Source organism: Notechis scutatus, chromosome 3 (assembly GCF_049901735.1).
Source record: "Notechis scutatus isolate UNSWTSFEM ecotype Mainland chromosome 3, rNotScu1.2, whole genome shotgun sequence".
Classification (NCBI taxonomy): Eukaryota; Metazoa; Chordata; class Lepidosauria; order Squamata; family Elapidae; genus Notechis; species Notechis scutatus.
The window spans coordinates 79,422,336-79,566,514 of record NC_142011.1 but is presented as its reverse complement, the minus strand read 5'-3'; the positions used below and the strand labels follow the sequence as shown (position 1 = coordinate 79,566,514).

Genomic DNA, 144,179 nt, shown 5'->3' with positions numbered 1-144,179 from the left:
TGAGGAAAGAGAGAAGCCAGCATGCGGCCAATGGAATGGCCCAATCGTGTTGTAAAGTTATTCAGGATTATTTCAGGCTGATGTTCTGTGGGATTTTTCCCTTTTCGCTAAAAGTTAAATGATAAAAACATTGTATTAAATGTTAACATTAACATTAACAAGCAGAGAAATTGATTATTGGAGTAAACTCACCTTTATTTCTTTTCGTAAACGAACACTGCTCATCCTAAAGTGAGCAGTTGGACCTTCAGGCAAATGACTTAATACAAGCCCATCTATTTCAAGTATGTTAAGATATAATTAAAGATGTGAATTATAATTAATGCAATTTATGCAGAAAACATTTTCCAGAAAATCCATACTGTAAAACAATTTTTGTACTTTGTACTTCATGTCCAGCTTCAGTTTTAATAAACATGCCATATAAAACATGCCATACAAAAACAAGTACTAAATCCCTTCCCTTCTAGTCCAACTGTAAATTTGCTGCTCTAATAGAGATGTGCATACAAATAGCACTACATACTGTTCTTGAAGGATACTTGGTATTTTACGATCTTCATTGATAACAATCAAATCTGTAAAATCCCTTGAAATACACTGTGGAATAATCTTTTTTAAAGCCAGTCCTCTTCTATAGTAAACATGTGAATTTGGAATACATGTGGATAACTGTTCACAGAATCTCACAGTTCTCTGCCAAAACAGAAAAAAGTTCAAGTATAATTAATATCATAATTCATAAGTTTACCAATGACTATCTCAAACAATTTTGGCCATAATACAGCATCCAGACAATTTAAAGCAATGGTGACTGATTGCTATATAATTATTAAATGTTTACTTTTCATTGTATCTTACCCACACACAATCTATTTTACAAAACAGTATATTATAGCTAATATATTCCGCAATCCATATTTTAAGTATATATATATATATATATATATATATATATATATATATATATATATATATATATATATATATATTCTTAATCAAAGCAAATTATCAACCTTAAAAAGTTAATTTACCCCACGAGGTCTGTCAGATGTAGTGATAAGAATTTTTGGAACAGTTTGCCTGTTGAAGTAAGGAGCAAATTCATCTGTAGCGTCATCTAAAGTAACCTGGGAATATATAATGATGATACCTTTATGAAATTGAGGGGATATAGTCAATTTGCAGGAATCAGAACCCTCCATCTAATAAAAATAAAAATCAATAGCTCTGTCATCATTTATAATGTACTTGTTACAATATCTAAGTACAGTATAACCCCTAGACTTAAATACAATCTTGCATCAAGACCTTATTAGAGATATTTCAAAAAATGGAATTTACATTTGTCTAGGGCAGCATCTTCTGTCAGCAAGTTCCTCAACTTCCACATCAACTAATTATAATTACATATGCAAGATTTTAAATATGGCTCATTTGCAAGAAATGTTTCAGATAGAAAAAATGTCAGACAAAAGGTTTTTGGAAAGAAGAGTCTGAAGAATTAAATGAAGAAATGGATGCATGAACTTCAAATAACCATCCTGCCGACTGTTACAATATATTACAGAAAGGTGAAAATGTGCATCCAAATTCATTGACTTTATTTATCTGGCATTTGTTTCCTTTAAAATGCTTACAGAAAACTACCTCTTCATCATTTGGATCAACTGTGGTTTCATCATATACACGCTGGTTTTCAATGGTTTTTGGTTCTGGTTTTGGTGGTGCCTATAAAACAGAAGTTGAAATCTGAAATTGATAAATTTCATATTGAAAAACTATTCCATTTAAAGAATATTGATATAGTTTAGTAATAGCATCAAAAATGCTAGAAAAAAGGTAGGCAATTTGAGCTATCAGCTGAAAGATGTATGAATTACAGAACAAAATAAATGGTAGACAGCAGATTACTCAACTAGTAGCCAAACTTTCAGAGTGGTAGTGCAGTACAAATATTAAGTTCTTGAAAAGGACAAAATCCTTGTTAGGGATCATTAAAGGAACTGAAAATAAAAGTATCACTATTTTTAATGCCTTTAAAGAAATCAATATTGCAACCAGTTAATCTTACAATTCTAATCATGACATCACAAAGAATACTGTAAACCAGAGAATGCTGCAAAAAGCTGGATTTTGGTCTTATTAAAAAAAAATTGAGCAACATTCATATCTTAAAGAAAGTAGATTAGAAAAAAAATCTGTCTTTTACATTACAGATAATGAAAGATATAACTGCGTTCAAAAGAAAAACTAATTGACATCACCAAACATAAAATGGAATTTATAATTACAGCATACAGAGACAAAGGTGGAAGAGAAGGCTATCACTGATTACCAATCATGATAGTTATACATAACATTTAGTAATAGATGAATCAATTCACAGGAAACCTGAAATTGTGTTGTTTGCGGGCTCCCCCCACCCCACTAACATAATGAAGTGCCAGAGCAAGTTACAATTGATCTGATTAAGTATCTCTTTCTCAGCCACTCACTCCTTTTTACCTTATCTCCAAGGGCTTCCCGCTCCTTCTTCTTCTTTTTCTTAAGGGCTAATTTTTCCTGCAGGAGTAAGGAAGTTGTACAAAAGAAATTAGATAGGTTATAAAAAAAATTAGTCATATGTCACCATACAGAAGAAAACCCATTATACTCTAAGTCTGGGTGCTAAATATCTATGTCGAATTCTTTCTTATCAGGATAACAATTTGTTTATAAATCTCTGAGACCCCACCGAGCAACTTAAGAGTCGAAGGGCTCGATTTCTCTTATTTTAATAACCTCTACCCTCTCTTCCCAATTAATTATACGACTATCAACCATCGTCCCTCCTTACTAATGAACAAGATCGTGCTTAAACGTGAAAGCGACTCAAAGCTCTGCGACCCCTTCCTTTGTACCTTCTTCTGCTGCTGCTTCCAGCGCAGGAACATGAAGTGGCGCCGCTGCTTGTTCTTAATTTCGGAGACGCTAAAAGTCGGCGGGAACGCGGCCTGGTTGGGTTCCGCGGGGTTTCCATGAGCCTTCTCGCCATAAGCTACCTCACTCGTTGCGTCAGCATTAGGTCGCCCCTGAATAGGCTTTCCCTCCTCAGAGCCGGCCGCCATGCCGTCGCTTCTATAGTTGATCTTTCACCTCTTCGTTCTCTTCCGGGTTATCCATCGTTCCGCCGTTTGCCTACTGCGCATGCACAAACTCTCTCTCTCTCTCTCTCTCTCTCTCTCTCTCTCTCTCTCTCTCTCTCACACACACACACACACACACACACACATTTATTTAGTTTATTTAACCAAACACTCCTAGCATAATATTATCTCGATATTGGTTTGTAATTACAACAACCATTTTTTATCCAGTCTTTCAGGCAACTCGCCAAAACAAAACAAAAACTACCAGCCAGAAGATCGAGAGGTGCACGTGCACACCTCATATATTTGCCGAAAATTGACAAAACAGGCTTGGAAGATAATTTGCGCATGTGCGAAATCACGAAGAGAAGAAACTGGATGTTAAAAGGGAATTCGGGTTTTTCTGTATCTGAATTTCTGTTGCATGGGAAATGAGCCCTGATGTTGGGAGTTATACTTTTCGCTGCTTTGGGAATGGTTTTAAGCAGTGGTCTCCAACCTATTTTGTACCAGGGACCAGTTTCACGCAGAAACACTTTTTCAAGGGTGGGGGGGGAGTCCGAGTTTGGTGGTTTGCTTGCAGACGTTTCATTGCCTGACTAGATAACATCTGATGTTGTTACCTAGTTGGGTAATAAAACGTCTGCCAGCAAACCACCAAGTTCAGGGAGTGCCAATGCCTCCTCATTGCAACCCTGAGCGACAGATATTCTCTTCTATTGGGACATTTAAAACGGAGGGTTTCAGCTGCAGATTCAGGAACTGCGCCGGGCTGAGGAGCGCCTTCAAAACTGAGCGCTGGGTGGTGGCGGCCCACGGCTGTCTCTGCGGCTCAGGACAAGTCCCTGCAGGACGGCTGAGAAGCCCCACCTCTTGGCCCTGCCTTCCTCAGCCCCATCCCTCAGGTGTCTCCCTCCCTCCCTCAGCCTCATCCCTCAGGTGTCTGCCTCGTTCCTCTCTCAGTCGCTCTCTCGCTCCTCCACCAGCCCAGGAAGAAACTGCTTCAAAGAAGCCGGCAGGGTGGCTTTTCCTGTCGGCGCAGCTCTTCCAAAGCGCCCGTTCACCCCCACCCCACCTCCCGCGGTTCAATCCAGTGCTCCGTTCTGCCTGCCTGCCTTCGTTTCTGGTTGTTTCGGAGCAGCTTCGGCTGAGTAAAAGAGGCGAATAGTTATTATTCTCAGCCGAAGCTGCTCCGAAACCACCAGAAACGAAGGCAGGCAGGCAGAACGGAGCACTGGATTGATTGGCGGCGGGGTGGGGGTGAACGGGCGCTTCGGGGGAGCTGCGCCGACAGGAAAAGCCACCCTGCCGGCTTCTTTGAAGCAGTTTCTTCCTGGGCTGGTGGAGGAGCGAGAGAGCGACTGAGAGAGGAACGAGGCGGGAGGAAACCGAAGCCACTGAGCCGGAGAGCAGGACAGGCTTTGGTTGCTTCCTCCCTCCCCTTCTTTCATTTGTGTCCTTGATCCCTGATCTCAGTAGCATTCACCGAAGGCGAAGAAAGCCGCCATTTTTTTATTTTTTTTTTTATTTTTTTCTTTGCGGCCCGGTGCAAAGTGATCCACGGACCGGGACCGGTCCGCGGCCCGGTGGTTGGGGACCCCTGGTTTTAAGGATGATCTATTAATTGTTGTGCCGTTTCGGTTATTATTGGCTCTTGGTGACCACATAGATTTTCTTCATGATAATCTGTCCCTAACCTTTCTCTCTTCCAATGAGGCACCCATAAGCCCCCATAACTGAGTCTACCCACCTTGCTGCTGGTCATCCTTTCTTTCATCTTCCCAGTATTAAAGCTTTCTATAGGGATAAAGCTGAGGGATGCGGTGGCTCAGTGGCTAAAAAAGGTCAGCGGTTCAAATCCCCTAGTGCCATGTAACTGAGTGAGCTCCCGTTACTTGTTCCAGCTTCTGCCAATCTAGCCGTTCAAAAGCATGTAAAAATGCAAGTAGAAAAATAGGGACCCACCTAGGTGGGAAGGTAACAGCATTCGGTAGGCCTTCGGAGTTTAGTCATGCCGGCCACATGACCATGGAGACGTCTTCAGACAGCCCTGGCTCTTTGGCTTTGTAACGGAGATTAGCGCTGCCCCCTAGAGCAGGAAACGACTAGCAAGGGGAACCTTTACCTTTATAGAAAGGTGGGTGTTCAGATAATGTGTCTAAAACAGGGTGATTTGAGCCTGGTTGTGCCTTGAGTGAGAACTGGGAGCAGGATCGCCGTCCACAGTATTCTCAAGAGTCTGGAAAGAAAGTGTATCAGTTTGGTGAGATAATTTTCTACTTACTTTTTTCTGGAGAGAACACCCTAAAAGACTAAAAATTACATTTAAAAGTGAAGATGAAAGTGCTTAAGCAGTGAGATTAAGCACAAATTAAACCTGAAGGTTTTGTCTTTCTTTTTATTGGAACTTTGGATTTTGTAAAAAGTTTTCAATTTTTCAACTGGACTGGTCTTTCCTTTTTAATTTTAATTTTTTTCTTTTAAAATAACTCTTTGGAAAAGTTTTTTTCTCTTGTTTTTTCTTTTTAATAATTTTAGATTCTTTTTATTTTTTCTATTCTTGGTTTTAATATTAGAGGGGAAGGGAAAGGAAAGGGAAATAAGTAGCGCTGCCACCTGGAGGCTTGGATACATTGTTTTCCTTTCTTTCTTGTTGATACATTTGGTGTTACATTCAAGGACTCTGTGCTTTTCATTGAAAAGATAGTGGGAAGAGCATGTAGATTGTTTGTAGGTGCTCTTCTGTGGAACTACTGATAGCTGGAGTCTGGATTTGAAATTGAAGAAAGAAGATTGAAGTGACCTTGAAAAGAGAACTGGTAATTTTGTTTTTTGATTTAGTAAAGAGCCTCGAACATATAGTGGCAGTGCTTTGCTTATTGACAGAATTGCATTCTCTCTTTCCTTTTTTTTTTTCTATCCCCGCTCCCCCCAGTTGGATTTTTATATTTTATATGAGTCCTTTGATGCAAGAATAAGACTACTTTTTGTCCCACTCCCTCTTCCCTTTGTTTTACCTTTTTAGCAAGGGGAATATACAGATTTCTGTCTTTTTAATTTTTTTCCTATTTTTTTTTCATCCTTCTTCCATTTTATATTTTTTCTTCTTTTCCTTTCTTCCTACATAATTGGAATCAATTGGATTAAGGTATTCAAGTGCCTGAAGATTTTTTCCCTTCCCTTTTTTATTTTTATCTTTTGCTTTTTTTTTTTTTTACTGGAGTGGCAACTGGCTGCTCTTGCTTTTTCTTTTTAATTTTTCTATTAAGTACATTAAGATGAGCAGAAAGATATGAGCCTCAGCTTCTTCAATCCCAACTTCTTCTTCCTCACCATCTGGAGGACAACGATCAATACAGGTGATGTTATAACAAGAGAAGGAGAAAGAAGTGACACTGGAGATGATTATGCAAGGAATTCAAAGGATACAAGTAAAAACAGATAATATTGAAAAGAGAACGGAGAATATTGAGCAAAGAACGGAAAAGACAGATGAGAAAATTGAAAATATTCAACAGATGATGATGCAATATGAGGACAGAATTAAGAAAATTGAAGAACAAGATGTACAAAGAGATAAGAAGATTGGAGATATGGATACCTGACTGAGTGAAGTGGAAAGAGATAAGGGCAGATCTCTGCAATCATTGGGATGGGAAATTGATAGATCAGAATTCTAACTTAGATTTCAAAATTTAGAAGAAGGGTGAAAACCTTGTTGAAATGATGACAGAAATCTTGGCAGAAGCATTAGAGGTAACTAAAGAGAAGATGGTGGATGGAATGGATGAGGTTTTTCGTGTCTATACAAGATATACAATGAGAAATAAACTGCCAAGACAAGTTCATATCAGATTTACTAAGAAAATAATTAAATCACAAATACTGCAGGCGGCAAGAGAAAAAACACTAAAGTACAAAGATAAAGAAATAGTGGTACTGAAACAGGTACCGAGAAGAGTGAGAGAGATAAGAAGAGAATATTTATTCTTGACCAAAGAGTTACTTAAGAGAGAAATAAATTACAGATAGCTGATACCCGAAGGTCTCATGTTTACCTGGCAGGAACAAAGACACAGAATTGATACAGTTGAGAAAGCGGAGTTATTCTATCTGGAATATTTTAGAGGAAGGGAGGAAGATACAAGAAAAGAAGAGTCGTTAATTGAATTTCAAGAGGAATGTACAGCAGTAATTGAAAAAGATGGAGCCGTAGGTGATGTACCCAGAGAACAATGAGAACCAAGATCTACTGGAGCAACAAATCCTTCTTATAAAGTCTAAAATGAATGAGAAAAAACTGATTACAATTAATATAAATGGGCTTAATTCATCTATTAAAAGAAGAAAAATATTTCATGTTAGAGAAATTAAAATTTGATATAATCTGCCTACAAGAAGTACATATTAAAAAACAACATGATTATATATTGAAACAATAAAAATTAGGGAAATTATTTACAGCGTTGACACACTGTAAAAAGAGAGGAGTGGTGTTATACATTAGAGATACAATCCCTGCGGAACAAATATATACAGATGATGATGGAAGGATTTTGATGGTGGAGATAATGGACAATAATCTAAAGACACTTATAATAGCAATTTATGCCCCAAATGATAATCAAGAAGATTTTTACAGGAAATTACATAAGAAAATAATTGAACTGGACTATGCTAATATCTGTCTGATAGATTTTAATGGAATAATAAATGACAATTGGACTATAAAACACAAAAAACAGCAAAGAAAACTAGAAAGACATTGCCAAAATCCTTTTTTCAAATGGTAGATGAGATAATCTTAAAAGATACATGGAGAGAGAGAAATGCGGAAAATAAACAATACACCTTTTATTCAAATAGACATGCATCATGGTCTAGAATAGATATGATATGGATGTCAACAGAATTGCTTTTTAACATACAAGACATTGAAATAGAAGCAAGTACCTGGGCAGATCACAATCCAATAACACTTCTATGGAAAGGACAAAAAAGGAGATCTAGATGGACTTTAAATAATACAATATTATATTAAAGGAAAAAGACAGAAAATTGAGAGAGAATTGACTTTTTTCTTTAAAGAAAATACAAAAGAGGATACATCATTACAGAACCTCTGGGACATGATGAAGGCTTATACAAGAGGCTTGATAATGGACTATACAAGGAAAAGAAATATAAAACAGAAAAAAATCTTTAAAACATTGGAAGATGACTACAAGAAGCTGGAAAAAGAACTACAGAAATTTCCACAAAAAAGGACATTAAAATTAAAATGGACATAACTAAACATAAAATGGGGCTAATGGAAAAAGAAGAAATAGCACAAAAAATTAAAAATGCTAAGCAGAACTATTTTGAAGATGCAAACAAGCCAGGCAGATGGTTAGCATATAAATTGAGAAAGGAAAGAGACTCAAGAAGAATAAATCAATTGATAAATGAACAAGGACATGTATGCTATGGAAATGCGGAGAAGAAAAAAATTATTCAAGATTACTATGGAAAACTACCATCAAGAGAATGTTCAAAAAGAAAGAATTCAACAATACTTACAGGAAGCAAATTTGCCCCAGTTACCCAAAGATATTGAAACAATGTTAGAAAGTAACATAACAATGATGGAATTAACAGGAGCTTTAAAAAAGCAAAACATTGGGAAAGCACCAGGTCCAGACAGTTTGCCAGTGGAATTTTATAAGACATTCCAGGAAACATTGAATCTTCACTTATTAGAAATTATGAAGTTATGACAAAGAAGAGAATACCCAAAACATGGTCAGAAGCATATATCACACTTGTACCGAAGGAGGACACAGACCCACAGCAAGTTAAAAATTGCAGACCTATATCACTGTTAAATTCAGATTATAAAATCTTTGCTTCAATTCTGGCAGAAAGACTGAAAAGATACTTAAACAATTTTATTCATCCTGATCAAAATGGATTTCTGCCAAAGAGACAGATTAAAGATAATATGAGAATAATTTTAGATACACTGGAAAACTATGAGGCATATCCTGAAAAACAAATGGCTCTGATGTTTATAGATGTACAAAAAGCCTTTGATAATGTGAATTGGTGTTTTATGCTGTTAAATTGGACCAAATGGGCTTTGGTAAAAAATTTACTCAAGCCATAGAAACAATATATCATAAACAAACTGCAAAGGTTATGATAAATGGACAGTTAACAGACTCTATAGATATAAGAAAAGGGACCAGACAAGGCTGTCCACTCTCGCCTCTGTTTGTGTTAACACTGGAAGTGCTGAATAGGAACATCAGAGAAGAAAAAGAAATAAAAGGAATGAAAATTAAAAAAGAAGAGTATAAACTACAAGCTTTTGCAGATGACCTGGTATTTATATTAGAGGATTCATTGGAGTCTGCATCTAAACTGATAGAAAAGATAGAAGAGTATGGGAAAGTAGCAGGTTTGAAAATAAATAAAGATAAAACAAAGATTTTAGCAAAGAACATGTTAGTAAGACGAAAGAAAGAATTGGAGGAAGTTTTGGGGATCCAGGTCACAAACAAGGTTAAGTATTTAGGGATACATATAACGCTAAGATCTAGCACACTTGAGGACAATTATTTCAAACTTAAACAACAGATTGCGACAGATTTGATAAAATGAGAAAATGTACAACTATCACTGATTGGGAGAATATCTACAATTAAGATGAATGTATTGCCTAGAATCTTATACTTATTCCAGACAATTCCAATCAGATTAGGGAAAGAATTTTTTGAAGATTTAAACAAAATAGTGCTAAAATACATTTGGCAGGGGAAGAAAGCGAGAATAAAACTTAAATTGCTACAAGATGCAAGAATAAGAGGAGGATTTGCTTTGCCCAGTTGGGAATTATACTACCAAGCGACGAGTCTGATGTGGGTAAAGGAGTGGATAACACTAAGGAATACTAGACTTTTGAATTTAGAAGGACATGACCTGCTGTTAGGGTGGCATGCCTTCCTCTGGTATAAGGGAACTAAAACACAGGGGTATTTTAGAAGACATTATATTCGAGAAGCATTGTTTCTAAACTGGGAGAAGATAAAAAAAGCAATATTATTTAAAAATTCTGCTATGGTTATCTACTATTGAAGCTTTTTCTTATCCAAAAATATATCAAAAGGAACAAACAGATATGGTGAGATATTGAATGAAAAGAGTGAACTTAAATCTATGCAAGCATTGGAAGAACAAGGCGTAAAAATGAATTGGTTTTTATATTTGCAAATACAATCTAGATTTGATAAAGATGTTAAAACAGAAGGTATCTCTGATAAGTTGATTGATTTAGATAAAATTTTGACAGGTACTGATGAAAAAGTAATCAAAAAACTTTATGGACATTTGCTAGAGTTTAAATTAGAGGAAGAACAAGTAAAAGAAACAATGATTGTGTGTGGGGAAAATTTTGGATATGGGATTGACTTAGATAAATGGCAAAAATTATAAAATGACAATGTCAACTGCATATAAAGAAAATTTGTATAAGATGTTTTACAGGTGGCACTTACCCCTGACGAGAATTGCGAGGATGTTCAAGAATAAATTGGGTAAATGTTGGAAATGTCATCAGATACCTGGTTCATATTACCACATGTGGACGTGCTCGGATGCAAAAAGATATTGGACTATTGGACACATGGTTGGCAAAAATGACAAAACAACACATAGACTTTAAACCTGAGATATTTTTATTGGGAATTATACCAGAAATATATTGTAAAGAATTGAAATATTTGATTGTAAATGTTTTAACAGCATCTAGAATTGTATTTGCTAAGAATTGGAAAAATGGAAAAATACCTGTGTAGGAGGAAATTATTAAGAAAATCATGGACTGTGCCGAAATGAGTAAATTGACATTTGAAATTAGAGAACAAGAGGATAAACAATTTTATATGATATGGGATTTATTTTATCAACGGTTAGATAAAAAGACATAGTAAAGAAATATATCAGTAAGCCTTACAATAAAAGTTAATAGATTGATAAAGAATACAATATAAAATATATAACCATTGGATGAATGTATAAGATTAAATCATAATGAAAATTAGAATAGCTCGTATAAAATGATGGAAAAATAGTTAAATGAATGTTTAATAATTGATATTATATAAGCACAAGCTAGACCGATAAGGTGAGAACTTATATAACTTCTGAGTAATGGTTAAAAAAGGATAGCACAAAAGATTGTAACCAACTGACACAGTGTATGTATATAATTGAAAGAGGGTTTTATGTTTTTATGTTTTCTTCGTATGTTTGTGGTAAAAAATAAAAACTTTTTTTTAAAAAAAGAGTCTTCTCCAACACCAAAGTTCAAAACAGTGTGCTGCAATATTTAAATTCAGAATGAAATAAGACGTCGATCAAAAAATGTTTAATGTTATTTTTCAAAATCTTGCTAATGCAGTACCAGCCACGTTGTAGCAATAGCATTTAGACATATATAGTGCTTTAAGTGCTATATATAGCGCTGTCTAAGCTGTTTTACAGAGTCAGCATATTGCCCCCAACAGTCTGGGTCCTCATTTTACCCACCTCAGAAGGATGGAAGCCTGAATCAACCTTGAGCCTGGTGAGATTCGAACTGTCAAATTGCAGGCAGCCGGCAGGCAGCAAAAGTAGCCTGCAGTACTGCATTCTAACCACTGCATCACCACGGCTCTTATCACAGTTTCTCCTAATGGAATGGTTCCTCAATGAGAATCGTGTCTTCTCATTTGCAAAGTAGGGAGATATCATATATTTAAAAGTAGGGAGATATATTTGGAAATTTTATCACTCAAAAGCCATTATCTTATGTCAGTATTGATGTCTGTAGATGTTTTTTAAGCAGCAGATATTTGAATTGCACTCAGTAACTCAGCCATGAGAAAGTACTCCCACAGCCAAAATTGTTTAATACCTTGTCTCTCAGTCAGCATTTTCTTACCAGAAGAACAGCCCATCTGCATATCTGGGAAATGAATTTAGTCCTGGCGTCCTATCAGCTGATTGACTTGTAAGATAAAGGCGTTTAAATCTTCTCAGGAACTAACTTATCTAAAGCAGAGCATCAAATTAAAGGCAATAAAAGAAACATAATATTGTTTTGCAAAAATGAGGCATGCTTTTGAAGCATGCTTTATCTGAACAAAAGCTCAGTCTCAAAACCATAAATGCTAATTTTCAAACCAGAAACACGTCAGGTAGGAATGGAAGGTCATTTGAGAGCATCTACAGACTGACTGACTCATCTGAATCCATAACCAGCATCTTTAAGCATTTAGCTAATATGATTCTGAAACATTCTAAAACATGTTAACTTTAAACATGTTTAATCCCGGACCATGTTTCTTCCATTATTTGGGTTTTTCTTTAAGGTTTGTGTTTAGACAGGGAGCCAAAATACATGAAATCCCTATACTTATACTACTACTCTTTTATGAAGGGATCCTCAAAAATATACTTCAGTGAGAGGATGGACAAAGATTGCTAAAAAAAATTCTCATCATCCCTGTCAAGCTACAGTTTCTTCTCAATCTTTGGAATATGCCAGCTGTACTCTAAAAGATGAAACACAAACGTTATTTGGAGGTATGTTACTTTTCATAAACCTTTATGAAAATGATAAAATACAAATAAAAATGAAGAGGATAGGAAAATAAGAAAAGGAAAAGAAAGATGTAGGTAAAGAATTTGTTATTTTCAATAGATCAAAAATGGCCCAGATATTAATTTTGATCTTGAAACAACCTGATATTCTCTCAATCTGTTTTATCTACAAACTCCAACCAGATTGTTCAGTTATCTTTATACTTAGCAACAGAACAAAGTCCTGTTATCCTGGGGGGCAGCAAATTAGCTTTAAGGTTGCAGAATTTTAAGATGGCAGAGCATAGAGCTTTATTTACCAACCAGCTCGATACCTGTGCTTCACTACGAAACTATGTAGTCGGGCTTAGTTTTTGGGGAGGAAAATAAGGGGGAAAAAATTCTGCCTCTGCCTACCAGCATCCATCAGTATTCATCTGGCTAGCGTCCTGTCAGTGTGTGAGGCTGTTTGGAAACTGAAATGGTGAGCAAGAAGGAGACAGTAAGGAGCCTGGGCGTGGCTTAGCTCAACTGTTCTATACTAGAATGCTGCTTGATGCTGTGAAATTGAAACTGAAACTCCTCTGCTTGTGTTTTGCATTTGGAAGAGATTGCTTTTCAGGTGGGGAGGGGGAGTAGAACTCCTTAGCATCAGAGCGTGTTAATAATAATATAGAAAATACTAATGCTCTGGTGGTCATTTCGAAAAATCCTTTCTTTAGTGATCTCCTAGAAGCCAAGAGGAATATACATGCCAAATTTCAAGTTTGGAGGGTTTACGGTTCTGGAGATTTTGTGATGATGCGTGAGTGGTATTTCGCTTTATACGTATATATAGATTGCTTATTGCCAAAATAGACATCTTGTTTTGCTGGCACCATAAATTAGGTGGGATATCATTTTGATACAGTAGTCAGCCTGTGTGTACTTGAACATTCCTGGTCCTACTTTTAGGATGGGGAGAGAGCAAGCTAACATGCTGTGAGCAAAAAGAATTTTACTATAGGAGATTTTTCTGTTTTTATGCAAGCTTGCCTGGACTATCAAAACATCACAGAAGGCATTTCATTGTTACCAAGACAACTTATTTTACATAACAAGGAAGTCACCAGGAACAATTTTAAAAGAGAACAAAACAAAACAAAGCCCTTTATTTATCTGCATGTTAGTACTAGTTTTTCTATATTGTTATATAGTCATGAAACGTCTGCAATGTGCATTTCAGGAAAAGCCAGAAGTATTAATAAATTTAATGGTTGCAAATTGGTCTGTCATCAGAGTCTTGAGGTAGAAAAGTGTGGAATTGCTAACAATTATGCTAATTATGACTACAAACTCAGGATGACTTGAGAAGTGCCTTATGTGAAATTGTCAGTGTCTCTCTTTTCACATATGATTGGCTATTCTGATTATGCCTAATTTATTCTTTAGAGAACAAAAGGAACGTTCAACAAAGCTTCTGAAAACAAATTATTGTTATTAAGATTGACTAAAAATTGTACCACCACTCCCAAATTTGTCACCTGCTTTATAGGCAATGTGATTTGGAGAGATATGACTTGCAATTCGGCAGTGGGATCCTACCCGTTCCACTACTGGTTCGGTGATCATGTGCGCGTGCACATGCATCTAATGTGCGCGTGCACCTAATGCATGCGTGCAGCTTTCTCCACACCAGCTCTGAGGCCTGCAGCGCCAATCAGCTGAGAGAATATAGAAGAGAAAGGTGCAGGGGTGGTCGGGCGGGCTTATCCTCCTTTTCTTTTTTCTCTCAGCTGATTGGAGGCTTTTTCTCGTCCTCTCAGCTGATTGGAGGTTTTTTCTCGTCCTCTCAGCTGATCATAGGAGGCTTTCTTTTCTTTTCTTTTTTACTACATGTTCGGCTGAACCGGTCTGAACCGGTAGCATATCACCACTGGTGGAATTCCTCCCTAGTTTGCAGATCTTCATCTATTGTGGCAATGGTTGGAGGGCTGATGCAGGCAGTACAGCCAGCCATGTGAGGAGTGGCAGGGTGGAGGACAGAGCTGAATCACCACTGCGTGCAGGCTGGATACATTGCATCAGCGGGCCGTATCAATCCTGAGGGCCGTAGTTTGAGGGCCCCTGCTGTGCATTTTCCCTTTGTAATACATGAGAAAATCTGCAGTGTTTGCTGCTCTCCAAGTTACTCCTGTTATCTGTATTTAAAATTCCACATTCATTGCATCGGAGCAACATGGGGATGATTAGACCTTAACACTTTTTGATGTGACTTCATGTATTCATAGTTACTTTTCTTTCTATTAAAATTTTTCTTTTGTCTTCCTTGTATCATACAAAACGCAGAGCACGTCTAGAACATGAAATGTAAATTCTGTTAAATGACTGTAGTAATTTATGAACTTGGGCGTCAACAGCAGATGAATTCATGAGTATCTGCTATTAATTCCAACCCTCTTTTGTTGTTCAAGAAGCACTTTTGAATAGGATAATTGCAGGAATCTTTTCATGTTGAAAGCAATGCAAACTCATGAACATCATTTGATGACACAACAATGAGGCTACTAAAGACTCCTTGCCATAATAGAAATAGACAGAGATAAAATTAGCCATCCCATTCAAGGAACTTATATAATAAGGAATTAAAGGAAATGAAAACTAAATTAAAGCTGCATAGAGGACTGGTGTGTCTCCTAGTAATTCAGATAGAATGCTCCGTCTTTGAAGTTACAGTCAGGGGTGGGTTTCTACTGGCTCTGTCCACCTCTGTAGAACTGGTAGCTCTGAAGAGCAGCAGACATAGAACCGGTTCTATGTCTGCTGATGTTTTTGCCCACCTGCCCACCCGGACTCTTACCTGATCTTTATTTCCTGATTTTTCAACTTCAGCTGCTGAACTAGGCACAGCTGCAGTTAAAAAAACAAGAAAAGAGGGCTGTTTCAAAGGCTGCTTCTCGGCAGGCAGTGTTAATGACGTGCTAATGATGATTTACAGGTGCAGGGCTCACAGAGGGCAGGGAAGCTCGTAAATCCCAAACTGGTAGTTAACCCTGTCGTATCCCACCCCTGGTTACAGTCCTGAGTAGAAAAAGCAAAACCTTTGCAGCAAATGAACCTCCCAGCAGGAAACAACTAGTATATAAATAACATGAATTCAGGGATAATTTGAGTCTGGGAAAGGCCCTATTCTCCTCCTTCAATGATATGGAATTAAGAAAAATTGTCTGCAATATATGGCAAAAGGAAGTTCCAAGGAGAAGGGGAAATTAATGTGCAACTATATATTTAGGCTTCCACCTTGTTTGTTTATCAGTGTTTAACTTTGTAGGGCTTACTGCAAATGCAAATGACATTATCTGGACTACCCATCACATTCATTGAGTAAGTCACTGGTTCTCAACCTATGGTCTGCGGATGCCTGGCGGGATGCCACAATGTCATCGCAGGGAGCCTGCGATGGCTGAAAGAAAGGTTATGATTTAAATCTTGAATTAAGTCTTGGTGGTCTGTGGCCATGGTCCATGGTCACAAAAGATATTTTAGTCCATGGTGGAGAAAAGGTCGAGAATTGCTTGAATAAGGCAATGTAATTGCAGGAGAAAAGTTTTCTGTGGAACTACTCCAAACTTTTATTCACTTAAAAACTCTTGGAATAACATTAGTTAGATATTCCATTTGCCCTCTTAGATATCCTCCACACCACATGAACATAATTGAGACTACTTTAGATATAGAGTTGCTCCCAGAATTCCACTGTTCCCTATTCAAGTTAGAAGTTATTTCTCCATTCTCCTTCAATTGATCACGGTGAAGAGTCCCACAAGAAGGTTGTTTCCAAAATCACCCTGTTCTTTATTTCTTAATCATATGGAAAAAAAATAAAAAAGAACCCTTCATCTCACACTTTCTGTCTATGTATTTTGCATCATTTTGGGGGATATTTACATTTGACATATTTTGTCAACACGGTAGATAGGACATGATGCAATGGACCATCCCTGATTCTGTCTGGCTTTTCCTTTTTTTTTCTTCCCCAGCCTGTTTCTTCTCCAGATCTTTTGAAGTTGCTAATTCTTCAGCATTCTGCTTCTTCAAAACACCTTTCAGTTTTTCAGTGGTGTGCTCCTAAGTACCAAAGCAGATAAAAGCCCTGCTTTTGCAAAACGATTACGTGAACTAATCCATGATTTCCACCTTTCAGAATGTGTTTTCAATATATTTATTTTGAAAATATATTTATTATTACAAAACAGTGGCAGTAGATCACAGATAACTTTATTTTCTTTTTCAACAGTTGCTGCCTGTTGTTTCTAGTACTTTCCCAACCCTTCTCGTCCAAATGATTAACTTAGACAAATTTATAAACTTGTCTATAAAGCAGATTGGATGCTGAAAATTATCTGTTCAAATTTGATTTGAAATTGTAAAATGATTGTATGAAATAAGAATGAATATTTCAAGGAGAGGGCTGAGAAAGGCAGGATGGAACATCTTCAGAAAGAGAGGTGAGAAGTTTAAAAGAGAAGAGATGGGGCATAGATATGGTGGAAGCAAGACTAGTTTACAAGAATAGAAAAATACGGAGAGGAAAGATGCTGGTTTAGCTATATTTTTTCTTAAATAATGCCTTTAATTTCTTTGACTTACTTATATTTTTACTCCATTTCTGTGCCCTGTATAAGGTAGGCATGGTAGTTTGATGTAAAATTGAACAATCAACTTTAATAATAATTTTGCCAAGTTCAGAGAATGAGTGACACAAGATCTGGGAGTTAATCAGCTTGTGTGTTTCACTATCCTTGTCCCAATGCTGAACTTGTGGATTCCATGCAAAGTTCTATGTTCTATTTACTTATTTATTAAATTTTTATGCTGTCTATTTCCCTTGTATTTCCTCTGGGCGGCTTGCAAGTTATAAAATAAGTAATAACTTCATGGATTGATTATAAAATTATACTGAAACCAGAACCAAAAGATGGATGGGATGGGGATGTGGCCTTCTTAGCCCATCAGCCACCTCCAGCAGTGAGTATCCTACCCTTGGGGCCCCAGGCCTACAGCCAGGTTTTGATACCCTAACAATTAATATGAGTTTACTTTATTGAGTAGCCCTTGGGCCATATCAAAGTGCAGCATTCCAGACACAAATTATTACTAAAATCTGATAAAAACAATTTAAAATGGAATTGGATAACATTCAATTTAAAATGAAATTGGAATAAAATACAATAATTTAATATATAGATAAAATATGATAAAATTATATTTCAGTGTCACCCCTACAATCTACCCCAATCAGTCCCACATATGCTGATCTCAACCAAATTATTTTGCTTAAGTACTGTGCTGTGTTAAATGTTGTTTTCAGATTCTGGCCAGACATAAGGTAAGTTGTTTTGATATGAGGATCCCAATGGGTCATTCATTTGGTATATAGACCAAGGTACTTGTGTCTTATACAGGTAACCATCAAATAGGACGTGATAACAATTGAGCTAGTTTCAGTTGGTTCCACCAATTTTTCATCTCTTGACATTTTAAGAGATATACCTCAGATATATTGCTGAGGGTATAAAAGTATACATTTAATTTTTAGTACACTTCTCTTTGGAGTTTTGCTCTTTATTTCCAACAGTGTAAGAATACATACTGTACAACTAGTTCATTAATCAAGACAGAGATGCTGGTTGTACAGATGCTGCTGGGTTCCATAAGCACCAGCCATCATAATCAGTTGCCAGGTGTGAAAGCAGCTGGCCTATAGAAAGCAAGATATTCCTCATCCCTGAATTAAAGTCCTTCTTACTATTAAAATGTAAATTTTAAAAGACTTTCAATTAATTATCGTATCACCTGCATACAGTTGATCCTTTTTGGATGTTATGTATAACTTCCACATATTAACTAATAAACATTTTTGGGGATAAACAACAAAAGGATGATTTAGAATGTTGACTTTGGAAAGTTACTAATGGACTAAAAGTCCAGATGGATTTGAAATAACATTTTAAAATTAATTATAATAACCCTTCCCACGGGAAACAGCTGTTGTTTTGAATTCTTAAAAAAGTTTGGACACTAGAGGGAACCAGAAAGAACTAAAGATTGCAATTAAAAGAGTAGAACACTTCATATTTGACTTACTAATATGGAGTGCAACAAAATACTTTATTTTTACTTTACTTTATGTAAAATACTTTATTTTTACATTGGATATATTGAAGGTGATTTATGAATGATGGATCCAGAAGTTAACTAGAGAGTATTTGCCATTATAGTGTGGAAAGGGAACTTCACGAAGACAGTAGTGTCACAAAAAACAGGAAAAGCCCAAGGGAAATATCAGGTCAGCCAGAAAACAAACTTACATAGGAAAAGGAATCAAATAAAAAGTATTACAGAATCTCTATAGACAAAAGCCTAAGTAATTAAGAAAACTAGACAAATAGGAAAAGGAAACAAAAGATAATTTAGAAAACCCTTACAAACACAGGACATACCAAATAAGCAAAACAAACAGACAAAAGACACAAAATATAAATTACAAAAGGGACAGACAGGAGATTGCCACAGAACAAATATGAAAAACGATCTTAAAGCTAAAAGAGATTACAGAAAACCAATAATACAATCTGGCCACCCCGCGGAGTTTGCCTTCCGCACCCCGCGGAGTTTGCCCTCCGGCAGGAATAAAGACAAACTCAAACAGGATTTGAAACATTAGGCACAAATACAAACACTCACACAAAATCAACTTACAAATGGAGAAAAGGGTATAAAAAACCAGGGACTTACCATAAGAAGCTAGCTAGCCCAGGAACGCAGACTTCTCGCTGTTCTCCGCCTTCCTGAAAAATAAAAAGATCCAGCTTTCAAGCAGTTTTCCGTATCCTTGCTCCGGAGCTCTCCCAGCAAGAAAATCGAATCCTCGAAAGAAAGGCATTTTGACATCTTTCAACAATAGATAGAATGTGTTTAAAAGATGTTATAGAAGACAAATAATTTTGATCAGACAAGACTGGTTTGAAAGTGGATTTAAAAATGATACAACTATAAGAATGATATTAAAAAAAGATGCTACACTGGATATACAAATCAAACCAGCTGATGTTTTAATAGTTAAAAGAGATATCAAAATAATAAATGAAAGAGTGACATGGATAATTTCCTATAGTGAATTTACAAAAGAAGCCTGTGAAAGAATTCATGAGAAGAAACAAAGAAAAAAAATGAAAACAGATCAAGTTGTAGCACATTATTTAAAGGGATTAAATACTTTTTTTTCTTTTAACAAAGGAAGGAATACAAAGTTTATTTATATGTTATCTTTGCTAACCCTTACCGTACTGTTGCCAATCAGAACTGAATATAACAAAGCTTTAAGGATTTGTTTATACTTAAGATATAGAATATGGGAAAAAGAGATTATTCATTTTATTTTTTAGAGAAGGTAACAAATTACCAAAATAGCTTATACTTGTTCTTTTTTCCCCCCAAAGTTTTTTTATTTTTATTTTACATACATATCAATGTGTGAACAATATAACACCTTGGTGTTTTACATTTTATATCCAATAACATATTAATAATCATGTGAACTATTTTTCATAATATTATTTCACTCCATCCTTATACTTGTTCTGATGAAAGTTATACTGGTTTTCCCTCCTTACTATATTCTAATTTTTCTTTCTTTTCTATTTTTCCTTATTTTGTGCCCCTTTAATTCATTTTATTCTACTAATTTTTAGCTTTTATCCTTCTAATGGTGATGTTTAATAAAATTATTATTTAGAAAAGGAAATAGCTATATGTGAAGGTTTTCAACGTGGTAATATGAGTTGTGAAAAAGATTCTTACAATAATAATTGATTAGATTAGATTAACAGAGTTGGAAGGGATCTTGTAGGTCATCTAGTCCAACCCCCTGCCCAAGCAGGAGACCCTGTCATTTTCTGAAATGACAGTCCAATCTCTTCTTGAAAGTCTCAAGTGATGACGCTCCCACAACTTCCAAAGGCAAGCTGTTCCATTGGTTGATTGTTCTCACTGTCAGAAAATGTCTCCTTTCCAGGTTAAATTTTTCCTTGTTCAGTTTCCATCCATTATTCCTTGTCTGGCCTACAGGAGCTTTAGAAAATAGCTTGACCCCTTCCTCCCTGTGGCAGCCCCTCAAATATTGAAGCAATGCTATCATGTCTTTGCCAGTTCTTCTCTTCACTAGACTAACCATGCCCAGTTCCTGCAACCGTTTATTGTATGTTTTAGTCTCCAGTCCCCTAATCACCCTGGTTGCTCTTCTCTGCACACTTTCTAGAGTCTCAACCAAAACTGGATGCAGTACTCTAGGTGTGGTCTTACTTGTTGATACAAATAAGTAAGAATTAGCAGTGTGATATGGTTGAAAAATACCCCACAAATGTTCTTTTAGGCTGTATTGACACAAATATGTTTACTAATCACAGCACGTATTCTTCTTTGGTCAGATCTCACCTCAGTTCTTGTGTTCAGTTCATACTACTACATTTTAAGAAAAATTCAGAGAGACTGGAAAATGAATGAGAGAAAAATAAGGAGGAAGATTGGTAGATTAGGAACCAAGTCTTATAAAAATAGATCAAGAGAACTGTCCCTGCTTTGCTTGAGAAGGGAAGATTGAACGGTGTTCTGATAGAACTTTTATTATTTATTTTCAAGTATTTAAATAATCTATAAGACAGCCCAAATCATAGTTTGTGTCTCTGGCCAATGTACATTGATTAAAAAATAAATAAAAACTACAAAAATACTAAAAATAAAAAAAAATAAAAAAAAATACTAAAAATCAATATTGCAATTCCCAATAAAGATATGGTGATGTAGTCAAGAATGGTATCATAAGCACTGATTCTCACAACAGAGTGGACCCATCTTACTCTTATCATCTTAATCTGATTTATGGGTTAGAAAGGGCTGCACTTCCCAAGGGACTGCTTTTCTTTTTCCTTTTCTTTTGTGTGTCACTAGTGTAAATGATAAACATTAGCGTCACTAGTGTTTATCATTTACATATAACCCTGCTTCTGCTAAAATTATATTTTTTTATTCGATTTAAGGATAGATTAGATTGGAGCTAAAGCAGATGTGGTATTCAGCAGGTTCTGACCAGTTCTGGAGAACCGGTAGCGGAAATTTTGAGTAGTTCAGAGAACCGGCAAATACCACCTCTGACTGGCTCTGCTCCCATCTATTCTCTGCTTCCTGAGTTCCAGCTGATTAGCTGGGTTTTCTTTTGTTGCCCTGCATAGGAGAATGGAGCTGGAAAGCAGGTTAGTGGAGGGGGGATGGAAATGGGGATTTTGCAGTATCCTTCCCCTGGAGTGGAGTGGAAATGGAGATTTTACAGTGTCCTTCCCCCTGCCACGCCCACCAAGCCACACCACGCCCACCGCGCCCACCAAGCCACACCCACAGAGCTGGTAGTAAAAAGTTTGGTATCCCACCACTGACCTAAAGAGGCTTTCTTCCTACTTTGCACTGGTAAATTTCTTAGAGGACTTTATTACAAATATACGCGCTGAGATGAAGCACATCAAAAAGCAGCTTTTTGTACTTATTAGTGAAACCCAATCAGTACCCCTGCCAGGAAGTTATGTAATGCCCGCCAAGGCCCTGATCAGCCACTAACAGTTTCTTGGTGATGTAAGGTTTCCACCAAAATAACCTTACTAAGATTTGTGTGTAAACTGGTCTCACAAGCTTAAGGAAGCTGTGCTAAGAAAGCACTAATTATTATACAAAATTGACGCCAGCCTTCTAATTATTTCTTTCAAATGCAACCACTGTGTAGCATCACTGAGGATTTGCGTTTATACTTTTAAGTGTTGCTGACTACGCCTACCACGTAGAAGGAAGCAGGGCCTTGATTACGCTAGGACTGAAATGAGCCATGATGACATGCTTTTTGGACCATCGTTTGCCCCATAGGGAACGTAGTTAGGATGAAAAATTTGGGTGTGTTTTTCCTGTATTAATGGCAGTGGTTTTTTTTCCCTATAGCATTTTCCCATAAGTGCAGGATTTACTTTTTTTTTTTAAGTTCAAGTGTTGATCCAATAGTTGCAATAGGAATTGACCAACTCGCTTTGTTGCCCAAACCTGATATTGTGGGCAATGAGTGACTGACCCAAAAGTCATCCAACAAGCTTTCATGACTAGGGTGGAATCAGAACTCACAGGCTCCTGGTTTCTTCTGGTGCCTTAACCATTAGACCAAAGTGATATTAATGGTAATGTATTGACTATTAATTTAAGGACTTCTGTACTGCCTTCATGGTTGCTTCCTACTCCCTCTAAAGTTCTTTTAAGCCAGCCCTGCACTTTTCTCCACTTCTGCCAACTTCAAAAGGCTGAAGACAGAGAACCAATATCTTTCAATCTGACCAATGAGAGAGACTCTTAAAGGAGGTGCCCTGATTTCACTGCAGTTTCAAATGCCAATTTTAGTTTCAACCCCTGAGTTTATTTATTTATTTAATTTATTTGATTTGTCAATCGCTTACAAGATAATAGGTATAAGTATAAACATGACTAAGAATACAGAAAATAGGTATGAATAAATGGGGATAATAGGACAGGGACGGTAGACATGATTGTGCATGCATAAGTGCACAATTGTGCCTACCGTCCCTGTCCTATTATCCCCATTTATTCGTACCTATTTTCTGTATTCTTAAGGTTAAAAGAGTGGGGGTTAAAGAATATAACAACAGAGTCAGGTAGTGCATTCCAGGCATTGACCATTCTGTTGCTGAAGTCGTACTTTCTGCAATCAAGTTTGGAGCAGTTAACATTGAGTTTGTATCTGTTGTGTGCTCTTGTATGTTGTGGATGAAGCTGAAGTTATCATTGACTGGTAGGACATTGTAGCAGATAATTTTGTCTACTACGTTTAAGTCCAACCGTAGGCAGGGTAGTTCAAGATTGTCCAAGCCCAAAATTTCAAGCCTGGTGATATAGGGTATTCTCTTGCGAGCAGAGGAGTGTAGTACTCTTCTTGTGAAATACTACTGGATTTGCTCAATTGTATTAATGTCCGATATACAGTGCAGTTCCTGGTGTAATAAAAATCCTGCCTTCTTTGCAAATGGGAAGAAAAATGATCAGCTAGTACTCACCTCCATTCATGTTTTCAGTGCCCATTGGGTGCATTTGTCGGACCATTTGTTCCCCCAAATCTGAATAACAATAATTTTTCATAGAAAAAATAATAATCAAATCTTCACTGCAAGGAAACATCTTTAAACCCTAATACTTCTATTTCTCTCAAAAATCACTGCAAAGTGTGAAAACGAACAATTTCTAGCAATGGGAAGAGAGTTTACTCCAATCTTGGCCAAATGCTAAGAACCCTATGATTGGATGCTAAAGAAGAGAAAACAAGTGATTTTGCATGTATCACCACAGTTACAAATAGCAAACCAGCTCAGTCGCCCAGTGGTGACAATGAACAAAGAACACAATGGTGCAGCACAGATCCAGGAAGACGTAGTGCCAAAGCCCCATCTGGAAATCATGCTACCAATATATTTTTTGAACATTTTTTTATTTATTTAATTTATATGACGCCCATCTCTCTTTCCAAAATAACTCTGAGCTCTGGATGACAGAAATCCTTTGTAGTGTGTACAGTATCAAATCCAGTATTCTCTGTTTCTGATTATACCAATTTAGATGCACGCATAAACACATAAATATACATCAGGATAAAGAATGGGCTTTATTTGATTGCTTCCACTGGCTGTCTTTGATGGACTCAGCAATATAGCAATATATCCCTGTCAATTTGAATGTTTTGAATGCTTTTTATATTTTTGTTTTTGTGGTCCTGTAAGCTGTCAGGAGTCACTTGGATAATGAAATGGGTAGCATTTATATTTAATAAATAATTAAATAGCCACCCATCACTACTATATATTTTTTTTTCTTTCTTTCTTTCTTTCTTTCTTTCTTTCTTTCTTTCTTTCTTTCTTTCTTTCTTTCTTTCTTTCTTTCTTTCTTTCTTTCTTTCTTTCTTTCTTTCTTTCTTTCTTTCTTTCTTTCCTTCCTTCCTTCCTTCCTTCCTTCCTTCCTTCCTCCCTCCCTCCCTCCCTCCCTCCCTCCCTTCCTTCCTTCCTTCCTTCCTTTCCTTGGAGAGATTGCTATTCCGGGATGGGTAAGCCGAGGGAGTTACCAAAAGAGGTCTCACATCAGAGGTATCACGATGGGGGATGTTAGAAGAGAACAAATGACACAGGCAATGCCATGCTGTTACAATGAAAGCTCCTTCGGTATATGCATTGTAATGTTGCATGCACTTATTCAAAGGGTCGAACTTACATCTCAACTGAATAAGGTACTTTCATCATTTCAATTACATCCAAATGGACATCTCTACCTGAAGTTCCAAATCTGGGCCAACTGAGTGGCCAACTTGCTATCAGCTTGAATACACAACTAAAGAAACAATAGCGCTCCCTCCCCCTCCCCCCGTCTCTCCCGTTGTCTCTTTGCCATTAAATCTGCTGAAGCTAAATTAATCACTCCAGTGTCTGCTGCTCTCCTGGGACTGTTTGCCCTTATTCCAGGAATATATTTTATTGTATGAATAAAGAAAATGTTGGTCTAAACAAACCCAATCATGCCCTGGCTCATAAGATGAGATGAATTAATTAATAATTTCCTTACCTCTTCAAAGAGACCTACAGAGGGTTGGTAAAAGTGAAGGTTCATTTCTATGGCTGGGTTGGTGTTCGGGCGCGCCTCCTGGAGACTGGAAAAAAAATGAACAGACATGGGGGACAGATAGGAGAGACCTCCTTTCCATAGTCTTAAAGTCTCTGATTGTATCACTGTAGGTTTTCTTCATTAGCTTGGAGAATAAGTAGAAAAGAAATAGGAATAGAAAATGACAGTGAGGAATACATGCAAAGCCTGGTTTCTGGAATACTATGCAACAGTTTTATCAATATTAGCCATAGCAAGAGACAATTTCTTATCTAATGTCTTAACTCTCTGTGTTCTGGTTTCTACTCTCCCCTTGTATGCATGTGTGTGCACTGGGGAGCATAACACCAACTGCATATGCTTGGCTGAGGATCATATGACCAGAAAAAAAGTGGGGGGCAGATATTCACATTTTGAGCTACTGCCCAATTGCAGTTCCCAAAAGGAAGGCTTTATTCTTTGTTGTTTAAACTGAGCTGGACATGGTTCATTTTGAAACTCACATTTTCTTTTGCCAGTTTGTTTCTCCCCTACCGTACGCTAAATTTGGTCTGGTTCGGTTCAGTTTTGGACAATTATCCTGCAGATGGATAATCAGACAAGAGTCTGAAGCCAACACAAAGAAAGAAGATTACCCACCTAATCCAAAAAGAAACCCCAACCAAAATCCAAGACAGAGAACGGCAAAGCCCTCCTCCCATATATAAAAGGCACTACAGACAAAATCAGCAAGATCCTCCAAAAACACAACATTAAGACAGCATTCTGCACAAACAGAAAAATATCCACCATCCTAAGAAACCCTAAAGACAGAATCGAGTTAGAAAACCAAGGAGTATACGAAATCCCATGCACCGCCTGCCCCACCACATACATCAGACAAATCAACAGAAGAATAAGTGCACGCATTGAAGAACACAAACACTCAAAAAAGAAGAACCGACCTCTTCCCTGGTCCAACACCTCAAAGCCACAGGACATGAGATTGACTTTAAAAATACCAGAACTATCGCCAAAACCGAACACTTCAACAACAGAATAATCAGAGAAGCCATAGAGATAGAAAAATGCCCACACAGCATGAATAAACGAGATGACACCTGCCGCCTACCAGCCATTTGGAAACCCACCCTCACTAACAAATGAGTACCTAACATGAAGAATGACACCAGACCCACACCCATGAGGGCCACACAAGATCTACCAACACACCTCCATGTAGAAAGCAGACTCACACCCACACAGATGATGAGACATGACCACGGACCAGAAGCCATACTGCAGCTGCATCACTACCCGCTTCAATCCCCTCCAACCCATACATGAAGCGAATGGACGCCCACCATGAAGATGTTGCATGACCACGAACACGAAGCCAAACAACAGGATCACAGCTCACCAGCTCAAATCCCCCGACAACTAAGACTACCCTGAGCATAACCAAGCCCCCACCTGAACAGAACACACCCCCAGCCAATCAGAACACAGCCAAGCCCCCACCCAACCAAGTCACACCCCCACTAGCAGTTAAAAGGAAGAAGCAGCTGCAAGCTCACATTACTCTGAGAAGCACAAAGCCAAAGACACAAGCCTGAAGATGACGAATGAGATTTCATTGAAACGTTGCCAAGATATTTCCAATTTTACACGGGAGAAAACCGGAATAACCAAAGATCCATGTGTGTGTGTGTGTGTGTGTGTGTGTGTGTGTGTGTGTGTGTAATTCAGCTTTGTTCAGGTATTTTCCCACATCATTATAGTTGTGCTTTTAAAGTTGTAGCAACGTTTCGGCAGAATCTCATCTGCCATCATCAGACTTCGGTATTGTGTTTGTCAATACAGAAGCCTGATGATGGCAGATGAGATTCTGCCGAAATGTTGCTACAACTTTAAAAGCACAACTATAAAATACCCGAACAAAGCTGAATACCATACATGTAAGTACCTGCGAAAACTTAAGAATATATATATATGTTTTAAAGTTTAACCTGTTTATTTATGCTGATCAAGCTGCTGTTAAGAATCTAAGAGATGAAAAAGCCATTCTCAAGGGCAGGTCTGTACAACTTTCTACATGGATTCATGGGCTGAGATGGTGTTTCTATGCTGATATGCTACAGAACATGTCAATTGTCTAATTCTTCCAAAGTCATTCTTGTTTCAACCCCCCGCCCCCCCGAGGATACTGGAGCAGATATGCTATTGTACAATTCCAGCATAGTGGATTAACAATCCTGTAATGGGATCATAAGCCAAACCAAATTTTAGCCAACCAGGCAAGAAGAAAGCCCAGCCAGGTTCAGGATCTGTTGGAATTGGGACATTTTATCATAGATTATTGAGTATGTTACTGAGCCAGCATGCAAATAGATTGATGAATAAATAAAAGAAGCATATAAACATCTGTCCCTCAATAATGAATAGAATAGAATAGAATAGAATAGAATAGAATAGAATAGAATAGAATAGAATAGAATAGAATAGAATAGAATTCTTTATTGGCCAAGTGTGATTGGACACACAAGGAATTTGTCTTGGTGTAAATACTCTCAGTATACATAAAAGAAAAGATACATTCGTCAAGAGTCAAGAATCATAAGGTACGACACTTAATAATAATCATAGGGTACAATAAGCATTCAAATCATACTAGGAAACAGTCAATGTAAATCATAAGGATACAAGCAACAAAGTTACAGTCATACAGTCACAAGTGGGAGGGGATGGGTGATAAGTAGTGACAAGAAGATTAACAGTAATAGTAGTGCAGACTTTGTAATAGTTGAACAGTGTTGAGGGAATTATTTGTTTAGCAGAGTGATGGCTTTCGGAAAAAAACTGTTCTTGTATCTAGTTGTTCTGGTGTGCTGTGCTCTATAGCGCCTTTTTGAGGGAAGGAGTTGAAACAGCTTATGTACGGGATGTGAGGGGTCTGTAAATATTTTTGCCTAATTCTTAGCAGATGGTCTCATGAGTATGAAATCCGTAGTGAATTGCAGATAAAAATAAAGAATAAAGAAACCATTTGAGAGCATTTCACCGAGGTAGCCATCGTCGACGCCATCTTGGATCCCATCTATCCATTCTATCTTATTTACTTCTTTCACAGACTTCAAAACAAATCTCTAAGCATCAGGGTTGGAGTGTATAGCTGTCGGAAGACAAGATGAGGCTAGTCCAATAATGTGAGATTTGGGCACAGCCTGTTGTACTTTACTTATTTACTGTGCTTATTTACCACCCAATCTGAGAAGACTCAGAGACGTTTACAATGCAGTACAGGTAGTCCTCAACTTATCACCACCATTGAGCAAAAAAATTATGTTGCAAAGTGAGAAATGTGTTAAGTGAGTTTTGCCCGGTTTTACGACTTTTCTTGCCACATTTGTTAAGTGAATCACTGCAGTTGTTAAATTAGTAACATGGCCGTTAAGTAAATCTGGCTTCCCCGTTGACTTTGTTTGTCAGAAAGCCACAAAGGGGATCACATGACCCTGGGGATGCTGTGGCCATTATAAATATGAACCAGTTGCCAAGCATCCGAATGTAAATCACAGGTCCATGGGGATGCCACGATGGCCGTAAGTGTGAAAAATGGCCACTTTTTTCAGTGCCTTGTAACTTCGAATGGTCACTAAGCAAACTGTTGTAAGTTGAGGACTACCTGTAATCATGAAGCATACAATTGCAACTGAAAAATCACAATTAAAATCTGTGTAAAAACATGCATAAACGCCAGGCTTCCATTTTGTAATCCAAGGAGCAAATCTCTCAGAGCTCAGGATGACAGCATTTTTAAGGAAGAAGGTTAAGTTCATAACAAAAGGATTCCATCTTTTTTTCAAACAAGCCTACATGGATTCACAGGCAGAGATAGTATTTCTGTGTGGATATGCTATTGAATGTCAATTGTCTAATTCTTCCTTATAAATAGGCAATTATGATGGCAAAATTCTTATCCATTTGTTCACATTCTTACTATGAGGGGGGTTATCTTCTCATGGACAGAATGTTTCCGTTGACTATTTTGGTAACTACTAATTTTAGCTATGTAAGAGGTAGCTCTTAAAATCATTTGTTCAATTTTTGTTAATGCCATCCAAGCAAGACAACATTTTAAAAGGGCTTTCGAAAAGTTCATTTTGGTGGTCTTCCCACAATGCCTGGGCAGGTGCCACTTGTACTACTGGGTGGAGGCTGTTCTCCAAAATGGAGGTTTGCTGTGGAAAAGATCTACCTCTGTGCCCTACCTATCTAGTATCAAGTGCTGAAGAATACATCCTTAAGATACCTAGAAGCCAAGAAATGTCACTCTTGCATTTCCAGATGTGAATTCTGCATGCAGATAACATATGCATGAATATATTCCTTTAAGACAAGGGTGTCAAACTCAAGGCCCAGGGGGTGCTTAGATCTGGCCACCAGGCTGCCCTTGAAATAGTGAAGGACCAGCCCTCAATGCTTCTGCTAGAGAAAAACAGAGCTCAGGAAGGCTGTATATGGCCTTCCCGAGCTCTGTTTTTGCTGGCAGAGGGTTGCAGGAGGTTGTTGCAGGGAGCCCGTTTTCGCTGGCAGAGAGCTTGGGCTACCACAGGCACCCCCAAGACGAGGGATGTCAAGCTGGCCATGCCCCCCTGCCCCTCCCCCTGAGGTCAAACACAATCCTGATGAGACCCTCACTGAAATGGAGTTTGACACCCCTGATTTAAGAGTATCTGGAGATAGATGCAAAGGCTCATTCCATCAGAAGCAACCAAAGCCTCTTCACTGCTGTCATGTCTTCTGCTATTATGACCTTATACGTGACAGATTCCTCTTATACGTGACAGATTCCTATTAGACTATTCAAAACTCTTCCTGGAACTCCTGGCTAATTAGGCCAAAGGATTACTAAGAAGTATGGTTAAGGAGCTCTTTAAACACATGTTATGGTATTGAGAAATGCATCGATATTTTTCACAGATGGTTCAGTGAAAGAAACTAAATAATACTTCACAGAACACCATGCCTTCAGTGAAATTCAATTCCTGGATGACCACTAAGAGGTATTGCTCCAAAAGACAATTAAATAGTATACACCTGTTTATGGCTATTAATGTTTTTAAGTGAGAATTCATGCAGTTGATTGCTATTAACTATATACAAGTTTACAGTCTACATCTGGTTGGCCACTGTAAAATAAGGTACAATTAACAACATTTCAAATAAATTAAATTCACAAGGGAAGAAGAAAACCACAATACATTACCCCTCCTGGATATTTGCATCAGCAGAGGAACTGATGGCAAACTAGAAACACAAGTCTAATGAAAAACAGCCCACACTAACCAAGTGCTCTATGCAACTCTATGCAACTTTATCAAAAACATATTACATACTGTAGCTACCTAACAAATTATTAGATAAATGTGCAATTTCCTCTCATCATTTACAATATTAAATACACAATTCTTCAACCAAAATCCCACATATGCTAACAGTTAGTCCATTTATTTTTTTCTTCAAAGATTTTTTTGTATATATTATTCTAAATAGTTAGAATCAAGACATACAGACATGGAGACGGAAAGTTGGCAATATGGTAGCATGTGCTGGCAACAATACCTTGTTGCAATCTTGAATTCATGTCAAATAATTACTCAGTTGGATTGGTTTGCCAATATTCTTCTGAAATATTAATCTAGTCTGAAAATGATGTGCCAATCACCCTATAATTAAATTATCTTAATTTCAATCAGCATTACTGTTCTTAATCCTGTCTCTTGTCTTTCTTTGGGGCATATGCATTTTAAAAATGTTGATTGAAAGCAGTCACATCAAGAAAACTATGACATCAAGCTAAGGCAGCCTTATTTCTCAAAGCTACAGTTCAGATGCTTTTGCAGTTTTCTGATTCAAAAACATCCAATGAATCATTGCAACAACTAATTTCTGTAACTGATTCTTTCTTCTTATTAACAGAAAAGGCAGGGAGGAGGTATAATGACAACAGTGTCCTTCTACTTTTTGCCAGTTTGCAACCAGAAAAGGTGGTAGAACTTGTTGGGATGCACCAACAGAAGCAAACAATTCTCATGGTGTAATTCTTCATATAGATAACTAAGATTTGCTTAGGCGCGGCATTTTATTTACCCCTCCCCCATTTTCTTGTTCTCATTTTCTGATAGGATTATATTAATAAAATGTGATTTCTTTTTTGAACATCTGGGGGGGAAAAACAATACCTTTAGTCATGGGTTTTTCAAAACATGCAGAGCAACACTGACCAAATAATGAGTTTTGAAACAAATGCTGTTTAGCACTGAGGGCTCTGTGGAGCCCTCAGCCAGTACTCTTGGGGTGACTTGAATACAGCAGTGGCTGTTGAATATAGCAATAAGTCTCTGTCCTCAGCTCCATTTGACAGTAAGGATGGACTGATAGGAAGAGGTAGACACACATCCGCAGTTGAGTTTGTTTCCTGCTCATTGTATTGTAGGAAATCAATACAGTAATGACTTCTTAAAAAAGGTTTTTGAAATAATTTACTAACACTTGTATACTCACAATTAAAGTTGCCCTGGAATTCGAAAACAATATTACTGTGGCCCAGTATTCAATCTCTGCCCTTATTTATTTATTTATTATTTTATTTAGTTTGTCAAGCATGTATGAGGAAACAAATACAAAGTAAGAACATAACATAAAACATATAAGTATAAACAGGTATAAGTATATATACATAATAAATGAGTACGAATAAATGGGAACAGTAGGACAGGGACGGTAGGCACACTGTTGCGCTTATGCACACCCCTTTACAGACCTCTTAGGAATGGGGTGAGATCCACGGTAGACAGTTTAAAGTTTGGGGCTTTGAGGATATAACAACAGAGTCAAGTAATGAGTTCCAGGCATTGACCACTCTGGAGTTGCTGGAGTCGTATTTTCTGCAATCGAGTTTGGAGCGGTTTACTTTGAGTTTGTATCTATTGCATCCTTCTCTCAGTGTGCCACTATATTTAAAAAAATGATTAATTTGAAACAGTGTAATAGATAATTGACAGCAACGTGTATGCCAAATAGATTTCCTGAAATAATTTTGCCTGGTCTCTGGTGATTAAATAAAAGTTTGCTGATGGTTGCACTGAGAAACATGTTTTAAACCTGTCTCTGACCTGATTCACATCAGCATTCACAATCTCTTCTTTTCTCCTCCTCTAGTGTGGTTGACAGATCAGAATTATTTGCTCTTTATCAAATATTAATATATAATATTATTATAATATAATAATATATAATAACTACACTTGATAATTATATTGTTTCATCTCAGATGTGATTAATAAAAAAACATGCCAGCTTTGTAAACATTAATCATAATTAGTCCATGTTGAGATTTTGGCATGCTGCGGTTAATGCAGAAAAAAAGCTAAACTTTTAAATTCTTTTGTTGAGAAGTGACGGGCCACTGCATTCACTCTTATAACATTGACTCATAACTTAAAATTATTGTAATTTAAAGATTATTTCTAATGTTCTTGCAATGTCTACTGCTTCGGTCTTTTTTTGTTGACATCATTTATGTTTGGAATTACTGCCCAGAACAATTGCAAGATGCAAAATTTTCTTTCTTTCTTTCTTTCTTTCTTTCTTTCTTTCTTTCTTTCTTTCTTTCTTTCTTTCTTTCTTTCTTTCTTTCTTCTTTCTTTCTTTCTTTCTTCCTTCCTTCCTTCCTTCCTTCCTTCCTTCCTTCCTTCCTTCCTTCCTTCCTTCCTTCCTTCCTTCTTTTTACCTTCTTTTCCTGTTTTCTCTCTTAAAAATTCACAACTCCCAGGAAACTCTGAATCCCCATACTAACGGAAGTAGGCATTGAAATAAATGCATATTCTCCCCAATCTATTCTTATGTCTATTTTCTTATTATCTTGTTTTCCCTACCCTGATTTGGGGAGGAACCTATCTTCATAAATTAGGTCCCATCAATACTGATGGCATCATACTATTACTTTCCTGCTAACTGAGCCAACTTTATTATGCAGTGTAGATCAAAATTATTAAGGCAGCTTAAACACATTCAATCTCTGGTCTGGATGCATATTACAAATTCATGTTAAATTGAATGCCTTTACATTTTAAGCCAACATCATCATCTTCAACATCATCTCTGAAGTCCTATCACCATAAATCTACCAAATCTCATCATCATAATCATTCTAGCCATTGTCTATCCGCTGCAGAATGAAGGCTTCTTCTGTATGTTTTCAATCAATACATCTTGAGCAGGGGTGGGATTCAAATTTTGTAACAACTGGTTCTGTGGGCGTGGATAGGTGGGTGTGACTAGGTAGATATGGCCATGTGACTGGGTGGGCATGGCTTTCTTTTTTTGGCAGCATCCCCCATTCTGGGGGCCTTCTGGGCCTCAGGGAAGCCTCCTGGGGAGTGTTTTTGCTCCCAGAAGGCTTCCCTGGGGCCCAGGAAGGGAAAAATGGAGGGGGCGGGGGGGGCGCTGTAAGACCCCCTCCGTTTTTTGCCTTCATGGGCCTCAGGAAAGCCTCCTGGATGAAGCAGTAACACAGTGAGGGGAATCCCAGCAAAGCTGATCATAGGAACAGCTGATCATTGGGAGAGGGAAAAAGAAATACCTTAAGGAGTGACTGGGCGGGAAAGAATGCAGTCAGTGATATCAGGCATGTGTGCAATGTTGCGCATGCGCGATAAGGACTGACTGGGCAGGGAGGGGAGGGTGGAGAGGGGCAGGGCCAGCCAGGGGCAAGATTTGCTGGTTCTCCAAACTGCGCAGAATCATAACAACCGGTTCTATAGAACTGATCCGAACCGGTAGAATCCTACCCCTGGTTTTGAACTTTCCTTTGCCAATTGGGCCCACAATACTCTATATATCACTAAAACTTCCATTCCTGTAACCTTTAACTGGGTGAAATGGTTCATCATAGAGTAACAGTTTTTGAACCAAGGTATGCCAACTTATCGAATGCATCCAAAAGCTGAGTCTGAGAACTCTGACTCCTGTGGAATTGAAATTTGGCAATTTTATAAAATTTTATGGCATAAAAAATATCATAAAGCAGATAATACAAAACATTTCCTATGCTAATGTTTGACCATGCTCCACCGTTCAATATGAGCTATTTTTAAGGCGGGTACAGCTCTGAATGTATCCCAGGTAGCACATTAGAAATTAGGTCACTGTAGAAGGCATTGAAGAATTTGGTAAGGAAATAACTGTGAAAGGATCACCCAATGGGGCATGAGTTGTTTAATATTGGGATATTGATAGAAAACTTCCATTGTTCAAATACAAGTGAATTTGTTCCATTGCGTAAGTAATTCCTTTGTTGTCTTGCATATTTTCCTTTATTAACATTTCTGCCTGAGGCAGGAAAACATGCAGTTCTACCACTGAGTAAACTCTGTAGTACTGACATATGTTAGACCAACCCCTCAATCATTGCTCCACCTCCACATATTATGAAGATGACAGTTTGTATAAAGCACTCGCAGCAACAGTTTGCAGCCAGCTGTAGGTCTGAGTTCTTCTCTGCGTCATCTCCAAGAGTCAAAAATGCAGAGACCTACTGAATGTCCAGTTACTGTAAGTCTACATTCATATCTTCTTCTTATTCTCCTTATGCTGTAGACAACTTGAGTAGATCTAAGTGTAGAGTTAAATTTCTATACATTTCTGGAATTGTCCTAAACCAATAGCATCTTAATTCCAAACCCATTGAATGTAAAAATGCCTGGGGAAACTACATAGATTATAAAATAGGAATAACAAACAAGTAAGCAAGCAAGGAGTAATTCTAAATGTAAGATGTTATTTCAAGACAGCTTTCCATTTACAAATCCTATAGCACCAGACACCCAGAAATACAAAAATGTAATTTGTGCTCTTCAATGAGTAAAATTTTCATAGAAGAAATTTTGGAAGAAGGTTGAAAGAGTCCACTCAAATATGCTTAGCTATAAGTCCCCATTACAATCCTGTATTTCACATTAACCTGCAATTTATTAAATACCTATTTTGTCAAAATGTAAACCTATTTTTATATAGCATTCTATCGTACTTGTATACATTCTGTGTTTCTATTTGCTGATTATTTCAGATGGTATAGATCTGGTTGGATTACTTTGAAATACAGACTGAACAAAATCCTTGAGCAAGCCTAGTAATTTTTAAGCTATTATTATGACCCACCTGTTTTGAAATACTGTCTTTCAAGTTTCAGGGAAATCTCTGAGATAAAATTCACAGTCTTTTTCACCGTAAAACCATTTGTATAATATTTAGATTTCTACATTGGATCATTTTTTAAAATAACATTTTAACTGAATTTTAATTTCATAATTACAAATGGCATGAAGATAACAATAACCAATTGGAAAATCTAAAAAAAAATAAAGGTGCAGCTTACATTTCTAAAATAATTCCTGAAGAAAAGTTGTTTTACCTATGAAAGAGGTATTGATATTATTAATACTATTAATATATGAAGAGAAAAAAGATCGTACCATATAAAATGTGGGATGTAATTATTCTTACAATAAAACCAGTTGCTGAGCATGTTGCTATTAGGATGAAATACAGGATTATTTTAATTGATGTTATTTCCATAGGATTAGCAATGTGTATAAGAAAATTAAAAATAATTCTTTTTTAGAAGATTCTTGCTTCCCTTATCAAATCAGGGAATTTATTCTGGACCCATATTCTTTGATGCTTCTGAATATATTTTGTGACTGAAACCACATATATTTTATTACTTTTCACTCAGATCACTATCACATAATATCTTCTAAGTGTTTTGCTAAAGCCACTGAAAGTTAAACATCATTTGTTCTAGATTCTTGGTTTTTAAATAAGTTCAGCAGAGAAAAAAATTAGGCATTTTGAATTACAGCTATTTTCAGTTATTTATTGTTTGCAGTTTCTCTATTAAGCACTCATCTGCTCAGTGCTTCTCTGAAAATGATGTACATGACAGGGGCTGATTATCTTGTCCTGCAATGATATTTTCATTAACAGCCAAATGATACTAATGTCATGCCCCTGGTGGAGACTGACTCTGACAAAGGGCAGAGGTCAGCTGAGCAGTCAGAGGAAGACCCAGGCCCATCCCCTATCCATACTAGGGCACGCAGGGAGGATAGGATCAGGGAAAAATGTGATCTACTCGGGAGGAGGGGGCGATGATCCTCTTCATGAGTTGCAGGTTGGACCTGTGTGCTAACAAACTCTGGAGGCAAATTTGTATTTTATTCTTGGATGAGTGTTTTTCCTGGATGAGGTTTATCTTGGTTGGTGTTCTTCCAACTGACTGTACCTGGTTATTTTCCTGAAGTTTGTAATTATCCTGATTTGTCATGGAACTTTCTTCAGTGTGGTTTGTTTTTGGTTTTTGCTTCGTTATCTGCTCTTTGAATTTGAATTGTATTTCTTTTGTTTGGAATGTTATTTTGGAAATAGTTTAATCTTCAACTGTGAACAATTAAACAGCGAAGCCAAATTGAAGACATTAAAGGACCTTTATTTACATTTTGGTTTTTGTTATATTTTTGATACACTCTGGGTCATCACAACTAAGATATCTGTAGTGACTAATTATATGTACTCAGGATTATATACCACTGACTTCAGATAGAAAACATAATTTATTTCATAAAAATGGAAACGGATGGCATAGTACTCCCTGACAGTTATAGGCCAAATAAAACCAAACACTATGAATGTTAAACATTGTTATCTCTGTTCAATAAAAACAGTAGTGGAATTGAATTTTTTTTACTACCGGTTCTGTGGGCGTGGCTTGACGAGCATGGCATGGCTTGGTGCGCATGGCAGGGGAAGGATACTGTAAAATTTCCATTCCCACCCCACTCCTGGGGGAAGGTTACTGCAAAAGCTCCATTCCCTCTCCACCCCACTAATCTGCTTTCCAGCTCCGTTGTCCTGCTCAGGGCAACAAAAGAAAACCCAGCCAATCAGCTGGGATTTGGGAGGCAGAGAATAGATGGGGGCGGGGCCAGTCAGAGGTGGTATTCTGAACTATTCAAAATTTCCGCTACCAGTTTTCCAAACTACTCAAAATTTCTGCTACCGGTTCTCCAGAACTGGTCAGAACTTGCTGAATACCACCTCTTGAAGAAAAATGTCCTTTTTGGGCTTCTGTGGTATGAATGTTTGTTCATGTGTATGTTATATTAAAAAAAAAAACCTTCTCCTCTTTTGAGGGAAGGTAGTTGAGAAGCTGGTGCACAATAGTTTCAGAGGGCCTTGGGTGGAGTGCATTATCTGGATCCTTTTCTGTCAGGATTCAGACCTGGGTTTGGAATGGGCATGGCACTGGTCGCAGGGGTGGGATTTTACCAGTTCGCACCTATTCGCTAAAACTGGTTGTTAACATTCTAAGCAGTTCGGAGAACCGGTTGTTAGAAGAAATTACTGGCCTAATCCTATAAGGAAGGCAGGAAGGAAACATTCTGGTGTTGCTTACAGAAACTGCCTCTCCATTAACCCTTATTACGTTCTTGGCAGGACTAGACTTCTTTTCTCAGGAATGTCTCTGGAGTTTTTTCCCGCTCCTTTGTTGGTACTTTGCTTGTGTGGAGTGACCATTCAAAGTTACAATGGCACTGAAAAAAGTGACTTATGACCATTTTTCACACTTTCGTTGCAGCATCCCCAGTCATGAGAGGCCAGGCTAGGAGATGCGTGCCTCAATGTGAGTGATGTTGAGTTAGTCACGGCTAACCAGTCACATGACCACCAAGCCATGCCCACCAACTAAGCCACACTCACAGAACCGTTTGTTAAAAAATTTGAAACCCACCCCTGACTGTTCGCACTTGTGGATGATCTCTGGTGAAGGCAGGATGGTGGTTGTGCGTCCACCCTCACCTTACTTGACCTCTCAGCAGCTTTCGACACCATTCACCATAATATCATTCTGGATCAACTCAGAGGATTGGGGGTAGGCAGCATAGTATCACTTTCTTTTTTTCGGATCAATTCCAATCTGTGGTGTTATGGGGAAGGGGAGAAATCTTGCCCTCAGCCCTTATTGTGTAAGGGATGTGCAAGGGATGGTGCTCTCTCTATGCTCCTATTTAAAATCTACATGCCATTGGGTGATCTTGTCCATTGCCATGGGGTGAGGTATCATCAATAGGCAGACAATATCCAATTATACATTTATATGGCTGGCAAATTAAGCGATTCTCTTAATGTCTTATCCTAGTGCCTGGAAGCTATGGGTCAAGCTTCCACTGAATCCTGGCAAGACTGAGTGGTTTTGGTTCTGGGACAGTGCTACTTTTGGTGCTGGATGGGTGAATTCTTTGTCCCAAATAGACCTTGTGTGCAATCTAGGGGTTCTCTTATACTCATAATTCCTACTTGAGAAGCAGGTGGCAGCCATGGCTAGAAGGGCCTTTGCTCCACTTCCTATTGCGTGTTGGTTGCACCCTTTCCTAGATCAAAGGGCTCTACTCACAGTCACTCATGCTGTACTCACATCCTGGTTGGACTACTGCAATGTACGTTCTATGGGGCTGCCCTTGAAGATTATCCAAAAGTTTTAGCTGATGCAGAATATAACAGTGTGGGTGGTTACGTATGTTTCTAACAGAACATACATTATTCCTCTGGTCCATGAGCTGCATTGGTTATGAGTCTGTTTCTAAGTCCAATTCAAGGTGCTGTTTTTGACATTTAAAATAAAACATGGCATAAGATTGGTTATTTGAGAAACTGCCTCTCCTTGATGGCTATTCCACCAGATCCAACAAAGAGGGCATGGTGTGGATCCCATTGGCTAGGAAGCTTCCTTTGGCAATCTTAGGGGCTTTTTCTGCTGTACTCCCCCCCTCCCTTTATGGAACATTCTTTCTGCCAAAATGAGATTATGTAATAATCCAACATGATAAATTTCCCCCATTTCCTTGACCAACATTTAGCATTCTGTCAACTGATTAGTTCATGAAATCTGGTAATATACTGTATAAAAATGGTTTGTTCTGAGATAATATGTTGATTGAACCCTGTCATAGCATCTGTAAACCATGAATTATGTTTGTGTATGGTGAAAAGCTAGGTGAACTAGATGTCATTACACAAATTGTGGGTTAGCAGAATTAGTGACTCAGGAATGCTGAAACATTGTTAGTGGTACTTAGGTTGGGCTATCTGAGAAGTAACATCCAGGCTATCACCAGACAGCATCAAAGGTGATAGGAAACTCCAATTCTGCTGCCATCTTGTAGTTATCTAGATTTTGAAAGTTCAGCTAATGTATTGTAGACAACAGATTATAATTTGCCCAAATTCACAGGTAATCCAGCAGAAGAGGGAAAGTTCCAGCAGCAACAAGGACATTATGTCAAGTCTAGACATAAAATGAATTCTTCTCTTTAACCAAAACAAGGCAATTTGGTCAGCAAAATTCAGGTCTCTATTATAAATGTGTATAAACAACAAGAAGGAAGAATTCTGTTAAATGTCTTCTACATTTCACATTCACTTATGAAAAAAATACATTTCCAGTGACATACAATGTTCTACAAGCACAGAATAGTCTTTGGATTTATAATCATTTAATTAACTGGTTAATTAATAACCAGTCTTTTAGTAATTATAATAGTCTGCTTTGTCATTATTGCAATATACTTGGTGGTTATATGGGGGGTTAAAGTATACCTTTTAAATTATTATTATGGTTTTGGTCGCTTAGTCAGCCAAATGTTTAGATTTTACTCATATATCGAGTTCTTTCCAAGGACCTGGGATAGAGAAATGTTGTTTTTGATAGGGTGAAAGATATTTTACATGTAAGATATTCTAAGTAAAGCTGCCTTTTGCAATTGACTGGTGATGATTTTGTCAATGCTGATGGTGTTCAAGTGGTGTTCCAGATGAATTGCACCTAAGGCATCTATTACTATTGGTACTTTTGTTTTCTTTTGCCACAGATCATTCTTCTTCTATTTGCACATCTTTGTCTTTTGTGTTTTTTCTTCAGCTCTTCTGTTTTGCTGTCTCCAGGTACTACAAATGAAGTCCATTATCCATACTTTTTTGTCTTTCTTCAACCCTTATTTTGTCTTATCAACCCTTATTAAGTCTAGGATGTTATGTGGCAGGTGCTTCTCTGTTTGAATTCTAAAGTCCCAGGACATTCTAACTTCTTCATTTTTTTATTACTTTGCCTATTTTGTGGTCACACCAGTTCTTGCTTGCAAGCAGATAATATTCCTTGCAGATATTCCAAAGCACCATTATTGCTACTTTATATGTTTTGTTGTGTGGTCTACGTGATCTTTTTGTAGCTGCTAACTAGGTATTATTATGGTTTGTCACATTACTGTCATTATGTACACAAGAATGTGAAATCACAGCCGCCAGCTCTTTAGCTGGTATTAGCCTTCCTACTCGTGGAATGCTTCCCAAGAACCTAGAATGTTGTAATATATTAGCATAGTCCATGTGCAGATCCAAGCAGCTTGGCCTTTTATAATTGATAGCTGGAGGGTTTGTCACTGCACCTATTTTATTATTAGGAAATTATCAGACAAGAATAAAAAACAATCCAGCAACAATAATATATGCTGACTGGTCAATTCTGGGTCTAGACGTTCTCACATCTTCAAATTGCCAAAGTTGAGAAACAGCTCTAGAGAGTCCAGTAGACAAAAAGAATTTTCTGATCAATTAACTTCCTCTTTAAATCATAAGAATATTTAACACTTCTTAAAACCTGGACCTACTTATTTCCCAGATATGGATAATTCATTTTTCTTCCATAGTTCATAAATCATAATAGGTGATAAACAGATCTGTCATACCAGCATTAAGTTCCATTTACTTTAGATTCTTAGAGAAATAAATGGTTGGTTGCATTTCAAAAACAGCTCCTTTAACAATAAATGCATTAATATATGTATCTGCTCTCTTTATATCTCTAATAGGGCAAATACTGCCTGAGCTCTTGCTTGCCATTTTAGCTTAGATCAGCAAAACCTGAATCAACTTGTTTTGATTGCTGTAATAGCCTAGGTTCTGAATGAATCTTCAAAGGCAGCAATTAGTGGCTACAGATGTTTCAACTTCCTCTTCTAGTTGCAGGTTCTTTGTCCAAGCCACCCCTGAAGCTATAATCCAGACCTTAATCATGGGCCATTCACTTGCTTTCTTGAGGAAAGTAGCATTCCTGGCATGCAAGATGGACAGGTTCACCTCTCCTTTGAGGCAACACGGCACTCTTTCCCAGGGCCACAAAGAGTTTGGGGACCTCTGTGATCATATTAAGAGCAATTGCGTTCTTTTCGCTGATGATGTAAAGCTGTTCAATACCACAGACAATACTGCTACCCTACAAAAAGATCTTGACTATGTATCAGAATGGTCAAACAAATGGCAACTTCAAATCTCAACAAATAAATGCTCTGTCTTACATATTGGCAAAAAAAAATATCAGAAAATAAAATACAAGCTGAATAGTCAAGATCTTGTTGATGACCCAAGCTCTGTAAAGGACCTTGGAATACTCACCTCTAATGATCTAAGTGCTAGAGCCCACTGCAACTACATAGCCAAAAAGGCATTAAGAGTTGTTAACCTAATCCTACGTAGCTTTTTCTCTGGTAATATCACACTACTAACCAGAGCATACAAAACATTTGCTAGACCAATACTCAAATACAGTTCATCAGTCTGGAACCCACATTACGTATCTGATATTAGCACAATTGAGAAAGTCCAGAAATATTTCACAAGAAGAGTTCTCCACTCCTCTACTCGTTGTAGAATACCTTATGCCACCAGACTTGAAATTCTAGAACTAGAAAACCTTGAATTACGCCTGCGTCTTCGGTCTGATTTAAGCATGGTATATAAAATCATACATTGCAATGTCCTACATGTCAATGAATACTTCAGCTTCAACCATAACAACACAAGAGCACACAATAGATACAAACTCAAAGTTAACCGCACCAAACTTGATTGCAGGAAATACGACTTCAGCAATAGAGTGGTCAATGTCTGGAATACTCTACCCGACTCTGTAGTTTCTTCCCCAAACCCCAAAAAACTTTAACCTTAGACTGTCTACTATTGACCTCACCCCTTTCCTAAGAGGTCTGTAGGGGGCGTGCATAAGCGCACCAACGTGCCTACCGTCCCTGTCCTATTGTTTCTCTTATTCTTCTTTTATTTTTCTTATATGTACCCATTTCATGTATTCACAACTATGTATACACTTATACTTATTATCTTGTAAACAATTGGCAAATCAAATAAATAAATAAATAAAATAAATAAATCTTCTGCAAAATTTGAACATCCAAGATGTTCAAAATTTGAACATCCAAGGGAAATGTCAGCATGGCTGAACTGGAGTGGAACCTTGGCAAAGGAGAGAGAGAACTTCTCAGGGCTTGTTATTCTGCTATGCCCAAAGCCACTACTTTCTCTCAGCATCCTGCCCTTTATTTTACATATTCCATAATCAAATAAAATTAATGTCCTATTAAAAAAAGGGGGAAAAAATACGTGCCAGTTTCATTTTACCTACCTCGCTCTGTATAATTTTGTGCATAGTTCTTTGCTACAGTCTATTGTTCCAACTTGTCTGAAGGCTTCTATTATTGTTCCAGTACCTAAGAAGTCACCTGCAAATGCTTTAAATGACTATAGGCCGGTGGCATTGACTTCTGTGATAATGAAGTGCTTCGAGCAGTTAGTTCGGAAATACATTATTTCTTGCCTTCCTGCTACCTTTGACAATTATCAGTTTGCTTATAGAACAAACAGATCTACTGAGGATGCTTTCAATACTGTTCTTCAAACTGCCCTATCTCATTTGGAGAAAAAAGGAACGTATGTCAGAATATTATTTGTTGATTTTAGTTCTGCTTTCAACACAATATTACCCCACAGATTGATGTCTAAGCTTAAAGATCTGAAGCTACCGGACTCTATATGTTGGTGGATTCTGAATTTTTTATCACATCATTCACAAAGGGTTAGGATGAATGAACATATCTCTTCTACGAAGATTCTCAATACTGGCACTCCTCAGGGCTGTGTATTGAGTCCACTTTTATTCACTATTTATACGTCTGATTGCACCTCTATTCATCTGAGTAATAAGATCATTAAGTATGCAGATGATACAACGTTGATGGGGCTCATTTCTGATAATGATGAGTCTGCGTATAGGGATGAGGTTCATCAGTTGTCCCTCTGGTGCAAAGTAAACAATCTTATTTTTAATGTAAATAAGACGAAGGAATTCATAGTGGATTACAGGAAGAGCAGTTCGGATATCCAGCCGTTGTACATCGATGGTGTTTTGGTAGAACAGGTGGCAGAATGCAAGTTTCTAGGTATCACCCTGAAACAAGATCTAACATGGGGGGCAAATACTTTAGCCCTAGAAAAAAAGGCTCATCAACGATTGTATTTTTTAAGACTTTTAAGATCACAACAACTGCCAGAGAGTCTGTTGGTTGCCTTTTATCGAAGCTCTATAGAGAGCATTTTATCCTATTGCCTCTGTGTGTGGTTTAGGAGTTGTACAGAGGCGGAGAAAAGGGCACTTCAAAGAGTGATAAAAAGGGCACAAAAGATCAGTGGATGTTCTCTTCCCTCATTGGAGGATTTGTACAACATGGGATGTAGAAGGAAGACACAAAAGATCTTGAGAGACCCTTCACATCCAGGCCACTCGTTGTTTGAGATCCTACCATCAGGAAGACGATATAGAGTGCTGAAAGCCAGGACAAGTAGATTTAAACATAGCTTTTACCCAAGTGCTGTGGTCAGGTTAAATGCAGAGTTATGAATCTGGTGGTCTTAACATATATATATCCTGGTTGTATAGTTTTTAACTGTTAATTGTTTCAATTTGTTTTACATTGTTATTTGTATATGTCTTTTGGTGTTGTTCAGTTGTATGTTGTGAAAGAGCACCTTATTTCGTTGTTCTCAGGTTCTGAGTACAATGACAATAAATTTATCTTATCTTATCTTATATACCTCCATGTTTTCTTCTTTGGCATTCCTAAATTCTCCTAAAGGGTCGGTGTATACAAACATGACAGAGAAGTCACATAGACTTTAGCATCACTTTAAAGGAGCTGTGCCCTTCCCAGATTCCACAGAAAGATAACCTTGGTTTGTAGTGTTGCAGTTGGTTGCTATGTTTGTATTTCTGCATACCTTCAAAAGATCTTTTAGAGATCAAAGCCAAAGCGCGGCACAGCCTTACATCACAACAGCCAACACCTTTCCATGAGTCTCTTTCTGTGGCCTTTCTCCACGCTGCCCCACCCCCAATATCCATGACTTTTTAAAAAATTGTCTCGCTGGAAAACACGTTTCAAAATTTTCCTCTTCCACTTTCCTAGCTTTTTAGGAACCTTTCATCAAAATGATACCAGGAAAAATGAGTAATAAAGAAAACAATAGGACGACAATGAACTGCACTCACAGAAAAGAGAAACCAAAATGCCCTTTTGATATAGCATATTGTATATTATATGTACATATAGTATATTGTGGTATCCAACTACCTTTCACAGTGTGGCAAAACGATTAAGCTAATTAAAATGTTGGAAGCTGTGAGGGAGCATTGAAGGCCATAGGGGGAGGAGTCAAGGATCAAATAACTCAAGAGACTACTCTTCTTTTGTGCAGTCTTATAAAGTTTGGATGAACAACAAACCCTGCATTTGTCAATCTTTCATCTTTGATATCTTTTCCAATTATATCGGAAGCAATCAAGGATTTAGGAATCCACATGTCCTTGATATAAAAGATATTATAAACAAGGCTTAGCAGATAAGAGGCCTGCTGCAGGCTTTCTTCTAGTTAAACCCAAGTAGGATATTAATCTTATCTGATTATGAAATATGTAAAAGGGAGAATGATTTCTTGGGAGTGAAGCAGTTATGCTGGTTGAGAGTTTACAGGAGCTATACTAATACTTATAGAAATCACCAGGATAAAGGAAACTGCTACGTCCAAAGGTAAATCTGTGTTTTCAGAATCTGGACTGTACAGGAAGTCCTCGATTTACAACAGTTCATTTAGTGACTGTTCCAAGTTACAATGGCAATGAGAAAAAGTGACTTATGACCATTTTTCACACTGTCTGACCATTGTATCATGTTTTTATCACATGATAAAAATTCAGATGATTGGCAATGGGTTCATATTTATTAAGGTGACCAACTTTTTTACAATGAAAGGGAGGACACAAATAAATTGAAGAAAAAAACCAAATACGGCGATTTACAGATTAGTCTTCAAATATCAAAAAGGAGGACATGTAGGAGGACACTTTTCGAGGGAGGACAGAACTTACAAAAGGAGGACTGTCATCCCTAAAGGAGGACGGTTGGTCACCTTATAATATACTTTATAATTTATTATTATTTATAATTATAATTTATAATTTATAATTTATTACTTTATAATAAACAATTTGGTTTCAGAAAAAAACTATCCTGTAATCTGCAACTCTTACACTGCAAAAACATATGGACGACACAACTCGACCAGGGCAAAGCAATAGACGCAATCTACATAGACTTCTGTAAAGCCTTTGATTCAGTGGTACACGACAAACTACTCCTAAAAATAAAATCCTATGGTATCTCTGGACAACTGAATAACTGGATAGAAGCATTCCTGTCAAACAGACAACAAATGGTCAAAATCGGGAGCGTCCTATCAAATCCAGTACCTGTCAATAGTGGTGTCCCCCAGGGCAGTGTTCTAGGACCAACTCTCTTCATACTCTACATAAACGACCTCTGTGATCATATTAAGAGCAATTGCGTTCTCTTCGCTGATGATGTAAAGCTGTTCAATACCACAGACAATACTGCTACCCTACAAAAAGATCTTGACTATGTATCTGAATGGTCAAACAAATGGCAACTTCAAATCTCAACAAATAAATGCTCTGTCTTACATATTGGCAAAAAAAAATCAGAAAATAAAATACAAGCTGAATAATCAAGATCTTGTTGATGACCCAAGCTCTGTAAAGGACCTTGGAATACTCACCTCTAATGATCTAAGTGCTAGAGCCCACTGCAACTACATAGCCAAAAAGGCATTAAGAGTTGTTAACCTAATCCTACGTAGCTTTTTCTCTGGTAATATCACACTACTAACCAGAGCATACAAAACATTTGCTAGACCAATACTCGAATACAGTTCATCAGTCTGGAACCCTCATTACGTATCTGATATTAGCACAATTGAGAAAGTCCAGAAATATTTCACAAGAAGAGTTCTCCACTCTTCTACTCGTTGTAGAATACCTTACGCCACCAGACTTGAAATTCTAGAACTAGAAAACCTTGAATTACGCCGTCTTCGGTCTGACTTAAGCATGGTATATAAAATCATACATTGCAATGTCCTACCTGTCAATGAATACTTCAGCTTCAACCATAACAACACAAGAGCACACAATAGATACAAACTCAAAGTAAACCGCACCAAACTTGATTGCAGGAAATACGACTTCAGCAATAGAGTGGTCAATGTCTGGAATACTCTACCCGACTCTGTAGTCTCTTCCCCAAACCCCAAAAACTTTAACCTTAGACTGTCTACTATTGACCTCACCCCTTTCCTAAGAGGTCTGTAGGGGGCGTGCATAAGCACACCAACGTGCCTACTGTCCCTGTCCTATTGTTTCTCTTATTCTTTTATTTTTCTTATATGTACCCATTTCATGTATTTACAACTATGTATACACTTATACTTATTATCTTGTAAACAATTGGCAAATCAAATAAATAAATAAATAAATAAATAAATAAATTATACTTATGACAGTTGTAGTGTCCCAGGGTATTTTTTAGGGGGGGGGGGCGTGTATGATTTTTCACCAGCTTTTTGTGACTTTCTGACGAGCACAATCAACGGGGAAGCCAGATTCACTTAACAACCATGTTACTAATAACTGTTGTGATTCATTTAATCACTCTAGGAAGAAAATGGCATAAAATGGGGCAAAACTCCCTTAACAAATGTCTCACTTAGCAACATGAATGTTGGGCTCAATTGTGTTTGTATGTCGAGGACTACCTGTATTTAAGGGGGTAACTTAGAGTGTATTACTTGCCACAAATGCAGCAGTTTAGATAATGATTACCAAGGAATAGATTCAGTCTAGTTGGTTTCTCTGTGTAGAGTTGAAGGGGATGTGACTTTATTATCTTCCACCCCAGAAAGCAAAATATCTCTGGCTATCGCTCTCTCTACCACTCCTCATTCTTGCTTCCGCTCAGTGAATTGATTTTTATTCAAAACAACACAGTGGGGTAGGTTTGTTTTATTTTGTTTTGTTAATGTTCAGATGTAAACACGGATTTAATACTTGGTTTATCAACGGGTTTGCAAAACACGTTATGCCATTTCAGTTGTAGACTTTAAGCAGCTTACAATTAGTGAATATTCAGTAATGCCTTACCTTCAGAATAATTTTATCAGGAAAAAAATAGTAGTTTAACCCAAAGCCTCTCATAAAACTCATGGGACAACACATTCAAAATTTGGACAAACTGAAATACTTATTCTTCAAGGCTCTGCAGAAGAGTGGCATTTTAACCGACCTCCTGAATATTACAGTTAGTCTTCAACTTATGGCTGGTTGCTTCGTGACCATTCAAAGTTACAATGGACCTCCTCAGGGCCAGGACTATTTATGCCCTGGATTCAAAGTTCTCATGGTGTCCCCCACCAAGGTTACATGATCACATTTTAGGCACTCGGCAACCGGCCAGTATTTAGGGCCATTTGCAGAATCCTGTGATGTGATTGTAATTTATGACTTTTTTTTGCCAGAAATCAAAGTTTACTTCTGGTTTCTGGGAAAAAATGCCCATTGTAGACAATGGAATCATTTAACGAACACTGTATTTGCTTAATGACTTTATTCACTTAATGAGAGCTTCAGAAAAGGTTGTAAAGTGGGATATGTTCACATGGCGAGCCAATTAATGACCAGCAGCATGACTTATGACTGTAACTCTGGTGTCATGCCCCTGTCAGAGTCTGAATCCAAGGAGGAAGATGAACAGCTGACAGGGAGTGGGAGTATGGCTCCATTGGCTGTGGAGGAAACTGGGGAAGGCAAAGTCCCACTGGGCAGAGCAGGGAAGAGGTAGAACAAGGGAGAGGGAGTTCAGAAGAAGACCCAGGCCCACCCGCTCTTCATCCTAGGGCATGCAGGGAGGAACGGAGAAGAGAGCAATGTGGGTTGTGTGGCTTACGGGAGAGGAAAGGGCTCTGATTCCCTTCATTAGCCACACCTGGGACTGAGAGTTTAAAAGAGATGCAAGCTGAGTACAGTGTCTGCTGGGAACAAACATGAGTTTATCTTGTGTTGACTTTGGTTATCTGCATTCCAGGCATCCTCCCAACCATGTTGAATTACTGTTGTTCCTTCACGTTTTGAATTCCTTCTCTTGCTCTGCTGGACTAATTACCTCATTTTGCCTTGATTGAACTTATAGTTACAGTTTTTGTTGACCACATTTTGGACTTGATTCTCTGCAGTCAAAGGCTGTTCCTGGGAGAGTTTTTCTCCAGCCCAGAAGGTAACCAGGACATTGGGGGCAAAGTTGGAGCTAATAAAGGGATTTCTACTGATTATCTGACTGTGTTGCCATTGTGCCACACCCTGGGTCATCACACTGGGCTTGATTCTGGTTGTAAGTCAAGGGCTGTCTTGTACAGGGATAACTTGAGAACTTTGACAGGCAATATGGAGGCCATCGCAAAGATTGGTTTCTGAAAGATGACCTCTCCTTAATTCATGTGGGTTAGGCAGATTTTGAATGGAGTTGAGCTATATAGACTTTTTATAGCATAGCATCATGAACTGCACTTGAAATAAATTAATAGCCAAAGTAATTCCTAGAATAAAGATATAACAGAAAGAAATTAATTGTCAACCTCTGTGAGGTGAACAGCTGCAACTTATAAAGGTAGTTTCCAGGTTGTCTTCAAGAGCAGATCTATGTAGAGATAATGGCAGTAGTCCAACCAGGAGATATCGGAGAATGAATGATAATTGGTAGTGTGTCCTTTTTCAGAAAAAGCCTTGCCTGTAGTTTCCCCTTGCTTCTCTATCAGGAACTCTGAGTCCAAGAAGATTCCAGAATGTGGATCTGCTCCTTATCAGGAGTGCAACATTGTTCGAGCTAAGGATGGAGTTGGAAGGCATCTGAAGCAATAGCCATTCCAATTTGCTGAGATTAAACCTGTTATGAACTAACAAAAAACCATTAATAAAACTTGTCAACCTCATGATAAGCAGGCTTGAAATCCTGCACTTTTGATTGGCCCTTAGATAGCGAACAGGGATTGGTCCTCACGGAGCAACCTGATTGGCTATTAGTTTAACATCTCTCATTGGGCAAAAGTTAAGCATTTGGACACAGGTCATTGGTTAACGGGTCAGTAGCTAGCTCTATAAAAGGGCTGCTGCTGCCCAAGGGTTCTCTCTCTGTTCCTGATCCTTAATAAAGAGTTGAAGTTCACTAGTTCGCTGACTCGTCTCAGTTACTTGCACCCATGCCCAGAATATAATAAAACCTATGAGCCACGGTGGTGTAGGGGTTAGGGTGCAGTACTGCAGACTAATTCTGCTGACTGCCTGCAAATCAGCAGTTCAAATCTCACCAGGCTCAAGGTTGACTCAGCCTTCCCTCCTTCCAAGGTGGGTAAAATGAGGACCCAAAATTGTTGTGGGGCAATAAGCTGACTGTAAACCGCTTTGAGAGGGCTGTAAAGCACTCTAAAGTGGTATATAAGTCTAAGTGCTATTGCTATTAGCTTGTTCTCCCCATCCAGCTCCTCACAGCTTCCAGATACTGGGTCCAGACTTCCACATTTTCTGCTGAGCAAAGAAATACAGCTGAGTATCATCCACATAAGGATGATATTTCATGACAAACTTATGGATAACCTTTCCCATTGGATTCCTTCAGAAGTTACACAATATGGAGAAGATTCAACCTCCCTTCCTCTTCTCCCATAGCTAAAGTAGCTTACTTACAAAAACATGGAACTAATAAAACAGTGCTTCCAACCCCAATCCTTTGCCAGTGGCTCAGAAGGATACCATGGTTGACAATACTGAAAGCTACTGAGAATCCAGATGGATCAAGAAGTCTGCACTTCCTCTATCTATCCAGGGCCTACCATACGTCACTCATAAGAGTAACCAATGTGGTTTCTATCCCACGTCTAAACCTGAATTCTAATCATAAGAGATCTAGTTTAATGTATTTTATCCAAACCCTCTATAGTTGTCTCACCACTTTCTTCAAGCTCACCACTTTCTTCAAGGGCAAGTTAGAAATAAGACAGAAGTCCACAATGAATGGCTTGAGAGATGATCTCTAGAGAAGGGGTGCACTGATGTTTATTTTTCAAGGCAAACGATACTATCCGATTTTTCAGATGCATTCATTTCCCAAAGCCAGTCCAGCAAGTCCTCACACAGTCTCGCACATTCAGTGAAAAACAATTTGGTAGGAAATCTTCTGATTCTAAAGAATAAAATGCAGATGGAGAGATGCCAGCCTATCCATAAGAGGGGGATAAATAGTCTGTTTTGCAAAAAGAAAAAGAAAATGCAAGATGTTTAAACAATGTTTCTGTGCGTAAGGATAGTTCTTGAATCACAGCAGTTGCTGAACTTTGAGTATGGCTTTCTATTGTCTTCAGTATATACCAATCATCTGTGGCTCCTGGATTTCATGCAAGCTTGCGGAAATAGTTCATTCCTTCCTATGTGAAACCTGATAGTTAATTTAAGATGCAATCTGGAAAGGATTCAGCAATTCTAGGGATCCTTACACATACCCATGAACACAATGAGACTGCCTTTCTCCATCATTCCAGCTCAGGAGGTTTCCACTTGCTTGACCCCATTCTCAATAAAACATAGGAAAGAAGGTGATGATACAGCCTACATAACTCTAACTGCATGGAACAGCTTTCATTAACCATCCCTCACTCATTCAGAGGATTTTTATTCCTATCACAAATCTTCTGTATCTAGCTCCAGCAACTAACATCCAATAGGACTGTCCCAGAAATGTGAAATCTCTCTGCAGTAATATTTCTGCACCGAGAAACCTCCACACTCTTGATTCTGAAACTATCAACCATCTCAGACATGTTTTCCTCCTTTTCAGGTTCCTAGTCCTATTTCATTCTTAGCACCCCAGATGTAGGACAAAGCAGGCAGGCAGATTGAGTTGCTCACAGAATCATTCAATGATCTATATATCTGCCATTGGCTAGCTCAGTCTCTCAAATTTGCTTGCCGTGAGTCTGCACTGAATAATAAAACCTTCAGATCTAAGGGAGGTTCGGCTGTGCTTAAAAGCAGAGCCGAAGATCTAAAGACTAGCTAGAAAGCAAGAAATCCAACCATTTCCTGCTTCCTAGCTAATCTAAATCTCCCCAGCACAGCAGAACAGCTGATGGTCAGAAAAAGGAAAAATAGCAATTTAGCAGGCAAGTTTGCCGGGTAAGGAGTGAGTCAGTAGGGAGGGTTCCCACAGGCCATGTGGGTGGTGCAGCCTTGTGTTTCTGCGCAGCCTGGATTAATTACTTTGGGGGGGGGGTGCTCTGGGGGTGAGATTTATCTGCGGCCCACCGAAATTTTCTCACGGCCCACCAGTGGGCTGCGGCCCACCAGTTGGCAAACGCTGATCTACAAGACATCTGTTATATATATAGCAGTATTTTTTATCTGAAAGACTCTGGTGAAATTCTGGGTTTAAAAATAATATACTCTACAAGGGAGGTCAGTGATTTTTGAGGTTGTTCATCAAAGATGAGTACTTGGACAAGGGGCACTGCAGGGATATAATTTTCCCTATAGTAGTGAGGTTGTTGTTTACTTTTATTATTTTGAAACCAAAAAGGCTTAAGACTCTGTCCATTTGCACAGCTCTCTGAAAACTAAAGAAAAGAGGACTAAATTTAGTATGGAGGTAGAATATGGCAAAAAGAAAAAAAAAGAATTCTAAAAATAATAATCTGCATGCCCCCTAACTTTTTTAAAAATTTAGCTTCTACAGATCTACTTTTTAAAAAGTACAGGTGAAACTCGAAAAATTAGAATATTGTGCAAAAGTTCATTTATTTCAATAATGCAACTTAAAAGGTGAACCTAATATATGAGATAGACTCATTACATGCAAAGCAAGATAGTTCAAGCTGTGATTTGCCATAATTGTGATGATTATGGCTTACAGCTCATGAAAACCCCAAATCCACAATCTCAGGAAATTAGAATATTACATGCAATCAATAAAACAAGGATTGTACATAGAACAATATCGGACCTCTGAAAAGTATAAGCATGCATATGTACTCAGTACTTGGTTTGGGCCGCTTTTGCAGCAATTACTGCCTCAATGTGGCGTGGCATGGAAGCTATCAGCCTGTGACACTGCTGAGGTGTTATGGAAGACCAGGATGCTTCAATAGCGGCCTTCAGCTCTTCTGCATTGTTCAGTCTCGTGTCTCTCATCTTTCTCTTGGCAATGCCCCATAGATTTTCTATGGGGTTCAAGTCAGGTGAGTTTGCTAGCCAATCAAGCACAGTAATCCCACCTTCACTGAACCAGGTTTTGATGCTTTTGGAAGTGAGGGCAGGTGCCAAGTCCTGCTGGAAAATGAAGTCAGCTCGTCTGCGGAAGGAAGCATGAAATGCTCCAAAATCTCCTGGTAGACGGCTGCATTGACCCTGGACTTAATGAAGCACAGTGGACCAACACCAGCAGATGACATGGCTCCCCAAATCAACACAGACTACGAAAACTTCACACTGGACTTCAAGCATCTTGCAGTGTGTGCCTCTCCATTCTTCCTCCGGACTCTGGGTCCTTGGTTTCCAAATGAGATGCAAAAGTTGCTCTCATCAGAAAAGAAGACTTTGGACCACTGAGCAACAGACCAGTTCTGTTTTTCTTTAGCCCAGGTAAGACACTTCTGACGTTGTTCAGGAGCAGCTTGACAAGAGGAATACAACATTTGTATTCGTCAGGATCCGTCTGTGTGTGGTGGCTCTTGATGCACTGACTCCAGCCTCAGTCCACTCCTTGTGAAAGTCCCCAACACTTTTGAATGGGCTTTTCCTGACAATCCTCTCCAGGCTGCGGTCATCCCTGCTGCTTGTGCACTTTTTTCTTCCACACTTTTCCCTTCCACATAACTTTCTATTAATGTGCTTTGATTCAGCACTTTGGGAACATCCAACTTCTTTTGCAATTACCTTTTGAGGTTTTCCCTCCTTATGGAGGGTGTCAATGATGGTTTTCTGCACAACTGTCAGGTCAGCAGTCTTTCCCATGATTGTGATTCCTACTGAACCAGACTGAGAGACCATTTAAAGCAGGGGTGTCCAACCTTTCACCTTCCCTGGGCCACATTAGAAGATGAAAATTTGGTTTGGGCCGCACATATAATAAATTATTATAAAATAATTATATTATAAAATTCTATAATAAATTATAAATTATAAATTATGTTTATTATTTATTAATTATTTATTAAAATTATTTATTGTTTATAAAAATTATTATTTATAAAAATTATTATTTATTTTGCGGGGTGGGGGGCGGCCGTGAGGGCAGAAGCAGCGGCGGCGATGGTGGGGGCAGAAGTGGCGGCAGCGGGGGCAGAAGCAGCAGCGGCGGCGGGGGCAGAAATGGCAGTGGCGGCGGGTGGGGAAGATGCGGCAGCGGCGGCGGGGGCAGAAGCGGCAGCGGCGGTGGGGCAGAAGCGGCAGCGGCGGGGGAAGAAGCGGCAGCGATGGGGGCAGGAGCGGCGCGGCAGCGGCGGTGGGGTGGGGGCGGCGGCAGCAGCGGGGGCAGAGCGGCGGTGGCGGCGGGGGGCGGCGGCAGCGGCAGGGGCAGAAGCGGCGGGGCGGCGGGGTGGGGGCGGCGGGGGCAGAAACGGCAGCGGCGGCGGCTGGGGAAGAAGCGGCAGCGGCGGCAGGGGCAGAAGCGGCAGCGGCGGTGGGGCAGAAGCGGCGGCGGGGGCAGAAACGGCAGCGGCGGCGGGGGCAGAAACGGCAGCGTCGGCGTCGGCGGGGGCAGAAGCGGCAGCAGCAGCGGTGGCAACAAAAGGAGGTGGCGGGGCGGGACTTTTGGGCTGTGGCTTCCCGCCTTTTATGTTGCTCACCTCGCCCCACCCCGCCTCCCGCCTGCCTCTCCTCCTCCTCCTCGCTGGATCTTTCTTGAAGGTTGGGGTGGGCATTGGGCCGCATTGCGAGGCGACCTGGGCCCCATGCGGCCCGTGGGCCGCGGGTTGGACAAGCCTGATTTAAAGGCTCAGGAACCCTTTGCAGGTGTTATGGCTTAATTATATGATTAGAGTGGGACACTTTGAGCCTAGAATATTGAACCTTTTCACAATCGTCTAATTTTCTGAGATTGTGGATTTGGGGTTTTCATGAGCTGTAAGCCATAATCATCTCAATTATGACACATCATGACTTGAACTATCTTGCTTTGAATGTAATGAGTCTTATCTCATATATTAATTTCACCTTTTAAGTTGCAGTACTGAAATAAATGAACTTCTGCACGATATTCTAATTTTTCAAGTTTCACCTGTGTGCTCTTTAAAAAAAAACAAAAACTAAAGTAGACTTGTCTTGCATCTTTCTTTCTTTCTTTGTCAGTGCTTAAGTGACTAGTGACTATTTCTTACAATAAAAACACTAGCTTATACAAATCAAGTGGGTCAACCAAAAGATTTACATAATTAATACCCCCAAACAATAATTTTCTATTTGGAATAGTTGAAATTGCCACTAAACTATAGGGATTAGTCCCAATTCAGTGATTTGGGTGGTGGGTGGCATAGAGAAATTGGACAAGATATAGTCATTGAGGCCATTCTTGAGAGGTCAATCAATCAGAACAGAGCTGAAAGGGACCATGGAGGTCATCTAGTTCCAGCCCCTGCTCAAGCAGGAGACCCTAAACAATTTGAGACAAATGACTGGTTAGTCTCTTCCTAAAAACCTCCAGTGATGAAACACCCACAACTTCTGAAGGCAAACTGTTCCACTGGTTAATTGTTCTTATTGCTAGGAAATTTCTCCTTAATTCCAGATTGCTTCTCTCTTTGATTAGTTTTCATCCATTGTTTCTTGTCTTGTTTTCTGGTGCTTTGAAAAATAGGTTGACCCCTTCTTTTTTGTGGTAACCCCTCTAGTACTGGAATATTTATATCATGTCACTCCTAGTCCTTCTTTTCTCTGGACTAGCCATACCCAGTTTCTGCAACCTTTCTTCATGTGTTTTGGTCTCCAGGCCTTTAATTATCCTGCTTGCTCTTCTCTGCACTTTTTCCAAAGTTTCAACATCTTTTTTTGTAATGTGGTGACCAAAACTGGATGAAATATTCCAGGCGTGGTTTTATAAAGCAGTACTAATACTTCAGTTGATTCTGATCCTATGCCTCTGTTTATACAACCAAGGATTGCATTAGGTTTTTTTCCGCTGCTGCCACACACTGCTGGCTCATATTTAAGCAATTGTCCACAAGGACTCCAAGGTCCCTCTCACAGTTACCGTTTTTGAACCAGCTTTCATCTAATCTACTTCTACCTTTGGTTTTTCCTGCCTATGTGTAAAACCTTGCTTTTCGCCACATTAAATTTCATTTTGCTGGATAGGGCCCATTGTTCAAGTCTGTCAAGATCTTTTTGGATCCTGAGTTTGTCTTCTTGGGTGTTGGCTATTCCTGTAGTGTCATTTGCAAATTTGATGAATTCCCCTTTTATTCCCTCATCTAAGTCATTTATGAAGATATTGAAAAGTACTGGGCCTAAGACAGAACCTTGTGGTACCCACTGCTTCTTTCCTTCCATGTAGATACAGTACCACTAAGGACTACTCGTTGAGTATGGTTGGTCAGCCAGTTACAAATCCATCTGGTGGTGTTGCTGTCTATCCCACATTTTTCTAGCTTACTAAGAAGTGGGTTGTGGTCTAGTTTGTCAAATGCCTTATTGAAAATTAAGTATATTATGTCCACAGCATTTTGCTGGTCTACAAATTTAGTTATTTTGTCCTTTAATGCTATGTGCCAGCTGTAATTTGGCCTGGGTATAAGGATAGCTATTCTGATAGCTTGCAGATTAACTACAGTGTTCCAAGTCTAATTGTCTGGGTTTCCCATTTGGCTCATATGCCAGCAAAAAGTGACTAAATAAATGAGGAAGCCTCCACTGATCCAGTGTTTGGTATTACACCCAAACTGGAGTCTCTTTTCACAAGCAAAGAACAACCTAGCCGAGAGCCTGACACAGATGAAATTCCAAATATCCATAGGTAAAAATCCATAGTTTTCTGTTCGCTTAAGCTGTCCCAAAGCAGGAGGCCTCTGGTAGGATTGTCCTTGCAGCAATGAGCAATAAGGTGCCTCTTTGCCTTCAAGTCTTTAGAGACCTATTCAAACATGGCATCAGTGCTTAACTGGTTCCTGGTTCTTAACTCAGCATCAGAAAAATCACTGACTTTGATTTCACTCCCTAGTAAGCTTCAAAGCAGTTTTTCTTATGTCAAATGTAATGAATACAACAACCATATGAAACACTCACTTAGACAACTCTTGATCAATAGGAAGCCTCTCCCAATTATTATCACTTGTTTTATAACCTAGATGAAAGACTAATTGTTCTTTACAATGGAAATTATAAGCCTTCCCAGGAAATGAAAAAAAAACCTGGGAATACAGTGCTGTAATTAACAGGGAAATTTTGATATAAAATGTTGTAAAAGCAGAAACTTGATACAAGCAGAAACCCTTCCGTCAGTAGGGGCAGAAAAAATACAAGGATACAGGAATATTGATATAATATGGCACCAAAAGCAAATCCTGTTGAACTTTTCTTAATGGCAGTGATTTGCTTTGAGAATACCTATTTATTTTTACCATTTTGTTTTATATTTTACCATCATGATTAACTTTTAATATTTCAGCAGTTGTCATTATAGAAATAAAAAACAACCACCAGAAAATCCTTCAAGTCAATGAAGAAGCTGTGGTAAACTTAAGCTCCTGTCCCATCTTCACTTCATTTCTGCACCTTTAAGCTTCTCTACCAATGTCCAAACGATGTAATGTTTTCTTATCTTGGAAAAAAAAATCCAGCGTGTAGTGTAGGAACAATGCTCATTAGTGGTACATGAGATCAGAACAAAGAAGGGAATCATTAATAAAATGCCTGGAAGAACATGGACCTGTGAGAACAATGGAGCTCTATGGAATCACATTATAGGAAGTTTTATGAAATTAGGAGATCTATCTATCTATCTATCTATCTATCTATCTATCATCTATCCATCTATCTATCTATCTATCTATCTATCTATCTATCTATCTATTTCTATAAATTGTGCTTAAGGCTTTCCTCCTGTAATTTAGGATTAAAGGGGAGGGGGAGGGGTTAATCAGGAAAATAGCATAGAAGGAAAGGATGAAATAACTTGGCTCCTGGGCTGCAATGGTACAAGGGGAGACAAGAGCCACAGCTAAGATAATGGTCTAATAAATGAAATTGGAGTCTGAAGGAGGAGAGGTGGCAAATGCATCTCAGAAGGGACCTTCCCTACTTTTCAGGGGCATAAAAGTGAGAGAAGGACGGGTACTTTCAGACTTGCAAGATTCTGTGAATGTAAACTATGCTGGCTAGAGAATTCTGGGAGTTGAAGTCCACAAGTCTTAAAGTTGCCAAATTTGGAGAGTGAGACAGTGAGAACAATCAACCAATGGAACACCTTGCCCTCGAAAGTTGTGGGAGCACCATCACTTGAGACTTTCAAGAAGAGATTGGACTCCCATCTGTCAGAAATGGTGTAGGGCCTCCTCCTTGGGCGGGGTGGTGGTGGACTAGATGACCTACAAGGTCCCCTCCAACTTTGATTATCTGTTATCTGTTACCTCTGATGTAAGCTTACAATATGGCTAGAACTAGGTAACAGTGGTGGGTTCAAATTTTTTTACTACCGGTTCTATAGGCGTGGCTTGGTGGGTGTGGCAGGGAAAGGATACTGTAAAATCCACATTCCCTCCCCACTTCTAGGTGAAGGTTACTCCAAAATCCCATTCCCTCCCTTCCCCACTAACCTGTTTTCCAGCTCCGTTCTCCTGTGCAGGGCAACCAAAGAAGACCCAGCCAATCAGCTGGGACTCAGGAGGCAGAGAATAGATGGGGGCGAGGCCAGTCAGAGGTGGTATTTGCCGGTTCTCCAAACTACTCAAAATTTCCACTACTGGTGCTCTAGAACTGGTCAGAACCTGCTGAATACCACCTCTGAACTAGGAACCTGCTGAGTGTGCTTTGTGCGGACTATATCAGAAGTCTTACACGGTCACTAGAAAGCAAGTGCTGAAAGTGCCCACCTATTAGTTGTGGTGAGAAATTAGTAGCAGCATTTCTGTGTGGACTTTCCTCCTTGGCCCCCAACAAGGAGGTGCCTTCACTGTCCAGGCTTTCCAGAAGCTTGTTAAAACTTAGCTTCTCTAGATTGCATTATAGGACTGATTAGTGTAGAGTCACTGTCCCAAGATGGCATATATAATTAGGATTACTACCAATTAATTGTGTTATCATTTTCCAGCTCCTGACAATCTTGTTCAAAAGAAAGAAAATTTTCCCAGTTTCTTTTAAAGCTGAAAAGATTTATTGAAAGAAGTTAGGAACAACGAACAGTACTTTGATTGCTTTCATTTTCCAATCCAGTTTATCACCCGGAGTGTTTTTAGTCAGTGATTCCTTTTTCTGTTTTTTACTCACAACCTTATGTGGACTGATCAGGAGGCTGTTCTCTTAACCGATAATAGAGGAATATAATATTTATATATTTTATCAAACTCAGAAAATGTTATTTCATTAATCTTGTTTGTGTTATTTGAATTTTATACGAGAGTCCAAGTAAGATTGAGCCAGTAAACCAGTGAATAAATCAAAGAAAGAAAGAAAGAAAGAAAGAAAGAAAGAAAGAAAGAAAGAAAGAAAGAAAGAAAGAAAGAAAGAAAGAAAGAAGGAAGGAAGGAAGGAAGGAAGGAAGGAAGGAAGGAAGGAAGGAAGGAAAGAAAGAAAGAAAGAAAGAAAGAAAGAAAGAAAGAAAGAAAGAAAGAAAGAAAGAAAGAAAGAAAGAAAGAAAGAAAGAAAGGACAGATAGATGATAGTGCAGATAACTTTTCCCTCTCATCATGAAAGCAAATACAAGGAAGAAAGGATGAGTAGGTCACCTGGAGGAAGTACTGGTTGGGTCAAGGGAGGTTGTAGGAATTGTGAGGATCACAGCCATGAAGGATTGTGGGAAACTGTTTCTGAGAGTTTGGAAGGTGATCAAACAAATGCTCTACCTCATCATCCTAGCTCAAGGCCTGGAGAGAAAGAGTCATTTTTTAATGTTCTTTTAAAGGCTAGTCAGGTCGTGGTGATGTGGTTATCCAGGAAGCTGTTCCAGAGGGCAGATGCTATGCCAGTGAATGCCCATCCTGCATCCTGTTAGGTGAGATTGCTTCATTGGTGGAACCAGGAAGAAAACCAACCATGCCAAACCTTGCAGGGCAGCCAGAAACCAAAGACAGTCTCTTTAAATAATTAGGCTCCATACCATGTTAGGGCTTTAATGGCGACAAGCAAAGAGATGTGGAACAGTGTTACCTTATTATGAACAATTATCTGTCTATGCCAGGGATGTCAATCTGGCAGACTGTGGGCCGGATGCATCATGCGCAGGCCACGCGTTCCCCAGCTCCACAAAGGCAAAAAACGTTGCGATATGTTGTGACACGTCACATGATACGATTGAGTTTGACAGCCATGGTCTATGCTATATTTCTCCTCCTTTAAATTTCAATAAAGGTTGAGAGATTAGTTGCTGATACATGGGAAAACAGGCCCTGCTCTCTTTATCCTCTTTCTAAATTACCTTACTATGCTCAGAGGAAATTAAATATTGTTTGGTAATTGTAGTCACTTATGATGGCATAAATCATACCTCTTCTGCATCTTGTATTAGGCTAAAATTTAGCCCTTGACTAGTGTATAGGTAGTCTTTGACTTACAACCAGTTGTGATATTCATAAAGCAGGTCATCATGTGACCAACTTCATTTTACAAATTTTTGGTGATCATTAATTGAAGCCCCATGGTTATTAAGTGAACCTGTGGTCATTAAGAGAGCCTATTGTTTGCCATGGGACATTTTTTGCTGAAAACTGGAAACAAATATTAGTTTTCATCAAAATCATCGTAAACTACGGTTATGTAACCACGGGATACTCCAAACAGACATAAATATGGGCTGGTTGCAGAGGAGCCAAAATGCAGTTGTGACCAGTGGGGGTTGGTGGCCATCAGAACTTTGGAAATGAGTCATAAGTATCTTGGGGGGAGGTATCATAACTTTGAATGGTCTCTAAGCAATTAGTCATAAATTGAGGACTACCTGTGAATATTATATTTTTGGCTTACGGTACTTCCAGATGCCTACCTAACTCAACTTTTTCAGTATTTTACATTTTAAATGTTAAAATGAAGGAAAAAAGCTGAGAAAAGGTAGATGGATTTGCAAATGTAGCATGATATTATCTGGATTCCTAATAAAATATTGGGAATAGTTAAGACGGAACAATTGCAATACAAAATCATTGCATGGCAGCCTTCATGTTTTTCTTTGCCTTTTTACTGGGATGGCACTCTGAATGTTAAAGCTTTTTCTTGTCTTTGCTTCATTTGCATGTCTTGTCACTTGGCTTTGGTCCTGTAAATTTGCTTGAGCTGCTGTAATGTTTGCCCCAGAGCATCCTCTGTTATGTTTACTCCATTTCCAAGCTGGATTCTATAAATATGCTCTCTGATCCAGTTCTGCCAGGTTTCATATTTCATAGTCTTTGGGACTTAGAAAGAATATTATTCAGAAGAAAATGATGTAAAGGGAAAAAATAATTAGTAAGCATTAAGGATTAGTCTGTTTTCAGAGGCTAAAGTACCAAAAGAAGGTATGCATTACTCAGGATTAACCATGTATTTGACAAGTATTATGAACATGTGGGTAGCTTCCAGGAAGTGAACAGATATTTTTTTTTCTTTAGATGAACTTCAGAAGCATGAAGAAGAACAGGAAGTTTGTTTAAGGCACCTCCTTCAAAAAGCCACACCTTTTCACATGGCAGCCATGCCATTTCAGGAAAATACACTTTTGCATTACACTAGCATTAAACAGACAGGACAATAAGGACCATGCTGCAAATTGCTGGCATCTCCTTAACACAAACATGTATTTTCCTGGGATTACAGGGCTACAGTGCCAACCTTGGAGAAGCACCTTTTTAAAAAAGGTGATAGATGTAATGAGTACACTTCTATTTCCAGGGTGTGAATCTGAATACTGCACGTCAGTCATTGTTATTATTTAAGTTAACGTTCATTACTTCTCTCTCTTTTATATGGTGATTTTATTAAACACCGCAATAAAAAATATAAAGAACTGTACAAACTAAAAAAAGAAAGAAAAATAAAAAATAGGGAAGAAAAGAAAAATATATATAAAGGAATGATTTCTCCTTCATCAGAAGCTTGAACGATTTTTGTAATTCATCATCTTCTTTTAAAATATAATAAATGAACTATTCTTCCCATATTCATTCATTTATTAATTAAATGCTTAAGACATCTATTTCCCCTATAAGGTGAATCCCATTTCTTATCTATAAAGAAATCTTTAATTTCACTTTACTATTCACTTCTGGACAGCAAAGATCCATTAAGAGATAACAATATATCAATTTTTACCTTGATCAAATGAATTTTAACAATCATGATATTTAATCCCTTCAAATAACGTCCTAGAATTTCATTTTTTCTTTCTCCCTTTTCATAAAATTCTTCAAAGCTTTAACAAGTCTGTTTGGTAAATCCTTTATTATTGTATATCCCTTTTAATTCAGGCATCAGCTGGTTTCATTTGTATATCCAGTGTAGCATCTATTCCATATCATTCTTGTAGCCTGTCATTTTTCAATCCACTTTAAGATGAGTTTCACTCTTGTCTGGTAAAACTTGTTCGTCTTTCATATCATATCTATAGATAGGGAAAATTGACTCTTAAAATTAACTTCTGGGTCCATTGTTCAAAAATACCTTTCAATGTCCAATGTTTAAATATTTTGCTTCCTTCTGTGTCAGCAAGCCAAATGTAAGTGTTCTCCACCTGCAATTGTAATCTTTAATTCCTTTTGGTTCCCTTAGTGTCCAGCCTTCCTCCTAATTTTTTAAATTCAAAACAAAAGCATTATCCCATGGGATGGATTCATATAAATAATTTTAAAAAATTTAAAAACTTATCTTTTTGTAACTTCTAAAATCAATGTTCTTTTGCTATTTGTTCCAAAACTACTTTTTTTCCTAAGTCTTCAAATTTCTATTTAAAACTTATTTTGTTAAGGATTGAAGGAAAATCTCCTATGCTGTAAAACCTGCCTATAACAAAAGTTCCTAACAACTGAAAAGTTAATAAGCAGGGGTGGGATTCAATTTTTTTAACAACTGGTTCTGTGGGCGTGGCTTAGTTGGTGGGCATGGCTTGGTGGTCATGTGACTGGGTGGACATGGCCAACTCAACATCACTCACATTGAGGCACGCATCTCCTTGCCTGGCCTCTCATGACTGTGGGGATGCTGCAACAGTCGTAAGTGTGAAAAATGGTCATAAGTCACTTTTTTCAGTGCCATTGTAACTTTGAATGGTCACTCCACACAAGCAAAGTAGCAGCAAAGGAGGGGAAAAAAACTCCAGAGATGTTCCTGAGACAGGAACATTCTGTCCTGCCAAGAATGTAATAAGAGTTAATGGAGAGGCAGTTTCTGTAAGCAACACCAGAATGTTTCATTCCTGCCTTCCTTACAGGATTAGGCCAGTAATTTCTTCTAACAACTGGTTCTCTGAACTGCTTAGAATGTTAACAACCGGTTCTAGCAAATAGGTGCAAACTGGTAGAATCCCACTCCTGTTAATAAGCAAATTTCCAAAGGGATTACAAAAGAAAATATATGAACCCAGTGCTCAAAAAGCAGTGGTGGGATTCAAATTCTTTTACTACAGGTTCTGTGGGCGTGGCTTGGTGGGCATAGCATGGCTTGGTGGGTGTGGCTTGGTGGGCATGGCAGGGGAAGGTTACTATAAAATCTCTATTCCCTCCCCACTCCTGGGGGAAGGTTACTGCAAAATCCCATACCCCACCCCACCCCACTAGCCTGATTTCCAGGTCCATTCTCCTGTGCAGGGCAACAAAAGAAAACCTAGCCAATCAGCTGGGACTCAGGAGGCGGAAAATAGATGGGGGTGGGGCCAGTCAGAGGTGGTATTTGCCAGTTCTCCAAACTACTCAAAATTTCTGCTACCGGTTCTCCAGAACTGGTCAGAACCTGCTGAATACCACCTCTGTCCTTAAGGCACCAATCATGGTTTGAGCAAGAATGGCTTTCCCACATCTCGCAGGCAGCTTTAAACCAGCCAGAGATTGTTGCCTTTCAGTCTTCTTATGAGAAGCAACTGTCTGGAGCGCTTGTTGCTAATCTCAGGTCCTTCCTTAGTCTGGAGAGGAATTATGAAAAGCCAATCTATTCACTGGCAATTTAGTTTGCTGTGGTGGGCTGCTCTACTTTTAGTGGAACCATCTTCAGTTCATCCCCAATTCCACAAAATTTATTATTTCTCCCCATAATGGAAAAAGTATACTAAGTGATACATGTCTGTTTTGCTTACGACTTAGGAAATAGCACATAATGATCAGCTTTAAAACCTCTGTTCCTTATGGTCCATCCCCACAGTTCTTCAAAGACAGGATTTTTTCAAATGTAGGGTGTGAGGAGTTTATGGAGGGGTACATGACAACCTATGTGTAACTATATCATTATGCAAATGCCCTGGCCTATGTACTTTAGGGGTGCAATTATGTAAAGAGCAACTTATGGGCAATTACCGTATATGCCGGCGTATAAGACGACCCGGCGTATAAGACGACCCCCCAACATTTCCACTCAAAATATAGTTTGTTATATACTCGCCCCCTCTTCCGCACGCCTTCCACTTTTGCACTTTTTTTTTTTTTGAGGCACTTTTGTCTACCGTGGAAACGAATCCCGTGAAGCCGAAAGGAGCAGCCAGCCTTCTCCCAGCTCCCAAGGAAACGAGGCTCGCACCGCCCGGGCTCCGCTGAGGTATCCGGCTGGGGCTGTCAGGAGTTGTTACCGCTGGCGCGGCTCCGCGCGGCTCCAGTCCCGTGTTGCCTCGGGAAGGGAAAGGCAAAAAGGAAGAGCCGCGGCGGCGCTTTGCAATGGCAGCAGCGGCTCCTGGTTTTGCCTTTCCCTTCCCGAGGCAACACGGGACTGGAGCCGCGCGGAGCCCTGACAGCCCCAGCCGGATACCTCAGCGGAGCTCGGGCAGTGCGAGCCTCGTTTCCTTGGGAGCTGGGAGAAGGCTGGCTGCTCCTTTCGGCTTCACGGGATTCGTTTCCACGAATCTGGGCAAAAAGTCGCAAAAGTGCCTCAGCCCATGGGCAGCCGCAGTGCTTCCCAATTACTATTTGCCGGCGTATAAGACGACCCAGCGTATAAGACGACCCCCCCAATTGGAGGCATCTTTTTCAGGGCAAAAAAGTCATCTTATACGCCGGCAAATACGGTATGTCATCTTCTGCATATTGTGATTTTATCATCATCATCATCGTGGCTTGCTTTGTTGGATTGTCCTCTGTAAAACTGCACACCTGGCCTGCTCTGTTGATCCTGTAGGTGGGACCTCTTGGTACAAAAAATGTACTTATTTGTAGAACACAGAAGAAACCTGAAGGCATTTCAGAAAGATTTTCTATGAAATATAGAAACTAGTGCAACATGGACTTGGAGCATGGACCTGTCTCCAGAATCTGCCCAAGTGACAACATTGAGTGGAAACTGCTCTTCCTGAATGTCCTTTCCTCATGATGGTACATTTTCCAAGCCCTCTTTCTACTACAGAATAAAGTAGATGCAAGAAAACCAGTACAGTTGCTACAGTTAAGGTTGCCAGCCCATTCTGGTGATGATATAAATACCAAGTGAAGAAAATATGCTAAAATAAACAACTTATTTCCCTTCATTGCAAGCTGCCCTGCCCCTGCTATTAGTAAAATTGTCCTTAAAAATGAATCAGGTTATTCAGTTTCAGAGCTTTTGACACTATGGTAGAACTGTCAGAGAAAGGAAGTAGAATCAGTTGAGAGTTGATGACTATTGGAGGACTAAACAGAAATGGTGGGGATTAAGAAATAGCTAGCTCTGATTTTCCTCTCCTGCCCCATATTTGTGTACCGGGAAGAGAACAAGAGGCTAGAATCCCCCATCTGTGAAATATAGTTGAACATACGTGCAATTCTTAATGTTCCACTTCTCCTCAGGCTTGGAATTATAATGCATGATTATTTTTTTCTTTTGATCAAAAGGAACAAGTCCTCTGTGAATCAGTGAATGTTTTGCAATTAGTCATAATGTAATGACATGCCTAAATTGCAGAGAAATCTAATTAGATTTCAATAACCTACATTTCATTTCCTAGATTAGTTCAGGCTGGTTCAAAAGCCACTTTAATTTGCTCATTATTTTCCCTAAAGAGATCAGTGTTTGAGTTTCATCAGATTTCTGTTCAATGCATCACGGTCCTCAGCCCCATACTTGATCTCAGGGGCTTGCCATCTTCATTTCAGTTGCCCAGAGAGGCAGGATAGAGCCAAATAAGAAATAACAAATTACAGGCAGTCCTCGACTTATAATTGAGCCCCAAATTTCTGTTGCTAAGTGAGACACTTGTCAAGGGATTTTTTGCCCCATTTTATGACCTAGTTACTATTTGAGTGAATCACCACAGCTGTTAAGTTAGTAGCATGGTTGTTAAGCAAATCTGACTTCCCCATTGATTTTGCTTGTCAAAAAAAGGTGATCATATGACCGGGACAGCCTAACCATCATAAAAATGAGTCAGTTGCCAAACACCTGAATTTTGATCACATGACCATAGTCATAGGTGTGAAAAATGGTCATAAATCAGTGCCATTGTAACTTTGAATGACCACTAAATGAATGGCTGTAAGTCAAGGACTAATTGTAATAGACATATACAACATACTTCCAAAAGCGCAAGAGGAAGCATTCATTATTACTAACCTTCCTTGAACTTCACTTCCATTTACAGTCAGCTATCAACAAGGCTCAGTGAAACTACAATAAGCAAGCGGAAGCAGCCAGTAAGATGCTATACTTGAAAGAATATGAATTAGAGACACAAAGGAATTCCAGGTTAATTTATTTCTTTATCTCAATGTTGCCCAATCTTGAGACACCATCTGGGCATGTAAATATTAACACTCAGAAGTTTCAGAAAGGGATATGGCTAGGTGAAAATTGAGAAGTTTGAAATCCACATTTTTGGAAGATGCCTGATATATTGACTTTCCTTCAAGATGCTCCCTATACCACACTTCATTCCTTCTTTTTTTAGATTTATAACAGGCTATTGAGGTAAGTTAAGATGATAAGTGCTCCATTTAAAAAGTTAAAGTGATAATGCAGCACTTTTTATTGAATTAGTAACTGCTGTCAAAAGAAAATGCATTCTCTTGAAATTCCTAGATATTGTAATCTTAAAAAATACTATGTTTATATTTGACTATAAGTCAACAACTTCCCAGAAAGAAAAGAAAAGCTTTGCCCACAAACAAATAACTGCCCTTGGTCCAGATTTGTGATGGTATCTTATTCATACAACATATAGAAGTAATTGGTGCTACAGACTGATGCACGTACACAAATGAACCAGGTTAGTATGTCTTGTTCATCCTGTATTTTTACACCACAAAATGATGTGGTTACATTTTTCTACCCTCCAGCATGTGTTTAAATAAGATCTTACAAAACACCTTAAAAGGACAATCCTGAAGGGGAAAAACTTATGGACCCATCATAAGAGAAATTAAATTCAATATAAGTTTTACATCACACGATCTAATTGTCCTCTCTGTTTTGATACAATTGGACCAGATGCTGCAATGGTTACTTGCATTTATACATTTTAACTTGTTGGCTGAATGTGCATTTTAATAATTATGAAGCATTGTGTTGGTATATTTTTGTATCTGGTATACTAGTAATAGCACTAGATGAGCTCTGAGAGCATCCAGATTGTTCTTTGGCCTTTAGCAGACCCATCTTTTGATGCTAGGTTGGGCATTTGGGGATAGCTACAGCATAATTAAAGAATAAACCAATTAGCAAAAAATCTGCTCTTCCACTTCTGTAGGTGTTGTAAAATCAATAACTTTGCTCTCAGATGAGTACATGGATTAATGCTGATTTCAGCCTTTTATTAGCAGTACAGTACCAGGAAGTCGGGTTGGGAAACCCTTTTGTGAGTGCAGATGGCATTGAATGTCTCTCCATTTGTGATCAAAGGACCTTCACTCACAAAACCTTCTTTAATCTTACAATGCTAAAAAAATCTGTGATTTCCAAATAGATCAGTTGCTTTCATATTCGGATTGCTAAACAAACAAAAAAGAGCAATATAAATGTATGATTACATTTATTTCTAATGCAATTAAACAAAATATGTGTCTTGTCTGTTACATATCAAGATGTAATGATATAAGGGAATGACTTTGGGATACAGAGAGAAGAGAGACAGCAGAGCAAACAGTCAAATAAAGGGAAACAGCCCACAGCAAAGCAAGCTGCTCAGATGAGACCCTCCCTAGTTTCTTGAGATGTACTGTAAGGGGGGGGGCACAGAAAGGGAAGGGAGACGTACCTCAGATTTACAAGATTAATACAACTTTGCATTAAACTACAATTAGCTCATCTGGCTGTTTCCTATCTGATCTACTTTGCAAGGCTGACACAAAACAATTAATTCTATCGCTATTTATGTATCTATTTCAATATATCTTAATCTTGAGAAGTTTAAGATGTGTGGACTTCAACTCCAAGAATTCCCCAACCAACAACCTATACAAGTACAGAATGCTGTGTTTGCTAAGATATGCTTCCTTTCTCTGTGGCTTTCTATCTTCATGAAGAATATCTTCCACACAACAGGAAAGGAAAGGATGATTTTTCTGGGCATATGAATTCTGCATTCTTTGAGCCTCTCCAGATGAATGACAGTTACTCAGTAAGAACCGGACCATTGTAAACTGCCATGCGAGCTCAGGAACGATATTATAGGAAGTTAAGTTTCCATTGTCCTCAGCCCTACATATGATATGCTTGTCAGTTCTCTCCACCCTTCTCTGAGGAGAAATTCCCTTTAAGATGTAGATGAGGTAATATGTAATTTTCATACGCAAACCTGTACAACAAGAGATGATTTTGCTCCAGAGTCTTTTTTGCATACAGTCAGGATTTCCTGAGAATCTCAGGAGAGGCGTAAAGATTTAAAAACAGATTTTTTATGTTACCTTTTATACAAGTTGAAAAACTACCCTAATAAATGTGCTGATCACATAAATTAATTAATCACCAGCCCTGGGCACTTAGGCAGACAATGTACAATTATTAAAATTGGGCAATGATATGAGTTAAAAGATATGCTGAATAATGGTGCTGTATCTACAGTAGGGAAGATGCGTACAAATAATGAGGCAAGCATTGAAATTCCCTCATCCATAAGCTTTCTAAGGGGTTTGAGAATTGCTCAATATATTTGTCAGAAGCCAACATAGTGTCCATGTTTTTTTTACTTTTCAAGAACTCTGGATTGAAATAAATAGTACAGAAAAAAGGAAGGAAAGGGAAGGATTATTTATTCAAATGAGGTGACATGTTCCTGGCACTTATTTGTAGATTCAGGATGGAGATTCCAGACAGAATAAATGGATTTTAGGGCAGAAAGCAGTGAGTTATCTCAGTGTTTCTCAACCTCAGTAACTTTAAGCCATATGGACTTTAACTCTCAGAATTCTTGACTGTGGAATTCTGGGACTTTGGAAGTCACACAGCCTAAAGCAGCATTTTGAGTGAAAAAAGCAAACAGAATATCAGATTCTTACAGCCTCTAGCCTTAGCAAAGCACTTTTGTTCTGAAGAAAGATAAATATTCTTGATGGTTAAGATTATATCTGCACATCTGTTTAGCTCAGTGGCTCTCAATCTTTTCTTCATCATGGACCCCTTTAAATACATTTTGTGGCCACGGACCATGGCCATGGACCCCCAAGACTTAACTCAAGTTTTCATCAAGCCTTTATGGACCTGCTGTGAAGACATTGTGCCCCCTGCCCCCCAGGAGTCTGGGGACCACAGGCTGAGAACCACTGGTTTTTAAAACGAAATATCAAATTACATTGTTTTACTTCCCAACTTCTCTAGGCAGACATGTTCCAGGTTTTCTTGGAAATAGATCGAGGCCTATGTGATATTTTATTAGCATTCATTGGACAAGTTACAGGGTGATCATAAAAGAGACATACCCTGACATTCCAGTGTACTATTCAATTCAGTGATACACATCCAATCTCCAGAGAATGGCTGGGCACAAAACATTTGTGGGATCTAAACCAAAGGTCTCTGTATCTACATCTTACTGGAAAATTGCAGCTTGTTGGCTTCTGGGAGAAGAAATGGTGAACTGAAGATGATTCTGGTAAAAGTGAAACCAATGACAGCAATGAAATGAAGAGATCAATTCCTCAAAATACCTCTCTGAAGAAGAAGAAGACTTGCGATCTCCCACAAGTAGTCCAGACTCCGGACAATTGCACCTTGGGAGAAGACCGCAAGCCAATGGTTTCCAGTGGATCTATTGTTTTGGGAGAATGCCATCTCCATCCAAACCACAGTCAAATCCTTGATGAACACTGGACTTGCATGCTTCCTTTCCAAATTACTTTTTAAAATTGCTTATTAAGCAGCTTATTGGCTATTAGAGCCTTTAAAAACAAAAAGGCTTTTTTTGCAGTACTAGATGAGTTTCTTTCAATCCTTAATGAAAGAAGTTTTAAATACGAGTTTAAACTTTAAAAAAATCATTTTTTGGAATAAACAAAAAAGATTAGAACCCTGATTTTAGAAAGTTAAAAATGGACTGAAGGTCTAGATGAATTTGAAACAACACTTTGAAATTAATTATAGAATCCTTCCCATAGAAAAATGCTGTTGTTTTGAATTCTTAAAAAAGAATGATAGGAAGGGACTATGAAGGGTGGACACCAAAGGAAATCAAAAGAATTAAGGATTACATTTAAAGGAGAAGTACTTAAATTTTATTTACTAATACAGAATGAAACAAAATACTAAGTTGGAAGATTTTGTGAACAATGGATCGAGTAGTTAATTTAAGACTATTTACCATTATAGGCAGACTGAGTTTCAAACATAATATGGAAGAGGAACAAGTATTACCAGACAAGATTGAAACTGATTTGAAATAATAGAAATAGGATAGAAGAATGATATGGAGAAAGATGTGACTACACAGGATATACAAATGAAACCGGCTGCTATTTTCATAATTAAATGGATATACAAATAAGAAACCAAAAGAGTGACTTGGATAACTTTCCCATCATCATAACAGAAACTTGATAAAGTTTTGAAGACTTTTAGAAAAAAAATGAAACAAAATCAAATTGTAGGACATTTCTTGAAAGGATTAAAAGCCTAGATTGTTGTAAGTATAAGTAAGGAATATAATGTTGGTTTATTTGATCCAGATTACAAGAGATATATTTTTATATCTGGTAATCTTTAATGGACTTTTGCTGAATAGACTGAATGATGAGATTGAAGGAGAGAAAATTTGTTGTAGTTTAAGAAATTGAGTATTGCAGGCTAATTCTGCCCACAGCCAGGAGTTCATTCCTGACCAGCTCAAGGTTATCTCAGCATTCCATCCTTCCCAGGTCAGCAAAATGAGGACCCAGATTGTTGGGGGCAATTTGCTGACATTGTAAACCTCTCAGAGAATGCTGTAAAGCAGCAGTCGCCAATTGGTGGGCCGTGAGAAAATTTTGGTGGGCTGCAGTGAAATCTCATCCCCAGAGCACCCCCCCAAGCAGTTAATTCAGGCTGCCCAGAAACACAAGGGTGCACCGCAGGAACCCTCCCCACCCACTCACTCCTTACCCGGCAAACTTGCCTGCTAAATTGCTAAATTGCTATTTTTCTTTTTTCCGACCATCAGCTGTTCTGCTGTACTGGGAGATTTAGATTAGCTAGGAAGCAGGAAATGGTTGGATTTCTTGCTTTCTAGCTAGTCTTTAGATCTTCGGCTCTGCTTTTAAGCACAGCCGAACCTCCCTTAGGACTGAAGGTTTTATTATTCAGTGCAGATTCACGGCAAGCAAATTTGAGAGACTGAACTAGCCAATGGCAGATAGATAGATCATTGAATGATTCTGTGAGCAACTCAATCTGCCTGCCTGCTTTGCCGGATTTTGGGTAAAAGTTGCTCTTCTTTAAATAAAAAATTCAATATTTATATAAATATTTATAATATTTACATACAAGCCATGCCCAGCCAGTCACATGACCACCAAGCCACACCCACAAATTAGGCCACACCCAAAGAACAAGTTAGTGGTCTCTGGGATTTAAAATTATGAGTTTGGTGGCCGCTGAGGTCCAAAAGGTTGGCGACCCCTGCTGTAAAGCAATACAGAGCAGCATATAAGTCTAAGTGCTATTACTATTGCTATTTCTTTAATAAAATTACCATTTAAAAGAGGTAGCTTGTTCTATTTATTCTTTACAGAACTGTAGGAAGGTGAGAAGACATTCCCCCCTCCCTTCAGTAGCTTTGAAGAAGATTCTGCTTATTGCAGGATATTGGCAGAATTTCCCTTTGAAACCATTCCTTGTAGTTTTTTGGTTTTTGATTTGCTTCTGTGAGAATGTTTCTGGTTCTGGTACCTCTCTCCTTCCATCTTACCATTCTATATTAACTATAACTTTTCAGAAATACTTCAATAGAAATATGAGCAGATATGTCAGAGAAGCATAGTTTTCCCCACCCTTTATTGTAGGGAAAATTTAGATTTTGTTAGATTTCCCAATCTAATGAAATTAAGACTGCAACATTCAGGACCTCCAGTACAGCATGCTGGCTGTAGCATTTAGAGCAGTGGCCCCCAACCTTTTGGGCACCAGGGACCAATTCCATGGAGAGTTTTTTCTGTGGACCAGAGGGGGCATGGTTTCATGTGCTTCCTGCAGATGGGGGTTTGCTTGTTTGCTTGGACCGGTTTCTGGCATGCCATGGCCCAGTGCCAGTCCATGGACTGGGGGTTGAGGACCCCTGATTTAGAGTGTAACCCAAGACATCTGGTAAGCGCTTGATGGGGAAAACCATCTACGAATAAGTTATCTCCAGAACTCATTACCTTTTTAATGATAAATAAACTTTGGTTTATCACCTAGAAACCCAATGTCATATGAGAGTAAAGCATTTCCAGATAACCAATCAAGGCATTTCTTGTGGGAATGTTATGTGGGAGTGATAGGATGAAGAGCCATAGCCAACAGATGAAAGGCAATTTCGCCTACAACAGGAATGTGGAGGGAACAAGTGGCTTACAAGAGACACTTCCTAGTTTCTCTACCTGTAGAGGAGATGGGTGGTGAGATAAGAGAGATGTGCAAGATGCTGTTAATGTAACCTTACAAGAAAGTAGGGTTACCTTATCTTGCCACATGCTCTGTTTCCTCACAAGTCGGTTTAATGTGATTTACTTTTTTAAAATTATTAATCTTATTTGAGTTTGGGTTTTATATATAGTAGTTTCATCCTTCCAATTCACCAAAACACTGAATAAACTAGTAAAATGTCCATCTGAATAAACACAGCTTCAAAAGAACTCTGTGATATGTATAAAAGGACAAGACTGAATAAAATTTCCTTGGAGGAAACAAACGATGAATGCTAAAAGCATACTTCATAGAAATCTTCCTTTGATGTAATTCCTTTTGGAAAGATCTAAGCTTTGCAGAAGAGTGATAGAAAGGGAGGAAGGATTTAACATTGATGCTTTATGACGCTCCTGAACAATCGATGCTACATTAAAAGGACAGATGCTATTTTTATGGTGGTAGGATAAGTCAACCGAGCAAAATTAAAAGGCATTTATTTTTGTGTAATATAGCAGTATGAACTGTGTATGCTGCAAGAAAAAGGTAATTGATATATTCAAGAAACAATAATGGCAATGGACCAGGTATTAACTTGTTCTAAACATCTGCGGCATTTTTAATAGTCTGAGCTACTGTTTTCCAAAGAAATAATATAGATTTGTACAGGAGCTTTACTATCAAGGTGGAGTTGCTCCTTAGGCAGAAGATGTCAGGAGGCAAAAAGCAATGTAAATTATTGGAGGACAAATCTATGTGCTACGTGGCTGTCCATTATCCCTCTAAATTAACAGCCGGATGCAGCTGCAACCAAACATACTATAATGACATGTAATAACACATCCGTCTGTGCTTCAACTGTCTATTCTGATTAAGTGCTCTGTCTATGCCCCCTCTCGTCCTTCTGTATTATGCAGCAAACTTCCCTGACCCAATCCTTTCAATTCTAGCTGCAAAAGACAAAGCATGTTTGCTTTACCCACAGTCTCTCCACGTGTATTCGAAGATGCTTTAAATTTGGGTATGGCAGCTGCGTGTTTAAAGCAGGCTTCCCAACATTTCTTCCACTATTTGGAAGTATTTATTCACACACTATTCCAGGAGTGAGTGGAAGGATGAGAAAAACGGGATAAGGACCAAGAATCCAGGGCAGCTTCCTTGCTCAGGCATTGGCATAGCTTAAGTAACAAATACATACCAAATGCATCAAACCTTTGGAGAGAATCTGGATATAGATTAAGTAATCTTCCTTCAACAACAATTTTCCTTGAAGCAGCCTAGTTGAAGGTGTAGATAGAAGAAATATTCCCTGCCTTAAAAAACTGGGTTTTCCCTCAGGCATTGGGTTAAATGGATGACTTGAGTTGGTGGGAGATATGGATAGATGGCTTGCTTATTTATTTATCTATTTATTTATTTATTCATTCATTCATTCACTCATTCATTCATTTAATTTATTAGATTTTTATCCAACTTTATTACTTTTAAGAATAATTCAAGGCAGCAAATATACCTAATGCTCTTTTATCCTGCTATTTTCTCTATATCCACATCCCTGTGAGATGGTTTGGGTTGAGAGAGAGTGACTGGCTGAAGGTCACCCAGCTAGCTTCCATGCCTGCCATACTGTTATTCTTTTAATTTTGTGTAGCTACCCAGAGTTGGGCAACCTAGAAATTCAAATAATTTATATAATTCAAATGAAGAAACAAATAAGGTTGAAAACATGAGTTAAGGGACAGCATACACCCATAGTGTGGCATAGTCCCATCTTTCTTCCATCTTGTGTGTTCAAAATTGGAACATTTTTTGTAAACTAAGACGATTCTAAACATATATGGATACAAATTTGTTTGAACCAGATTATCACTCTGTTGTTTTAATGCTAAGCTGAATGGATGAAAAAATATGAGATTATGTCTGTGCATTTTCTTTATTTGAACCAGTTTATGTCTTTTTGTTTTAATGCTAAGCTATATGGACAAAAACGGTGAGTTTGTGTGTGTGTGTGTTTCTTTATTGCAGCCTCAGGAAGTAGAATATGTGAATTCTGAATATGGAAAGAACGCAGTGAGAATCCTGTACGTTAGACGGGAAGGCCAGGTACACTGCATTAAAGAACTGGCAATCTCTGTACACATCAGACTCAACACTGTGCGTGAATACTTGAATGCCGACAACTCCAGAGTCATCCCTACAGACACCATAAAGAATACAATTGAAGCCCTGGCCAAATGCAATGGGGTAGGTTGCAAAACCATTCATCTTATCTCGTAGCAAGAATTGGATTGCATTTCCTCTTTTTTTTGTCATTTATAGAATCTGTCTTCAGACAAAGCAATAAACAAAAAGATGTGGTGCTATGTAGGCAAAAGTTTCTAAATTAGATGTGGTAGCATTTTATGTTATCTTGCTTGAGTTTTCTAATAAAAACTCCAAAACATAGCTTGGTTGTCTAATCTGCAGTGCTTATGATTTTGTTATGCTTATTTTTAAAAAGGATCGTCAGTAATATTTGTATAACAAGGCAAAATTTTCAGGTTTTGAATCATTCAAAATTCAAAGAGTAGCAGGACATAGGTAGCAAATTAGGAGATGCTGCCTTTTTTATAATACAAAATCTATATAAAATTCAGATAAACAAAAAAGAATGAAATGAATTGATTTGGCAGAAGTCAAGATTTAAAGTAAGCAAAGGGCTTTAGTTCTATGAACTCAGGGTTCACTGCTCTTTAAAAAAAAATCCTGTATAAAATTTACTTTTATGTTTTTAAAAAAGTGCTAAGAATTTCAACAATAGCTTATAAGGGCCAGTGGGTGGTTCGTGGTTATAGTTCATATTTTGTGGATTTCATCATTTCCCATGAAAATAGCTTTGGGCTGTAGCCAGTATGATAAATTTTTTATTGAATTGAATTGAATTGAATTCTTTAATGTCATTGTATGTATATACACAGTATACATAAAAATGAAATTCACATAACACCCAGAGACCAGACCCAACACGCACACACACGACAATCCCCAAACACACCCCCACCCGCCAAAATTTCCCACCTCCTAAAAACACACAAGCATCCACACAACAGACCAAGTAATACTGTCCAACAGCTCACTGATGGCAGTCCTTAAGTTCATTGTTAAGTGCAACTATAGCTCTGGGATGAAAACTATTGGGAAAACATGTGGTCCGAGTTTTAATTGTTCTGTATCTTCTGCCGGTTCATAAAGATTGTAAGCAGGATGGGAAGAATCTCTGAGAATGTTGTGCAACTTTTTCAAACAGCAAGATTTGAAGATGTCATCAAGGGTTGGTAGCTGGAGCCCGATGATATTCTGGGCAGTTTTAATTATTCTTTGTAGAGCTTTTTTGTCCGCTACAGAGCTGCTCCCATACCATACAAGAATGCCGTATGTCAGGACACTCTCAATAGTGCTGCAGGAGTAGGACAGAAGTAGATTTATCTTCCTGAACATACTCAGGAAGTACAGCCACTTCTGTGCCTTCTGCATGTTAGCATTCATAGTCCATGAGAGGTCCTCCGAGATGTGCCCAGAAATTTAAAACTACCAACCCTCTCCACCTCCTCACCATTTATGTACAATGGTAATCTTTCCCCTGAAGTCAATTATAAGTTCTTTAGTTTTTTTGGTGTTAAGTGTAAGATTATTTTCTTTACACCACAGTGTCAGCCCTTGTACTTCCTTTCTATAAGCAGATTCATTGTTCTTAATAATGCGCCCCACCACTGACTTATCATTTGCAAATTTAATAATTGTGTTGGTGTTATACAATGGGGTGCAGTCATGTGTTTACAAAGAAAATATAGGTATATATATATATTTCTTTTCTTAAGTTTTCACGGGTATTTATATATATGGTATTCAGCTTTGTTCGGGTATTTTCCCACGTCATTATAGTTGTGCTTTTAAAGTTGTAGCAACATTTTGGCAGAATCTGATGATGGCAGATGAGATTCTGCTGAAACGTTGCTACAACTTTAAAAGCACAACTATAATGACGTGTGAGTCAGACTTTTACAGTGGTTTCAGATTTAAATTTGGGGCAGCCTATTGCTGTGCCAGAATGGTTTTTTCTTCATCCTGATTGGTTGGGAGTCTTGGTCTGTGTTTATTGGTCTCGGAGTTTGCTGTGTTCTGCTTGATTGGTGTCTCTAATATCTTCTGTCTGTTTTTTGGCTCTTTTTGTATCTTGATTGGCTGGCAGTATTGTGTTACTTTATTGGAGGCCTTTAGTGCAGCTTGGCTTCGGGTAAATGGACGGCTATCATTAGTTAGGAAGCTGGGTTTCATCTGGGTGCCTGCTTGGGGTGTGTTTGAGCTGAGGTATCAGAGGGGATCTGTTTGTGCCCAGGTGTTTGCCTGGCTTGTGGTGTGGAGATTTTTTTGTTTGTGAGTGCAGGCTTCCAAATGATTGACAGCCTGGTGGAATCATCTCTTCTATTCATGCTTTCTGGTCTTTTTTCAATCTCTATGGCTTCTCTGATGATTCTGTGGCTAGGGTTTTCTATAGTGGCTAGGGTTTTGGTGCCATTGAAGTTGATGCTATGACCTGTGGCTTCCATGTGTTGGACTAGTGAGGAAGTGTGTTCCAGCTTTTTTACTGCATTTTTGTGTTCATCCAGGCGGGTACTTATTCTTCTATTGGTCTGTCCAATGTATGTGGCTGGGCATGATGCACAGGGGACTTTGTATATGCCTTGGTTTTCCAGGTCAATTTTATCTTTGGTGTTGCTAAGGATGGCTGCTATTTTTCTGTCTGTTTTGAAATACCCGAACAAAGCCGAATGCCATACATGTAAGTACCCGCGAAAACTTAAGAAAACATATATATATCATGATGGCAGATGAGATTCTGCTGAAACATTGCTACAACTTTAAAAGCACCACTACTATGACGTGGGAAAATACCCGAACAAAGCTGAATGCCATATATATATATATATATAGATAGATAGATAGATAGATAGATAGATAGATAGATAGATAGATAGATAGATCGATCTTTGGTTATTCGGGTTTTCTCCCCGTAAGATTGGAAGTATCTAGGCAACGTTTCGATGAAGTCTCATTCATCATCTTCAGGCTTGTGTCTTCAGCTCTGACACAAGCCTGAAGATGATGAATGAGACTTCATCGAAACGTGCTAGATACTTCAATCTTACACAGGAGAAAACCTGAATAACCAAAGATCCACATACAAATACCCGCGAGAACCTCAGAAAACACACACACACACACACACACACACACACACACATATATATATATATATATGTACAATCTTAATTCTAAACACTGATTTGAAGATGGAACCTGATCATATCTAACACCTTTTCTCTTTAGATCAGAACAATAGAGGAGTTTGGGCTGGATATCTGCGAGCATTTCATTAAAGCCTTTTGTCACGTGGTGTATTGCAATGCCTTTATCCAAGAGGTTCCCTGGCAGCGCCTAGAAAAGGTATAATGAAGCATACATTTGGGCCACATTCCCTGCACAAAGCTAGGGAAGGGACAATGGCAGGGAAGAAATATGGCATATGACAAGGGCAGGGAAAGTTTTAGTAGTACAATAGCTTGGCAAGGAGAGCAACAGTTCATGGTGAGTGAGCGCTTTCCTTTATTTGTATGAATTCCAAGTGTAGGGTCAAATAGTTTATTTGCAACTTCAATATGTCATCCTTAATTTCTAGGACAATACTCCCCATGCGCATGCTTTTCTCTACAGTTCTGAAGGAATTCGGTTTTGTGAAGTGGAACGGACTCAGGACAGTAAGGAAATGATTTCAATTCTTTTAGTAGAAACATTAGGTTCATATCTGCAATGGTAGCCTGTAAACAAGATAAATCCATTCATGTTATTCTTGAAGACCAGAACCGATATAAAAAAGCAAGTAACAAAGCAAATACAGACTTGTACCCTTTTCTTGAATATATAAATCCTGTTCTTCCATTCTCAGCAGTGAAAGCTTCCCTGGGTGACTTTGGCTGGTCAACTTTCTCTCAGCACAGTGTACCCCATAAGGTTGCTGGTCTGGGAAAAAGTTGGAAGAGATATTGCAATGTATTCTGCTTTGAGATAGGAAACCAACCAATGAACCAATCATTCAATCACCCAAACAATATATTATAACCCTGTATCCTCTTGTAAAATCTACAAGTCCTTCGGAAGCTGCCAGTAATATACTATGGGATTTATCTAGTATGATCATTTTAATACAGGTAGTCAACTTATGACTTTAATTGTACCTGGAATGATGGTTGTACATTGTTGTGGGTCACCAAGTGACCAGACTTGAATTTACAATATTTTTAGCAGGGGTTTTAAGTGAATCAATTTTATCCAATGCGCATTTTTTTTGCCAGAAACCAGAAATAAAATTGCCACCAAGTGACTGGGATGCTGCAAATGGCTGTAACGGTGAACCAGGTGCCAAGCATTCAAAATATGATCATTGCACACATGCAATGCACACACGTCTTTTTGTGTGTGTGTGTGTGTGTGTGTGTGAGAGAGAGAGAGAGAGAGAGAGGGCTGTAACTTCAAAATTGGTGGGAAGTAGCTTTTGGGAGGTTTGTTGTAACTTCGAATGCCTGTTAAGTGACCGATCGTGAGGTAAACATGTAATGTTTGTAATCTTTTAAAATGCTATTTTAATCTGTGCAATAATTTGGTTCTTAACGATTGATAACTCCGGATATCAATGGAAAAAAAAGCATAAGTAAACATATAAACTGCACATGGGCAACAGAATCTACAATAGGCTACAGCCCCTTTTGGTGACAATTACTCTGCAATGGTAATATTTGAAATCAGAACTGAACTAAATATTTGGATCAATCCAGAGCATGTTGAATGATCTTAATACTCCTCTCAATTCCTATAATTTTGTGAATTTACAATAAAATTGGAGCCTGTAAGAAAAATGATGTTGCCTTAATGATATGTGCTTTGATTTACTAGGCCTTTTCATAAAAAAAGGGCAAATTTTGATCTCTTCAATCAAAGCAGAGACCTCAGCTTCTATACAAATTAATCCAAATATGCCATGCCAAAACTGACACGCAGATTTCCTTTTAAACTTATTTGGCCCCTGGCATCCATTATTAGACTTCATAATCAGGAATATAATACATTTTAAAAATTTGAGTTCCCAAGAATGTTCGGGTTTTCAGCCAGCCATACTCAGCCAGCACAGTTCAATGCATGCTTAATTGGAAATACATTTCATTGTCCTGGTCTGCAAGTTGATTTGTAGATATCACTGCATCTTTAGGGGAAAAAAGCTCTATATGTAACTGTGGAATATCATGTCTTATATTAAAATTAATTCATGCTCTTTCTCTCCTAGAGCCTCCAATTGTTTTTTCTGGCATTAAGGATCTAAAACTTATGAAAACAACCCAATCTGGATTTCAGGGCTTTCTTAAAGAAAGATACACCACACTTCCAGAAAGGATAGACAGAGTGTTGTCTGTGGAAACGCTCATCAAATGGTGCTATGGTGACTGCTTGGATGGCCTTGATTATGATTCCATATGGTAAGTAAAACGTTCTGTAGGGATTCTCCTATAAGTAATGGGGCCTCTGAAATGTCTTTACAGTGGAGGAAAGGGCTTACATAAAACAAGACTAAAACTAGCAACAAATAAGAAGATCTTTTGCTAAGGAGGTTGTGATAAAATTCCATACACATAGTCCTCAACTTACAACAGTTCATTTAATGACCATTCAAAGTCACAAGGTAACTGCAAAAAGTAACTTATGACCGTTTTTCACATTTATGACCATTGTAACATCCCCATGGTCAGTAGTGGGATTCAATTTTTTTTACTACCGGTTCTGTGGGTGTGGCTTGGTGGGCGTGGCAAGGGAAGGATACTGTAAAATCTCCAGTCAGAGGTAGTATTTGCCAGTTCTCCGAACTACTCAAAATTTCCACTACCGGTTCTCCAGAACTGGTCAGAACCTCCTGAATACCGCCTCTGCCCATGGTCACATGATCAAAATTCAGACAATTGACAACTGACTCATATTTATGATAGTTGCAGTGTCCCAGAATCATGTGGTCACTCTTTGAGGCCTTCTGACAAGCAAAGTCAATGGGGAAGTCAGATTCACTTAACAACTGGGTTGTTAACCACTAGAGATTCATTTAAAAGCTATGGCAAGAAAGGTCGTAAGATGGGGCAAAACTCACTTAACCAATGTCTCACTTAGCAACATAAATTTTGGACTCAATTGCGGTCAGGAGTCAAGGACTACCTGTATTTGAGGATCATTTTGACTCACAGTACTCTTGACTTATTTTTTCAAGCATTTTATTTCTTGTGGTTTGACTCCATTTCTTTCAAAATAACTTTTAAAAATTTGTAATAACTAGAATTTTTTTACATTAAAAATATTAAAAACTGACAGAAAGTAATAATTATGCAAAAGAAAAAAATGAAGAAAGAACAAAGCCAAAAGTACAGAAAGAAAGAAAGGAAATATAAAGAAATGTAAAGATTTTTTTATAACAACTGTTAAGGATACATTTAAATTAACCTTTTCCTCTAAGATCATATAACTTTTTCCTGTTATCTATTAAGTTTTCTAGTCACCAAACCTATATATCATAATTTCAGTTTTTTTCTGTCTCAGGCAAAAAAGTCCAAAAGGGCTTTCCAATCAGCATTAAAATTAATCAATGTCTTTTCTCTATTCAAAATTGTCAATTTTACCATTTGAAGAAGTTCTATCATCTTTCCCATTCACTCTTCCATTGTGGGTATTGTCATATCTTTCCACCATTGTGCATATAAAAGTCTTGCACTTGTATTGGCTAATCAAAGATTACTGTATTTAATTCATTATTTTTAATCAATTATCATATGTGGTCTGCAGTGGGCTTTTTCTCCATAGTTATAAAGCAAGGATGTCAAACTGGTGGCCTGCAGGCCAGATGCATCACGCATAGGCCATGCCCACCCCAGCTCCGCGAAGGGGGAAAATGTCACGAAACTTCATGTGACAGCAATGTGATGTGGCGAGTTTGATACCCATGCTGTAAAGGCACTGGCATTATAAAAACAATTCCAAGTTTTTACTAGTTTTGACTGCAGTATAAATGGGCATTTCTTTTGTCTGCTAATGCACACTTTCATTCAATCGGCTCAGCATTAAAAGATTACAGTTTGCAAATTTCACTTCTGCTTTTGCTCCCAGATATTGCATTGATCATTCACTTTCTCCAAATCTCATAGTAATTTTGGAATCTGTTGTTTTTATTCTCAGTTCTTTTATTGCACTGTCTGTGATTTCTACTGTATAGATTAGATGAGGTTAGGATTATCCACAGTTCTAGATTGCTGTATTATTCTAAAATTGTTGGATTTTTTTGTATTTTGATAGTTGTACTCAGACTGTAAATATGCAAACTTTCTTTAAGGTAAATTATAACATGACCCTAAGGCTAAGTCCTTTAATTCTCCTTCGGCAGCGAAAAAACAGGCTGCAGAAGCAGGCTCTGGATTGATGTGCGCCTGGCCTCATTTCGCCATCAGAGGCCTTCCAAAAAGCCCTCTGTAGCCAATAAATAGGCTCTGGATGGACACGTGTGGTGCCTCATTGGCCTCATTTCGCCATCAGAGGCCTTCCGGAAAGCCCTCTGCAGCCAAGAAACGAGGTTTGGATTGACGTGTGTGTTGCCCCCAGCCTCCGTTTCACCATCAGAGGCCTTCCAGAAAGCCTTCTGCAGCTGATAACAGAGCCGGAGCTCTTTTATCAGCTGCAGAGGGCTTTCCGGAAGGCCTCTGATGGCAAAATGGGGGTGACGCACGCGAGCAGCAGCTGCAGAAGAAGTGGGCTGGCAGCCGGCTTCTGCTGGGTGGGGCCTGTGCTGCTGCTGCGAAGTGAGTCAGTAATTAGAACACCCCCCCCAAAAAAAATAAGACCTGGTGCCTTTTTTGGTGAAAAAATATATATAAGACCGGGTCTTATTTTTGGGGAAACACAGCATACACTGTAATCTCTTGATTTCCTCAGTATGAAAATTACCCCAGTGTAAAGATAATAGGCACAATACACAAAGTTGACCAGTAATGGCCATGTGTGTTGCCTTGCAAGTATAGTTTTTACCCATTGTAGTTTGATTCCAAATGCTGTATGTTGTTGTTTTTTTACTTTAAAGGAGAACTGCTCATGAAAGTATCCTTGATGCTTTTGCTGGTCCACCAGAAACAGGCCATTACTCACCTTCTTATCAGAAGACAGTCAACTGTATTCAGACATACATTCTGGAAAGAATCCCACAGGCCAGTAACTTTATTTCATTTGGGGCTTTCAGTGTGTTATGCTATGTTATAGTTATGGAGCCCATTCTTTTTTTTTTTTTAATGATTCCCCAATGGACAAAGGCAAAGATATTACTCACTCTTCCTATTTCAGGGCCAAACACCCTTTAGGGAAGTATGGAACGTATATACTTGTACCTGAAAGAAAGACCATTTCCCCCATCTATAAAGGAAGGATCTTCATCTTAGACTGGCTGAAAATAAAGCATAGTAGCAGAGGTTTTTCCTACCTAATCTGTTTTGGTGAAATTGTCTTCAATTCAAGATCACTTTTAAATGCCATAAATTAAACCCACTCCATTACAACTAAGAAATGACAAATATGGATGGTGTTGCCATAAAAATAAATAACATTTTACTGTACATATCTGAACTAATACTATCTCAGTATGAAAATAGATTTGATCCACTGAAATGTTGCCAAGGTTAAAGGCTTTTTTACAAGTGGAATTTTAGTCACTGAAAATAGCTTGCTGTTGGTAGCTGGCAGCCTAAATTCTGAATAAAGGTTACCTGGAGAAGAATATCTGATGGGCCAGGGTAGTGTAATAATCAAGGATGATGGACTAGATCAGTAGAAACCCACGTTCAAGTCACCCTCACCTATGAAAACTCACTATATGTCTATGGCTAGCCTCAGCAAGCTCAGTTTCTACGGTGTGGCGAATAAAATGAATGGAGAACTCATTGCAATCTTTCTTTAGCTCTGGAAGTAATGGCAGGATATAAATTTAAGTAAATAAAATAAAATATTTCATATAATTCAAGAAACCATCAAACTCAAAAACTATAAATATCAGGAGTCAGTCTACTTTATTGAGTTTATCTGTTATGTTAAATCTGTATAAATGATTTCTTAATAAGTCATACTGGTATTTTTGTATTTTCAGATTGAAGAGGTAGAAGTGATCCTGTCTAACATCCACTATTCAGTGACAAATTTAGAAAAACTGGGAATATCCAATGACAAAGAGGTGAGAATTACTTTTTCTTGGTCATCCAAACTACAGTATTTATTATTATGGATTGCACACTGGGAAGAGTGGGATCATTTAATACAAATTTAATTGAACCTACTTTGGGTCACTTAGCCTCCAAACAAAATGAACCAAACACATAAGAAATAAAAAAATTCTGACACCAAGAATTCCTGACACTGGAAGAAGACGATCATGGAAGTTATTTGAAGAAGTGGAAGAATGTCTTCTCAAGATCTGAATTTACAGGAGTAAACCTGAACAATCTTGAAGCCAACGGAAGATTAGTCCAGATTATCTCCTGGTTCCATCTATTTGTTGAGCTTATTTTACTAGCTACCTGGTCTGACTAAATCTGAAAAATGATTATTATTCAGTAAAGCACAACCCTGACATTTTTATTAATAATCTAGCTCTTTCTGAATTACCGGAGTCACCTAGGAGGTGAAATCCAGTCAAGTTATATCCTTTGTGAGACTATGCAGGAAGAAACATTGTCCTGCTTTCTCTTTTGATAATAATGAAAGTCTAAGTTAGAGACCTATGATTCAAATGTATGCATCTTTCCTTTCCAGATTTTTACACCTCAGGAGACACCATTTGGTGCTTGTGCATCCACACTGCGTAGGAAGAATTGTTCAAAAAACCTGCGTCTTATGCCAGTAGACTGCAAACCCCATTCTTCTATTGGGTGGAAATTTAGCCGTGGAATTTAATGAAGACCCCATTCTTTTCTGAGAATATCATATCATGTAATAATGAAATCATACCAGCAGACATCACTTACTCTATGATTTTCTCCATGTTACCATAGAAAGCCAGTTATGGATGATTATTTCCAAGCAGAGTTTCAAGGAAATACTTAATGCACTTCCTTTTTTCCCTCTCTCTCTTTTGAAAACCAACACCCAAATACAAAGCACTCATCACAACACACAGTAGTTGTATCCAAACCTAACCATGATGAACCATGAAATAATTGTCAATTACAGTCCGTTCTACAGTAATATAATGCAGTCTGGATCCAATTTAGTAACATTGCAGGATTTCTATATCAATTAACCGGGGCTCATCAAGTAAACAGATGTGCTATATGGGAAGCACCAGTAGCTACTTTCAAATTATTATTATTGAGTTTTCTTCATGGATTTTGAAAAGATGAAGAAAACTGTATGCTAAGACCCCATTACTTTCCTGAACTGACTAGCGCCAAAGATCTAAATTTATCCTATCCAAGAATAAATTCTGTATCGCCTATGTAAGTTGAATTAGACCAACTTTCTAAAGTTTTGCATACTGTAAAAGTTATGTAGTGGGTCAAAAGTTCAGAAAACGCCTACCTTAACTCTGCTGGTGTGTCTCACATACATACCCTGGACAAAAGAGGCCTTTCCAGACGTCCTCTCTGAACTCTCCCCTTCTCTAGACTTTCTCTAGATCCTTCAAGGCCTCAGAAAATTGTATGAGAATGCTTGCATGATTTTTGTATGCCTCAGAAGCTGTGAGAAAGCAAGGCCATGCAGCTTCCAGAGGGTCTGGAGGCCTGGTGTATCACCACAAATGTCTTTTATAGGTTCCCTATCACCATCATAGTATAACTGTGACTGTTGACGGACTGGCACTCAAGTGATACAAATGTGATTTTCGTGCATTTTACTTTCATAACCAAACAGGGAATGCATGTGAGAAGGTAAATAGTTATGCATTTATATAATTATAAAACACACTCAAACTACCATCTAGCTCTACTCAAAATATATGGATGCTAAATAATTCATATATAATAATTCATAATTCATAATTCATAATAATGAATTAATTCATAATTCATAATTCATAATAATTCAATTTACTCAAAAATAAATAAAATGAGCATGTGAGAAGGTAAATAGTTATGCATTTATATAATTATAAAATTTATATAATTATTTTATAATATAATTATTATATATTATTATATAATAATATTATATAATTTTATAATTATATAATTATAAAACACACTCAAACTACCATCTAGCTCTACTCAAAATATATGGATGCTAAATAATTCATATATAATAATTCATAATTCATAATAATGAATTAATTCATAATAATTCATAATTCATAATTCATAATAATTCAATTTACTCAAAAATAAATAAAATGAGCAGATTCCAAATTATTTTTTATAAAATTAAGATTTCAGAAGATCTAATTCCAGATGAAAGGACTCAGATGAAAAAAACTATGTTTACAACATTAACTGCAGACCATGTTTTTAACAAGGCTTCTTATATTTAATGAATACGTAAGATTCAATTTATTTCCTTGCATCAAGTTTCCTACAAGCAAATAGTTTTACATATATTATAGACAGACACCTGTAAATTTGATACAGAAATTCTGGCTGGCAACTTGAACTTCTTTATCAAATTTGAAACTGATTGCCAGACTGACTACCTTCCAAAATACTTTAGTAGCTTACCATATCATTTAGAAACAATTTGTTCAATAATTTTCCACAATTTTTGCTCTGTGGATAGACAATAACCTATCATCAGATTTGTACTTCTTCAAGTTTATAAAATTACAATCCAGCATGTTCTACCATCAAGGAAACCTATGCTAGGTTATTCATACTTGTATCTTCGCAGCTTTCCTTCTCTTATACCATGTTATCTTCAAAGAATAATAGATCATCAACAAATCTGAGATAAGCTTTCTTTAATCCACTTTCCTTCCCCAAAAAATTATAGGCACTATTTGTAAGCTGCCCAGAGTCACCAGTGAGTCGGTCACATATAAATTTAATGAATAAATAAAAAACCCTTTTTCATTTTAGATTTCATCCTTTGTAGTAGGATTGCTTGGAAAAAAAGTTGTCAAGGATTGCAATCATTCAGAACAGGACTTTTCATCACATGCAACATGGAAAAAATTTATCTAAATGTTTTTGTTTACTTTCCTTTCCTTTATAAGATATAAGTAGTTTTCGAGTTTCTCTTGCTTTCTGAGACCTGTTCTTTAGGGATAAATGTTCTAAACTGGAAGAAATGAAAATATCTTCAGCAATGGGTAAAGAATTTCTAGGTGCCTCTTCTGTAACATATATTTTCTTCATTTACACATTTCAAGACAGCAGAGAAGGATATTTACCAACACCTTTAACACCTGCTTTTTTGATGGAAATATATACTAATGTTGTGTCAAGGAGGTAAATATTTTCCCTAGTTTTGGCTGTGTCAACAATTGTTCATATTGCTCTTTAATATGTACTTCTTGTAGGCAGATTATATCAAATTTTAATTTCTCTAATTTATGGAAAGTTTTCCTTTTAATGGCTGAATTAAGTCCATTTATATTAATTGTAATCAATTTTTTTCTCTTCCATGGTTATATTTTATAATTAGGTTTGGCAGCTCTCGTGGATCTTGGTTCACGTCCTTTGGCTTCCTCCTTTCCATCTACTGCACCTTCCTCTTTTTCAGTCGTCATTTGGCAGTCCTCTTGGAATTCAATTAGTGAAATTTCTTTTTCTGCCTCTTCCTCTTTCCCTCTGAAAAATTATGTATAAAATGATTCAGCTTTCTCAATTGAATCAATTCTGTATCTCTGTTCTTGCGTTAAACCTTCTGGAATTAGCCATCTATAATCTATAATTCACCTCTTTTTTAAGTAGCAATTTGGTCAAGAATCGGTATTCTCTTCTCATCTCTCTCACTCTTCTGGGTACTTGTTTCAAAATCACAATCTCCTTATCTTTATATTTCAATGTTTTCTCTCTTGCCACTTGCAATATTTGCGTTTTAATGGCTTTCTTTGTAAATCTGATGTGAACTTCTCTTGGTAGGCTATTTCTCATTGCGTATCTTGTGAACACTCGATAAACCTCATCTATTCCATCCATCACCTTCTCTTCAGTTATTTCCAAAGCTTCAGCCAATATTTCTATCATTATCTCAGCTAGACTTTGTCCTTTTTCTTCCTCTATGTTTTGGAATCTGAGATAAAATTCTGATCTGTCCATCTCCCATCTCAGCATACCACTTTTATCTTGTTCAACCAGTTAATCTGGTATCAATGTCTCCAATCTTCTTATCTCTTTGTTTATCTTCTTCTTCAATTTTTAGTAGTCTCTCATCATACTTCATCATCATTTGTTGGATGTTCTCGACTTTTTCATCAGTTTTCCCTGTTCTTTGTTCGATGTTTTCTATTCTCTTTTCAATATTCTCTGATCTTGTTTGAATGTTTTGAATTCCTTGCATAATCATCTGCAGGGTCACGTTGTCCTCCAGATGGTGGAGAGGAGGAAGTAGAAGTTGAAGAACCAGTAGCTGTTAATTTCCTACTCATTTCAAACAATTCAAAATCTTCAGGTTCTTCTAGAGCTTAATCCAATTGTGAAGTAACCAATTGCAATTCCAAATAAAAATAGTAGGGAAAAAGAAGCCAAATAGTAATAATAATAATAAAAAAAAGAAAAAGGAATTTCTTCAGGTTCTTGTATACCTTAATCCAATCGATTAGTTAGATAACAATGCAAATTCAAAAATGAAGGAAAAAACCATAAACATACACAAAGGAGAAAAAGTTGTAAAATCCTAAAAAAGACGGAAAAGTGAAGAATAAAAAGCTTAAAAAAAGGAAAAATTCTTCAGGTTCTTCAACACCTTAATCCAATTAAGAGGTCTCAAATATAAAAGGCTGCATAAGAGAAAAGAAAAAAACCCAGGAAGATAAAAAGAAAGAAAAAACCAGTATTGGAGGTAGATGGAAAAACAAAAGTACCAGAAAGGCCAAAAGAGAAAAAGAAAAAAGGCTACTTCCTTAAAAAGAAAAGGAAGAGAATCATTAATACTAAAACTTTTCTTTTAAAATAAAAAACAAACGTAAAAAATTAACTTCCAAAGACAAGCATAAAGAAAAAAAAAGCAAAGACAAGCTCCAAAGAACTAAAAGTCCAAATAGCTATTTCAAAAAGTAAACTGTTGAGGAGGGGTAGCACAGCTTAGGAAAAATCAAGAAGACACACTGCACTTTGTTTAGTTATCCAAGCCTCTTGTTATAATACTCTTCTCCAGAAACTTGTCACCTTTTCTTTTCCTATAAACTTCAACACCAGACTCCAGCTGTTGATAGAAACCCAGAAGAGCACCTGCAATAATACTCTCCCATGCTCTTCCCTCTATCTTATCAAATAGCAATGTCCTTGAAAAAGAGTCTCAGTTCTTTCTTTCTCAGCTTTGTCTGGTCACAAGAGAAATAGAATATTTCCAAGCCTCTAGTTGGCAGTGTTACAAAGTTTCTTTGCTTTCACTTTCCCCCTCCTTTTCCAAGCAAAATGCAATAAGAATTAATAAAAAAAAGAAAAAGATATTAAAAAAAATAACTAAAAGGAAGTCTCTAGCCTAAAATGGTTACAAAATCAAAAAGGAGAAAAGAAAAATAGATGGAAAAGAAAAAACCATTCCAGTTTCAAAATATAAGATCATGTATAGAAAATCCAGCAATGAGAAAAAAAAATTACTTTGACATTCCTGTTTAAAATCGCCGCTTAATCACTTCTTTCAAAACTTTTACAGATTCTTTCTTTTCCTTAGGGTGTCCTTTCAGATCTTAGAATAAAGAAAAAGTTCTCACCAAACCGGCACACTCTCTTTCTGTTCTCTTCCGTTTCGGAGCTGTCCCAACTTCAGCAGCTTTAATGGCTGCCTGTTTGCCGCTGGCAAGAAGAGCTTCTCCTGGATCTACCAGGGACTTTGCGGTGTCCCTGGGATCGACAGGATGCGCTCTTCACTTTCACCATCTCTTCGGGATGGTTTAGATCCAATAGGATCGTCCAGGAGCAAAGATATCGGCAGCGATCTCAGACCTCCAAGATCGCATGCCGTATCGTCGTGACGCCAGCTCCGCCCTCTTCAATATATACTAATTTTGTACTCTTATGAAATGGGAGAGTTTGATTAATGTGACCTATTTGGGGGGGGGGGGGAAGACTTGTTGGCCACTTTACAATTTGGGGACACACCAAAGAAAATCTACATATTACTATTAACAAGTATGAAAACTGCCTTATCAACAAGGTTTTTAATAAAAAAGCCCAGAAGACTCCAAAATATGAGTTAATTAATCTCAAATAGCATCATCATCATCTTTTCTGTTGTTCAAACTGTGACTGCATAATTGAATCTGTTTACTTTTTAAAATTCTATCCTATCTTTCAACTAAAGAATTTACTAGAATTAATATTAGAATTTTTCAAATGTCTTGTTTCCTTACTATCAGTTTTTCGGTTTTAAGGTTTCTGAATGTCTAGTTGTTTTATGGGTGAATAAAGAGCAAAGACAAAAACAACTTGAATCTGTTCATTCAATTAAATATGAAACGCTGTAGGTATCAAAACATAAACATACCATTAAAGATTCTAGAGGCATACAATTCCTTACTTATCTTGCAAAGGTGAAAGCAACAAAGTTGAGCTGATGAACTTTTTATTTACCATATGGCATTGGTACATGAAAGCTAAGAATCTATAATGTTATTACAGAGTAGAGGTTTGGCTGCCTAAGATTATTGTTCAGTTCATACTCATGCACTATTTAGGATGCACCATATGGGGAAAACTAGCTCTACACCCAGAGAAACCAACAGCATTCTGCAAGTATGTCAGCATCATCTGGAGCTTTTTCCTTCACTGATTTTTGCTTCATGTTCAGACCAGTGTTGGTTAGTCCCTTTGAAGTGGTTGTTTGTCCCATTGGTTAGTCCCATCAAAATGGTACCTATTTATCTACTTGCATCTGCATCCTTTTGAACTTCTAGAGTGGCAGGAATTGAGGTGAATGATAGGAGATCACTCCATCACGTAGTGCTAGGGCTCAAATTTCTGGAAGGCAAAGACCTGACCTTCTCCAGCTGACAAATCCAGCATCTTTAAGCTGCTGAGCCACCATGCCTCTAGCTCAGGAGTATCAAACTCACGGCCGGATGTGTTACGTGCTGGTTACACTCACACCTGGTTTAGCGAAGGGGGGGGAAAGTATCAATATGTTACATGGCGATGCTGTGATGGTGCGAGTTTGATACCCCTGCTCTAGCTGATGAAATGAAATGAATGATAGACAAATGGGGGCAGCCCATGCAGTGTATTTTTTGTTTGATATTCACCTCTCCTTTTCCACTTCATGAAACTGTGAAGTTGTGCACCTTGGAAGTTGAGAATAGCCATCATTCTCTTGTTATGCTGACTCTATAAACTACTTAGAGAGGGCTGTAAAGCACTATGAAGCAGTATATAAGTCTAAGTGCTATTGCTATTGCAATATATGTCCAAGACATATATATTGCTATATATGTCCAAGACATATATCTCATGTCTTGGAAGACCTACTGATAACAAATATGTTCTGTCCTGCCTTGAAGGTCTTGGCCTGAAATGGAAAAGAAGCGGGAATGGGATTCCTTCACAGCAAGATTTTTTTTTTTTTTTTTGAAAGATTGGAACAAGACAAGAGAGGCATCCTATAACTTACTAGGTGTGCTGTGAGCAGTCATTGCCTTGGGTTCCTGGGCTCAGCATTTGTCTGATGACATTAGCCCTGAAATAGTCCACTGGCTAAGAAGGCTCTATGCATGTTTAGAAATAACTTTGCATAGTGTAACTACTCATACTGCTGCTAAGCAACTTGGGTACACAACTGGAGACTCCATGATTTGAGTGTATCCTCTAAAAAATTGCCATTGTAAGTTTTAATAAGATGGAAAAAAAATAGTAAATACTCATGTTAACTATATTTAGCTAATTTAAATTAGCTTTATATATTATCAAAAGCATGTTAGTGGTTAAGGCATCAGGCTAGAAACCAGGAGACAGTGAGTTCTAATCCCACCTTTGTCACAAAACCAGGGTGATCTTAGTCCAGTCACTTTGTTCAGACCTAGGAAGGAGGCAATGGCAAACCACTTCTGAAAAACCTTTCCAAGAAAATTGAATGGAACAATAAACTGAATTAAGGATTCATTTTTGATCAGGCCACAAATATAGTTTCAACCAATACCCAATAATCTGGGACTACACATTTCAAACATGGCTAACTACAGTGTGCAATCAAAACTCACCTTAGTGAAAAATTCTAACAAGTATAGTGACCTCATTTATATGTACCACACTGGTCCAGGATGGGTGAAATTGCCAATTTGGATGTCTTGAAGCCTATGCAAGCAAACCATTTATATCACAAGATTGTTCTAAGGCAAACGTTACATTAGCATTCTGAACCTCACTGAATAGAATACTAAGGAGAAAACATTTATATACTGCATTTGCCCTGGTTTTCCTCTCAGTCCTCGATTTATCCTCATTGAAATCCTATAACTTGGGCTGTTTGTATATATGAATATCTCCAAAGTCATTTCATGGTGTTATAGCTGATTAGAAACCTGAATCTTGGCCATCCAAATCATGGCCAACCTTCTAACCACTACTCCAGAGGTGGTATTCAGCAGGTTTTGACCAGTTCTGGAGAACTGGTAGCAGAAATTTTGAGTAGTTCAGAGAACTGACAAATACCACCTCTGACTGGAGATTTTACAGTATCTTTCCTCTGCCATGCCCACCAAGCCACATCCACAGCACCAGCAGTAAAATAAAAAATTGAATCCCACCACTGCACTACTCCATTCTCTTAACTCCTTTCTCTCAAGATTGCTGTTGTATCTAAGGTAATAGAACATAGCTCTATTCACACAACCTTAAAATGGTTAGCGAATTAAACTACTTCTATTTTCATGCAATTATCTTGAGTTACAAGCTAGTCAAACGAGTTTGTTCACACAATTCCTTAAGGACAAAATACAACACCCAAAGGAAAATGACAACACCCAAAGGAAAATGAATTAAACTCAGCACATTCTACAAATGTAACCCATTTCTGTAACTTCCCAACTCAAAACAAACTCAGATTTGCAAAGAGATGGGAGCTGTGCCATTTGCTCATCCCATTTGGAATACCCTTTCTGGATTATTGGGAGTCTTCCACCCTTTTTAAAGAAAAACTTGGAGGAAATTCTATTTGATTTGAAATAACAAGTCTGATTTGGGATTAAGAAAGACCTTGACCCTCCCCCCTCCAGATTCCACCTGTGAAAAATATCAGTGGCGTATACAGACATGCCGAAAACTTTTTATATTCTCTCATTTGCTTAGAAGGCCAATTAGTTTGTTAATTTGCTTGTTACTTGTGTGAATAGCTAATGCACTGGAGACAAATTTCTTGTGTGTCTAATCACACTTGGCCAATAAAGAATTCTGGGTCTATTCTATTTTGAAATGTTGAAACTATAAATATGAATATGGTACACTATATCATTGTATTGTACATATAGTTCTCCTATATATACAAAATATCATGCAAAGAGACAATAAAGGCAAGATTCTCTTTAAAAAGTACATCAGCTAAACGTCTTTATTTCCATGATTGTCACAGATTATCTTTCTTTTTTCTAGTCTGCTCATCTTCTTTTCTTCTCTCTCTTTTCAACACTTCCCCTCACCCCCAGTTCCCATTAACTTTTCTCTCTCTTTTCTTACAAGGAATTCTCCAGTGTATCCTTGTTGTGCTTCAATAGTGTGCAAGTGATCTGCCACCCCATGGTAAACCTCACTGGGCATCCTAGGACTGAAGATTTCCCACATATTCTTGTTTTGTGGCATTAGCAGAGATAATTTTCACTCCTCACAGCTGATAATGGAGCAAGCAGATTGCTCTCTGCTGCCAAAATTGCTTTCCTTAGCTATTACATGGATATAAATTAGATTGAATTCAATAGAATTTAGACTGAGTTGTTAGCAACTTTCCTTTGATATCTTTATAACATGATAGAACTTGAAACATTCTTGTCCAATGAGTCTTTAATTTTATTTAAAGCAGAGTTTGTGATGTCATCTCTTAAGCTTTGGTGAGGAACTGTGCCTGATGTGCTCAAATAACACTCAATTTTTATCGTAAGTTGCTGAAATATTCCATCAAGCCAGCAGTTACATGTAAAAATAAAAAGTAATTCAGGGATAACATTGCACTTAAGCAGTACATTCAATTAATGTGTAACAATCATGTTTAACCTATAATTTCTTCTTGCATTTCTCATGATATCTCAAGCCTTTATCTTTGAAAAGTGGCACTTAGAGCCAAAGGCTGATATTTCCCTTTTAAAAATCTGCTGAAGTAAAGATAAAAGGCTGAGATAATTACAATTGTTGTCACAAATTGCTATTCACCAATACTGTAAGACAATTTCACCATGAAAGAAATTTGCAGAGATTAGACAGAAAGTTTTTACATTCTCACATGATGACATAATTCTAAATGGTGCATTTTTATTGATTTAGAAATGACCTCACATTTTATGCCTCTCTAGCTTGGAGGGGGGAAAAAAGCCATCTAACACGAAATACATAGGTCTAAAATTTAGCAAAATATGTGAATATCACATGCTGTTGAGTATTCAAAAATCTACAACTTGCAAAGTTATATGGTCATGTCAATAAGATAAATTGCTTACCTTTTGAACTGATTCTGTATATTATTAGTAGTATCTATGTGTTCTAGACAAGCTTCGATATTTTCAGGTAGCTCAAAAAACTAAAAGGTAACTTCAGGTAGTTCAAAAATACTGTTTCTCATAATAAATGTAACCAGGATCAGAATAAAACTAAACAACTTTTGATGGCTGGCAAGGAGCGGATTAATCTTGGCGATAAAAAACCAAAAAGGATGGAATAACTACAAAATGAAGTCAATGAAAGAGACAAGCCTGGAGATTGTATTTATAATTTCCTCTTTTTCTTAAAGTTATCTTTTCTAGATTTCCCAAAGTAAAAAATTCTCGTAAGTGGAAATAAATTCTTGCATGTGTTCTTAAAAGAACAGAAGTCCTATCAGCTCAGTTGAGTCTATTATTAACATGAAAGACACTCAGTAAAAGACAAGACTCTTCACAAGAAAAAGTCAAAAAGCAAACTGAATCAGAACAATAGGTAATATCTTTGTTGATGCAAAATATCTGCAATTAAAATCAAGAATTGGTTGAAACAGATTGAAACTACAGGTCTTCCCTTAGCAGGGATTCACAGTTGTAAGATAGCATTCTTTAGCTTTCCAGAAATAGATATTTGGCTCATGAATCAAATTACATATTAATATAATTCTTTACCACACAACAAAATGCAGTATGTAAAAATATGCAGGGATTTACATTTTTTACACAACTGTAACAAAACGTTTAGCAAATAAGTTATAAATTAAAACATGAATTTTGTTTCACAAAGCAGTACAAACATTCTCTAAATTTTCCTTCACAGAACACCCTTTCAAGTTCAACAAAAACTTACAAAAAAACCCTTTACAACCTCTGTATGTAGCTTTTGCCCTCCCCAAAAGGTTCAAGGATATAGGCTGCACAACTTTAAAACATTAGTCTTGAACAAACATTAGTAAGATAAAAATAGGCGCTCCCTCTGGAAAAAAAGTTATTTTGGCAAATTCAAAACTTGCTGCTAATGTTATGAAAGAATTGTGATTTTTACAGAACTTCTAGAAGTGTCTCTTGGTCTTCTAACACTTTTCCTATTTTCTTTCCAAATTAGGAACAATTCATTTGAAATAAAAGGGATCTGTGCAAAGATATAACCGCGCTTTAGTGGGCCTTGTGCAACAACAGAGGTGTCATCCCTCTGTTTTAAGCAATAGTTTAAAAAAATCAAGTGTATCCATTTTAAATATTTCTGTTTTCAGTTACAATTTTGTGACTCCACAGAGTTACTAAAAAGAAGCATACTGAACTGATCTTTTGCTTGAATAATGAGAAATTCTACACCCTACCAGTTCATTTATTAAACAGCATATTGCTAAAGTTATCCAATAGGATATGTATAAATATAAATATATATATTTATTTCAGTGCCATTTGGTTTAATTTCATTATGCACACATACAGGTTTTGTGTTGTTGTTGTTGTTGTTTTTAATAAAGTTCCAGTGCCAAAAACCAATGCTGCTTGTTTATTTTGAAGAGCAGGAAAAAAAGACGGTCCAGTTTGAAAATCCACTATAGTGAACTGTTCTTCAGATGCTGTGTCTGTAGAGGCTTTACATGATATTCATAGATCTTCAGTGCAGGCCCCAATTTTAATGAAAGTCCAGTGAGTACATCATTCCTTGTCATCAACAGTAAAGACTTCCCATCAATTTCCTAAAGCAAAAATGAATAAAAGCTTAAAACAATCTAGAAATGGGGAATAGATTCAAAAGTCCTTTTATTGTTTATTTTTAAAGTTACCTAGAACAGTGGTCCCCAACCTTTTTGTACCAGGGACCAGTTTCACGCAGAAACACTTTTTCAAGGACCGGGGGAGGGAGGAGTCCGAGTTTGGTGGTTTGCTTGCAGACGTTTCATTACCTGACTAGGTAACATCTGATGTTGTTACCTAGTCGGGTAATAAAACGCCTGCCAGCAAACCACCAAGTTCAGGAGCGCCAATGCCTCCTCATTGCAACCCTGAGCGACAGATATTCTCTTCTATTGGGACATTTAAAACGGAGGGTTTCAGCTGCAGATTCAGGAACTGCGCCTGGCTGAGGAGCGCCTTCAAAACTGAGCGCTGGGCGGCGGCGGCCCACGGCTGTCTCCGCGGCTCAGGACAAGTCCCTGCAGGACGGCTGAGAAGCCCCGCCTCTCGGCCCTGCCTCCCTCAGCCTCATCCCTCAGGTGTCTCCCTCCCTCCCTCAGCCTCATCCCTCAGGTGTCTGCCTCGTTCCTCTCTCAGTCGCTCTCTCGCTCCTCCACCAGCCCAGGAAGAAACTGCTTCAAAGAAGCCGGCAGGGTGGCTTTTCCTGTTGGCGCAGCTCCTCGAGCGCCCGTTCACCCCCACCCCGCCGCCCCAGTTCAATCCAGTGCTCGTTCTGCCTGCCTGTCTTCATTTCTGGTTGTTTCGGAGCAGCTTCGGCTGAGTAAAAGAGGCGAATAGTTATTATTCTCAGCCGAAGCTGCTCCGAAACAACCAGAAACGAAGGCAGGCAGGCAGAACGGAGCACTGGATTGATTGGCGGCGGGGTGGGGGTGAACGGGCGCTTCGGGGGAGCTGCGCCGACAGGAAAAGCCACCCTGCCGGCTTCTTTGAAGCAGTTTCTTCCTGGGCTGGTGGAGGAGCGAGAGAGCAACTGAGAGAGGAACGAGGTGGGAGGAAACCGAAGCCACTGAGCCAGAGAGTAGGACAGGCTTTGGTTGCTTCCTCCCCCCCCTTCTTTCATTTGTGTCCTTGATCCCTGATCCCAGCAGCATTCACCGAAGGCGAAGAAAGCCGCCATTTTTATTTTATTTTTTATTTTTATTTTCTTTGCGGCCCGGTGCAAAGTGATCCACGGACCGGTACCGGTCCGCGGCCTGGTGGTTGGGGACCCCTGACCTAGAGCATTTTTTTTAGTTTCAACAATATTTCTTGTTTTAATCAAAAGGACTGTAATTCTTGAATCTAATGCTGTTTTCCCTTCGGTTATGCCTAAGGAGAATTTGAGGCATTTAGCAACCAGCATCTTATCCCAGAAATACTGAATCAGGTTCATTAGTCCAACTAGCAACTACCTTGCAGGGTTTCAGACCAAACCCATACGACCCAATTTTGAGCCCAAAATGTATATTGTGAAGCGAGACGGTTGTTAAGTGAGTTTTGCCCCATTTTGTGACCTTTCTTGCTACAGTTGTTAACTGAAACACTGCCATTGTTAAATTAGTAACATGGTTGTTAAGTGAATCTGGCTTTCCCACTGACTTTGCTTGTATTAAGGGTGCAAAAGCTGATCTTATGACACTACAACCATCATAAATATGAACCAGTTGCCAAGCATCTGAATTTTGATCACATGATCATGGAGATGTTGCAATGATTGTAAGTGTGAAAAACGATTATCTGAAAAATGTCTTATAAGGAAGACAGAAAGCTAAGGGGACTTAGAAAGTCTTAAATAAAGAAAGGTTGTTGACAGAGGAAAAAAGGAAAACTGTTATAAATAAAAGAAAAAGAAGAATGATAGACTTTCTAACAATTTTATAATTAAATACTCAGTTGGAATTTTATTAGTATTCCTTTTTAAAGAGAAACATTTTATATCTTAGGTCTTCATATCATGATTTTCTTAAAATTGTTCACCAGCCCCCGAGTAAATGAAAGAATAAAATGTTCACCAACTCAAAATACTATGACAGCAGGAAAAGAAACTGCTAAGAGATATGATAAGATTTCTTATCATTTTGGTCCCATATTTGGTAGCAAAATATTGTATTATATTTACTCACCTATAAACTTCTGTCCAAACACACCGAGTTCCCCTACAGTGCCCAAATTATCCATAAAAGACAAATCCTAGTATGAATAAAGCTTGATTACAATTTGCTGTTTCCTGACCTTTAAAAATATACAATATCACTGGGTTTTTTTGTTTTCATTTTAAAAAAATTAAAAATTCAAAAAATATTTTTTAAAAAACAAAATCTTGTCAGCCCTCCTGGATAAAGTAGACATGGAACAAGACCAAATGAGCTAAATCCAGTGGTGGGATTCAGCCAGTTCGCACCACTTCGGGAGAACCTGTTGTTAACTTTCTGAGCAGTTTGGTGAACTGGTTGTTGGAAGAAATCATTAGGGTAGAGAACTGGTGGTTAAATTATTTGAATCCCACCACTGGCTAAATCCACTTTATTAGAAGGTTACATTAACTTGTAAGTTTGAAGGTACAAACTTCCTGCCTGCCACTTTTAACTCCTAGATCCATTAGAGCAGGTTTTCTCTTTGACTTGTTTACCGACTGCAGGTTCCTGCCTCTCTTTTTCTGATGATTTCCTAAGCAGCATCTCTTCTCCTTTTTCCTCAAGGTTAGCCACATATTCCATTACAAATCCTTAACACATTCCCGGCAGTGTGGGGTCTCAGCAGAGATTCCTGCTTCTTTCAGCACTTATTTGAGATGAATATGATGAACCTCTGCAAATCTGCAGTCCCGGGATCATTTCAGAAAGTTGCAAAAGAAAGCAGTCTATGGAGAAAGTATGATGCAACTCTAAAGTGTAGCATTTTTCCTATTAATTGAATATAATGAAATAGAGCCCTATTATATGTGTTGCATACAGGTAATCCTCATTTAGTGATTACAATTGGGGCTGTGTGAACAATGATTAAGTGAAAAATCACATGACCATGACTGTGCTTATAATTTTACTTCAGCTTTCCTTTATGTCACAGTACTGGAAGGTTACCACTCCAAACAACTAAGGGAATCCAAATAGTGAGGACGGTTTCTGGAACCTGTCTCATGAGGAAGCTGGGTAAAAGGGCAACTCTTATAACCCTTTCCCCCACTTTTTGGAATGCTCACCCCAGTGATGGAATAATTAGCAGTAAGAGAATTAATGTTTGTATTTACATTCATTGGAGAGGAAGGGATTAAAAAAAAAAAAACTAAGCTGGTATAATCAGGGCATGTTAAATTTTTTAGCTTTCAATTTACAAACATTAGGGGTGCTCAAAAGTTGTGACATGCCTTGGAGATTGTAAAGGTATTTTGATTACTTTAATATAATTTAGATGTGCTTGGTAAATAACTAAAAAATTATCATAACTTTTCAGACCAGCAATTCCCAAGCAAACAATTCAGATCAGCAATTCCTCAGTACCATCAAAGAACATTATTCTGTGTGCAATGAGCTGGGTAGAAGATATCTTTATCATTTCACTCCAGAGAAAGGCTCAAAAACAGGCCTGCTCAAGTGATTGCAGATAATCATGAAGAAGAAAGGCATTGACAAAAGCTTGAAGGCCACTGGAGGAGATTCTACAAATGTTAATACTGGTTATGAAGGTGGTGCCATGCACTGTGTCAAACCAGAGCATCCACTCTGTTGGAGCCAATTGGCTGGTCTGAAGGTGTATATGAGCCACCTTTGACGTGCAAACTGACTACAGTGGAAATAAAGTTTATTGATGAACCAATGCAAGTACCACAGTGGCCTTGTCATACCCAATAAATAGAGAGACGTGTGAAACAGGTCACAGAGGCAGCAAGCAGAGTGTGTACACATGAGAAATGTGAGGGTTATATCAAAGGCCAAGAAGCAAGTCAGCAGCTGATGTCAAAGAACAAATCAAAACAAAACTTGATGAAACTCACAAAGATTTTTGTAACTCAGATAATTGCTTTCTGGTGTTAGTTTATGATTGTGTGGGTTATTTTTTGCTTAGCTAGATAAGATTCATGCAGAAAAAAACTTTAATTTTTGTAGCACAAGGTATAATAATAAAGAAAATAAAGCTAACAGTATTGGTGGGGCATATGATCAGACATGGATCTACCGTATCAAAATAAACATTGTGCAATTGCAAAAAAATACCGCAGATTTGAATGCTTGGAGTAAAAACACATATTTTTAGAACCCTCACTGAAAAAAAATGCAAAAATTAATTTTCACACCTTTAATTGACACACCCTACCAGTGGTACATGATGGGCAATACACACAGAAAGGAATGCGCTAACTAAGATGGTTTGCCTAGTATGCTTGCCATGAGCTACTTAGGAGTTGAAAGAAAGCCTTTAGTGTGAAACTAATTAAAGTCTTGTCCATTTCAGGCAACAGCTGTAAGCTGACAGGAAGATTCTAATCAAAGTAATTAATGTGACAAAGCCGAGCTTTTTAATTTGTGGTTTGCACTTTTTAGGGACATATTATGCTTCAGAGAAAAGCTTCTCAGGAAGAGATAGGTTGTTTAAGCAATCTCTTTGTTCTGTATGTGTCAGGCCCCAAGAATGACATGTGGAGTTATCTCTGAGCAGTTTCTTTATTGTGGGCATAATCTTGCCAAACCAAAGCAACTATCTGAATAACTATATACTCTGGGAACTGTTAGAGAGGAGCCATTTTAACCCTCTTCCTGTCAACCAAATTTTCCAAGCTCCATTGACTCTTTGTCCTCTGGGAAGCAGCTCCCCCCTCTCCTGGAAATCCAGACCAAATTCACCACATTGGGGTAGGAGAGGTCAGAGGGGGAAAAAGGATCAAGCATAGGAGGTGTACTTACTGACTGCAATTGCAAACACATGACATAGAGACCGATGTTGCAAAGGATGTAATTGCGGACATGGCTTACAAAGTTACTGCATGATTAAACAAGGATTATCTGCATTCAGTAGTCAAGTATAGGTCTGTACTGTTCCTAAATTAATGATATACCATCCAGTTTGTATTTACTCTTAACAAAGATAAACCTTTACCAGGATAATCTATTCCAACATGGCCTCTCAGGACTCCCAATGCCATTCTAATTGAATCTATCTACCTAGCTGCTGGCGGTTGCCTTCTCTTCCCTTCTACCTCCCCCAGCATTAGGAATTTGTCAAAGAAATTGTGCCCAGCCCTAGTACCAGTGTCTTGAGTTAGAATTCAGAATTGATTTGCTCTTGGATTCATGATTTTGGCTACCCACAGTATTCTCAGCAGAAGATTAATCAATACATATTCTACTTTTGTTTGCCTTCTTCCGCACCCTATGGAATGCTCCCTACAATGCTGGGATAATTAACAAGGAAGAAATTAATGTTTGTATTTACTTTCATTGAACAGGAAGGAATTACAAGAGAGTAAGCAGACACAGAATGAGGAAAACACCAGGCTGTTTGTGCAGCATGCTCAGGGCTGTCAGCACCATTATGTTGCTATTGATGTGTATTGTCCACTGTGTGAGAAAAAGGGGGAAATGACAGATCAGGCACAGGACAACGCATACTGACTGGCAATCACATGATTGAGGGATGCTGCAAGGTTGTAAATGTAGGCATTAATTATTAAGTTATTTCTTCAGCATTGTCATAACTTCAAATAGTCAGTGAACAAACCAGTCAGCAAGGGAGACTACCTCTACTATAATTCTTTATTGTTTTGTAGTGATTGTCTGCATTTCTGCAGCCAAATATGACAGTCCTAATTCATGGTAATTCTATATTACAGTCATCCTGAATGCAATGCCTTGAAAATTTTTGGATCCAGAACTCCTAAAATTTCCACTCACGGATATTAGCAATTCCAAACTTCTAGAAATGATCAGATTTCAAAGGACTTCTGTAGTTTATCAGATTCAACAGGCATAGGTCTTAACAAAAATAATAAAGTCTGATTAATAAAGCTAACCTATGAAATTGGGTGTGTCAAAGATTAATCACTGGCCAATTTCTGTCCTTTAATTAATTAATTAACCAATTTCCTGTGTTTTTTTTTTTAAATTGGGGAACTATGCCTACAGTTTCAGAGAACCCTAGGATATTAAACCAGTTTGAAACTTGTTTAAAATGCCAAGTTTGTTCCAAAGCTGGTAAGATATTTCCTGGTGAATGAAATGAGAAACAATATTTAATTGTTATCTGGAGGCCCTCTTGTGTGTTTTATATAAAGGGTGGAGCAAAACAATATATGTAGTAAAAGGGATAATTTAGACATACTGAGTTATAACACAAATACAGATACCATAGATGGGGCAATAAAAACTGTTCATGTCATTTAAGGAAAAACATTGAGGAACAGATCTTACTTAGGATAATTTATATCCAAACTCTGATATAGTGTCATGATCATGGAAGTAATAGTTTGTTCTATGATGCACTGGTCAGACCACATCTGGAATACTGTCTCCAGTTCTGATCATCATACTACAAAAAGGAGGCTGAGCAGAGTGCAGAGAAAAGCACTCCTATGAAGAGCGGTGAAAGGAACTTGGTCTGTTTAGCTTAAAGAGAAGCCTAAGGGAAGTCAAGAAAGAAGTTTTCCAATATATGAAAGGATATATGAGCATCCCATCCCACCACGCCGTTTCAGATTGTTCACCACCAGGATGCATTGGGTCTTCTGCGGCGCCGGATGAACCGGCCATGCAGAGTTAACGCTGCTGCTGTAACAACGAAGGCTGAGGCACGGGAGGAGTGGAAGACTGCGCTCCTGACATCCTTCAACGGTTGGGAGCTGGGGGTCCCCAGGATCGATGCAGCCAGCCACGATTGGCTATTACGCCCCTCCTGGCATTCCCCTGCCTGTATCTAAGGCGGATCTAGTTGAGGGGTGGCGTGCTCCCTATGAGATCAAGGAGTGTGTGGGGTGCCGTTCGCCAGACCACCAACAAGACTTGTAAGGGAGCCTGCCGGGCCCTGGAGACGATCAACCACGTTCTGCAAGTTTGTGAGGTGACGCATGATGCCCGATGTGCAGCGCCTGGATCAATTCCTGCGATGACAAGGCCTCCGTCCAAATGTCAAGCCCATCATAACATCCGGCACTTCATTCATTAAACCAGATTTATTTGTGGAGGCAATGAACCGACTCTGGGTTGTGGATGTCTCCATAGTGTCCAGTTACCGAATGCGGGAGACCGGGGACATCAAGGTCTCCAAATACAGACAGCCTGACCGCGTCACCGATATTCACCGTTGGGCCGCTGTTTCCCCTTCTGCCTCGGTGCACCTCCCTGTCATCCTTTCTAACTGGGGACTGCTTTACGAGCCATCTGGCGCTGGGCTATGGACTTTGGGCTTGAGCTGCAGGGATTGCATGGACATTGGTCTCCTAACCATCACAGGCTCGCTCAAATGTTATGATGTTTACATGCATGGAACTGGGAAAGGTTGAGTCTGGATCTTGGGTGACATGTGATTAATGACACTGCCATAAGCGGCAACTCCTCTAGTGTGACCATCTTTAGCGAATTTTCACTCTCAGAGAGGTTCGCCCCTCTGATAATTTATGATAAAAAGAAACCTAAGGGAAGTCAAGAAAGAGATTTTCCAATATATGAAAGGATATCACAGGCAAGAGGGAGTAGATTTTCTCTCCCCAACACTTAAGACAAGACAAGAACCACTGGGCAGAACCTTTATAGAGATCCAAACTTGAACTAAGGAGGAATTTCCTGACCATGAGAACTATTAAACAAAGGAAAAGCCAGCCTCCTGAATTTGTAGGTGCCCCATCACTGAAAGGATTCAAGAAAAGATCAGGCAACTATTGGTCCAGAAAGGTATGAGAATTCCTGCCCAGTGCAGGAGCTTGGACTGGAATCTTCCAAGATCCCTTCCTATACTATGATTCCATGATATACTTCATCTGGTAGATGACATCTACCATTTTCCATGTGCTAAAAAATTAAGAAAGGATTCTTATACGTTCTTCTTACATCAATCCTCCATTATCCTAATAAAATGGAATTAATTACTCACAAAATTGGAAGGTAATGTCCTTGGTTCCTACATCTGGTATCATTTGCAAGGATTAGTCTACATAACACCCTCTAGTTTTGCACTGCTAATTACCCATGGATAGGCATCTGCTACATACGCAACAGCCTTGGTTGTTAGAATTGAGCAAGAGAATGAGCAGATGCCTATCCATGGGTAATTAGCAGTGCAAAACTAGAGGGTGTTATGTAGACTAATCCAGTGACCCCCAAATTTTGGGCACCAGGGACGGTTGCACAGAGTAAGGTTTTCTAGCTTCTTGCATGTTATGTGTTCAAACTGTTGCTTCAATGATGGTCAGTTGAATTTCTTGTCACAGTTCATCTGGCATCTTCTCAGCAGATGTCCAGCAGTTCAAACTTATTTTTTACTTTAGTTGCATAGGGATTTTGGAGATGTCTAGACTCTTTTTGTTGTTGCATAATTTCACTCTGATCTTAGCCACCAACAATTCATGATCTATACTGCAACTGGCATCCAGATGTATCTTGTCAGCAAAGATTGGACTGGACGATCGATGGATGCACAGAATATAGTTGATCTGATTATGGTGCAGTTTATTTGGCATTGTCCAAGTGTATAAGCAACATCTGTGCTGTTTGAACCAGGCATTCATAATTCAAAATCAATTTTCATGGCAAAATATTGAACCAAATTATCACTTGTATCATTCTTCTCCCAAGTCCAAAGCTGCCAGCGATGCCTATTTCTGCTTGGCTCCCAATTTACACACATCCAGTGTGTAAACAATATCTTTTGGGGGGCATTTGTTTTAGCACTTTTTTTGTGCTGGCATACAAGCTTTGTTTCAAGCTCTATTGCACCAGTTGCTAGGGCATAACTTGGACAATTGTGATGTTGAATGGGATAGATTTGGATAATATGATAATTAATCATTAAGAAACTTTCCACTGCTTAGGCAAGTTTCTTGCTTGTGATAAATTCCATTCCATTTATAACTTATATTGAATTAATTCCTCAGAATAGAAATATCTGTTGTCAATCCAGCGCCACTCATTGATGCCAATGAGGTTGATTTTGAACCTGGTCATCTTTTACTGGATATCAAATTTATGTTGGCTCATTTCTTGGACATTCCACATTACCTTGGCTCATTTCTTGGACATTCCATTGTATATAACTTTGTTTAATTCAAATATTTTCACTATAAAGTGTATTTATTAAATTTTACACACAGGGCTTATAAGCCATTTCTTTCTACTAACTCTTAAGTGGCACACAACTCCCTAATACACATCGGGGATTAAAACTGATTACTTTGAAAAACAGTAATTAGAAATGTTCCTTTTTATTGTTGTTAATTTTATTGTGAATAAATATTATACATAAAAACTTCAACAATAGTAAAAAGAAACCTAATCTCAAAACTGAGAGGCTATTACAATGCACCAGTTACTCTGGCTTGGTGGAAATTTTTCTCAGTTTCCTAAATACTAGAAGGAAGGCTTGATCCACATCAGGAGGAGTGGTATTTCAGATCAAAATGGCAACCGAAAAGGCATGGTTGGTGTGGTCGCTGGAAGTGAGTCTCTTACTGAGGGGACACACAGTGGCTCTGACCTACTGGATCATATCATGTGAGCAAACTTATTGGCAGAAGGCAGTCTGAGCTTGAGCTATAGCCTCAAGAAGAGCTATAGGTCCAGAAGCTCCCCCAAATTGCAGACCAACTGCACCCAGGGGTATAATCTTATTCAGAGTTAGCAATGGAATTTCATTGAAATTAGCAGTCCTTCAAATTCACAGCCACTCTACTCTTTACATTAGGACTGAGTTCCAGCCTGTTCTTCCAGCCACCATCCTCTCCAATTTACAACCAATACCTCACCACCTAACCATTCTGCCAATCACTAGGTCAATAGAGGGATCCCCTTTCTACAGGTAGTCCACAGCTAACATGGTAATTAGCATCAGGAACTCTTGTTGCCAAATGGCCATAGTGGGATGTCACGTGACTCTGCTGACTTACAATAGCAGTTCTGGCAGTTTTTGTTGCAATTGTTAAATGAATCCTGTGAGGCCATTAAGCATGACATCGTACCACACACAAATTGCCACTTGCAACCTTTTGCCAGCTTCCCCACTGACTTTGCTTGTAGAAGTCCAGCAGTGAATGTCGCAAATGGTGATCATGTGACCATGGGATGCAGCCATTGCTGTAATTGGGCAATGTGCCTGAATTGTAATTGCAGGGGCGCTGCAATGGCCACAACTTTGAGGACTGGTCATAGGTCTTCTTGTTCAACACCATTGTAACTCCAACTAGTCACTGACTAGTTCTTGTTAACCAAGAACTACCTGACTTATCTATTCCCCTATCTGTCCCACTCTCACCAAGGTCCAAATAGGAAGAGTTCAGTTTACTCCCTCTATAGCCTTATAATCCTTCCCTCTTCCAATTTTTTTATTCTTCTTTTCTTGTCCCATCAGTACATTATTCTAGCCTTCTAAAAACAGTATAATTTCTCTAGTAAAGTAATCCTCATCATGCAGTGCTTGCAGAAAACCACAATTAGCTTTTTTCCCGGAATAGATTAGTACTCTGGGAAGCAGGAACATGAGTCTCTCTCTAACCCTAGGCTCTTGTCAGCAATTAAAAAAATGATAATATACTCTGGCAGATACAGTCACCCACAGTTATATTGGGGCTTAGTCAACAAAGGCCAGACTCTCAATGTTTGCTGATGATGATCTTGTTTTGGGCCCAATCCCGCACAGAATGGCTAACATCAATCCAGTCCAATTCCTTACTGTTTTTCCCAACACTTGGAAAATATAATCTGCTCTGCTAAACACCCACCAGCAGCAGCTACAAGGCTCAGACAGGGCTGCCAATAATATTGTTTGGATAGTCCTAAAGCCAATCCAGCTCATCTCTATCACTACCTCCAAGAAGCCCTGACACCAACATAACCCAGGGCAAGGTTGGCATTCCCAGGCAAGGTTGATCATTTCTCCATCTTCTGAACAAGTTCCTCTCTCTCTCTCCTCAATCTCAGCTTCTTAATCCCCAGCTACTCCAAATGTCCTTTCTGGTACCACTGCAGCAACATTTCTGACCACTCAATCACTTTGATTAACTGTCACACTTTATAATAGATTATTTGTTGTTTTGCTTTTTCTATTTTTTAGATTTTTTTTGTTTTTATATTTTCTAACTTTTAGGATTTCTGTATTTTTCTCTCTCTCTAAATTTTCTATAGCCCACCATCCTAATGCTGGTCTTGGGCCAAAATAAAGGTAGATTGAGTGATCAATCATGATGTTTCATATAGTCCACATAACTTAAAAGTCACCAAGTTTGAAAGAGACTGTCCTAAAAGGTGGCATAATTCCCAAGTATGTGTATGCCAAACTAAGTGAGTGCCCAAAATCCTGGGAAGAAATAAATATATGTCAATCTGGTCACATGCAAAACATAGCATATGTTTTAAAATAATTTCTAGCATAGCAGCTGTCCTTACCTGGAATATCCTGAAAACACTTCAGTGACAGATGGGATCTTCATCTTTTTCAACACTTCCTTTGCCATTCACTATTGTTCTCTTTGTGATGATTTTCTTGCCATCCACAATTTTGCTGGTTGTGATGATGGAGCGGAATTTGCCATTTTTGCCCCTGTTTAGAGACGTGATGGAGGAGCGAGAGCAGCTCCCTGGGATGTTAGAACCAAAGGAAGTGAAACCAGTTCCTGCAATGGGGGAGACGCCCGTGATAGAAACCGAAAAGCTCCTGTCAGTTTTGCTTCTACTTCTGCGGGGATTTAGCTGAAGCCCAGAAAAATCTTCAAACAGATTGTCAAAGATATCTTGAGAAAAGGAACCCATCTTTATGTTCAGGTCGGGTCTGAAGAAGCTGAATTCAGGGTCCTCCTGTCTTCTCCCATATCGTTTGTCCCCATGGCCACTTCTCTGCACATTTCCAACTCTATCTTGTCCTCCAGCAGGTTTTTTTTCATTTAGCTTCTTTTTGCTGCATTGGTCATAGGCATCTCGTTTTTTAGTATCAGATAAGACCTCATACGCTTTAGAGATCTCTACAAATTTCTTTTCAGCTGCTTCCGGGTTTCCAGGATTCTTGTCAGGATGTACTTTTAAGGCCAACTGTCGGTAGGCCTTTTTAATATCATCTGCAGATGCAGATCTTGATACTCCTAAAACCTCATAATAATTAACCATCTTCTTTAAATGTTGATAACAATAGGTTGGTCTGAGACAAGTAACTGAACAAGATCTAGAGGCCTTTCTGGAGTTCTGTCAGTCTCACAGTTGAAGTGTAAAATACATTTGAAAGCAAACAAAAGAAACATCCACTCAGAAACCCCTGACCCATAATACTGTTAAATATATGATATTTCTACATGCAGTATCATGTCAGGGCTTTTGGTAATCTTAACTGGGGTAATAACCAATCAGCTACAGAGAAGAAAACTGTTGATTTCAAAATTATTCAAACAGTTCCCTGTAAAAGATTGTGACATCATCACTAGATAAGCTAAATAACGGTTAGATTTTGTTCATTTGCATACTGCAGCCCCATTGGCTCTGGGCTGGATTTAATTTATCCTGCATGCAAATCAATTACAAGATATGAAAAGATCCATATTATTTCACAAATTCACCCCAGCTTATTACCAAAACCTACAAAGCTGTAAATATCAAGCAGAGGTACAGCACTCTGGCAATTGAATTTGTAATTTTAGTGAACGGCACATCTGCAAAAAAGAGACTATGGAGATGAAATTTCAAATTTTGATTAAAATTTATTTGAAATTTCATCTCCATAGTGTCTTTTTTACACTGGCATGAAAATCTGAAGTTGAATGGAGCACAGAATTTAACTGAAAGGAATATTTCAGGTATAAATAGTTTTTGCCTTTTTGGTGGTGGTAGGGATTGGCTAATGTTTCCATTTTGTGTAAAAATCTTTCTGTTTAATGATTTTCATAACTTTATCTGCCTGTGTATTTAAAAATTAAATGACATCTGAAGAAAACAAAACAATTAAGCACACGTGCCGTTTTAAATAAATATCTTGAATTTACATCTCTTGATCCCATTAACTAGTCTCTTTCAAATGCCGTTTTAGTAAGATGAGTATCACGCTTTCCAAGTCTGTTTCTAAAGGAGAATGTTTGTCCTCAGAGATATTTATTTCAACCAGCTTAGTGGAGGGCAGATCAGCAGTGCCAATCCATATCAGCCCTGTCACCACTAAGGTACATAATGGCCTCCATGTTTTATGTAACTTTAATAGCCAAACATTGCAAGAACTCTATGGTGTCACGTCTATAGAGATTCTCAATCATCCAAGTCATGGTTGTCCCAAAGGTGCTTTTACAAAAGGCAACAGGACTTTCTTTCTTTTTTTTTCCTTGAAAATATTTTGCTTCTCATCCAAGAAGCTTCTTCAGTTCTCTGAATACTATGTTCTAAATTTTGTTAGTTGAAATTTAATCAGTCAGAAGAGATTTTAAAAATAAAAATAAAAATGGACATTATAGTTTTTAAAGATTCTAATATAAAAAGAAACACTTTATTAAAAATGGATTTTTTTAAATTAATCACAGAAGACAACAATTAATTATTGCAAGAGAGGTGCACTAAATACGCTCAACCCCATTAACGTAATTCTGGATAGTAAACAGTTGAAACTTCACTGATCTGTTTTAAAAAAGAAAATCCCCAGTCAGGGTATTACAGCGGTGAATGTATTTACAAGTAAAAAATAATAAAATTCACATAAAAATCCATACAAAAATAAAAAAAGTTAAAAAGACAAGCCCTCATGTAGATCTTCATGTTAGTTAACAGTGCGAAGCCTTAATTCTTCTGAAAACCCAGCAAAGTGAGGACCAACTGCACCTCATGGGACAAGGACATATGAAACATCTGAAAACTGAAGGTTTGCTTGGAACATTTACAATTCCTTATCTTTGGAAATTTGATATCACAAGTCAGCAAACCAATTTTGGGATCCTGTTTCAAAACTTGGAGCTGATGCCAGTTCCATTACTCATCCTGCTGTTTTCCTTGCTGAGTTTCCTTAGCAATAAAATCTGAAGGGTACTTAAAAAGAGCACTCAGCTAATAATGAGTCAGTTAATAATGAGTATAGAGGAATAAATAAGTGCTGCTGGATTAGCATCTTTTCATTAGACAGTTATAGCACCTAGTGACAATTACAGGTAGTCCTTGATTTACAACCATAATGGAGCCTACACATTATGGTCCAAAGTCATGACAGTCATAAAGATCATCCACATCACCAAACAAATTTCATGAATTTCCTTTTTTGTGGCAATCATTAAGCAAATTCACGATCATTAAACCCATTATTCACTATGGTTTGTTCATGCCAAAAACTGAGGTAAACAATGTTTTTCAGCAAAAACATCGTAAATCACTGTCACATGGTCACAAGATACTATAAATAGCCATAAATGTGAGCTGGTTGCGAAGCACCTATAATGTTGTTATGTGACTGCACCCCCCACCGGCTGTTGGAATTTTGGAGCTGAGTTGTAAGTATCTCTGGGGAATCTATCATAACTTTGAACAGTCACTAAGACTACTTAGTCACTAAGTTATAAGACTACTTGTATGTAGTGAAAAACCTGTCACCTCCTCCTTCTCCCTTTCATTCATTTCAGATGTGTTGGTGCCAACCTAAGGAAGTCTATCAAGGAAATGACCAGACATTGTCTTGGCAACATTGTGTAGATGATTGACATTCCCATACTCATTTTCTACCATGTAGCTCAATTTCAAAGCGCCAACCAATTCATTCCTAATTGCATTCATTGAGTGCTTATTTACTTATTACATTATTACTCTTTTCATTTATGAGTTCAGAGTACAGGCAGTGTGTGTGTGTGTGTGTGTGTGTGTGTGTGTTTCATTTTACTCTCATAACAAACCTGTGAGGTACATTGGTCTTAGCACAACTTGTCCAAGGTGACCCAATGTTATTAAGAGATTTGAACTTGGATCTTTGCAATGCCAATAATATGCCTGTAATGGTCTCTACTCTGAAATCTCCCAAGCTGGAAATTAAAAGTAAAAAGCTTTGTGCAAACAGACTTACCTGTTCTTGAAAAGCATTTGCTTGTTCTTCAAAGCCCACTGTTCTGAAATAATTCACCACATCTGTAACTGCCCAGTCAGCTGGATCAGGAGGTCTTCCATTCTCTACCAAGCTATGGAGTTTTAAGAAATTCAAACAAATTGGGCATGGACATAGAAACTAGCACATATGCTACTCAACTGTTCTCTCAAGAAAAAGAAAACCATCAGGGAAAACCATCTTATTGTTGATATAACCACCTTTTAAAGACCTTTTAAATTACCTTCTTTGTATGTCAACGAGATCACTCTAGATCCTACCTCCTCAAAATCCTAAACAGCCATTGTCAGTTTGGTATTTGTTGGACCAAATTCCTACCTCAGGGCTGCTCTCCCCTCTCAGCAAGCCAGGCCTGGAGGAATGCAAAGAATTGTGGGCGAGCGCCGGAGAAATGTATGTTGGAAATGCCAACACACATTTCCAGCACACTCTCCTGTCCTGAAGTAGGATTGAGTGGGGGGAAGGGAGCAGGAGGAAGGGTAGGAGGGAAGGAGAAACCTGACTGGGTTTCCTTTCGCATGGGGTGGGGTGGGGGGAGACCAAATGCCCAGACCAAAAGACCATTGAGGAAGATGCGTTCCTAACAACCAGCCTGTTTGTGCAGGTGAGAGCTTTTCTGGGCTTGACACACACACCCTTCGGCCTCCACATGAGGAGGGACCTTCTCTGCTTGGAAGTGGCGGGAGAAACCTGGAGCTTAGCCTGGGGGGAGTCTTCGTGTCTGGAGGCCGAAGGGGGTTGCCTGGTTATTAGGAGCCCGTCTTCCTCAGCGCTTTCAGCCTGGCCCTCCTTCCCTCCCCAAATCCAGACAGCCACACCTGGCAAAGGAGAAAGAGGTTTCCTCTGACTTGGAGGAGATATGAAATGACAGGAGACCAGATTGGAAGGGCTCTGCTTTCCTTCCGTTTGAGGGGGAGCCGTTTCCTCTCCGTCCATATTTTTCCAGTCTCCAGGCCCCTCTTTCTTCTCAGAGAATGAGAGACGCACTTCCTTTCCCTTTGCTCTGCCCCACAATTATGATTAAGCATTTATGATTTTGTTATAATTAAATAAGCATATATATAATAGTAAATTTATATTTAATATAAAAAATAAAAATGTTATATTAAATATATTATTTTTTTAAAAAAATGGTATTAGGTGTCCTCGGGATTTAAAAGTATGACTTTGGTAGCCCTGAGGTCCAAAAGGTTGGCGACCCCTGATTCAGAGCAGAGATGGATATGCAGACTCTGTGATAGACAATCAGGTATATTCCAGCTGAGTTCACAGCAACACAGTTGTAAGCGAAACATTATGTGACTGTGATAAGACTTAAGATGTCGTTTTGCATTTGGTTATTAGGTGAGACACAGTGGGATGGTACCAGTTCATACCTATTCGCTAGAACCAGTTGTTAACATTCTAAGCAGTTTGGAGAACCGGTCATTAGAAGAAATTACTGGCCTAATCCTGTAAGGAAGGCAGGAAGGAAACATTCTGGTGTTGCTTACAGAAACTGCCTCTCCGTTAACCCTTATTACATTCTTGGCAGGACTAGACTTCCTGTCTCAGGAAATTCTCTGGAATTTTTTTCCCTTCCTTTGCTGGTATTTTGCTTGTGTGGAGTGACCATTCAAAGTTACAACGGCATTGAAAAAAGTGATTTATGACCATTTTTCACACTTACGACTGTTGCAGCATCCCCACAGTCATGACAGGCCAGGCAAGGAGATGCGTGTCTCAAAGTGAGTGATATTGAGTTGGCCATGCCCAGTCAATAACATGACCACCAAGCCACGTCCACCCAGTCACATGACCACCAAGCCACGCCCACCAACTAAGTCACGCCCACAGAACCGGTGGTTAAAAAATTTGAATCCCACCCTTGGTGAGACATCTGCTGTTTTTACTGCAAGCTTCTCCATTGACGCTATCAGTTGGAAGCTAGTTGCAGAATAAGCAAAACAGAAACCACCTTTGCACTTTTTATTTTTTCTAGTTTCTTTCTTTTAGTTTGTTTTAGTTTCTACTATTGCTGTATAATTATAATACAATTAATTTTTAAAGGAAATGGTTTTTAAAGGAATTGCCAGCAAGGTGATATGTAAGATTTCTTACTCTCTGCACTTGACTTCTGCAGTTATGTATTCTGTTATCTCTACAGAAACATTCACACATGCTTACACACATACAGCTTTCTCCCCCTTTTGCTACTTGCCCTTTCCCTGCTGTTCTGTGCAACAATCTTTTTTTAAAATAGCTATTGCAACAGGAAGTGAAAGAAAGCCCACAAAGCACACCTTGTAACTCTTCAAACAGGAATGTGCTAGCCCAAGCATGGAAATAGCAATTGCCCAATTCCAGATGTGCAGTCTGCGCATCATCTACATGTCAGCTCCAGTGGTGGGATTCAATTTTTTTTACTACCGGTTCTGTGGGCGTGGCTTGGTGGGCGTGGTGTGGCTTGGTGGGCGTGGCTTGGTGGGCGTGGCAGGGGAAGGATACTGCAAAATCCCATTACCTCCCCACCCCACTAACCTGCTTTTCAGCTCCGTTCTCCTGTGCAGGGCAACCAAAGAAGACCCAGCTGATCAGCTGGGCTCAGGAGGCAGAGAAGAGATGGGGGCAGGGCCAGTCAGAGGTGGTATTTGCTGGTTTTCCGAACTACTCCAAATGTCTGCTACCAGTTCTCCAGAACTGGTCAGAATCTGCTGAATACCACCTCTGGTCAGGTCTCCAGGGGTAAAAAGATTATCAGTGTATTCCTATGCTAACTTGGTTCATACATGGGCATGAAACATAATTTTTAGCTGTCCAACAGCAACCACATTTGGATGCTAAAACCCAATTCTTTCAATGATCTTAGAGGCACCTCACCCAATGTAGTACCTATTACTTTGAAGCTAGCATAGCCAGAAGTTAGTGATAATAGGATTTGAAATCCTACACATCCAGAAAATATCTGGTTACATCAGGCTATTTTAGAAATATGAAACTAAGTAGACTAATGTTATAAAAAGTCCTTATATAGTGCTGGTGGAACAGTACTCGTAATTTAGTTAACTTTATCCGAACTTCTTAGAATAATATGATTTGAACCAACCTATATGATAGGAGTATCCAAGGTCACCCACACCCTCGAGAATAATATAATAATAATTAGATAATCACATTCTACTTATATGTATGCCTTGGGTTGTGTCTACTTTCTTGGTGATTGCTCTAAGTTAATTCAATGGTGTTTATTTTTGAGAAAACGTGTACCAGATTTGAATCCAACCAAATCACTAGTTTTTAGGATTATTTATTTATTTATTTATTTGATTTGCCAATTGTTTACAAGATAATAAGTATAAGTGTATACATAGTTGTGAATACATGAAATGGGTACATATAAGAAAAATAAAAGAATAAGAGAAACAATAGGACAGGGACGGTAGGCACGTTGGTGCGCTTATGCACGCCCCCTACAGACCTCTTAGGAAAAGGGTGAGGTCAATAGTAGACAGTCTAAGGTTAAAGTTTTTGGGGTTTGGGGAAGAAACTACAGAGTCGGGTAGAGTATTCCAGACATTGACCACTCTATTGCTGAAGTCGTATTTCCTGCAATCAAGTTTGGTGCGGTTAACTTTGAGTTTGTATCTATTGTGTGCTCTTGTGTTGTTATGGTTGAAGCTGAAGTATTCATTGACAGGTAGGACATTGCAATGTATGATTTTATATACCATGCTTAAGTCAGACCGAAGACGGCGTAATTCAAGGTTTTCTAGTTCTAGAATTTCAAGTCTGGTGGCATAAGGTATTCTACAACGAGTAGAGGAGTGGAGAACTCTTCTTGTGAAATATTTCTGGACTTTCTCAATTGTGCTAATATCAGATACGTAATGTGGGTTGCAGACTGATGAACTGTATTCGAGTATTGGTCTAGCAAATGTTTTGTATGCTCTGGTTAGTAGTTTGATATTACCAGAGAAAAAGCTACGTAGGATTAGGTTAACAACTCTTAATGCCTTTTTGGCTATGTAGTTGCAGTGGGCTCTAGCACTTAGATCATTAGAGGTGAGTATTTCAAGGTCCTTTACAGAGCTTGGGTCATCAACAAGATCTTGACTATTCAGCTTGTATTTTATTTTCTGATTTTTTTTGCCAATATGTAAGACAGAGCATTTATTTGTTGAGATTTGAAGTTGCCATTTGTTTGACCATTCTGATACATAGTCAAGATCTTTTTGTAGGGTAGCAGTATTGTCTGTGGTATTGAACAGCTTTACATCATCAGCGAAGAGAACGCAATTGCTCTTAATATGATCACAGAGGTCATTTATGTAGAGTATGAAGAGAGTTGGTCCTAGAACACTGCCTTGGGGACACCACTATTGACAGGTACTGGATTTGATAGGACGCTCCCAATTTTGACCATTTGTTGTCTGTTTGACAGGAATGCTTCTATCCAGTTATTCAGTTGTCCAGAGATACCATAGGATTTTATTTTTAGGAGTAGTTTGTCGTGTACCACTGAATCAAAGGCTTTACAGAAGTCTATGTAGATTGCGTCTATTGCTTTGCCCTGGTCGAGTTGTGTCATCCATATGTTTTTGCAGTGTAAGAGTTGCAGATTACAGGATAGTTTTTTTCTGAAACCAAATTGTTTATTGGAGAGTAGGTTATTTGTCTCTAAGTGGAGGATGATGGATTGGTTAATAATTGATTCCATGACTTTACAGGTGACGCAGCATAAGGAGATTGGCCTGTAATTTTCAACTAGGCTTGGGTCTCCTTTTTGAAGATGGGGATGACTGTGGCTTGTGACCATAGGTTAGGCAAGGAGCTGGTCCTGAAAGATTTTTCAAAGATTATGCTTAGAGGTTTGGCTATGGCAGTGGATAGCTTTTTAAGAAGTAGGCACATATTCCATCCGGTCCAATAGATAGGGATGGTTTTAGATTGCGTAGTGCTTTTTCAACATTGTCTTCTGTGAAATCGATATGTATTAGATCATTGTTGTTATCTGTGGTACGGCTAGGAAATACTGGGCATGATCCATTGCTGTTTACAAATACTGAGCCGAAGAATGTGTTAAAGATGTTGGCTTTAATGGTGTCGTCAAGAGTCTTTACCATCAGGTCCTATCATGGGAGGGATGGACCTTGAGTCTTTAGTTTGTTGTTTACAAAATTGTAAAAAGCACGGGTGGAATTGATGCTTAGAAGGTTTTCCTCTTGTTTAATGTGATAATTGGTGCATTCGGTCTTTATCTGGTGGCATAAATTTTTGTATCGGTTTTGAAATTGGCAACGTGACCAGATTTGTTTTTCCGCCAGAGTGATCTCTTTTTGGATTGAAGTTTCCTTATTGTTATGGGTAATCTGCTTTTTTTGTTTTGTTTTGGGAGTTGTTGTTGGTACATATAGTTTGATGACTCTTTTGACTTCAAGTAAAAATATGTTGTAATGGTCTTCAACAGTATTGCATCCAGTGAATAGAGATTGCCAATCAAGGGATGAGAGATCGTTGTCTATAAGATCATAGTTGCCTTTTTTGAAGTTACAATTGGGGATTACATCATTGTGGTGATTTTTGTGTGGACGTATGTTGAGACAAAAGTCAATCATATTGTGGTCACTACTGAAAAAGGGTTCTTTAGTTTGTATTCCGTAAATTAAATTCAAACTATTGCAGAAGATGAGATCGAGGCAGTTGTTTAGTCTAGTGTTGTTGGTTACTAGTTGTTCCAGTCCCAGATTTGTAATAGCATTGTAGAAGGTTGTGTGTATGATTTCAGTTGTACAATCATTTAGGGTCCAGTCAATATGAGGTAGATTGAAATCACCAAGAAAGATAAAAGGGTATGGGCAGGATGCAGCCCATGTTAGTAATGTATTTAGCTTGTTTACATGTTCGATGTCATAATCAGGTGCTCTGTAACATAGTAAGAATCGAATTGTGATATTTAAGGATAGTTCACAGATGATGGTCTCAGGAAGAGCAAGCTCCTGGGTAACTTGGATATTTTTTAGATGTAAGGATTTTTTATAGAAGATAGCAACACCACCTCCTCGACGATTTTCACGATCTGATCGGTAAACATGATAGTCTCTTACTGTGGTAATGGAGTCGGGGAGAGATGCATTGAGCCATGTTTCACAGACAAATATAATGTCGAAGTTAGCCATATTTAGTAGGATGAGAAATTCAGGTATTTTATTCATGAGGCATCTTGCATTGAGTAGTTTGCATTTAAGGCCGGCAGTAGTTAGAATTGAGGTAGTTGGGATCGTGCGTGCCTAGTCTTGGGTGATGGTGGATCGGTTGAGATAGGGTTGTGGTTGAGGGTAAAAGCTGAGTATTGCGTGGCTTACTTTTGATACAGTCAGCATGGTAGTCAATGTACAGGTCCTTCTCTCCATTGTCTAGACCAGGGTCCCCAACCACCGGTCCGCGGACCGGTACCGGTCTGTGGAACAAGTCCTACCGGGCCGCTGGTTTGCTAGGCGCCGCCATCTTTTTGATGAAAAGTGCTTCCGGTGAGCTTTTCTGGGTGAAAGCTCACCGGAAGCACTTTTCATCAAAAGATGGCGGCGCTAGCGCTCGTGAGCTTTTCGGGTAGAAAGCCATTTCTACCCGGAAAGCTCACCGAAGCGCGCCATCTTTTTTGATGAAAAAGTGCTTCCGGTGACCTCACCGGAAGCACTTTTTCATCAAAAGATGGCGGCGCCAGCTGATGCCGGTACCGGGCGCGGCGCCCAGCTGATGCCAGTACCGGGCGCGGCATAAAAAGGTTGGGGATCACTGGTCTAGACGGTTTTTGAGTTCAATGCGGAGTACACGGGAGCGGGCACGTTGCTGTATGGTTAGGTCAGGGCGACAACGGAGGTTCTTATAGTTGGTGTTGGTTTTGGCGAGTGAGTTTATAGTATAAATGAATTTACGTTTGCTTGATTCATTTTTGCAAATGACTCTGCACAAGCGTGGGGCCACAGAGCCTTCTCTGTTTTTGAGCTCTCGCCAATGCGGAAATGTCAAGTATTTCATCAGCGGAGATGGTTGATGCTTGATAATCCCTGATGATGTTTCGGACAGTTGTGATGTCATCATTGTTATTGGTGACCTCTAGACCAAATAAGATGGCGTTTGGACGTTTCCGTTCACGCTCAACAGCTTCTCTGATGAGGATTGGGATATCAATATTTGTCTGGGTTGTGTTTATTTGTGGATTGGGTTTTGGATTGGGTTGTGGTTGTTGGGTAGAGATGTGGTTTGTAGCTATTGGAAGTTCAGGTTTTTGCGTTGTTTCTTTTTTTTCAAGGTTGGATATTCTTTCTTTTACGGCGTCCAGGGATGCTACTATGGTTTCAATGGTATCAATTCTTTCCAACAGATCCAGTTTGGGTTTGCATGATTTGCAGTAATATGGAAACTCATTGGATGATTCCAGGTATTGAATAAATTGCTTGGTTAATCCCAAGCAGTCATGATGAGTGTATTTCTTACACAGAGAACATTTGATGGAGTTTTCATTATCCTTTAGATTTTTGTAGCATTTAAGGCATGTGCAGGAGTCTTGTGGATCATTGGTGGGGATTATGTTCTCTTTAGGTTGTGGTTTGGCATTGGATTTTTTTTTTGACATGGTAAAATAGTATGTTGATTGAATTAATTAAAGAAACAGTTTTAGGTAATCTATATAGCTAATATCACACCAACCACTCAATTGCAGTAATCCATTAATATACAAAATGAGAAATATAGAGACCTTTAATTATAAGTGTAAGTGATTAAATGGCTCTGTCTTTGAATAACAGTGCAATGATGCTAATTGTTCCCCCAAATTAGTTGTAAAATAAAATCTAAAATGAACCTCCATAGTATCTCTGTAGCAGAAACTAAATCTTAATTCCACACAATGTTGTGAATATACTGTACATGGGAGGTAACCTGAAAATGTATCTATAAGGCTTATATGATTTAATTTCAGGTTCCATCCAAGAATCATATAGTTGAATACAAGTTCACATTTCCACCTTGTGCTACTTCGTTGCTACAGTGACACCTACTGGCAAGCAGTTTAAAATACACCTAAAGGAGGCCATGAATTCTTAATTCATTTTTCACTTGCTTGAGCTTTCCTCAAATATATTGGAAAGAACGGACAAAGTTGAAGAACTGAATTTATGTTGTTCACCATGTCACCTGGTATCTAACACCACCAAGTCTTTCAAGGGGAAAGACAGCTTGATAGTTTCAACTCCCTGCCTCAGACGCTGCTTGGATTTTTCTCTTGCTTGATTGGATATTATGCACATGGTATGAAGAAAAAAAGATATGGAAGGGGGGGAAATGCACCTTTAAAAAAAACATCCCTTTTGCACAGTTGAGAGGTTGGAGGTTTTTTTATTACAGAACTCAAAATATGTAACCAACTGAGACAATCATGAAATTATTTTCGTTCCTTGTTATTTTAGATATGTGAAAATTTATTTAACCAATTTTGACAACTGAATTTTTGGTTTTCCAGTGGGGCTGTACTGCCATTTATATGACACTATACTACAACGTTTTCCGTTTTCTTGTAACACTGCTGAGCTTGTGGATGGTTCTTCCAATTGGTAAGAATTCTTGCCCTTCTGGTAACAGAGTGATCAATATTCTTATCTGTTTTCAACACCCAAACCAGAGTTTCAACCTTTTGTTCTTGGGGCCTGTAACAAACTCCCTCTATTACTTCAAACCGAGTTATTTTTTCTTAGAGCTCCCCCCTTTTTCTGTACGTAGATAATGAATGTTGACTTCTAGCTTTCTCTGCACTCTTTTCTGCAGGCAATAGAAGGTGAAAGTGGGATTGATCCTATCATTCCATTATTTCATTCTTGAACAGGTATGCTCTTCCTGTACTGCTGACTAAGCAACCTTGTGTTACTGAACAATTTTGACATAGATCACTATGACAGCACTGCTATGTTTGGCTATATTAGAGAAACCACAGTGAAATGGTGACCAATGAGCCAGATGAAGACCCAGTGAGGGGAGAGGTGTACCAGAGGTGGTATTCATCAGGTTCTGACTAGTTCTGGAGAACCGGTAGCGGAAATTTTGAGTAGTTCGGAGAACTGTCAAATACCACCTCTGACTGGAGATTTTGCAGTATCCTTCCCCTGCCAGGCCCACCAAGCCACGCCCACAGAACTGGTAGTCAAAAAATTTGAATCCCACCACTGAGGTGTACCCAGATAAAGGGAAACTGGCTACATTTTGCTCCCATCCACGAGCAGGCACCTGATTATATTTATAAATTAATGAGAATTCATAACAAGTTTAAAACACTGAGATAGTCACAGGATGCTCTTTGGCTTAAGAGGAAAATGACCGCTTTCACGCCATGATAGGTTCCTCTGTTATGGAAATATGAAAGAAAGAAAAAAACAGATGCAAATGGCAAGTCCTCCTCTTCGGCCACTGCAGCAATATCCAGCCATGTGAACACTATTCAAGAGAGGGAACAATGGCAAAATCGCCAAGATGCTCTTCTTTCATCCTCCCAAATTTTAAAAAGCTGTTAACAGCAGGAGGAATGCCAGCTTTGGAGTCAGACATTTCCCTCTTACAACCACAATTACATTTAATGTGATTGTGTTTGCAAAGAAGAAAACAAATGCATATCATATAAATTAAAACTACAGATGAGGTAGAGTATTAGCAATTACCTTTTATCTCTCTTTTGTGTGAAGAGGTGGTGAGAGGATTGTTATTATTTGTTACTTGAGGACTGGCAATCGCTTTGAAGGTACTTAAGTGATGTCATTATTAGTCACCTAGAGAGAACCTGGTGGGCTCATAGCAAACTCTGTATGCTCTTAAGTGGTAGGTTGTCAGCATGGACTACTCCACCAATCTTTTTGTTTTACAATTGCTGATACACTCCATGACCACCACCCCCTTAGTAAACAGGCTCTTTAAACACTCAAAAACAGTGTTTCTCAACCGTAGCAACTTGGAAGATGTGTGGACTTCAACTCCTGGAATTCCCGATCCAGCATGCTAGTCGGGGAATTCTGAGAGTTAAAATCCATACATCTTCAAAGGTAAGAAACTCTGCCTTAGAAGATATACTTAAATGTGCATCAAAAGGTTATAATTAAGCCTAGATAGGGATGATATAAAATACTCAGAGATGCTTCAGACATGTTGTCCCTAGTCCAACAAAGATTTCAAAGTCAGAACAAACTCCATTTGTACTGATTATATTGTGAAGTTAGCAAAATAACATTTTAGCAATCTTTCAAAATAAAACTACGGCTGTATGCCATTTTTGGTACCCAGAAGAATTAAACTTCAGCTCTGTAAATCAATATATAACATTTCGGTGGACCACTTACTTTTCTTTGTCCAGAGATCCATTTTCCTTGTTTTCCATGTCAATGGACAGCATGGAGATGTCAGTGGGGTCTTTTACGTCAGGAACTAAATCAATAAAGAAAAAAAGTCCATATGTTTACTAACATTGTAGTGAATGTTGTAGAATGCATTAAACTTTGCTTTTCCTGAACTGTTTTTAAACAGAGAGAAAGAACAGACACAAGAGATTTTCACACTGCGTAATTTTAAAAGCAACTTCAACAGTTTAAAGAAAAGGTCTTTAAATAACCAACAAAGAGTTTCTAACAGGTTGCATATTAATTCATTTTAGCAAGGATTTTCTTGGCCAAAAAGACAGTGGGGAGAGGTTTCTGCAAGTTTTTATCTTTTATCCATTCTTCACCTGCACAGGTGAAGGCATTTCTAGACATGTCATGAAATCAGCACCTACATTTCCACAAAACGTATTTGTATTTTTCTTTAAAGTTCATTTTCTTTTTCAACATTTGGCCCTCTACTAAATTTGGTGCTCCGGGCAATGGGATGGGCTCCCCCTAGCAACAGGTTTGACAATAATACTGAAGAGATGAATGAAATATGAGCATTAATAGCAGACTTTGAAATGACTCTAAGAATAAGAAGGCAGAGAAAGCATGCAGGGCATGCCTTCTGGAATTCTTTCCAACTGCTTAATAGCAACACCATGGTTATGAGACCAGAGGATTGGGGGTGGGCTGAAGAACAAGGCAATCAATACTGTCACAAGTTTCTGCCCCTCTGCCTCCCTTATAAGGATGTATGGAGTTGTTTCGTTGTTGGTGGTTTTTTTGCAGGTCCTGGTCAGATGGAGTCCATTTTCAAACTCAGTTTTGCTCTGATTAGCTTCTCTCCCACATCAAATTTGGTCCCACTCTATTTTTGGAGACGACACATTAGACATAGCTCTAATCCCCTGTACATAATTTCTTTCTAACATTCTATTGATTAGAAAGAATGAACATGGGTATAGAATAGATATGTGGTAACAATATACACCTCTTCCAACGACCTATTCCATTCCATCAAAATTATGTAATTATACAATCCCCTTTGGAGGATTGGAGATATAGTTATTCCAAGTTTACAGGTGAGATTATTCCCAATATTGTACTGATGTCAGTCTGAAATCACATATCTGAAAGGTAACCTGGTTGGAGAAGATTGTTGTAACCCTTCCTCATTTGCCTTAATAACTTCTGTTATCCTTTTCTATCTCTTTTCTAGCTCTACCTTATCCTTTTTGAGGTTTGGTGGCATCACTGGTCTTTTCTATCAGAACCTTTCCAGATCTCATACATATCATGTGATAAATTTATTAAGAAATAAACAAACACTTTTATTGTGAGAACTAAAGTAACATGACCAGCTTATTTGAATACAGAAAATCCTTCAGTTTTCCTACACAGAATGCAGTTACAGGATCTCTAACCCACCGCCATCAAGATTTCCTACAACACCTCTTATTTAGGGGGAAAACCCTAAGTTAAATATAAGTTATTAAAAGATGCAAAGGAAAGAAGAGGATTGGGCTTACCAGATATGAAACTATATTTTGCTGCCCACTGTTAGGTTTGGATGAAAGAGTGGGTACTGTATTGTAGAGATAGGCAGCTATTGGAGTGTGAAGTCACAATTTTTAGATGGCAAGGTTATCTGTGGTTTCATAAAATTAATATAAATGTAGACATTAAAAATCAACACCAGGCAGGCTATTTTTAGAATATGGAATAAATATAAACTTATATTCTTCTGAAAACAAATTTGTGGCATTCAGCACAAGAAGCATTTTATAGATGGGAAATAAATAAACATAAGTAGTTAATGTATCATGATATATTATAATTTTCTCAGGAGGACTGCAAAATGAAATCAAGAGATTTGATAACAGGATACTCTTGTCAATGGTTTTTATGAAAAACTTACAAAAAGGTAAAAGTGAATAAAATATGTTATGGCTTGGAACAGAAGCAAGACCGAGTTTGAAATAGAATTGTATAATGATGAATGTTATTGCCAAAATGTATTAAATTTTGTTGAAATATGAGACAGAAGAACAAGGGGAAATGAATGATAAAATTGGCTAAAAAATTGGCTATAATATACAAATGGATAAACATGAGGTTGAAAGGACGGAACCTTATATCAGGTTTTAACTTTAAAGAGCATTTTTATAAAATAGTATTTGTCACCAGAGAAATGGTCTAGAATGTATGAAGGCACCTTGAATCTTTTTATGTGAACATAAAAAGACATTTTATCATGCTCGACAGACATGTAAAAAAAAACACCAAAAAACCTCAAAACCATAAGATACAAATACATTAATTCAGAAAGTTTTAAAAATTAAATGATAATTGAAAGCAGAGACTTTTCTTTGTGGGCTAACAGATAAGGAAGTAAAAAATGTCATAGAATTTTCTTTTTAAATATGACAACTGCAGCGAGATTATTTTATGCTCAAAAATGGAAGGTTTAACACTACCCACAAAAAAGGAATGGCTGGTAAAAATGATGGAACATGTAGACAGATAAACTCACTTTGATCAGAGAATTCTAGACTAAGAGATAACTTTGAAATCATATGTGTATTTGATGCAAAGGAAATTAGAAACTTCTATTTTTTATTTGTTCTTTCTCCCCCCACCCTTTTTCTTTGTTTTCTTTATTCTGTATTAGTTTGGGGTAATTTTCATTTTCTCTTTTAATAAAATTTATATAAAAACACCTCTTATATAGGGAAAGTATCTGTTTTCTTGGTGAACAGCATTCAAGATCAGGAAATTTAGATTAAATTAATCTAAATTAATTTCCTCAAGCCTTTTTGTATAATTTGAACCTCAGGAGACTTTTATTTAATTAAGGTAGATGGATGTTTTCTAGCCATTTACCGTACTTCTGTGCCCTGAGCCCCAAGTTCACATCTGTGTGTCGTGTGTGTGCTTGTGTGTGTCTATTCTACTAATCGCAGGTTCTTTTAAGTAATCCCACTGTTTTTCGTTTTCTTTCCCTAAATAGTACACCTATCCTCGCCTTGATCATCTTCTTACTCCAAGCATGATCAAAGAAAGCCATTTTAGCATTCCTAAACAAGTCTCAGCTAAACTGGGCCTCACCTTTCCTACCACTATGTTTTGAATAATCCATTTTCTCTTTGATAATATTTCTATGTGTTTAAAAATGTATTTTTATTAATGAGTCCCTCATGGAGATACATCCATTTTTTTTCCTTTCCACCTGTACTAATTCTTGATAATACCAGTAGTTCTTAAAAGTGGTTTTTTTTTCCTATTTAATTTGGAATCATGGATGCTTTTGGGCTTTTTTTCCTGAACTTCTAAAAAATCATCTTTCCAAAAACCCAATGAATTTATTCACCATTAATATTACAAATTTCCAAATGGCATGGACATTCCCTCTCTCCCTACATATTGCTTATAGCTCCACTTTATCAATTACTTCATCCTAGTTGGTCAGGATTAAGTTTTGGCAGATCCCTTGTTCTTTTCTCCAGCTGGGAGCTAAAGCTGTCTGCAAATTGACTCTAAAACATATTGGATATCTACATCCTAACAGTTTCTTCCAACAGTGTCAGTATAGTTTGAAGTCCCCCATAACTATATGATTCTGTAAAAGTATTATCTTCTGTTGCAAGAAAAATGCTATTTCTATCATTAGCTCATCACTGTCAAAGTTTAAAGGCTGCTGAGTTATGCACATACAGTGCCAGAAGAAATATAATTAATGCAATTTCCCAATGACGTTTTCTTTAAGCAAATGCAGGAAGCTGCTAATTTAATAATGTGACTAAAGGCAAAGGAGTCAGTCCTGTGACAACAGCCAGTTCTATGTTAATTCTTTTATCTGGCATTGTTATCACTCAGACCTGAAATATTATGATGATGAGCCAACGGCTCACTAGAGTTTCTTGTACTGTATTCTCACCTCTCTCTGATCTGACTGGTTGACAACTTCTGATTTTGACCTAAATTCAGTTGCTGTATCTGGTGTAACCTGGCCTATACTTTCTCGCTACAGTGCTTGGGCTTTACTTTTGGACAATAGAAGCATAATTTTAAAACAGAGAAGAAGCAGACAAAGGTTTGATTTCATGGCATTGTGTTTGCAACTACTGTTTAGCCATTTTAGTGTCAAAACAATGCTATCTGCAAGGACAGAATGGAATGGGATAGAAATCTTTCCAGTATCTTTAAAGCAGAAAACTGGGATTGCTTCACAACTGATTCTCTTGTTTCTTTCTCCAGATTACCTTCTGGAAGAACAGCAGCAAAAGAGAAAGGAGACAGCAATCACAGCTCTGCCATTTTTTTTTTAGTCAGTGCTGGCACGAAAAACAAAAAAATAGCGAAAGTATTTTCAGGCAAATAAGAGGAAAGGATCCAGAAAGGTGAATAGTTTTTTTTGTTCCTCGTCAGTAATTTTAGGGATGCCACAGCTTCATTAAGTCTGAGAAAATGTCGACTTTTGCCCTTGGACTGGGTGACATGTCAGAGGAAGTGTATTTCCACACCTGTGAAAAAGCAATGCTGAAGCGATTCTAGAGAACTTTGATACAGATCCATGCAATAATGGCAGGAATCTGAAGGGAGAAAATACCATATTATGGTTTTGACACTCTTTTTCCATCTGGGAACTTGGAAATTATCATTTGAAAACATAAGATTTGATTTCTGATCAAATCTAGATTAGATTCTAGAATTATTCTTTTAATGCCATCCTAACCTAGGCGCTGCCTGCCTGACAATATAGTAGGCTTTGCTTGAATTTCTGTCTTCCTCAGCCTAGTACATCTTGTAGCATTTTATAATTCTGTATCTAGAAAGGAAGGGAAGATGGTAATATATACGGTATCTAAAGGCCTATTACACAGATGAGGGAAAAGACTTCATCTCTGTGGTGCCATAATATATGATTAGATTTCATATATTAAAGGAAGGTCATTAGGAAGAAGTAATGATAAGAGCATGTCTAGTTTAATTGTATTGTTTTTCTATACCTGCATATTACTGGAGAATTTGGTCTAATGGTTAAAGGCACCAGGTTAGAAAGCGAGTTCAAGTCCTGTCCCAACCTGAAAGCCTGCTGGGTGACTTTCTCTCACCCTCTCTCAGCCAACTCACCTCACAGAGTTGTTGTGGGAAAAATAGGAAGGGAAAAATAGGAAGAGGAAAGGATATTAAGTATGTTTTCCACCTTATTTATAAAAATAAAAAGTAAGATATAAATAAATATATACATATCGATAAAAATAAGGTGTATGATTTATCTCCCTCACTAGAGATTTTCAAGTAGGGACCAAATATACCTACACCTATTAAAGTATACATTAATTCCAAATTTTGGGGCACCAAGCAGCAATTTGGATAAGCTTGCAAGTCTTTCTCCAAATTCTGCGGTTCTGTATTTTGTAACCATAAACACATATGTGTGTGCTCACTGTTTTTCTTGGGAGCCAAAAGAAAAAAGCACTGCATTTTTTTTTATTATTCCTTTAACAAGAGGCAGACACGATGTGGCTATTTAGGAAAACATGATTCAGAGGTTGTATTCAGGTCTTTCTTTTATGTAATGTCTTCACTTACTGTAAAACCTTTCCTAGCAAACAGAAAAGTGAAAGAAAATATTTCACTTGCTGTGTCTGACTGTTTGAAGTAACAGAGTTGAGAAAGCAAGTTAAAAAATAGGGCAATTCTTATACTTAGAAATTAAAGGAAACCATGATAGCCTTCGTTGCAGTTTCAATAAAATTCCTCCTGTCTTTTCCAGAACAGCACATGGAGCTCCAAAAATCCAGGATTTGCTTATGTTTATGCAACCCAGGAGAGAAGTTTATTTTATCACTTTACACCCCAAGCCACTTTCTTTGGATTGTTTTTTTTTTCTTTAACAGTAATCATAATGTTTGCTAGTATGAAGACTCAATAAAAGCAAATGGCTTAAAGAGATTTAAAAGAGCAAAATAATATATTTTAATTTTATTCTGTAGATAGAAGATATACAGTTAACTTCCTTATAGATAATGCTCACTGACCAGATTATTTCAAACTGATTCACATTCACATACCCCTAAGGATTGTTAACTATGGCTGTATACACATTCCTCAACTGGTATCACATCAAGAATTTTATTCACTGTATTCAGTTGCGTAAGAGTGAGATATGAGTCAAGGGGAAAAATCACTTCTTTAAACATATGTATATAGAAAACTGGAGAACCAGTTTGATGTAGTGGTTTAAGTGAGTTCTAGTCTTACTTTAGGCATGAAAGCCATCTAGAAGACTTTGGGCCAGTTACTCTCTCTGTCCAACCCGTCTCATAGGGTTGTTGTGGAGAAAACAGGACACAGAAACATCAAGTATGCATGATGCAAGTTGACAGAAAATAAAGGCAAAGAATTAACAAAAATTAATAAATACATAAAAATAGGGTTTTTGAAGGGAGAGAACTCCAAAACTTAAGATATGCTTGCTCCCATAGAAGTTTTCCATTTATTATTTACAAGTAATCTTCAATTGCTGACTGCTCATTCAGGGACCGTTCGAAATTAAAACAGCTCTGAAAAAGATTTATGACCAGTCCTCAAACTTGTAAATCTTATAGTGTCTCTGATGTCACAATTCAGATGTTTGGCAACATCATGCAGTCACATGATCACTATTTATTACCGTCACAGCCAGCTTCTGAGAAGTCAATAGGAAAGCTGGCTGGAAGTTGCAAGTCATAGATATTGCGCTTAATGACCCACAGTGATTCTCTTAATGATTGTATCGGAACTGACGTCAAAAATTTGGTGCACGCATGTGATGTTTCACTTTATGACTGCATCGCTCAGTGGTAGAATTCTTAGTCCCAATTGCAGTCAATAGTGAGGACTACTTATAATTTTTCCATCTTGTCTTCACTGTTGCCATATACCTTATGTGTGGAATGGGAAGGACGTGAACTGGAGATATTGACTACATACTTCTGCAGCTGTACATACAGAAGTCAAAGGAAAAAGCATTATTCATTTTCTTAGACACTAATTATCTGCACTTTAAGTGCAAGCAAGTAAGAAATTTGTCAACAGCCACATTAACTGTTCCATCATGTGTGCCCAGTTCTATAAGGTTGCATTCTAATTTGGTTTTCTGTGATCCTTAAGTTTTCCAAATATGGCTTTAGTTTTTTTTTAAGAAAGAACAACAGCTGCTTGCCCAAACAATCAACAGTGTTGTTGAATACTTATCACCAGTCAAGATTCTAGCTTCCATCTGCTGTGAAGGCAAACTGTGTTGTGCATGGAAGTTCCCGCCTTCTACAAAACTCCATCATCATGGCTGGTGAAATATGGGACTTCAGGGAACCAAAAAGGCCCAGCAAACTTTCCCCTGTGATCGGAATCCATACCTGTAATGCTCTTAATCCACATAAGGCAACTTATGATCTGAAGCCCTATATTCTTTTTCCCCATGTTCATTTTTTCTCTCTCTCCAATTTTGAAATAGACTTCTGCAAACCTGGAAGTCCCCCTAACTTACTGATATCTCTTTCATGTACCGGAAGGGAGGGGGCAGAGGCAAGAGAGGAAAATTTGACTGCATTAAAAGGTGCATGTAATGCTTGAACACCAGAAATGGAAGGAGAGATGAAAGGAAAAAAATGTAGGCATATGCTGAAAACTCCATTTTAAAGGCACTAAGTATCTGGAATCAAGAGTCCACTCACTAAAAGAGGTTAGAATAGTTAAAAATTAAAGAAGCTGAAGTATAATATATCTGGACAGCATCTGTGGAGAGAAGGCTGATTTAGAATTTGCAATGGTAACAGCAATAATTTTTTCTCTTAAAGGGTTTCCTAAGCAGTACTTGAAAACATCATTAAAAACAATTAACACTTCAACTTTTAAAAGACAACTTAAAGAACTATTTAATCGACTCAATAACAAAGCTGTAAGACAAAACACACAATTGTCTTTGCTTAAATTCTGTATTATTCTTTCTTACTACTTTGGTTTCTATAGTAGTTTTGAATGTTCAAAGTACTTTACCTGAATTTTTTTTTTACAATCACTTCAAGGATAAGTAACCATCATGTTATGTATTTGAGATTGGGAAAGCGGAAACCACTTCTATGACGTTGTGTGCACCTCCACTTTCCAAAACTGAAACACTGGGTAGAGCTGCTTGTGCAGCACTCAGTAACTTTTCTGAGTCTCTTCTTGAATTGGGAAATGATTCTTTCCATGGAAGAATCCATGGGAATTCTGGCCAATGGAGGAATGCTAAAAGCAACAGTTAGCAAGCACCTTGCATTTCCCCTATCATGGTCTACTTTTACAGTGCAGAAAAGTAGTTTAAAAAACCTGACCAGCTATTTGGGGAATGGTGGGGGGAATCAAATTGTCCTTTGCTCCAATGTAAAAAATAAAATCTCTTTCTAATGAAGTCCCAGTATGCGGCCAAGGAAAAAGTGCTGCTCACCCCACCTGGTAGTCTTTGGGCTACCCAGTTCCCTGGGACTACAAAGTGAGATAAGAGATGATTGCTTCTCAAATTCCACAGAAAGCTTATGTCCAGGTGAAAGTGATTTGCTAGGCAGTTTCCTGAGAGCAGTATGGATAGAACAACAGACATCTGAATAAGTAATTTCCAGATTCATAACTTTCCTGCCTCAGCCACTATATGGGTACAAGAATAATGAAAAAAAATGGGGAAATTGTAAATAAAGCTGAATGTTAAAAGTATCAGGACTCAGAATTGCCTGAAAGTGTTTTTTACTTTCTGATAAACTGGATTCTGCTTACACTGTACTTCAATAGCGGCAGCACTTAGCTGATTTTGACTTATTTCAAAAAGCTAAGCAAGGTTGAACATAATAAGCACTGGATTGGAGACCACCAGGAAATCAGGAACTCCCTTAGATGGGAGACTTAAATGGGTTTTACGTTTGAGTGGAAAATCAAAACAATGTTCTGGTAGAAAGCAATGCAAACAGGTTTCATATTCCCAAGAAAACTACACGACTATGTCTATAAGGTCATTAGAACCTGACTAGACAGACGTTATATTTTTACATCGTGACAAAGGACATATTTAAGAAATGCCCCATCCTCATCACATTTCAAAGTTGAAGCTTGTACTGAAAACAGACTTTAAGGATGAAGCACCAAGACATCTTGCAAATCTTGCTTGTAAAAATTCACATTGTGTAGACACAACTGTCAGTAATGTAATCCTCATTCTTCACCCCTATCCTCCCACAAAGAAAGTATCTGCAATACAAAATAGCATCTTGCAGGTTGGCTGCATGTGCTTGCATGTACGTTACACTTTGGCATATAAAGAGAATGCAATTTTTCCTCGTACAGCCTCCGTTTATTCATCCAGAGGTTGCTCAAATTTTAAAACTAGCCTGATTGCTCAGAGTTTTTGCTGACAAAATACTTCTAAACTGCTTAGAGATGGTTATCCTTTGATTCAATTATTTATCGTTACTCTGGTTCAGGAAGGTACCACTCATAAAAGCAAGAAAAGATGTGTAAAGAAAAGAAAAACTAACTTGGAGAAAATTTGAGGTCAACTGCCATGTTTGATGCTGCCCACCTGAACCTTAGCCTACTTAATTTGAAAAATACAGATGTGTGAGAGATGAAGAATTTTATGGGTGGCTCTCCACCTGCAGTGTCCAAACAATTTTGTTTCTCAGACCATCCTTGGCAATGTTGTAATGGTTGAAAGTGAAATCAAACCACAAACAATTTTCCTGTCATTTTAAAATCATAGCTTAAAGTTTTTCTGTTTAGAAATTATATCATACGTAATTTGCAGTCTTAAATTTACCCACTAGTTTTAACAAAAAAGATGCAAAGCTTTGCATACCCTTCAAAATGTCAGAATCTGCTTGTGAAAGAAGAAAAACAACTTCCTAATCCATTCTGGACAAACTTAAGAGGGGGGCGAGCAGTATTTTAACTGGAATGCAAAACAGGACTGAAATAAACAAACCAAACACCTCACATTTTTCTCTTTGCAATGACTTTAAAAGACCCCAGTACTCTCAAGGGTACCTGCTAAAAAAAATGATAATGCAAATACATTTTCCCCACATTAAGACTGCACTTTTTTGCTTGTTAATAAAGATTCCCTCCAAGAAAGAAAAAAAATACTGTAGCAAGCATTTACGTTCATGGAGGAAAAATCACTACTGGTGTTTTCACAGCTCTCGGGCTGCATATATTTCTTTATCCCTTTGGGATCATCCTCAGTGCATCACTAAGTCTTGCTTTTCCAGTTTCGGATTGGTTAAATTTCCCTAAACACACACCAATATAAAACATGCCTTTTGAAAGCAGCTGCTTCAGGGCAATGCTCACAATTAACTAGATCAGGAACAAAGAAATGGGGGGAAGAATTAAAAGGAAGGAAAACATCCCATTCTAAAGAGAGCAGCAGCAGAAGACTTCACTTACCTTTTCTCATATATACATACATATAAAGCCTGCAAAAATATTGCCTTCCTCTCAGCACAGCAGCAGCCACATGCCGAGTTCCAACTAGAACACCGAGCGGCCAATCAGAAGAAGCTGTCATGGAGGACGGCATGCTGGGAATCGTAGTCCAAAACTCCAGAATAGACCGTTTGGGAATAAATCGTATTTATAGACCCACCATTTTTGTGTTTGAGGACAGCGAGTGCCTCGGGCTGGATTAGCAGGTTGGAGTTACAATTCCGAAACATACCTCCTCGGGTGTAAAACTCCATGAAATCACAGCAGCATCTTGCAAATAAACGTGCGAAAGGACGGGGTGTTAAAAAAATAATAATCAACAAATCCGTCCATCCTTCACTTACGATGAAGTCATATTTTAAAAGCACACATTTATAAAGCTACGAAGTAAAACCTTGCACAAGGAAGGAGAGGGAAAAAAATTAAGGCAAAGGATGGCGTAGGCGCAACAGTGAGAACTTAAAATTATTTCCCCCCCGAACTTCACCCTCTTGTCTTTAAAGGGAAAGGATTATTTTAGTCCAGAAAGAGTGATTCGCAATTAATTGAGAAGGCAGTATATGCACCAAATTTCCTTCCAGTATACCCACTATTTCTAGTAATACTAATATTGTTGAAAAGAAATCAGTGTAGTTTATAACTGGGAATGAGCAGAAGTGATGAGAATATAGCATGCAATTGGTTGAATATACTTCGTTAAAAACAACAACGGAGCAAAGAAGTCAAATGCATTAAGAAGCCAAGAAAATCGTTCCATTGAAGAACTGCAGCAATGACAAATTTACCCAACCTAAATGCTTCCCCTTCCCCTCTAGTTAGCTAAATAAAGTTGGAATGGTTTTTCTTACCTGGGTTCATAGATTCCAGGGTGATTGGAATTGACTAGTGTAAATAGCTTTTTTCAGAAAGGAAATGGGAGAATTTCCCTCTTCCTTAAACCAGATGGACACTATTCCACTTCCCTGGGATAATGCTGCTATCCCAGAGCTGCTTTGCCGGAGTAGCCCAAAAGGGGTGTCATAAAATCCTTAATGGAACTAAACTTTGTTTCTATGAGCATCCTCTTTCCACCAATGAGCAGTGGGTTGTTTCTGCAAAACTTACAAATAGGACAATGCAGCAACAGGCCTCATTCCTAAGAGCTGCATTTGTACTTTGTATTTTAGCCTAGCATTTTTGCAAAAAGGTAATTTCTCCCTTGAGTCAAACCTGATACCTGATTAGATCAAGAGTCAAGTGCTTGATGTAACAATGTTGTGTTGTTTTCTTAGCAAGAGTAAGAGCGAATTACTTTCTGTACAATATTGTCTTATTTTAAGATTACTTTCCACTTCTCAGAGTAGCTACCAGTGGTAAGTGGTTACAGCAGTACAGCAAACTAACCTTGAGTTGAAAAAAAGCTAGTCAACTTATTAGCCTGGTTGGAACTTAGATACAATCTAGGAAATGAATGGGTTGTACAGTAGAGCTGGACATTGCAGAAAGGCAGTGGAAAGTAACAAGCAATAACATGGATGTCTCAATTTAGTCCCAAGAATTAGGGAAGGGGTTGATTTTATGAAAAGCCAGATCATGATTTAGTTTTATGATTCAGTGTTTTGCAAATGTAGAAAATGTTAAATGATGGATAAACATTCAGATCTGCTGTTTACACACAGCTGTTCAGTCTATATTCTTTGAACTACTTGCATATTTTTGTGTGCATGTTGGTTACCATATATCTTGGCAGTGCACATTGAAATTAGAAAATTAAAATAAAATACATAATAAAAACATTCTTGGCAATAGAGGTAGTAAGTCTGTAAAATCTACCTAAAGACTGGGTTCAGATATTTCAATACTGTATCTCTGTACGAATGCAGCCCCGATAATTTATAAGCAATGTTTTTGTGTAAATCCAACAAGCTGCTGATAAATGATTGTGATTGAATGCCATCAAGTTCTTGTTGATTTTTAGTGACCACATAGATTTCCTCTGTGTCAATCTATCCCTAACCTGGTCTTTCAGGTTATCTAATAGTGCACTGGTGGCCACTGTCACTCAGTCCATCAACTTTGCTTCTGGTCATCCTCTTCCACATTTCCCAGCATTAGAGCTTTCTCTAAGCAGTTAGGTCTTTGCATAATATTCAGTAAATGCTGATTAAATAATCTTGGTTTAGCATGGTTTGCAACAACTGCAGATTGAGGCAACATAAGCCTTTAAAAAGCTGAGTCAAATTAGAAATTTTTAACTGCTCTAGAAAATAACTATAATATATCCAAGTGACTGCGGAAAAGCCCTTCTCTTTAGCTGAGCTAGGAAAAACACCAATCTAATGCTTTCCAGTTATGCAATAATTAAAGCCCTGGTTAAGCAGATTTTACCACCATGGATGGTGTACCTTCATGTCCTCCATTTCTTTTAAACTCTGTTTCTAACTTTCCACTTCAGTAAGAAAATCTAACCTTTTTGATAATCCTTGATAAAATGTTCTGAGATTTTGCTGAATGATCTTTATCCAAAGCTTTTCTTTAGATTTTCCATGCTTATTGGACCATCTCCATGTATGTTGACATTCAAACAGCAGGATAACCCAGAAGAATCCCACCTATAATTAAAATATCAAGGGGAAATGATTTAATGCCTTCCAGTTTTACATCTACCTTGAGACCAATAGGGCAGCCTACATGGGCTAATGCTTTTCAGAAGTTGAAATTCTTAGGCTTTTACATAGCTAAACATGGCTTGCTTGGTGTTCTATGGCATGGAATGTTGTGCCTACCCAACCATTGTGTTTTGTAAATCATATATTGTTTATAACAGTGTAGAAACTCAGTTATGTTACTCCTTAAACTGTTATGAAATATGTAGTGACTTAGGCACATTGTGTGAAATTTCATTGTGATTTTTCATTGCCTTCTTGAGTTGTATGGGAAAAAAGGCAAGATAAAAATCTTTTTAAAAAAAGGACCCACACTCGCTTTCTACTCCCCCCCCCTGCTTTTTGCATTCTGCTTTCTTTTTCATGTGTTCCTCTTTTTTTCCCCATTCCTCCATGTCCATTTCTGAAATGGAATCCAGCTGATCTACTTATTAGAGTTTTCTTCCCTGAAGTCTAAAATATGTGTTTGTTCACTCATGATATGAAAGTATCAAAGAGAAGAGAAAGCTTCTTGAATCCTATTCAGTATGTTCTACCAGGCAAGAATGATGAGAAGATGAAGGGCAAGGTTGAATATTTATCATGAATTTAAATATCTACCGAAGTGCATCCTTCCATGGGAATTAGTTAAAAGTCTGACTACATCTCTATTATTATTTCTGTATTATTTCATATTATCTCTGAGAACAGGGCAAATATTGCTGCTGTCTTCAAAAAGAGAAAAAAAAGAGGCTCTCCAGTTAATATGACATTGATACCTGAAAGATTCCAGAGCTGACCATAAAGAGGCCATTCTATAAACATCCTGAAAACAACACAGCAATTTTAAGAAGTTAGCATGGATTTGTCAACAGCAAATCTGCCAAATTAACCTTTTTTTTTTGTTCTGGTAGCTTTCTAAGTAGATTGTAGTCATGTAGAAATGACATAGCTTTATTTCATCAAAACACATAGTGCAGGGGTGGGATTCAAATTTTTTAACAACCGGTTCTGTGGCCGTGGCTTAGGTGGTGGCCGTGGCTTGGTGGTCATGTGACTGGGTGGACATGGCTTGGTGGTCATGTTATTGGCTGGGTGTGTGGCCAACTCAATATCACTCACATCGAGGCACGCATCTCCTCACCTGGCCTCATGACTGTGGGGATGCTGCAACAGTCGTAAGTGTGAAAAATGGTCATAAGTCACCTTTTTCAGTGCCATTGTAACTTTGAATGGTCACTCCACACAAGCAAAGTACCAGCAAAGGAGGGGAAAAAACTCCAGAGAATTTCCTGAGACAGGAAGTCTAGTCCTGCCAAGAATGTAATAAGGGTTACCTGAGAGGCAGTTTCTGTAAGCAACACCAGAAAGTTTCCTTCCTGCCTTCCTTACAGGATTAGGCCAGTAATTTCTTCTAACAACTGGTTCTCTGAACTGCTTAGAATGTTAACAGCCGGTTCTAGCAAATAGGTGCGAACTGGTAGAATCCCACCCCTGATATAGGGATATATTGCATGACATCCTGATTTAGCAAACTAAGTGTAGGCTGGATTGCAGTTTTCACAACTGACTCCAAAACTATATTTTGAATGCTCATTGAAAATTCTCTGTCCAACAGGAAAGATTTGGAGTGCTGCAAAGAGAAAAATCCTCAGTCCTCTATTCGTCAAATTATTATTAATTGTTAGATAAAAGGATGAACAGAATACATTTGCAGATGTTATACTATGGTGTATTTAATACTGAGGTATGTGCCGGTGTGTGGGTGGGTAGGGTGGAAATCAGCCACATCAAAATGGTGGTGGGAACAAGAATGATTGACACAGCATCTTTTTTTAATGTCACAAACATCATATCCATTTAAGAGATGAAGTTTTAATTGTTTGTGTTCAGTTGCTTCAGATCAGGTTATCACGCAGTACTTCACCATATACTTTGCTGAAATCAAGGTATATTATTTCTACATTCCCAGAATTTACTAACAAAGCTACTAAAATAAAAATGAGGTTAATTTGGCAGATTTATTATTGCTGAATTCATGCTAACCTGTTAAAATTGTGCCTTCCATTTTAATGTATTTCAGATGCCCATATTTAATACCCTAAGAGTTAGAAATAACGTTCAAAATGATCTTAAGAGGTTAGAGAAATAAGTAACAGAATGAAATTTATCAGAAAAAAAATGATAAGTGGTATATTTGGGAAACAAAAACCATACACGTAGGTTCTCTTTGCTGATGATGTAAAGCTGTTCAATACCACAGACAATACTGCTACCCTACAAAAAGATCTTGACTATGTATCAGAATGGTCAAACAAATGGCAACTTCAAATCTCAACAAATAAATGCTCTGTCTTACATATTGGCAAAAAAAATCAGAAAATAAAATACAAGCTGAATAGTCAAGATCTTGTTGATGACCCAAGCTCTGTAAAGGACCTTGGAATACTCATCTCTAATGATCTAAGTGCTAGAGCCCACTGCAACTACATAGCCAAAAAGGCATTAAGAGTTGTTAACCTAATCCTACGTAGCTTTTTCTCTGGTAATATCACACTACTAACTAGAGCATACAAAACATTTGCTAGACCAATACTCGAATACAGTTCATCAGTCTGGAACCCACATTACGTATCTGATATTAGCACAATTGAGAAAGTCCAGAAATATTTCACAAGAAGAGTTCTCCACTCCTCTACTCGTTGTAGAATACCTTATGCCACCAGACTTGAAATTCTAGAACTAGAAAACCTTGAATTATGCCGTCTTCGGTCTGACTTAAGCATGGTATATAAAAGCATACATTGCAATGTCCTACCTGTCAGTGAATACTTCAGCTTCAACCATAACAACACAAGAGCACACAATAGATACAAACTCAAAGTAAACCGCACCAAACTTGATTGCAGGAAATACGACTTCAGCAATAGAGTGGTCAATGTCTGGAATACTCTACCCGACTCTGTAGTCTCTTCCCCAAACCCCAAAAACTTTAACCTTAGACTGTCTACTATTGACCTCACCCCTTTCCTAAGAGGTCTGTAGGGGGCGTGCATAAGCGCACCAACGTGCCTACCGTCCCTGTCCTATTGTTTCTCTTATTCTTTTATTTTTCTTATATGTACCCATTTCATGTATTCACAACTATGTATACACTTATACTTATTATCTTGTAAACAATTGGCAAATCAAATAAATAAATAAATAAATAAATAAATAAATAAATAAATAAAAAGTTCCTTAAAAGTATTTAGACTACTGCAATCTTACAAGATTTTAACTGGTTTGCAAAGATTATCTGCATATAAATGGAAATTATAAGCACCATAAATATTATGTTAATTAAGAATTATACATCTTGTATCAACACTTTTGGAACAGTCATGTTTCTAAAGCTTCAGGAATGTGATCAAAGTGAAAGCCAAGCTTGTTTCAAGGGGTAAAATATTCCAGAAGAGAGAAGTAACTTGTGTCCTGAGAATGCCTGCTTTTGAGCTCTTCCTGTCTCACTTTTCAATAGGTGAGAAGTTAAATAAATAAAGCAGTTCTTTGTATATTTATTTATTTAACCAATTGATATAGTCACCCATCACAGTACATATAGTCCTCGACTTAGAACAGTTCATTTAGTGACCATTCGAAGTTACAATGGCATTGAAAAAAATGAGTTATTACCATTGTCCACATTGCAACATCCCCATGGTCATGTGACCAAAATTCAGACGCTTGGCAACTGACTCATACTTATGACAGTTGCCATGTCTTGGGGTTCTGTGATCACTTTTTGCAACCCTTTGACAAGCAAAGTTAATGGGGAAGACAGATTGTTAAGTGTTACCAACTTCACCGCAATGATCCACTTATCAAGTGTGGTAAAGAAAGGTTGTAAAATGTGGCAAAATTCACTCAACAAATGTTTCATTTAGCAACAGAAAATTTGAGCTCAATTGTGGTCGTAAGTCGAGGATTACCTGTGCATTTAATCTGGGAAGCTTACAACATTTATATATTTATGTATACCCACGTACACTCCCACAAAATGCACATGCACATACACACACACATAAATATAAACCAAATACACACATCAGCCAGAGAATCATTAAAAAAAACCCTTCAACTCAAGCAGGAAATGGGCTCCATCACACCCAGGACCCTGCGTTTGAGTACAGAATATTGTTGTCTATTCCCTTGGACTCGGCAGGCACAATCTGAGATTGGTAAAGTAAATATCAAAACCCTAAGCCATATTTTATATGTGATGTCCTTGTTGAATTGCATTTGGAAATATATTGGTAGTCAGCGTATCTCCTGTAGCAGAAGACAGTGAAGTAAGTGAGTAGCCTTAGCTCCTAGCATGGTAATAATATTTGTGGAAATGATTTTGGAATAGTAAATGGTAACAAACGGAATATGAATCAACTATATGATATGGCTACAGTGGTGGGATTCCAAAATTTTTACTACCAGTTCTGTGGGCATGGCTTGGTGGGCGTGGCAGGGGAAGGATACTGCAAAATCCCATTCCCTCCCCACCCCACTAACCTGCTTTCCAGCTCCGTTCTCCTGTGCAGGGCAACAAAAGAAGACCCAGCCAATCAGCTGGGACTCAGGAGGCAGCAAATAGGGGGCGGGGCCAGTCAGAGGTGGTATTTGCCCATTCTCCGAACTACTCAAAATTTCCGCTTCCGGTTCTCCAGAACTGGTCAGAACTTGCTGAATACCATCTCTGTGTGGCTACCAGAAGGTAAATGTAATTTCAGACTGAATCAGTAGAGATAGGGCTTAAAATCAGGTCTTTGACTAGGCCTGGAAACCTATTGCTAATCTATGCAGAGACCTCTACACTATACCAATGAAACTGCTTCTTTGAGATTGGCAGATGGAAAAACAATTATTAGTGATCTTCAAACTATTTTTAAGGAATTGGGGAGTATACAGAAGTGCTATGACATATGTTATTAAGCCACGGCTATGGAAGTATTGAATTGTTATGATTTTTATTTATATAGGGAATGTTAAGATTGAAGGCTGGAAGAAATGAAGTCCAAAAATATACAAGTGAAGTTTGAAAAACGTCTTATCTTTCATATGGATAATTTGGCTAAACTGTGCATATTACATTGGAAATTATGAAACTAAGCAAGGGGAAAAAAATCTAGAAAATCCTATGATTTGTATTTGTTAGGTTTTTGATATAAAGTATAAGTTTTCTCCTTGCTCAAGATGTGAAGATCTAGTCTACATAAAAAACTTATATACTTCTGATTAAGACTTGCAGATTTGCCCCCTTGCTATGATAATATGACTTCCCCAGTTCCCTCTTTTTCAAAAAGCTAATGTGGAAGATTTTTTTTAGAAGATTTTGAAAACAGTCCTTTAATGTTTGATTTGAAGAAGAGAAGGAAGATAATTGGAAGTAAGTTATTGAGACAGCATTGACTGTGTTTTTCAAACATGAGTAATGAAGTAATATAAAAGGATTCCTAACAAACTTTAGAACAGAACCATCATAATGTTAATATTGTACAACAACCACAAGGTGGAACTACAGACTTGAATTCCTTCCACTCATTAGATGTCCAACTAGTAATGATAATAACTGTAAACACATGATAGAAGAAATTTGAGTTGGGAGAAAAATGTAGGATTCAATGAAAAAAGTTCTAATGTGATGTGTAACAAACAATTCCATACTGCATTTGTGGGAAATGGTCAGTGAAATAAAATACCTTTTTGATCTGGCAGCTCTATGTCCTCCAGCTATGTTTTAAGTTTATACATTAATCCAGGATTTCCCCCCAAATCTTTTCAGGCCATGGAATCTGTTAGTTTTTTTAAAAAAAATACAGGACCTCAGACAAAGTAGTGAGTCTTCATGAGTACAAATGCTAACTGAGAATTTGAAGGTTCTGAATGTTAACTGATGAGCTTCACCCTTTCCATTCTACATTAGAAAAAATGCTATTTTTTAAAAAAACTTTTGTCTATTATGGAATCTCATCAAGTTCTTGAAGAACCCCAACACTGAGCAGAACACAATTTTAAAAACCCTACATTAAGCTACTTTATACTAAATTCACGAGTTCCCCCCAAAATATTGCAGAGGACTAAATTCATCCAAATCCTACTTCACATACTTAGAAATAAAACTTTTAAATAAATATTTGATTTTTAAAGAAATAAATAAATAACTTTATTCTATATTTCATTTAAATTATCTTTCTTTGTGGAACAAAAAAGCTTTAGTGTGGAGTAATTATGTGCTCTGCATATTTCTTTAGAAGGATTTATTCCTAAATAAGGATAGTCTTACACAGCAAATAGTTCAAACTCTCCAGGGAAAACAAAAGTTAGCACCTCTTTACTAGATATGTTTAAGTAGACACTGGACATTATCAGTTGTGGAGGTTTCCTAGTTATAATTTACAATAGAACTTTTGTTTACAATTTCATTATGAGCAAAAATTAAATGTATATGTTTTAGAAATTGCTCTGCTCACATCTAAGGTCTTATAAAAATTATTTATTGCTACATGGTACCTGGCATTACTTTTATTCCAACAGTGTTTGTTTCATTTTTTATTAGCTCAGTGATTGTTCATAACTTCCTAGAGTACAAAAATGCTTTTTTGTTGTTAGGTGTAATACTTGCAGTTTAACTATTTATTCAAGTTCTAAATTTAGTTTTCTATAATTAGCAATGGGGACATCTGCAGGAGGCCCAGAAAACTGAAGACAGTAGTCATGACTATGCCCTGTCTCTTTATAAAGCATGTAAACTTGGCACACATACGGAAGAGATGTAGGATACTTCTGTCATCTTGCCTTTTTGACTTCCCCTGTGGATGCTACTGATTAACGAAGATTACAGCTCCTGTTTTCTGACAGAAAGGGACTCACTTCTTTCACATACTAATCTAGTCACCTGTTTCTCTTTCTTTATCTTACTCCTTTTGATCTTAAGTTGGGGGGGGGGGGTGGGAGTGGGATAAATAGATTGACTGTTGCTATGACAATGTGTGTGGGATTCAAGTTCTCCTTGAAATACAAATCAGTATTCATCAAGACAGCTACTATTACTAATGCTTATGGCTGTCATGGATTTCTTTGTATATACATCATTTTATCACATGGCAACCCTGAGAGATGACTCACGCCAGCTCTCTTGAGCATTGTGTGAGATGGGGTTGAACCTGGTTTTCCCTATTTCCAATTTGAACACCTCCAGACACTTCTGCCAACCCTGCCCTATACCAGTCTGACAAAAGAACAGTCCCTGAGCAAATTAACACTAGGCCTCCTTGCCAGAACTTAAACAAGACTTTATTATTTGAATGGAAGCTCCAATCAAATATGGGGAATTCCCTGAGTTTTACATAATTCCTGGCAGGTTTGTATTTTTAAATGTGTTTTATTCCCACTCCTCCTGAGTTATAGTTAAGAAAAAAAAGCATAGTTAACCTTGTATGCTTCATTTCAAGACACCATTCCTTTTCCAAAGCTGTACACAGAGTTAGGACAAAACAGTGATTCCGCTTGTTTGGTTCTCTTCCTAGATCTCTAAAATAAATAATTAAAACCTCTATCTATAAAAATGTTGACAAGAAGTAGGAAGAAACAAGAGATCTAAAAAGCAAGATGTTGCTGAAAATGTCCCTTAAAAGATAACAATAGATATACATGGCATCTCAAAAGAGGCAGTGTAATTCAAAGTGTAATTCAATGATTGTAACTATACTGTATAAGGTCCATAAAACTCAGTATGACCTGCTGATATGCAGACACATGCAGAGCTGCTTTGCATATCCATAGTCCTTCTAACATTTCTGTAATTTAAAGTAGGCACTATAGTGGTAGATTATATCTGTACACACATATACAAGCAGAAAAGGAGAACTTTATTTTAATGTGTCTACTTATTGCACAATCTGTCTTGTGATTATATTAGGATGACACTTCCTGAATTTACTAAAGTTAATCCTTAAGCAAACTCGCCAGAATGTTCTAGCTTGAAAACAAATTTAAAAGGACAAAAAATGGGATGGATGGGATGAGATTAATTAAAGAAAATGAGATAAGAAAAATGTGATTTATTATATTTTATTATTTTGTTAACTAGCCTCCTTGAGATGTAGGCCCTAATATGTTCTAAAAGTCTGAGATGTTCTGAAATAGATTCTACCTAAGATTGATACCCATGTCTTTGTCAAAACGCAATCTAAGCAAGCTAAAATGAAATGGGACAACAGCAGACAAGCATGTATTTGCAGTACCATCATTTACCACCATTCCAGCAGAAAAGAAATTGAGTGTTTCTTTGCAGCTATTTCTTTTCTCCATAGTTTACTCTCCAGTCTCTTTCCAATTATTGTTCTAGCCTGGGTACCTCACCATGCTCCTTAAATGCCAGCTATTTTGTTCCAAATCTTATCTTACTCTTTACCAAGTCTAAGCTGCTAGTAGTAAGGTCAAACATAAATTTTGATGCCTTGATATATAGTTTGCAAGTGATGTTAAAAGCACTTATTGGAAAGGCATTGGGACCAAAAGGAAAAGCCAAGGCAACAGCAAACCATCTTGACATTAACTGCTGATTGATTCTCATCTGACTCTGGAAGATTGTGGAATTCCAATCTTGCCAGATTCTTCAGAAAGGGGAAAAATTTGACCCAAGTT

The 144,179-nt window shown here is 38.0% G+C and overlaps 3 protein-coding genes and 1 pseudogene across 3 annotated transcripts in view; 1 reads left to right on the top strand and 3 right to left on the bottom strand.

The window, feature by feature from the left end:
- Positions 1–3,449, bottom strand: part of RPF1 (ribosome production factor 1 homolog) — a 5,893-nt gene extending 2,444 nt beyond the window's left edge. The window contains exons 1-7 of the mRNA XM_026678428.2: positions 2,904–3,449; positions 2,509–2,565; positions 1,651–1,731; positions 1,035–1,130; positions 543–696; positions 193–275; positions 1–107 (exon numbers count right to left, since the gene is read on the bottom strand). The exon at positions 1–107 is cut by the window's left edge and continues 75 nt beyond it. Of these exons, the coding sequence (XP_026534213.2) occupies positions 1–107; positions 193–275; positions 543–696; positions 1,035–1,130; positions 1,651–1,731; positions 2,509–2,565; positions 2,904–3,110 (785 nt within the window). The 5' untranslated portion in view covers positions 3,111–3,449. The remainder of the gene's footprint in view (positions 108–192; positions 276–542; positions 697–1,034; positions 1,131–1,650; positions 1,732–2,508; positions 2,566–2,903) is intronic.
- A 31,542-nt stretch (positions 3,450–34,991) lies between these two features.
- LOC113419174 (uricase-like) lies at positions 34,992–86,291 on the top strand. Its single transcript, XM_087960540.1, has 8 exons — positions 34,992–35,060; positions 75,232–75,450; positions 78,574–78,690; positions 78,923–79,001; positions 80,582–80,771; positions 83,402–83,525; positions 84,455–84,538; positions 85,117–86,291. The coding sequence occupies exons 1-8, from the start codon at positions 35,031–35,033 to the stop codon at positions 85,255–85,257; spliced, it is 984 nt and encodes a 327-aa protein (XP_087816666.1). The 5' UTR covers positions 34,992–35,030; the 3' UTR covers positions 85,258–86,291.
- Positions 86,292–95,552: 9,261 nt separating this feature from the next.
- On the bottom strand, positions 95,553–133,057 carry SAMD13 (sterile alpha motif domain containing 13). The gene is made up of 4 exons (XM_026678448.2): positions 132,838–133,057; positions 122,350–122,434; positions 111,956–112,067; positions 95,553–96,777 (listed from the first exon to the last, which is right to left on the bottom strand). Exons 1-4 carry the CDS (start codon positions 132,968–132,970, stop codon positions 96,634–96,636), a joined length of 474 nt encoding a protein of 157 aa, XP_026534233.2. The 5' UTR covers positions 132,971–133,057; the 3' UTR covers positions 95,553–96,633.
- On the bottom strand, positions 108,355–109,047 carry LOC113419177 (dnaJ homolog subfamily B member 6 pseudogene; annotated as a pseudogene).
- Positions 133,058–144,179: the final 11,122 nt, after the last annotated feature.

Bases quoted from the DNA above. Each gene is read 5' to 3' on its own strand.
- LOC113419174 (XM_087960540.1), top strand. From the start codon at position 35,031: ATGCAGAGACCTACTGAATGTCCAGTTACT. The intron at 79,002-80,581 runs GTAAGGAAATGA...TTTCTCTCCTAG, and splicing joins AGTGGAACGGACTCAGGACA to AGCCTCCAATTGTTTTTTCT. The intron at 80,772-83,401 runs GTAAGTAAAACG...TTTACTTTAAAG, and splicing joins CTTGATTATGATTCCATATG to GAGAACTGCTCATGAAAGTA.
- SAMD13 (XM_026678448.2), bottom strand. From the start codon at position 132,970: ATGCCGTCCTCCATGACAGCTTCTTCTGATTGGCCGCTCGGTGTTCTA. The intron at 122,435-132,837 runs GTAAGTGAAGTC...TTATTGATTTAG, and splicing joins GTATGTATATATGAGAAAAG to TTCCTGACGTAAAAGACCCC. The intron at 112,068-122,349 runs GTAAGTGGTCCA...AAAACTCCATAG, and splicing joins GGATCTCTGGACAAAGAAAA to CTTGGTAGAGAATGGAAGAC.